Raw genomic sequence first — 144,179 nt, forward strand, 5'->3', positions numbered from 1 at the left:
GCAAAATCTTACTGAAGCGACCATACGAGTAATAAATACTCATACTCCGCCCAAGTAAAACAGAAACAAGCAACACTTGATGGGCCAGCCAGAGGCTTAGGGCCCGCGCAGGAATATCCCTGCAAAAAAAAAAAAAAAAAAAAAAAAAAGATCCCCGGTGAAGGCGGAAACAGATTGGCAGAGTTTCTTTCATCCTGATGGTCCTGTTCACGTAGCAGTAAATAGGCACCGAGTTAGACAGCTGCTACGGGCTGCTTCCTGGGGGTGTGTAACAAAAAGGAGGACCGGGTCGAGGTCCGAGCCGCGGGGACGCTAAGCCCCGAAATCATCTCAAAATAACCTGAAGAAGATATATGATAACAATTAACATACAGTGTGAAAATACATATTACATAAGGGAAGCCATTTATTTACACCGTGAGTGGAAATGAATATGATATTTAACAATGAAAAATTAATATGATATTTAACAATGAAAAATGAATATGATATTTAACATTGTAACAGATATAACGTAACATTTAACAATATAACATTTAACATAACGGAAACGTGATATTTTTCGAGCAGGAGCTATTTTAGCGTTGTTAGGCTATTTAACAGATGTAGGCATGAACTGCTGAGCTTTAATGTGGAATAAATTTTATATGTAAGTCTGTATATTATAAAGTGCCTTGTAAGTAAGCTGTGTCACTGACCAGCGAATGTATGTGAAGGTGAACAGTAACTTCCAGCAGTTTATATCCGTTGAAGTATATGAGGATCGTAGCGTAGAGTAGCGGTGGGGAAACTGATGACTGAGCCACACATGTGACTGTAGACCTGAATGGTCGTAGGTTTACACAAGAGCATTAACAAAGCCAGATCGGAAAGTTAGCTAAACCTGCGTAGAGTTAAGGAGGAGCCGGAGCCGTCTTGCAGGTGTGTGAGGGGAGATGTGGGGGGGGGGGGCACGAAACCATTAGTATTCACCTAGTTGTGCTTGCGGGGGTTGAGCTCTGCTCTTTCGGCCTGCCTTTCAACTGTCAATCAATCATCTGTTACTAACTAGTATTTTTTCACACACACACACCCAGGAAGCAGCCCGTAACACCTGTCTAACTCCCAAGTTCGATCAGAAGCATTAGGGTGAAAGAAACTCTGCCCATTTTTATTTCCGCCGGCGCCGGGAATCGAGCCCCGGGATTACGTATCCAGCGTGCTCTCCACTTAACCACTAGCGCCCCGCTAGTTAGGTGCATTAGCGGTAGTGCATTCGTTTTTCTTTTTTTGCATGGATATTCCAGCGCGGGCCCTATGCCTCTGGCTGGCCCACTAAGTGTTACTCCTTTCTTGTTTCTGTCTTACTTTGGCGGTGTAGGAGTATTAATGACTCATGTTGGCTTCAGTAAGATTATGCCCAATGTGTTTAACAACTTTTTGTGTTCTGTTAAATCACAGTTGAAATCTTATTTGGTTTGTTACTCTGCACTGTGTTGGATAATGTTCCGGTGGTTTGTCGGGCATTTCTCCATGGTGCTGACATTTCGTGTATGCGTTGAAAAAGGTCACTTTCATTAGTATGTACCCTATACCCCCTCCTGTGGACGGTAGTGGGAAAGGTTACATACGCGTATCCTCATGCATGTTTGTGCATGAGGATACACTTAGGATGGTTGGTTGATGAAGATTAAGCCACCCAAGGACGGGTTGATACTTTAAGGTGACGTGTGTATGTGTTTGTGTTCTTAAGTTTCTGTCAAGTTTTAGTCCAAATGTTGTGGTTATGGGTGAAACAAGCATGTATAAGTGGGTGTGGGAGATCGTAAACAGTCTTAGTGCGGTTGTGTTTTCACGTTATAAAACAAAAAAATTAGTATGTGATTGCTGAGTTTGTCGGGATATGCCAGATGTATACCCATTGTGTAATCCGGTCGAATTCGTTGATTTTTTTTACGGGTCAGAACCTGACCTTAAGTAGGTCGTGAGAGGTCAAAGTTCCGCACCTTTTGAGGTCGCGAGTTATCATGTGCCAAAATTTCCGTATCCTTCCAGAAATGAAGCGATAGACATTATACTGCATTTTGAATTAAATAACTGATTTCTTGAACGTTTGTATTAGAACATCTCTAAATTCTCAGGTTTGAGACCCCACTCCGTTGATTAGTGAACTTAACACATTCAAAAGTGAATGTATATAACATTTGTTGGTGTAGTATGGCTCACTGGATATTTCCATTAAGACACATTGGTTAATGCAATTATGAATTAGTTTAGTTCATTTATTATGCACCCCCTACCCATCATGTGGGCAGTAGTGGAAAGGGTTACAGAGGCACATAATGGGCTCAGGGACTGAACCCCACAATTCATTTAGCTAAGCACGTTACAATCTTGATGAGTTAGTTACAAAATTCAATATACATTGTCACAACAATGGGCTCGAGACCAACCACAAGTACAGTTTCTAAATTAAACAACTGACATATGTGGAGAGCTAGTGTCATAATTTATTTGTTTATCCTGCACACCGCCCCCCATCCAGTGGGCAGCTGTGGATAGGTTATAATCACTTACTTACTACCTACAGTTAGCAAACTGAGGATATTTGGCTAAGATTCCTGGTAGAAGATCATTTCGAATGAAATATTTACACATCTCTTCAACATTGGTTATAGAATTGTCTCTAAATTCACGTATCTTTTCGCACTCCATCACATAGTGACGGAGGGTGTGCGAATAATTTTGTTGACACAGTTTACATTTGGTCAGGTCTACATCAGCAGATAATGAGAATTCCCAGAGATACTTGTAACCGAGTCTAAGCCGAGCAGCAGTAACATCTAGAAGTCTGCTGATTTTATTGGATGATCCATAGATCCATAGATGCATGATAGCTCCTCTTGCATGATAGTTTGATGATAGATGGAATTACTGGTGTCGATTTCACTTTGCCTCAGATCTATAAGATTTTGTTGAAGTTCATGGTGCACTATTGCTCTCAGAATGCTTATTTACAATCCAAGGTTATACTCAGTTTCTCCTTTAAAGGCAGATTCTTTGGCTAACTCATCAGCTCTCTCATGCATTCGGAGGCCAACATGAGATGGAGACCACATGAAATGGACTCTGGTACTATCATTAATAATTTTGTTGTATTTGTGTCTAGCTTCAGACACGAGCATGTTACAGTTATGTCTTAAAGAGTTAAGGGCAATTAAGGATGATTAAGAGTCACTTACAAATAATGTATCAAGTTTGGAGACTTGTACACATTTCAGTGCAAGAAGCAAGGCAAATAGTTCGGTCTGAAAGTCTGTTTCTAAATAGTTCAAACCACAGTCATGAAATTACTAAGAGGGGGAAACTACAAATAAATCAGCAATTATCTATTTTCGAAACAAGAGTACATTATATGAGGTGTTTGTAAAGTTTCCCCCATGATGGCCTTTCGTGGCATTTAGCACCAACATTAGCTCTGATTTTTTTTGTTTTTTCTTTCCCCCTGTGTTGCGTCACAACCTGGACCGCCACCACCACCACCACAGTCAGCGTGGTATTGTCATCTCGGTGAAAAACACTTTAATAAATATATATTAGGCTTTCATCCCTCCGTTTGGTTGTGACGTCATTGGGAGGTACGTTCGCAAGTGTTAAAACAATCGTTGATATTTCTGTTCTGTATATGAGTTTGAGTATTAGATTTGACAACTGAGTATATTATGAATTTAATATTAAATAATGCATCCGAAAAGAAGAGACGTATTACAACGGAGACATTAGAAATGTAAGCGGGAAGTGTTTGAGAAGATTACAATCCACACAGTGTCATCAGCTCCGTCTCTCCACCACTTCCGCCTTTCCTCCCTGCCTCTTACTTCCTCTCCACTCATCTCCATGTCATTATCTGCTCATCATTATACACTCACTATTCTCGGTAATCTATCTGTGCTATATGTAAACCACAGCACTTTAATTATTTTTAAGTAGTATTTCCTCTAGTGTTTGTCAAGTATGTTGGTGGGATTGGTACACAATAGTGAAGTCTCAGGACGGACCTGTGTATTGTTCTTATTGTGATGAATTACACACGGAGGTGTACACCCAGGCACTCTTGGCTCACTCTGGGAGGTGTACACCCAGGCACTCTTGGGTCACTCTGGGAGGTGTACACCCAGGCACTCTTGGCTCACTCTGGGAGGTGTACACCCAGGCACTCTTGGCTCACTCTGGGAGGTGTACACCCAGGCACTCTTGGGTCACTCTGGGAGGTGTACACCCAGGCACTCTTGGGTCACTCTGGGAGGTGTACACCCAGGCACTCTTGGCTCACTCTGGGAGGTGTACACCCAGGCACTCTTGGCTCACTCTGGGAGGTGTACACCCAGACACTCTTGGCTCACTCTGGGAGGTGTACACCTAGGCACTCTTGGCTCACTCTGGGAGGTGTACACCCAGACACTCTTGGCTCACTCTGGGAGGTGTACACCCAGGCACTCTTGGCTCACTCTGGGAGGTGTACACCCAGGCACTCTTGGGTCAGTCTGGGAGCTGTTGAAGCACTAAACTGGAAAGTTGAGTGATTCCAGTTTATTTACATTCCAGTTTAGTGATCCAAGAAATCACTCTGGGAGCTCTTAGATCACCAAGCTGTAATATAAATACAATGTACTAGAGTGTTGGGCTGTATGAATAGCATATAAATGTTGTTTTAAACGTGAAGAAAGAGATTTACCAGTTTGCCCGATGTAAACAAATGTACAGCCATTACCAGGGATGGAGTACACACAACCTGCCACAGACGGGAGAGAGTTCTTAATTAAAATGAACTGAATTATTATTTTATCTAACTCTGGGTTAATATTAAGTTTTTTCAGAGCTGGGACAAATTTTTCTAGTTTTTCAAAATATGGTAAAACCCAGAGTTTAGTTTTTTTAGTTTTGGTTTGGGCTTGGGAGCAAGTTTGTAGAACGTCCTTTTTGCTTGCCTAAACGCGACATCCAAGAAAGATTTTGAGTATTTTAACACCTTCCCAAATTCATATATTTTTCGTAATTTCTTCATCAAAAAATTCCGGGCTACAAACTCTGAGAAACATTGCAGAAAATGCTACCCGCTTAACCTGATTATGATGGTTTAGATTAATAATGAACATACGAGCACACACTGCTGGGTTTCCTATACACGTTGAATTTGAAACTCCTATCGAGTCTATGAATCATGATAAGGCAGGACACCATTTTCTTCATTCTCATGAAAAATGAGATTACCGCCAACAAATCGGCGGCACTTATACGTTACTCGCAAGTGTTTTTGTTGATTCCCTTAATTCCACTATGAGAGAAAGGGACATTTGTTATAAATTTATCCTTCTTTCAATCTTTCTTGCCCCTCTTTCGTCCCCATTTCCCTATAAAGTAAGGTTTCATTCCCAATTCTTGGTGGTTAGGTGATCTGCCCCGGGAAGGGTATAAGGTCTGCCTATCACGTTTCCCTCTCTGTTAAAAAATCAGCATGTGATTCGCAGAGGCTCAAAGCAGTCATAGAACAACAAATGGAAACTATCTCAAGACCTACAACCATTCACATCGTCACAGACGGATCAGTTGATCAAGAAAGAGGTTCTGCTGGGGCAGCAGTTTACACTACCAACCATGAAACTTACTGGAGCATGAATAGTGGGTGCTCAACATTGCAAACAGAATTATATGCCCTGAAGGAGGCCATAAATTATACAATTGAGAATAATTTACATGACGTCATCATTCATACCGAGTCGGAATCTTCGCTCCAGGCATTGTTATCCAGCCAGCACAGAGATAATATACAACTTATCAGAGAAATCCTACATACAGGAAAAGAAGCACACAGTCTAGGGCTGTAAATCACCTTAAATTGGATACCAAGTCACAATGGCATAGATGGTAATGAAAGGCAGACTCACTAGCAAAAACTGCCACTGCTCTACCTGTTGTACAGGTTCAAATACCCTCCAAGTTTTTCACAAATTAAGGAGCAAGTCAAGAAGAACATACTCCCAACTATAAAAAGTCGCCACAGAGCCAGAGTAAGGGAAGGAAAATCCACTGCGATGTGGTATGAAAAAGCTACTGGGTACTACTCTTTCAAGCCTGGCAAAAAGATATCCAGAGACATTGCAGTAGCCATACACAGACTCAGACTTGGTTACAATTGCTGCTGAAAGGTAATAAACCCAATAGTAAAAGAGTTTCATATCTGTGGAACAGATGCTGAGGTGCCACTATTGCATTACTTACTGGAATGTGAAGCAACTGAAGCTCTGCGCGTCAAACTCAAAATTAATCCAACGACAGCAGCTACATTAGATGCAAAATCCACAGCGACTACAATGATTAGAAAAGCAGTTGAAGAATGGTATACACTAGTGAACATTTTGCATCTACATCCGCCTCCAAGATAATGTTATTAAAACAAGACTAAAACCAGTGCACCAAAACAGAAGCGAAAAAGAAACAGGGAAAAAGGAGGAAACCCCACCTCCATTTAAAAGTTTGACTCAAATATCACAGTAACAAGGTTATCGCGAATAACGGAACTCAGTTACAGGCTCACTATAGCCCGTGAAACATGAACATTTCGTTCTGAGTAACTAAATCTAAAACAACAACAATAACGTTTCCCTCTTGGTACTGGCAATGGCTCCAAAGAGCCTCCACTCACCAGTGGAGGCTCGTGCCCGTGCCACCTTATTCATTATATATTGAAACCGACTTGTCGGTTTCAGCTCAATAAGCTATACAATGTAGGACTGAGAACAGATTTTTTTTCACCCAAAGGGTTAAACCCGTGGAACTGGCTACCCGCCTTAGCATATTTACTTACTTACCTTATTTACTTAATTATTTGTTTACCTTATTCTAAATAAGATTTTATTTGTTTCTGTACTAACTGGCTTATACTTTCCAAAGTATTTCCTGCCCGAAACGCTGCGCGTACTAGTGGCTTTACAAGACTGTAATTACCATATTATGTATCCTCACATTCCCAATGTACATTCTTGTATATGCATAAATAAATAAATAAATAATAAATAAAAAAATATTACACAGAACGAAGTTATCAGACCTCAAATTATATTACAATGTACCTGTTGATCCTCAAATTTTACTATAATGTACCTACTAATTTTCTTCAAATTTTCTTACAATGTACCTGTTAACATTTTGTAATTGTGCTACAAATTACCTACTTAACATTATCTGTTAGATTAAGGATCTGTCCGAAACGTTAAGCGTGTTAGTGGCTTTACAAGAATGTAAAAACATCAATGCTATGTACTCTCATAAACCCAATGTACCTTTTTGTATATATATAAATAAATAAATACCTCCCCAGGGATCTCTCTCCAGTTTAAAATGCCGGCCGTCATGCGTCCTGGCTCGATGTGACGCGAACCATGATTACAAGTAAATATTACTGTTGTTACTGCAAAATCTGCATAAATTTAATGTAAATAATCTTGATTCTTCCTTTTGTCCCAGAGACCCTGTTTGTTTCACTTAATTCCAGCACGACTGATGAAGGAGTCGTACGATATCCGGTGGGAGTGACGACCTCTCCTTCTCTCACTGGCGCAGGCACCCCGCTTGCTCTGTATTTCCTCCTTACTTAGAATGTATAACATCTGGGATTTGTGCCCAACTGGTCTCCAGCAAGCGTGAGACAGGTATGGCTGCAGAGTGTGAGAAGAATAAACGTGGGATAGAAGATGGGAGTGGTGAAAGTGTTGAAGAGAGAGAGTGTGTGAGGACGGTGTTGACACCTCCCAGGGCTTGTGTGGTCAGCTCCCTCCCCGCCAGAGTAGACACATTACCCGGGCATCACTCAGACTCATAACTCGCCTTATACATATTTGATTTACCCGAGGGCCACTGTTTCTCTAGTGGCCTCGACTATTGGTATTGGTAATGGCTCCAAAGAGCCTTCACTTACGGGCTATTCGTGCCCGTGCCACATTTTTGGATGGCCTGATCTTTATCAGTCATCAATCAATCTTAGCAGCTGGACACCCTCGTAAATGCTGTCCAGCAATATCCTCCGCCGCGATAGCAGCCTGAGAGATTACAGACGCTTGAGGGATAACGCACAGCTTCAATATTCACCAACAAGAATATAACACTCGACGTGTCCAGTTCCTACTGGACGTAACACTTGACGTGTCCAGTTCCTACTGGACGTAACACTCGACGTGTCCAGTTCCTACTGGACGTAACACTCGACGTGTCCAGTTCCTACTGGACGTAACACTCGACGTGTCCAGTTCCTACTGGACGTAACACTCGACGTGTCCAGTTCCTACTGGACGTAACACTCACGTGTCCAGTTCCTACTGGACGTAACACTCACGTGTCCAGTTCCTACTGGACGTAACACTCGATGTGTCCAGTTCCTACTGGACGTAACACTCGACGTGTCCAGTTCCTACTGGACGTAACACTCGACGTGTCCAGTTCCTACTGGACGTAACACTCGACGTGTCCAGTTCCTACTGGACGTAACACTCGACGTGTCCAGTTCCTACTGGACGTAACACTCGACGTGTCCAGTTCCTACTGGACGTAACACTCGACGTGTCCAGTTCCTACTGGACGTAACACTCGACGTGTCCAGTTCCTACTGGACGTAACACTCGACGTGTCCAGTTCCTACTAGACGTAACACTCACGTGTCCAGTTCCTACTGGACGTAACACTCGACGTGTCCAGTTCCTACTGGACGTAACACTCGACGTATCCACCGTTGCCCACTGGACGGGGGGGGGGGGCGGTGTGCAGGATAAACATATCAGTTGTGACACTAGCACTTCACATATGTCAGTTGCTCAAATTAGAGACTGTACTTGTGGTCGATCTCGAGCCCATTGTTGATGTGACGATGTGCATTCAAATAAGTTTATTGAGGTATAAATACACACAAAGGGATGAGGTAGCTTAAGCTATTCTCACCGCGTTCAGTACAAACTGTTCATATATATATATATATATATATATATATATATATATATATATATATATATATATGTCGTACCTAGTAGCCAGAACGCACTTCTCAACCTACTATGCAAGGCCCAATTTGCCTATTAAGCCAAGTTTTCATGAATTAATTGTTTTTCGACTACCTAACCTACCTAACCTAACCTAACCTAACTTTTTCGGGTACCTAACCTAACCTAACCTATAAAGATAGGTTAGGTTAGGTTAGGTAGGGTTGGTTAGGTTCGGTCATATATCTACGTTAATTTTAACTCCAATAAAAAAAAATTGACCTCATACATAATGAAATGGGTAGCTTTATCATTTCATAAGAATAAAATTAGAGAAAATATATTAATTCAGGAAAACTTGGCTTATTAGGCAAATCGGGCCTTGCATAGTAGGCCGAAAAGTGCATATATATATATATATATATATATATATATATATATATATATATATATATATATATATATATATATATATATATATATATATATATATATATATATATATATATATATATTATTAAATATGACCGAAAAAGTAAGATTAATAATTCTAACACGAATTTTCTCAATCTTTCGTACATTTCTTTTCACTGTTGGAGGTAAATCAAAAATCAATTCTCCAAAATTCATTTTTATTTCTAGTCTGACGCGACACGAGCGCGTTTCGTAAAACTTATTACATTTTCAAAGACTTTAGTTCACAAATACACAACTGAATAGAACTTACGCATCTCCGATTTTATATCTACATTTGAGTGAGGTGGAAGGCCACATCACCCCTTCCACCTCACTCAAATGTAGATATAAAATCGGAGATGCGTAAGTTCTATTCAGTTGTGTATTTGTGAACTAAAGTCTTTGAAAATGTAATAAGTTTTACGAAACGCGCTCGTGTCGCGTCAGACTAGAAATAAAAATGAATTTTGGAGAATTGATTTTTGATTTACCTCCAACAGTGAAAAGAAATGTACGAAAGATTGAGAAAATTCGTGTTAGAATTATTAATCTTACTTTTTCGGTCATATTTAATAATATATGTCTACAGGAAAGACTGCTACCAAAATATACTAATATATATATATATATATATATATATATATATATATATATATATATATATATATATATATATATATATATATATATATATATATATATATATATATATATGTATATATATATATATATACACACATTATATATATATATATATATGTATATATATTTATATATATACACACACATAAAAAACAATAAACATTACCGAACATTCTGAGTGATAAACATATACATTTCTTCCTTTATACATGCCGTATGTTACCAGACGTACACACAAATACTTTTATGACTAGGTACACAGACAATTTGCAATAAACATTCAGACAATTTAACAAATCGTTACAATCTTGGTTCAAAATTTTTATGTCTCTCCAGAATATCACCAATCTTTCCATTGCGACACATTCAGGCTATTTGTTCAGGAACAGTCCTTACCTCAGTGTTTCTATATACATTAATCAACGTGCAATCAAGAACATAATGGGTGAGGGTGTGAGACCCTAACATACCACATAGTTTACACTTACACTTTACAACCACTATAAATTACCTCAAGCCTATCATCACTCAGCAAAAATCTGCTATCAGAACACTCTCTCTTCAGACCACACACAGCCTCTCTGTTTAAGTCCTTTAACATGCTAAACATACTCCACACATTCTCATGTGCATCTACTTATACAAAACCTTGTTTCTAAATGCTAATCTTCATCTGAAACTTTTCCTTGATAGGTACTCACCTAGTTGTACTCGCCTAGTTGTGCTTGCGGGAACCCATGAGCACCACGCCGGAAATAAATAATAAAATATAAAACCTTGTTACAATGTACCTTTTCATCTTACGTGATATGTTAGATTAAGGACCTGCCCGTAACGCTGCGCGTGTTAGAGCCTTTGCATGAATGTAAAAATACCAATCTAATGTAATCTCACCAACCCATTGCACCTTCTTGTGAATAAATTATTATTATTATTATTATTATTATTATTATTATTATTATTATTATTATTATAGATGTAGAGCATTGTAGTCAACCATAGAGCGTATAAATGATACATAGAACATTCCAGAAAGTCTCACGTTAATTCCATGATTAACACCAACAAGGACCCGCAAGGGCTTTAATCTCTCCTAGAGTCTCCTGTTGAGAGAAGTAAGGTACCCAGGGTCGTTAATGGAGACTCCAAGGTATCTGTAAGACTCGCAGTTCTCAAGTGTTGCGAACTGCGCAGCACTATATATATAATTGATAATATATAATATAGATATGATAATCCCATTTATATTGGGTGGTGGAATACGACATGGAATGAGAGCACGAGTTTTCTGTACAGAGATAAGGAGGCCACATTCCTCAGCTCTAGCAGCAAAAGCATCGAGCAGAACTGACATTCTAGGCTCGGTGGCAGCCTGTAAACATATATCATCAGCGTAACAAATGACCGTGTCTTCATTATTAGTTGGAAGATGTATAATAAGTTTATGCATCAGAACGTTGAACAGCAAGGGGCTCAGGACCCCTCCTTGTGGAGTTCCCAGTTCAAAGTGTTTACTCTGTGTTTTTAACACCATTAAACAAAACATATGCTGTTCAATTAGACAAATAGCCCTGTATCCATTTCGGTACTTTTCCTTGTATTCCTCAGCAAGCTGTTGCTGATGACACAACCGTCATTTTCTCCAGTCCTGACCCTCTTGCCCTAAGTGTCACAGTGAATATTGAACTAAATAAAGTCCATCTTTGGCTAACTGCTAACAAACTCACCCTCAACATTGACAAAACCTTCTATATTTTGTTTGGTAATAAATCCTCAAATGAAATTAATCTAAGAATAAACAATATCCAAATTAGTAACAAAGTTGATGGTAAATTCCTTGGTGTCCTCATCGATAACAAGCTGAATTTCCAGGGATCACATTCTAAATATAGCAAAAAAAGTTTCTAAAACTGTTGGCATCCTTTCTAAGATCAGATATTATGTACCTCGTCCTGCCCTGCTGGTGACGCTCTATTGCCAAAACACCAAAAACACCAAAAATTCTGCCCGAAACGCTGCGCGTGCTAGTGGCTTTACAAGACTGTAATTACCATATTTGTATCCTCACATTCCTTATGTACATTCTTGTATATGCATAAATAAAAATAAATAAAATAATTGCTCTATCATCTGTCTCTATCTCAATTATGGTATTTGTACTACCCAAAATCTTCTACGTCCGCTAATTACTCAACACAAAGCTGCTATTAGAACAATATCAAACTTGCCCTAGACAGCACTCGGTACCCTTAAATCTTTGAATATGTTAGATATTAAGTCACTGCACATCCTCTCTCGCGTACTCTATATACTTAAAACTCTGAACTGTAATGCCACTCCTGACCTTAAACGCTTCCTAGAAGGTTGTAACGGAGCCTATGGGCACCACACCAGAAACAAATACCTATTTGATATTCCAAGAGCGCGCCTTAACCAAACTAGAAATGCTCTTCAAATCAAGGGACCCAGAATGTGGAATGACTTTCCCAATCATGGCAAAGGCATGATTCCTCTCTCAACTAGTTTAAGAGGAAAACTAAGTTCTACCTAATAAACTCGTTTGTAACCCATGTATAACCCATACCCATACCCATGTATAACCCATGTGTAACCCACACTCCATGCAACATACCTTACCCCCTAAATGTCAACCCATGTCTTGCTATTTCAAACATTACTGTTTATTGACCAAGTTGTATAATTGCTGATTTCTGCCATTCCCCCCCCCCCTTTTCCCTTTTCTACACAATTTATACTTTAATCTCAATTAGTATTAAGCTTTAGTCTAAGTGGGGGTTTTCCCCCCACACCTTGCCCGAAACGCTGTGCATATTAGTGGCTTTAGGTATTGTATGTACTAGCTCTATCTATAATTCCAACATTATGTTTGTAACTCATGTTCTATGTATGCTCAATTACAGAGCTCAAGAAGTACTTTGAGCTCTGTAATTACTTCGCACTTAGGAATATTGGAAGATATTCTTATGCTGTACCCAGATTTTGTTAGTGGAGGGTAATAGACCAACCTTACATTTCACGTTCTCTCCTGATTTTTAGAGTTGATTTGTTTTTGTATTGTGGCTGATATTTTCTCCCCTGATTCCATGTATGACTAACCATCCTGTGAGATGGGAATATTAGATGAACGTATAGCTAGTTTTTTTTATCTACACTGTATAATCTTTCATATAAAATTGGATAGTAGCTTGTTGCTGTGTATACCTAAGCTTGTTAATAAAAAAATCGACTCAAGAGTGGGAAATCCCGGACGGGACAGAAATAGATACGTTTCCTATCACTTAATGCTTCTCTTCACCGAACAGTAAATAGGTACCCAGGAATTGGTCAACTAGTTGTGGGGCTGCATACTGGGGAGGGTCAGTAGTTCGACCTTGGGGGACCTCGATATAAGCCTAACATATATCTATACACAGGCTGCCTGTCCCCCGACAAAACGAATTATTATAATTAGCCAGCAGCTATGTTGATTATGCTATTGAGTTCAATAGGTTCTGATTCTGCTATTGAGTTCAATAGGTTCTTCTCTTCCATTGGTTCATCCCTTGCAAATGATATTCCATCTTCCAGTACTGACATTAAGGACTATCTTACAGGTAACTATCCACAGTCTCTGTACCTAAAGCCTATTAATTCCACTGACGTCAATGAGATAATCCTTTCCCTTAAAACCAAGTCTAGTGCCCTTGAGGAGATACCAACTTTAATATACAAAAAAGCCTCCAGATCTTTAGCCCCTGCTATTGCTTTGCTCTTCAACAAGTCACTTGAACTCCAAACCTTTCCAGATATTCTAAAAAAAGCGAGAGTAACGCCTGTCCACAAATGTGGTGATCCCACAGATGTTAACAACTACAGACCTATATCAATCCTGCCAAACTTGTCAAAAATTTTTGAAAAACTTATATACAAGCAGCTTTACTCATATCTAGCCAAACTCAATATACTTAGCCCTTGCCAATATGGCTTCAGACCCAAAAAAAGCACTAACGATGCACTCATTAGTATGCTTAACTCGATTCATACAGCCCTTGATAAAAAGGAGCTCCCTGTTGGGTTATTTGTGGACCTGCGTAAAGCTTTTGATACTGTCAACCACCATAACCTTCTTCTTAAATTACATCATTATGGAGTCAGAGGGCACTCCCTACAATACCTCGAGTCCTACCTTACTGACAGGCTCCAATATGTTTCTGTGAATAATACAATTTCTCCCACCCTACCCATCAACATTGGTGTTCCTCAGGGCAGCATACTTGGCCCTCTCCTCTTTCTCATCTACATTAATGACCTTCCAAATGCCTCCCAACACCTCAAACCAATTCTATTTGCTGACGACACAACCTTCATTTACTCCAGTCCTGACCCTCTTGCTCTAAATGCCACAGTAAATACTGAGCTAAATAAAGTCCATCATTGGCTAACTGCCAACAAACTCACCCTTAACATTGACAAAACCTTCTATATTCTGTTTGGCAATAAATCCTCTAGTCTTATAAATCTCAAAATAAACAATACCCAAATTTGTAACAAATTAGATGGCAAATTCCTTGGCATTCTCATTGACAACAAGCTGAATTTCCAGGGACACATTCTAAATATATCAAAAAAAGTTTCAAAAACTGTGGGCATTCTTTCTAAGATCAGATATTATGTACCACGCCCTGCTCTGGTGACTCTCTATTACTCCCTTATCTATCCTTATCTCAACTATGGTATTTGTGCTTGGGGTTCTACTACCCAAAATCACTTACGTCCTCTAATTACCCAACACAAAGCCGCTATTAGAACAATATCCAACTCTGGCCCCAGACATCACTCGGTACCCCTACTCAAATCTCTTAATATGTTAGATATTAAGTCACTGCACATTCTCTCATGTGTATTATACATATATAAAACGCTAAACTATAATGCCAATCCTGATCTTAAAAGCTTCATAGAAGGTTGTAACAGAACCCATGAGCACCACACCAGAAATAAATACAGTTTTGATATTCCTAGAGTACGTCTTAATCAAACTAGAAATGCTCTGCAAATCAAGGGGCCCAGAATGTGGAATGACCTTCCCAACCATGTTAAAGACTGTACCTCTCTCAACCAGTTTAAGATAAAAACTAAACACTACCTAATAAATTCCCTGTAATCTACCTCACTCCTCTATTGTCAACCCATGTCTGTTATTTTCTTTTTTTTTTTTTTCTTTTTTGTAATCAACACTGTTTGTCAACCTATTGTATTTGTGCTGCTTTTTCAGTCATGTTCCCCCTTTTTTTTTATCTTTATTTGTATTTGTTCTCAACATCTTTTATTCTTTATGCTCAATTAGTATTAAGTTCTAGATATTAATGTTTTTCTTGCCCGAAACGCATTGCGTAATAGTGGCTTTAGGCATTGTATGTACTAGCTCTATCTATATATCAATCCATTAATGTAACATCACTTGTATGTATATACCTTACCTGAATAAACATCTGAATCTGAATCTGAATCTGAATTATACTCTAACCGAGACCATGGTTCATTAATTGAAGTAATTGTGTATAATAGCATACAAAAGGATATTAGTTATAATATAAGTTAATGAAAAAGATTTTTATATTTATATCACCAGACAATTTGAAGATAAGCTTTCCTGAATATTGTGAGTTGCTACAAGACGGTGATTTGACAGCTGGCAGAATCTACGAGTGAAATTAATCCATTCCATAAAATGATTAAACTTGTGTATCTTTTAAATGTATTCCTTATATATTTATTACTATAGCTTTGAAAACAATATTTTATAAACAAAAAAAATCACGTTTTTGATGAAATTCTTCATAAAAGACTATATAATTATTTTTTTACAGGAAAACGAAGAGCATAACTATGGAGCACAACCGTTCACCAACAAGTGATGAAAACAAACCCGTCCTGAACCCTCTCTTGTGTTAGTTATTTCTCGAGGGGCGGAGCAACACACCTTAGTGCTATGAGGTCAGTTGCAATCATGTTCCTTATATATATTTCTCATAATTTCAAATAAATAACTGTTTCTATAAGATATGTGAGACAGTTAAGACGAAGCACCAATTATCTCCTGGGTGTTGTTCCTGGAGACTATTGCAAAAACATGATAAACTTGCACAATTATAAGTAAGATTTTATTAGTATATTGGAGTTTAAGGTGCGACACTTAAATAACTGTATAGTATAAACGCTTCTGGTACTGAGAAAGTGTTTTTCAGTTTGCAACGTGAAACCACTCCACTCACTATTGTTATCTATCTACATGAACTGCATTGCCTTGCCTGACCTCAAACGCTTCCTATGGGGATGTAACATAATTCATGGTGATCATATGGGAAACAAATATCTATTTGATATTCTTTAGAGTACGATTCAACCAAAGCAGAAATGTCATGCAAATTAAAGGTCCCAAATTGTGGAATGACCTCCCAAATATGATTAAAAGCTATACTTCTCCCAACCAGTTTAGTAAAAGAATTTAAGAAATATATAATTAACATGTAGAAAATCTCACTTGCATTTCCTCATCCAAAATAAGAAATTTTTGTGTTTTGCAGTTATTATTGATTTTAATAGCTAAGCATGTGTGCCTGTGCTTTTCATCTGTAAGTGTCACCTAAATATTGTATATCATTTGCTAAATTACTTGAAGTCAAATATGTTGGCTTAACTCTTGTTTAGTATTAAGTGTTTACCCCCATTAAAAATATAAATAATTTTACATTATTTTAAGTTATGCTCAAAATGCTTTGCATACTAGTGACTATTAAGTATGCACTTTTATGCAACAAATAAGCAACCATTGTATTACGTGCTGTATAGTTTTTAAAATACCATAAAAAATTATTAATATTATTATTATTTTTATTAATTATTACTTGGAGTTATCTGTAGCCTATTTTGACAGTAATTTTATTCTCACAGCCTATCCAGGAGCTACATTTTTCTGGTGATGATTTGATTAGTATAACTGTGTCATTTAACTCCTGTTTTTCATTTAACTTTAAGTGCTGCTCTGATCAAAAGTGTCTCTGCCTGTGAGGGGGAAAAAAACTATAATTTTATTATTATTGTTATTATTATTATTATTATTAAAAATCTTATAAAATGATACACTTGCATGAATAAAGTAAGGAAAATTATTAAAATAATGTATGAGTTCACTTATCTGAATTAAATAGGAAGCCCCCCCCCCCCTGCTGGATAAGCCAGGTGCACAGATAAACAGAATTTTTACTGGGGAAGTCCAAAAGTAAACATTCACAATTTTTTATATCACAAGTAGAATAATTCTAATTTCCACACACATTATAAATAAGAAATATACCAGTACAGTACTGTAATTTTAAACAGAAACTTCAGCTTATCTTGTAGTTCATCTTCTTGATTGATGCTGCAGACAGTACTGTACAGTAATACAGAATATATCTTCAAAAAAATCATTCTTCAAAATTTACATAACTAAACTTAACACAACACTAAAGTTTCTGTACAGTACATGAGCTTGGCAAGGTTAGTTTTGACTACCAACTGCTGAAGCTTCACTAGTTTAAGGCACTTGGATTTCTGGTGAGGCTTCACTGTTTGAAGATCCTTGGATTGCTTGTGAGGCATCACATGTTGATGGTCTTTGGATGCCTTCTGAAGCTTCAGTGAAGGAAGGGCCTTTGGTTATTGTTCTTACAAAATAAGAATCAAGTTTAGCTTGCCCCCTGTGTTCATTGGCCCCTCTTATAATCAGCTCTTTGGTTTGCTTCAGGTACTGATAAATGTTTCTAACTTCTGGATTAGCTCAGTTGGACAAAAAATTAATTAGCATGTCAATAGAAGACATGAGTAAACTTTATTTAGTTGTTTGTGGTGTTCGTTCCTCATTACCATCTTCATCCTCCTCCTCTTCATAGATCTCACTAATACCAGACTGAACAATCTCTTCTTTGCCCATCACACCATATCCTGGGTCATACACATTCTGGCTTTCTAAATTTTCACCAGCATTTCTGAACATTCCATGGATTTCATCTGTAAATCCTTCAAAATTTATTCTTCTTCCTCTTCATTGTTGGCCATAACTGTGAGGATTTTCCTCCAGGAATTCTTCAAAGTCGAAACCTTTACTTCACTTCATACTTTGGCCGAGTTATAAATAGCTTCCTTGATAAAATATTTTTTCAAATTCTCAAGATTTTTTAAGCCCTGGTATCCACAGCAGGCTCCATCTTCCTCAAGAGGCAAAACCACCAAAACTTCATTGAGCATCTTTTTGGTGCACAACCTCTTTTGTGTCACAGATAACTCCCTGATCCATAGGTTGGATGAAAGAGGTGGTATTAGGATGACATGCCACACATGTTATTTTGCTATCGTGTGAGATTAATGTCTTAGGGACCCGGTGACTGTGTACTGAAACTTCCTCAAACACAAATTTTTTTTGTGAATAATATCTTCATGGTAAATGCTCCAACTTTTCCTAATGGACCAACATCATACCATGAGCAGAAAAAAATAGACAAAAAATTAAAAATTCACAATTTCAAATTAGGTTTAAAAATATTAAAATGTCATCAATTTATATTTTATTCATCAAAGTATCAGAATGGCATATAATGTTCATGTTCCTTGCTGTTAAAATCTTGTTTGAGAGTATAGTTTACTGTAAAAAAAATTATTCAACGTGGCCTTCCAAATATGTGCAAAATTTAGATTCAAAAAATTTATAACTCCAAAAGTTATGGGTTTATGACTAAACGACGGTAAGGACACCTTAGAGCTAAGAACTTTGCACAAAATGTAAAAAATGGTGAGAATCAGTCAGAAACTGAATTTTTGAAGCTGTCTCAAAGTTGAAATGCCCGTTTTAGAGATAATTGAAGTTGAAGTTATCGACAATGAATATGGTAGTTCTAATTAATGAATTTTCTTGTATGTTTTAATAAACAATGCTTGGCATTCGTACTCGAATATGTGAAGGTTGTAGGTCAATATGTGTTGTAATAAAGTCAAGAAAAAATATCCCCCCCCCCCAAAAAAAAAAATGGAAATTGGTTAGGGATAACAAACATATATTGCAGTAACTTTATTTCCCTATACAGTATATAAGTAATAAGGTCCTCATCTGGTCCTCATTCATCAATACAACCTAAAGAGACAAAGAGAATAAAGTTTGAAGTCTAAATAAATCTGTCCAAAAAAAATAAGAGTCACAACTTCTGTTACCTGTGACTGATTAATATGTTGATTAACTTCTTTCAAACTTCACATTCTTAGTGCTGGATGTGCATTCTCCAAGATGTAGAAGTCGTAACAAAATTCACATAGAAACAAAGAGAGAGAGAGAAAAAAAAATAGTGGTTGTCAGCATTTCGTACAAAGGGACATAAGAAATATTGTCATTGGACAATGTATTTATATGATTTATAATAAAATACTAGTGCAGCAAAATAGCATACTAACTCATTATTATGTGTGAATCTTGGCCCACAAGGTGGCAACAGCTGCATATCCACTTTGTGGACCTTCCTTACTACTACTGTACTTGTCTTCTCAGTGCATCGGACTGGTGCTTTCAACAACACTGGTTTACAAGGTAAACCAGTGTCTTGAGAAAATAGGCACAGTAGCACTAAAAATACTATGTCCAAGTCACATACCACTAAGGAGAAAGAACAAGATGCAAACTGGATCAAGAACAGCATTCCCTCTATAGGCAATAAAAACAAATCTAAGAAAATCTAAAATGCTACCTACACTCTATCACAGGAACAAAAAAGAAAGTTATGTAAAGAAATACTGTACAGTAGAAAGAATAAAGGTGAAGTTGCAAGAATCATAAAATCCAGGAGAGGAAAAGAGAGCAAGAGACCCTAAGTGAAATAGAGGTGACTCCAATATGCTTTTCCTCTTATACAAAATCTACAACAAAAACTACATCCCACATTGGGCCTTTGTGCAAGCATAATGGAACTTTCACAGATAACAACAAAGAAATGAGTGAATACTGAGGCTACAGTATGATTTTGTTTTCAGTTAATGCTTGAACACTTTGAAGATCATTAATCCAAATGAATTCTTCATGAATGTGACACCAACATCAAACAAATATCAGATGTCACCCTAATCCCACTGGACTTTCAGGTAGCCAAAAATAGCATGCCCATGTACTCTGCACCAAACCAGGACATCTGGTATTCTATATTCATCAGAATTGCTATCACAGGCTATAAGCATCTTTTGGAGACGGAGCCTAGATGCTGATGTTGTCCACAAAATACTTTAAACAGCAGAGAGCACACCGTTTCACAGAGGAGGTAGTAAAGGAGATGCTAAATTGTTAAACCAATAGTTCTAACATCACACATCATAAAAATCTTTGAAAGAGTGCTAAGAAGTAAGATCACAAAACACAGGGAATCACAGTGCCTACATAATCCTGGCCAACATGGGTTCTGGACAGGGTACTCTTGCTTCTCATAATTACTGGACAACTATGACATGGCCTTAGATGTCAAGGAAGACAAACAAAATGCTGATGTAATATACACAGATTTTGCAAAAGCTTTTGACAAATGTGACCATGGAGGTCAGGAAACCTGGTCGACGAGTGGGCCGCAGGGACGCTAAGCCCCGAAAACACCTCATGGTAAAAACACCTCAAGGTATGGTGTTATTGTACACAAAAGGAATTACTAGCAAAGTAGGGAGATGAATCTTTAACTTTCTGGGTGACCCCTGGGTGACTTGCGGGTGTCGCTTGCTTTGTTTACCCACGGATGTGTAATTTTCCTCAAACAGTCATTTGTTTTGTTACACCTATGCTAGTCTTTTGATTCCCCAAGCTTCCCTTTGCTTTGTAGAGTGAACCAAATTCTGATTTTATCTTTTGTTAGATGATGGCAAGGTCTCTGAGGCTTTGTCTTTTTAATTGAGGTTGAGTAGTACCAGAGCTAAGCTTGGGGACCTACTAAAAGCCACCAGGAAAATTTGTTTCATTACATTCAATGCCTGATTTATATGTCTGAACTCAATTCCACCAAACTCACTACTAACATCTCATCACCAACACCACATTACCACCCCGACAACCATGCCACTACCACCCTGACAACCATGCCACTACCACCACATTATGATGTTACCACAATACTACCACCGTGAAATGTCCCCAAAACACTACAGTACTACCAATACTCCACTAAAACATCACCCCACACACTAGTAAAGCATCACCAAATCACCATGACAATCCACACCACCTACACAGAAATTCATGCCACCCCCAAAACAATCCACACCACCACCACCTCCCCGGGCCACGGGAACGCTTGGCCCCGAAATTATCTCATGATAAGATAAGATAACCATTACACTATTGCTAAACTGCTATAGTAGTAGGCATCCATCACTCTCAGGAGACTATGGAGTTGCACTCTGGTTGTCTGTCTGGAGTGGCCTTTCCAGGGCACAAAGCCAGGGTAGGTTGATACAGGGGAGAAGCTGTCACCCATGCAGCAGGTCTCCCCTCTCCACGGTGCCGAAAGTCTCCAATGAAAAGGTGGACGCCAATATGATTGATTCCAGCACCATCACAGGAACCGTCAGAACGAGGTTGAAGGCAGCTGTAAAGTGGTGTGGGTGTTGCACTGCTATACCACACTGGTATAGCATCATAAAAATACCTCTGCAGTGTGACACCCACACCACTTTTACACAACCACCAAAGCTCATCCCCCACAAGCACAAATAGGTGAATACTACAACAGCACCATGTCCTCCCTCTCCTTCTCAACCTTCTTGACGTCTTCCCATCTTACCTTACACAGTCCAGTCTTTGTTTTCTACATCAGCCTACTTTCATTACACTCCTTAGGCTCACTACATCACCATGTTCATGATGAGAGATGTATTGGCCCAGGGATGCCTTTGCAATTAAAACATATCTAGTTGTGGAGTGTTTATTGACTGAGAATATTATTTTTTCAGCAGCACGAACAATAAGTACCAAACATCACCAGCACCTTCCCGAGTGCAGTCACCATCTTCAAGCCAAGGAACAACCACAGTTCCCCTTAGTTATCGCACAGGGTCACCGCTTCCAACACCAGTTGCCCACAGGTCAGTTACTAGTTGTCAAGTAGTATGATTTATGCTGTATAATGTGTTGCTTGATCTTTTATGGAAAGGTTCATCATGTATAATAATAGCCAGGTTGCATAGCTATGTAGGATAATTGAGAGCACATGACAGGAGGAAGTAGAGTAGATAAGGATATTTTCACATGGCTAAACAAAACAGCCCTTAATACTCACTTCTTCCTAATAATTATTATTTTTAATACATATCTACATTCCAGTATTATATAGCTTTTTCAAGTGGGTAATTTCTACGATCTCTCTACTTTTTATTTGATGCTGCCTGTCTTGCTATGTTACATTTATAGTAGGTCAATAGTTTTATGCAAGGATAGTGTTCCTGCTAACATTATGTAGAATAATAATAAGAACCCTTTAGGAAAAATTTAGTACATTATAAGAGATTGAATTTATCATTATAATGATTGTAGTATTTTCCATTTTCATGGCCTGGTAAGGCGTCAATCTAGAGGAAATAGGTCAGCAGTGCCGTACAGGGAATGAATGTTAGATCATTTTTTCTTTAATCTCTTAACGTGCAGCTTATGTTTTAAACATACGTTTTACGCCTGTGTGAAAAAATACAAAAAATATCATTGCCTTATAGAATGATTAATTTGGATGTAAAATGTAGGGAGAAAGTAGGAATAAACTGAATGTCTACATTGTAAACGGTTTTGTGCACTGTGCAATTTGAGCGTGTGGTGGCTCAGCCCCATCTGTTAATGTTGTCCTAGTTGCACATCCTGTATCACTATGTGATGGAATGTGAACACATATAAACAATTTAGATACAGCTCTTAAGCACAATGTTAAAGGAATGTGCAAAATTTCATTCAAAATTATTTACTACAACCAATCTTAGCAAAGTATCTAAAGATTGCCTACTGTAGGTAGTGCATTCATGTACTCTCACGACTCAATGTATCTTCTTGTATATAAATAAATAAATATTATTGTAACCTTTCCACCACCGTTCACTGAGTGGGTGAGTGTTGCATGATAGGGAAATTAAAATTATATGTAACTGGAATACTGCAAATGGAACAAGCCTAGCTTCAAGATCATTGGGATCCAGTACCTGAACCCATTATGTGACACTGAAACAAGTCTGCCACTCACCCACAAGCGGTCCATAATAAACTAATTAAACTAACTAAAACTCTCACTTATTGTGTTAGCCTCTTGGGGTTATGAAGTTAGTGATATGATAAACTGTGAATAGATTGTCGATGTATATGTTAACACTTTGGCGGTCTGGCCTCTCGGCATGTTCCCGACTGTTAACATTTTGGGCTCCCCGGGCCACTCAGTGATGCAAAAAAATGTTTATAAGCATTTTATACTTTCTAAACTATTTGTTGGGGTATGTTTATCATTTTGGTGTCAAAATGTTCCCAAATAAAAGATTATGTTCCTCTCTGCATGTTTATACCTGTAAACATAGCAGGCTCGATGCTCAGCGATGTTTAAAATGTCTACAATCATTTTAGATTTTCTAAGTTATTTGTTGGGACATCTATAAATCAGAAAATGGAGAAATGGCAAAGTTTCAGTCCATCCTGGACCATTATCATGACTTGATAGTGGTCCGGGACAGACCAAAACAATGTTGTTTCTCCATTTTCTGATGTGTTCATTGGTCATCATATCTTCAGCAAATGAATTCTCTGGAGAATAGATGGGAAACAAAAGTACATTTATGATAGATTATGTACAACAGCGATGGATAAATGAATGTTTATGAATAGCAGTTGGTTCACGCATTTTAGCATCATCGAAATGATTAATGTTGGAGTATGGAGGATTTTTTTAGCATCATCAGAATGTGAAAGTGTTAACATACTCTGTAAATTGCTTAGCTAAACAAAAATTAGGTTTCAGTTTCTGGAACTACTTTGTGCTTATATAGCATTTCCCCACACCACTGAAGGGATGGGTATGGGGAGCATAATAAACTAAACTAAAATGTTGTCTAATAAGGAAGTTGACTAGGTGTTTGATTGTTTGTCGTTACTAAGTGACTGTGGCTTGGAACCCCTCTATTGCTGGAGATTGCTGTAGAATTATATGGTGTAGTTTCTTTAGTCAGACATTGCCTCATATGGGAAGAAACTGATGACAGGGGAAGGCTGAACTGTATGAATTTATTAGCCCGAGTTGCTAATTGGTTTAAGGTGCAGGGACTGGTGGGAACCAGGCACCGTGTTTACTGACTTAGATGATGAGCCCATAATATTATGAGCCATGCATTGGTGACTTGTGATAGAAACATTTAATGCAGCATAAAGGGGTTAATAGACATAAATTGTATGACATGGATAAGAAAACCACGTTAGCAAGTATTATATAACGTGGTACTTTAAATGTATGGGGCAAAAATCAAAGTTCAGTAAAGGAATATAAGGAGAAAATGATAAGTAGAAACAAATTTAAAAACATTTAAATTAAATGTTTTAGAGAATTAGGATTTTAGAGTATACCACTAAATGCTGCTACACTTACCATGACTGAAAAAAAAAGTTAAATAAGTAAGCATTCCTTTTCTTCAACATCAGTTGTATTCTAGTTTGATGATGTTCTTTGTAAATTACTGAGAATGCACTATGAGTGACTGCAACATTTTAGGGAAGCGTTGTATATTTTATCCAGGTAATGTAATTGACACTTTTACTGCCCAACAGACACGACTGCATGACGGCCGCAGCAAAAAGATACAAGTACCTCAGACGGCTTCTTAAGTTCCGTCAAATGGATTTTGAATTTGCGGCATGGCAGATGGTGTATCTATTTATATCTCCACAGAAAGTTTATAGAAATTTTCAGTACAGAAAACGTAAGTATACATAAATCAAAATTTTCAATGAATTTTAGATTCAGGACCTTAAACTTTGTAAAGTTTTGTTCATGAACGTATCTTTTGTGTAGTAAATAAATAAAGCAACACTTCTCCAGTAAAATCATTCCACCCATAAATCATTCTGAGCTAAAGTTCTTTAGATGCTCCTGTAGCTATGTCCTATGTTGTCCATCTAGGAGATGTATCACCTACTAGGTTCTCGAGATTTTTAATACATCTTGTATGAGGGGACTTTGCAAGTGGCCGGGCCTGTCATGTATCTATGGAAGGGGAGACAGTAGAGAGAGTAACTCAAGCCACCACCTATTGTACTGGCTCCTTATAATACAAAAGAATGAATCATTACTCAAACATTCTTCCCCCACCCCCCCCCCCCTCCCCTGCAAGTAAAAGTTAGGAATATCTAGACTTCTAATTATTGCTCTACATACTACGATTAGTACAGTATTAGTAAATCAAAGTTTCATACATATCCATACTTCATACTTTGTGTCATACCCATTACCACAAAAAGGTCAGAGGAACCAGCTATTCTCAATTTAAATCTTGACATCAACTCATTCAGTGGCTGATTAAGCTAGGTTTTCTTTCATTTAGGTTTTTCTTAAGACTCATCTGAGCATAAAGAGTGTTCCTGTGCTAAAAAATGCTCTTCATTTTGTTTATGCTGTTCACTATGCTAAAAAACCTCCACCAGGAAAGTACCCACAAAGTCAGCGAAACAAAACAGACCACTGAAACTAGTGTTAGTTTGCTCATCCCACCTTTTTCCTTCGTTTGAGGGGAGGAAGGAGGCAGACCAGGGCAACTGGCTGCTTCACCCTCATTTCTTGCTGATTGTAGTTAGTGCCTGGCTGTCCACTCTGTTGCTCTGGCTCCTGTTTCCTGCCTTCAGCTAAGCAGGAATTTTGCATTTGTGGCTGTTCCAATGTATGTTTGTGCTGCATAAGCCAGGAGTATAGGGTGCTTGGAGCTGCATGTGAATTGGTTTCTTCCCTAAGTGCTCCCTAGCACTCTCAGTTTTTTTCCCAGTAGTATTCAGGATTTGCTCCCTTAGAAGGCTTTCTCGCTTGTGGTGGGCCTCACCCTAGGTAAGTCCAATTGTTTTTGGCTGCTGGTCTTCCCAGGGGTTGGGAACAGATTTTGGCTGCTGGCGCACACAGGATTTCTGTAACCTAACCAAGGCTCACCGAGGTCAGCCTTCTCAGTCTATGGTGTACTGGTATGGCCTACTTGTTCCAGTGTCCCTCCGACTCTCTTCCCTTTTTCTTTTCTTCCACGGAGACTTCCCTTCTTGTTATCATGGGTTTCTGTTATACACTGGGGTTCTGGTGTTTCCAGTGCTAGGACTTTCCTTCCTAGCCAACAGCTGCTCTGCTCCACCTGCAAGCTCACTTCTGTCTGATATTAGAGAGGCACCAGTTTGCTCTCTAATTTGTTGAACAGTTGCCTGGAATTTGTCTTAATGATATTTTCCATGGGCAGGGTTTGGCTCTGGGCATTGTTCTGGTTCCTCCAGTTTCATTCTTTTCACCACCAGTGCGAGTTACGTTTGCCTTTTGCTGGCTTTTGGTTTGCCCGTTTCCTCTTGGGGTTTCTTGGGGCTCTGTGTCTTGGCGCATTCCTCCTCCATTGCTTGTTGTGTGTATGGATGCCTCAACCCTGGGTTGGGTCTTTGTGTCTGCCACTTCCTGGGCTTTCCAGGGTTGTTGAGGAGATCCATCCTTTGAGTGCACATTACAGTTCGGGAGTTTGCAGTGTTGTGATAGGCCCTGTGAAGGGTTCATCTCTCTCTGGGTTCCATTCTCTGGCTCCATTCTGACTTCTTCTTAGTGGGTCACTGTCTAAATTGCTGGTGTTTGCTTTGGTCCTTTCCTCTTTGAAGCTGGACTCTGTGAGTAGGTCATCGGTTGATTCTGTGCACGGTTCGTGTATGGGATGCGTCCAAATTTCTCACAGATGGTCTCTTTCACTTCTATTCCATTTCCACAGAGTGGACCATTGACAGTTGGCTCTGTGAGATGTTCAGTTGCCCCAAGGTGGACTTCTTTGCATTGGCTTGGAACAGACTTTTTCATCCTACATTGCTCCGTTCTCTGTTCGTGAGGCTCTTGAAGTGGATGGACTGGTTGAGGAGTAGGTTGTTCTATCTCTTCCCCTTCCAGCTTGGCACCTCCAGGTTTTACCCAGACTGGAGCCTTATACTGGCAGGGGTGATCATTCTGCCTCCTTGGTGGCCAGCTCAGCTTTGGTTTCAGCTTTGGCTTTTGTTGTGCCTCACTTGTAATTGTAGAATTGGGAAGCTTCATGCTCTCCTCTAGCAGTGGGGGTTTTGTCTGTTTACTCCTGGTGGGCAGTTTTTTCATCTGCAACCTTCTCCCTTTTTTCGGGAGAAGAATGACAAGGTTGGCTTTCGAAGGGGTCCTTTAGTCATTGATTCTTGGTTTGTTTAGTCAGGGGCTGCATCATTTGTTGTGTCCAGTTGCTGTTGTTCGTTGCTACCTGCATGAGACCTGGGCTGCTTCAGGGAATGCATTGCTTGTTGATCCAGTCTCCTTGGTTCCTTGTTCCATGGCACATTTGCTGCAGGTTGTCCACTGTCATAAATTCTAAACAGCCTTCAGTCTACCCTTGGGCCCCCTTGATGTTCAGAAGCGTGCGGTGTGGACTGCTGTATTTTCTAAAATGTCTGGGGTTGTTTTAGAGGTCTAAAAGGGAGCCGGTCGGCCGAGCGGACAGCACGCGGGACTTGTGATCCTGTGGTCCTGGGTTCGATCCCAGGCGCCGGCGAGAAACAATGGACAGAGTTTCTTTCACCCTATGCCCCTGTTACCTAGCAGTAAAATAGGTACTTGGGTGTAAGTCAGCTGTCACGGTCTGCTTCCTGGGGTTGGAGGCCTGGTCGCGGACCGGGCTGCGGGGACACTAAAAAAGCCCCGAAATCATCTCAAGATAACCTCAAGATAACCTAACAAGGTCCTGGTGGCTCATTACCTGGTTAGTGTTCCAGTTCCCTGTCAGCCTGTGTTCCTGGTGTAGTTTTCCATCCTGGTCTCTTCCCTTCAGGTATTTGATCTTTGCTTTCCTTCTTCCTTGGTGAGTTTCCCTAGTTTCTGTGTTAGAAATAGGGAGCCACCGTTCAGCCACTCCAGAAAACCAGCATTAAATGTAATGAAGTGCTTCTTTCTCAGGGTGGCTTTGGTGGCTCCTTGGATCTTACCTCTCTACCAAGTGCATCCATTAGTATTTTCTTAGGCTCTGAATTTATTGTTGTTGAGATGTCTAACTGGCAGCACCCATGGTTGATGTCACTTGCCACTGCCAGGTGGGGTATATCCTAACTATTGGGTGGATAAATTACTAAGTGCTTTGCTGTATTGTTTGTTTGCTTTCTGAGAACCTGCCTGTCTGTTTTGCTTTGCTTACTTTCTGGGTGTTTGTTTCTTGAGTAAAGGTGATCGTGAATTTCATAATCCCTCTCCCTCTGTTGGGGAGGGGGTGCAGATTTTGGCCTATAATTGGTAGGTTATTATCCTTCTAATGTGCATATCATATATGATCTTGGCCTAACTGACTGCAGTGCACATATCATACATACATGATTTAAGAGTACAGTACTGTGTAAGATCTAAAAGTCCCGCAGGTACACAGGGTTCACATCAACTTCCTGAGGCCTCCAGTAAACAGACGCTATTTTGAAAAAAAAATAGTGGACAAGATTCCTGGGTGTGAAGGCCTCAGTATTGAAAGAGCAACCAAGGCTGGTGCATACAACACATGCTAACAGCACTGCTGTTCAGCTTGTGAGCACAGCATCACTTAAAATTGACGAAATATATAAGTACTGTGCTGTTATTTTATGATAATAGTATCATAGAAGATCCTGACTGTAATAAAGACTCTTCACAGTGTTCAGATATCAGTGAACAAAGTGGTGTTTATGATGATCACAGTGTGATGCAGACAGCCACTACACTTGGCCATTGTTTGGTGCATCTATGCATCATGAAATGGCTTTATGCTTCTTTAGAAAATAAACTTGTGTAAAAATTATTCATATTCAGGATTTACTGACCAGGATGCTGATAATAATAGCAACCTTGTGCTTAGAGTTAGCAATATTGTTGTTATATTGGAGGCATTATGTGGCGTCAGGTGGTGTCGTTAGCTGGCTAGTGTGTTGACCCAATGCTGTGTGTAATTACCTAAGTGTAATTACCTAAGTGTAGTTACAGGATGAGAGCTACGCTCGTGGTGTCCCGTCTTCCCAGCACTCTTTGTCATATAACGCTTTGAAACTACTGACGGTCTTGGCCTCCACCACCTTCTCACTTAACTTGTTCCAACCGTCTACCACTCTATTTGCGAAGGTGAATTTTCTTATATTTCTTCGGCATCTGTGTTTAGCTAGTTTAAATCTATGACCTCTTGTTCTTGAAATTCCAGGTCTCAGGAAGTCTTCCCTGTCGATTTTATCAATTCCTGTAACTATTTTGTATGTAGTGATCATATCACCTCTTTTTCTTCTGTCTTCTAGTTTTGGCATATTTAATGCTTCTAACCTCTCCTCGTAGCTCTTGCCCTTCAGTTCTGGGAGCCACTTAGTAGCATGTCTTTGCACCTTTTCCAGTTTGTTGATGTGCTTCTTAAGATATGGGCACCACACAACAGCTGCATATTCTAGCTTTGGCCTAACAAAAGTCATGAACAATTTCTTTAGTATATCGCCATCCATGTATTTAAATGCAATTCTGAAGTTAGAAAGCATAGCATAGGCTCCTTGCACAATATTCTTTATGTGGTCCTCAGGTGATAGTTTTCTATCTAGAACCACTCCTAGATCTCTTTCTTTATCAGAATTCTTTAAAGATTTCTCACATAATATATAGGTTGTGTGGGGTCTATGTTCTCCTATTCCACATTCCATAACATGACATTTATTAACATTAAATTCCATTTGCCAAGTGGTGCTCCATATACTTATTTTGTCCAGGTCTTCTTGAAGGGCATGACAGTCATCTAAATTTCTTATCCTTCCTATTATCTTAGCATCATCAGCAAACATGTTCATATAATTCTGTATACCAACTGGTAGATCATTTATGTACACAATAAACATCACTGGTGCAAGAACTGAACCCTGTGGTACTCCACTTGTGACATTTCTCCATTCTGATACATTGCCTCTGATTACTGCCCTCATTTTTCTATCAGTCAGAAAATTTTTCATCCATGATAGAAGCTTACCTGTCACCCCTCCAATATTTTCCAGTTTCCAGAACAACCTCTTATGTGGAACTCTGTCGAAAGCCTTTTTTAGGTCCAGATAGATGCAGTCAACCCAACCATCTCTTTCCTGTAATATCTCTGTGGCTCGATCATAGAAACTGAGTAAATTCGATACACAGGATCTTCCAGATCGAAAACCATACTGTCTGTCTGATATTATATCATTTCTCTCTAGGTGTTCTACCCATTTAGTTTTGATTAGTTTTTCCAATACTTTCACTATTACACTTGTCAATGATACAGGTCTATAATTGAGGGGGTCTTCCCTGCTGCCACTTTTGTAGATTGGAACTATGTTAGCCTGTTTCCACCCGTCTGCTACGATTCCTGTACACAGGGATGCCTGAAAGATCAGGTGAAGTGGAATGCTGAGCTCAGATGCACATTCTCTCAGAACCCATGGTGAAACGCCATCTGGGCCAGCTGCTTTGTTCTTACCGAGCTCCTTGAGCATTTTTTCCACTTCGTCTCTAGACACCTCTATGTGTTCTATGTTGTTCTCTGGAATTCTTATTGTATCTGGTTCCCTAAAGATTTCATTTTGTACAAACACACTTTGGAACTTTTCGTTTAGTGTTTCACACATTTCCTTTTCATCTTCTGTGAATCTATTTCCCATTTTCAACCTCTGAATATTATCCTTTACCTGCAATTTGTTATTTATGAATTTATAGAATAGACCTGGTTCTGTTTTACATTTGTCCGCAATCCCTTTTTCAAAATTTCTTTCTGCCTCTCTCCTCACTGCCGTGTAGTTGTTTCTCGCATCTTTGTATCGCTGGTATGTTTGGGGGTTCGGCCTCTTCCTGTATTGATTCCATTTTTGTGTCTTTCGGTCTCTAGCCCTCTCGCAATTTCTATTGAACCAATCCTGTTTCCTAGTTCTGCATCTCTGTTTTGGTATAAATTTTTTTGTGCCTTTATCATATATTTCACAAAACTTGCCATACATCTCATTCACTTCCTTGCCTAGCATCAAGTCTGTCCAATTATACTCACTAAAAAAATTTCTAAGGTCACCATAATGTCCTCTCCTGAAGTCTGGTTTTTCAACTGCTTCAACCTCCTTATTTTCTTCCAGCTTATAACGCATTGCATACTTTATTCCCAAAAAGACATGGTCACTTTTACCCAAGGGAGGAAGGTACTGAATGTCAAATATCTCTTCCTCCTTCCTGGTAAATATCAAATCTAGCATGGAGGGAACGTCCCCTTCCCTCATCCTCGTAGCTTGTTTAACATGTTGATACAAGAATGTTTCCAGGATGAGGTCTACAAATTTACAGTTCCAAAAATCTTCTGTTTTAGCTTCATATGCTTCCCAGTCTATGGATTTCAAGTTGAAGTCACCGACTATCAACAGTCGTGTGTGTGTGTGTGTGTGTGGGCGGGCCCATCAGACCAGTTTAGTGGTTTGTTATGATGCACAAAAATGTAGATAGTTATATACAGTATATAAATAGTGTATATGCAGTGTAATAATAACAAAAGCACTGTTTTCTTGTTCTAAGAATAATAATAATCTTGTCACTAACATTTGCCCCATATCTTTGAATATCGCTATATTCCACACATTTTATTATATGCAGGCGATGAGTCACAATAACGTGGCTAAAGTAAGTTGACCAGACCACACTAGAAGGTGAAGGGACGACGACGTTTCAGTCCGTCCTGGACCATTCTCAAATCGATGAGAATCCGTCCTGGACCATTCTCAAATCGATGAGAATCCATCCTGGACCATTCTCAAGTCAAGTCATTTTATTATATATATTTATCAAATAAGAATAGTGTGTAATCAGGATGTTGATAAAAAATATCAACATTGTGCCTAGAATTAGTGATGTGCATAGCATATTGTGATGCATTTTGTGTCACCTGCTGGCACATTCTGCTGGTAGTGTGTGTAGTATTATACTGTCTTTGAATTTCATTATCACATCCACCAGAACTGCTTAGTGGTTCATAATCATGCATGTAAATGAACTGTACACAGTTATATATAAAGTGTGTATACAGTATAACAACAACGAAAATAGAATGTTTTATTATTCCTTAGCAAATAATGTAGTATAGTACGTATCTTAGTAATACAAATACATCTGTACGTACCTATGATTTACACATTCTGTGATACAAATAACACTGTTAACAGTCAATTGTATCATTGTGCTTGGAAAAACCATGGTATAACATTAAAAATAAGGAGAAAATATTATACAGTATATTCAATGCTTGCAGTTACAATTTCAGGCAAAACATGTAGAGCTCTTGACTACAAGTTATGAGATTACCGCACTCATCAGAATGGCTCAGTTGCTCATAATCATGCATAAAAATGTACATAATTATACATAAAGAGTGTATACAGTAAAATAACACCAAAAATAGAATGTTGTATTGTTGTTGTAAGCAAAGAATATAGACGCATCTTAGTGACATGAATATATTTATGCATTCCAATGTTCCATACATTTTATTATATACAGTACTGTACTGTATATTTCTCAAAAGATTCATTATTAAATAATATTACTTCAAAAAACACAGAAAAACTAATTAGAAATATTGAAATAAATATGTAAAAATTATTTTCGTGGCAACTCTGGCCTGATGGTTCACTCGGGAGGACCACCACAGGGGGATGGGGAAGGCGATTACTCAATGAGTGCACATGATTCATGCACTCATGAGACTTTCAGGCTTTACCATGGCCAACGTAAATCACATACAATTTTGTATTATTTTTCCTGTGATCGGGGAATGTATTTTAACAATATTAGAAGAAAAAATATAGGATGTAGTTTAGAATTTTTATATTTTATGCGCATGGTGAAAACAGTGGCACAGCCCATGGGTTAAGGACTCCTAGGATAGATGTGACTTGTATGTGTAGACCCATCTTAGTGTAGCTAACTACAAGGAAAGCACTAAGGGCCCCCCCACATTCCTAGAAAGAGCTGTTTCATCACATTCAGTCCTGATTTTTTGCTGAATCAAAAATTTACTGTGTATGATGTTTTATCGCTAATTCATAACATTTCAGAGACAAAGGCCCAGTTTGCGCGTGATGATCCAGCATTTGTGGTTCTCCTTTGCTTCTGGCTTTGTGGTGAGTATTGCACTATGCTTTCTGTTGAGTGGACTTAGTGACTTTTTTTTTTTTCATTAACTTTTACATAACACAGTGGTGCAGGGGTCCATATATGGGGACTCGATTAGCTCTTCCAATTGCGTTTTCCAGATTGTTCATATAATTGGGGTTACTCCTGTTCCATCTACTTGATGCAATATTGGAAGTTCTGCAAGGAAACAAAGCATAACAAATATGGCCTTTCAGACAAAAAGGGCTGTTCTAGACTAGCATTATACCCTGATTATCTGCTGGCTCTTGTGAACATTTAAACATATCATAATGCACTAATTAACATACCTTTGATAGTTTTGATGAGACTGTAACAAGATGAATTTTCCGTGGGAAGCCCTGTCAGCTCCCTGAAGCTATCAAACTGACATGTGCCATATTAGTTTGGTGCCATCAGTCCCTGGAGTTCTAGTGCCTACCGGGAGCTGCGAGCCAAAACCTGGCCCCCTCAGAGAGGCGCAGGGAGTAGTGGCCATATGAGCATTCTACATTTAGAGTTTGTCATGTCTGCCATCGACTGGGAAGGCACCCAGAAAGATAGGTGAACCAATACAAACCTCTAACTGGTTAAAATTGCAACCTATATCTGAACAGAGCAAAAGAACTCCCCCGAAAGAAAACAACGAAACAACTAGCACGCCCGCTTGTTAGTGTCCCCCCCATCCCCCTATAGGGGAAGGGGGATCCCACTCAGGTGAGCCAGCCACTCCACCCTCAGTTCATTGACTGATGTGCCAATGTCAACAAGTCTCCTCTGGCCTTGCTTTCTTTGACTGTTTTTTGCTATTCATGGCTTTGCCAGCTTTGTGTGGTGTGGTGGCCAGGTGTACTTAGGGGGTACCAGGCTGCATGTGCCTAAGGTTCCCTTCCATGGGTGCCCAGTGTAAATACTTCCCTTATGTTCTAGGGTTATCTTCCCTGGGACGTTCGGGTCTCGCTCCCGTTTGAGGGCTTCGTTGCTTAACCCTGTTCTCGCCCTTAGGGCCCGTCAGGGGTCTTGAGCTTCCCGTCTTGCGTCTTGATAGGGAGTGGGTTTTTGGTGGGTGGGGTACACTACAGCAGCAGACGATTTCTGGTGACAGGTTTGTTTGTGTGTTACTTCAGGAGGAGCTTTTGTCATGTTTTCTTTTGGGCATATGGTTTTCTTGATGGTTGCTCTTTTGTTGATAGTTGCTCTAGCAGTTGTGTAGGAGTGTGTTCTTTGCCATGCTGGTTTACCCACTGGGCAGGGTTTGGCTTCGGAGGCTGTTCTGGTGTCTTCAAGGTAGCAACTTTCGCCTTTCGCGCAACCGCGGGGTTCGCACCCCGGTGTCTTTCCATAGGTTGCTGAGTCACCGGCTTCATCTTCAGGTTTTTTGGGGTTCGGTGCCATGGCACCTTCCCCTTCCTGCGTTCAATGGTTCACGGCCGCCTCGGCTTGGGCTTAGTGACCAGTGCTCACCAGGCTGGTCAGGCTCTATCTTTCTATTCGGCTCAATGCACAGTGCAGGTGTTTGCAGCTGTGTGGCTGGCATTGCGGCAGATTCGGCTTCCTCGGGGCTTTCTGATCGGGCTCCATTCAGGTTGCACCCCTATGGTTGTTCTTTGTCTCGTTCATGGGTCTTTGGGGCTGATCGCTTCGGTTGCTCTTCTGCCGAGTTCTCAGGGTTTAGCGCTCCACACCGTTCCTATTCGGGGAGTGTCCAATGTCCTGGCAGACGGCCTGTCACGATTCATTCCCCTTTTCATGGAATGGATGGTCGACCCCCCCTCCTTCCTTTGGTTTTGTCGGACGTACGGGCATCCAGAGATGGACCTCTTTGCGTTGGCGTGGTCTCGGCGTCTCCCTACGTATGTAGCGCCATTACCCGACTGCAAGGCCTTCGCGGTAGACGCCTTCCAGCAGGACTGGTCGGGGTGGGGGTTCCAGTACCTTTGTTCCCCGGTCCAGCTGTTGCTTTGGATTCTGACACGGCTCAAATCCAATCAGTGGAGAGTGCTTCTCCTGGCACCATGGTGGCCGGCCCAGCCTTGGTTTCAGGCGCTGCTTGTTTGGTGTCCAGACCCGGGTGTCTTTCTGCAGCTCCGCCTCTTTCAGCAGGTCGGGCCTGTGATTTACCTTGCTGGTTCAGCTTCCTCTTCCGCTCTTCGCGTCTGGTTTTCTGACATGGGTATATCACCGCTTGTATGGTGATCAGGTGGCTTCCTTGGTGGTGTCCCACCTGCAGTCTTCCTCTCAGATACAGTATGAAGTTCCCTGGTGGTCTTTCCTCCATTTCCTTTCCCTTTGTAGGTTTTTGCTGGTGTCTGTTCTGGTTGTTTTGTCTTTTCTTTCTTGACTTTTTCTTGACCAGCATCTCATGCCGAATGCTGTCACTTCTTATCGTGTGGCATTGGAGGAGCCGATCCAGCTTGTGTTCGGGGTGGATGTCAATTACGCACCATTCTGCAAGCTCTCGCGTGCATTTTTTCACCTCCGGCCTGCTCATGTGCTCCTGAGCCTTCTTGGTCTTTGGACCAGGTGCTCTCGTTTCTCTCTTCTCCTTGGTTTGTCATGGCCCCCTTCAATCCGGGATTGTTTTCTAAAGCCTTGTTCTTGTTGGCTTTAGCCTCTAGGGGTTGGGTGGGGAAGGGGGGAGCTTCATGCTCTTCTCCGGCACAGGGGTTTCTGCTCTTTTGGTTCTGTGGGTCGTTTTGTTTGTTTGCAGCACTCGAATTCTTTTCTAGCGAAGAATGAGACAGCTGGTTTCTGAGGGGTCCATGGGTTGTTGATGCTTGGTTTGTTAGACTGGGGGTGCATCATGTTTTATGTTCAGTTGCGGCTTTACATCGCTTCCCGTTCTCCACTGGTTCTGCGACCGTGGATGTGCTCTGGGTGGATCCAGTTTCCCTGGTTCCCTATTCCAGGGCTCGTGTCTCTCAGGTTCTCCGCAGGATTATCAAGTCTAGCCAGCCTGTGGGCTACCCTTGTGCCCATGAAGTGAGGAAGTATACTGCTTTTGCTGCTGTCTTTAGTACTATGTCTTGGGTCGACATTTGGGCATGGGGGTTTTGGAAATTGAACAGGGTCCTGGCCTCCAAATGTTTTGCCAACGTTCCGGGCCCTCTGTGGCCTTGTATTGTTTTGGGACATTTGTCGTGACCTTTTGTCTCATCTTTGTTGTGAGACCTGCAGTCTTGCAGGTCCCGGGTAAGTCGCTGTTTTTACTTATCTGTGTATTTAGCTTCAGGAACCCAATGGGGCTCATCACAGAAAACCAACATTGAATGTAATGAAATGCCATTTTCTGGGCGAGCTCCGGAGGCTCCCTGACACCCTCCCTGCTTCCGGTTGGCGGTTTTTCATCATTCTACGAGCTGGGGGTGAAGCGGCTGGCTTGCCTGAGCAGGCTTCCCCTTTCCCCTGTCAAGGGAGGGGGGGCATTAAAGAGCGGGTTAGTTGGATAACGATTTGCTTGTTTCATTGTTTTCTTTTTGGGGGGAGTTCTTTAGCTCTGTTCAGACATAGGTTGCAATTTTAACCAGTTAGAGGTTTGTATTGGTTCACCTACCTTTCTGGGTGCCTTCCCCAGTCGATAGCAGACAGGATGACAAACTCTAAATGTAGAGTGCTCATATAGCCATTGCTCCCTGTGCCTCTCTGAGGGGGCTAGGTGCTGGCTTGTTGCCCCAATAGGCGCTAGAACTCCAGGGACTGATGGCACCAAACTAATATGGCATATGTCAGTTTGATAACTTCAGGGAGTCTCCGGAGCTCGCCCAGAAAATTGCTTTTCATCACATTCAACACTGGTTTTATGACTTATGGGAAGTACAGTATATGATAATATTAAAAATGCAAAGATGATGTTTGGTATTGCATGAATTGTTATGATAGGAAATGCCTGGTGTAGTTGTTGACAAGGGAAAAAGTGGATACATTGAATGCAAATTGAAGGGGAAAAGAGAGACAAGAAAATGGGAGTATGGAGAGACAAGAAAATATATGAAAAAATTAGTAAAGCAGAAAAAGTGTGAATGAATAACTTGGGAATTATATTAATAAGAAAAATAAAAAGATATTTTGGAAAGTAGTTAAAATAGTGTAATAAAGATTGGTTGGAAAATAATTTACACTAGACTGGCCAAAAAAATTTGACCAAAAAAAACTGGCCCAAAAATATAGACTGCCAGCGGTGCTGGCAGACAAGTGAATATTTTACATTTATTAGACTGGCCTTTCTCCAAACAAAAATTTTTGGGCATACCTTGATGGCCTTCTTTACTTACCTCAGTCAGATTGCTCCAGCCTACAAGTAATATCGGTTGCAGGAGTTTTGTTTGGCTTACTAGGGACCAGATTCAGAACCTGAGCCTCTTCACAGAAGTGCAGAGAGCAAATGACATTCCATCATTTCACCAGAAAAGCACCCAGAAAGTCAGCAAAGCTTTACAGACAACTATTGGGGTTCACAAGATGAGATCTATGCTCGTGGTGTCCCGTCCTCCCAGTGCTCTTTGTCATATAAATCTTTGAATCTACTGAAGGTTTTTGCCTCCACCACCTTCTCTCCTAACTTGCTTTAACTGTCTACCACTCTGTTTGCGAAAGTGAATTTTCTTATATTTCTTTGGCAGCTTTGTTTAGTTAGTTTAGTCTATGACCACTTGTTCTTGAAGTTCCAGGTCTCAAGAATCCTTCCCTATCAATGTTGTTGATTCCTGTTATTGTTGTGTACGTAATGATCATATCGCCTCTTTTTCTTCCATCTTCTAGTTTTGGCATATTTATTGCCTCTAACCTCTCCTCGTAGCTCTTGTCCTTCAGTTCTGGGAGCCATTTAGTTGCATGTCTTTGCACCTTTTCCAGTTTGTTGATGAGCTTCTTAAGATATGGGCACCATACAACCACTGTATATTCCAGCTTTGGTCTCACTAAGGTCGTGAACAGTTTCTTTATTACTGTATTTCATTATTACTGTATTTACCATCCATTAAAAGTAATTCTGAAATTGGAAAGCTCCTTGCACAATGTTCTTCATGTGGTTCTCAGGTGTTAGTTTTCTGTCTAGAACCACCTCTAGATCTTTCTTTATCAGATTTTTTCTGGGGGAAAACCCGTCGGCTCCCCGGAGCTATCCAAGCTGATATGGCATTACTGTACTAGCTTTCTAGCTGCGCTCGGACTCGATTTTACTTGATTGACTGTTACTCTTTGTGTTCTGTTCGACAGGAAATTGAGTATCCAGGTCCTACTTTACCAGTTATACCCATTGACCTCATTTTGTGTGCAATCACTCCATGGTCACATTTGTCAAATGCCTTTGCAAAATCTGTGTATACGACATCTGCATTATGTTTTCTTCTAATGCCTTAGTGATTTTGTTGTAGTGGTCAAGTAGCTGTGAGAGGCATGATCTTCCTGCTCTAAATCCACGTTGGCCTGGATTGTGGAAGTCATTGGTTTCCATGAATCTAAGGGTGCAGGCAGCAGCTGCATTGTATGCTAGGATCAAGTTGCTGCACCATGATAAGTTCGTTGCTTCCCCGGATGCCCTGAGACTGCCCCATTTTGGTTATAGGGACCCAGATTTGGGGGTGGGAGTCTCTTCGACTTTGGTTCTGTCCGCTCCTTCTTGTCCTTCCCCTTCAGTTGTTCATCCGGTTCCTCCCCCCTTGCTTCCGGCTCCGAAACATCTAAGGGTTTCAGAGTCAGGGCAGGGTTTAGTTGGTGTTGAGACTCGGGCAGTCTTGGGAGAGTCCCCTTCTGGGGTGACGGCGGAGGTATTCAAGCCTTGTCCTCTGGCCGGAGCTTCTGGGTCTGACCAGTGGGCCCCCTTCGTTCCTGCTTTTTGGCTGCTTCTGCTTTTTCTTTAGAGGTGGGGGGTTTGGAGGATGGCTCGGCCCCAGGTCCTCTGGGTGAGGTTCCCGGGGCAAGGGATGGGTTGACTTGGGGGCCTTGGGCCCCGTTGGACCCCGCCTGGGTTTTTGTTCCCTTGGAGCAGGGCTTGGTGTTACAAGGAGAGGGGTTCTCTTTTGCTCCCTCCTCGTATGCTTGGATTTGGCATCTACCCCTTCGCAAGTTCAGCTCCGTGATCCTGTGGGTTCCTTGGTCCCATCCTTTCGGAGGTTTTCGGCCTCCCGCATCCCGTCACATGTGGTGCGGGAAGCCCTTGCGGCTCACCTTCTGTAATTACCTAAGTGTAATTACCTAAGTGTAGTTACAGGATGAGAGCTACGCTCGTGGTGTCCCGTCTTCCCAGCACTCTTTGTCATATAACGCTTTGAAACTACTGACGGTCTTGGCCTCCACCACCTTCTCACTTAACTTGTTCCAACCGTCTACCACTCTATTTGCGAAGGTGAATTTTCTTATATTTCTTCGGCATCTGTGTTTAGCTAGTTTAAATCTATGACCTCTTGTTCTTGAAATTCCAGGTCTCAGGAAGTCTTCCCTGTCGATTTTATCAATTCCTGTAACTATTTTGTATGTAGTGATCATATCACCTCTTTTTCTTCTGTCTTCTAGTTTTGGCATATTTAATGCTTCTAACCTCTCCTCGTAGCTCTTGCCCTTCAGTTCTGGGAGCCACTTAGTAGCATGTCTTTGCACCTTTTCCAGTTTGTTGATGTGCTTCTTAAGATATGGGCACCACACAACAGCTGCATATTCTAGCTTTGGCCTAACAAAAGTCATGAACAATTTCTTTAGTATATCGCCATCCATGTATTTAAATGCAATTCTGAAGTTAGAAAGCATAGCATAGGCTCCTTGCACAATATTCTTTATGTGGTCCTCAGGTGATAGTTTTCTATCTAGAACCACTCCTAGATCTCTTTCTTTATCAGAATTCTTTAAAGATTTCTCACATAATATATAGGTTGTGTGGGGTCTATGTTCTCCTGTTCCACATTCCATAACATGACATTTATTAACATTAAATTCCATTTGCCAAGTGGTGCTCCATATACTTATTTTGTCCAGGTCTTCTTGAAGGGCATGACAGTCATCTAAATTTCTTATCCTTCCTATTATCTTAGCATCATCAGCAAACATGTTCATATAATTCTGTATACCAACTGGTAGATCATTTATGTACACAATAAACATCACTGGTGCAAGAACTGAGCCCTGTGGTACTCCACTTGTGACATTTCTCCATTCTGATACATTGCCTCTGATTACTGCCCTCATTTTTCTATCAGTCAGAAAATTTTTCATCCATGATAGAAGCTTACCTGTCAGCCCTCCAATATTTTCCAGTTTCCAGAACAACCTCTTATGTGGAACTCTGTCGAAAGCCTTTTTTAGGTCCAGATAGATGCAGTCAACCCAACCATCTCTTTCCTGTAATATCTCTGTGGCTCGATCATAGAAACTGAGTAAATTCGATACACAGGATCTTCCATTACCCGGTTACCCGGATTATGCTTTCGTGATGGATCTGCGTTTCTTCATGTCTGTACTGGGTTCGTTATGAAGTTCTAGAGTTGTCCTGGTTAGCGAACTGCCCGCTCTTCTCTTTGGAGGTGTGGTATACATTCTGTCAGTCCCATGTGCTTGAGTGGAAGGAAGCTCAAACAGCTTTGTAGGTTTGCTTGCTGACTGACAGGGTTTTACTGGCTTAGCTAGCCCCAGTGCCTGGGCTTCCCATAAGGCTTACTCATCCTGTGAGCCCTGTCTTAACTCACCCTACCAGCTTAGTTGTAATGTTGGTTCACACATTTTATTATATAAATATATCACACTACACACTATTGAATAATATTACTTTAAAAAACTGAGAAAAAATCAGAGACATTGAAATAAGTAAATAGATCATAATATATTTGTGACAACTCCCGCCAGACAGCTCGGGCGGAGCAGACCGCCTCTGACGCTTTCAATGTCAACGCCTCTATTTTGCCAGACTTCCCTGCCCTATTGCTGCCAAAATATTTCACCTATGATTTTTTTATTATTTTTCCTGTGATCAGGGAACACAAATGAACACTTTTATAAGACGAAAAAAAATTATTTTTTTATTTCTTGCTCCCGAGTGTGTTGCAGGCTATAATCACAAGAGCAGCCCAGGGGTTAACATGAATAACATTGATACATGAATGTCTCCAGGATGAGGTTTATGAATCTAAAGGTCCAAAAGTCCGCCGTTTTAGCTTCATAGGTCTTCCAGTCTATGGATTTCAAGTTAGGTCACGACTGCTGGTAGTGTGTGACTTCATCTTTATGCGCTATTGCTACCTTATGATTGTTATGAGGCCCTCTCATTTATTATCCAGCTCCTCCTTTGTCCATGTGTTGCATGATGGTAGACTGTATTTACTTATGATTATCAATTTATCATCTTGATTACAAATCTCCAGTGCTATTATTTCAACTTCTCGTGGATTGGCAAATCATAATTTTGTTTACCTTTAGGTGTTCTTTTACCAGCACGGCAACACCTACACCTTTCCTAATTTTTCTGCCCTGTCTCCAAGTTGAGTAGCCCCTTGGGAATATAACCTCGTTTGAAATATCACCTTTTGAGTTTCATCTCCGTGAGTGTAACACTGGCATCTGCAGCTGTATTACATCACTTAGTTTCAGTATTTTTTTTATCTCACTCCCTGTGTTAGTGTATACAATTTGATGGTACACTATAATGATACCCTCAACAGAGCAAGTAGGTATAACCCATGAATATTTTACCAGAATTCAAGGAAATTATCCAAAGTTCAGGTTAATTAAAATACTGTAATTTGCATTGTTGCCATATTTAACATAACTTATTGTGCAAATTCATTTAATACATATTTGATGTTAAATAAATGCTCAAATTGGACATCAAATAAAACATATTTGATGTTAAATAAATGCTCAAATTGGACATCAAATAAAATATGTATTCACATAAATTCAAGGACATTAGTAGAGTATAATAATTTTAATACAATGCTTCACTGACATACTACAATAACCATGTCATCATAATTATTGAGGCAACTTATTTTGGAGTAAATTATTCTATACACGTAATATAATATCAATACTGTTTCTAGAGTATTTGATTCATTGTCTAGAGCAGACACGGGAAACCTCTACTTATGCAAAGAACCTACAGCTGTAATAACTATTGCTAAACTTGCTGTGGGTTGGATATAAGCATTGAGCGATGTTAACAATATAAAGAGCAGACTCTAGTAGCTTATCATTCCAGGTACTGTTACTGTACATGTAAAACTTATTTTAAAATAAATACTCAATTCTGGATGCTAAAGATGTACAAAATATAAAATTTTGAAGATATTGTATAAGCCAGATCAAAATGCATTACTAGTTGGAAGTTCCCAGTGCCTGATCTAAAGTTTATACTGGGCATAGTTATTAACAGTAATTCTGTTAAAGAGAGCAGGTAAATGACTAGCTAAAGCTTTTGTAATTACATATTTCAGATGAGAAAATATCAAATGAGACTTGAATATACCAGTAATAGTTTTCAATTGGTTTTACACATTAGCAAATTATAAGAATTGCTATACATACTGTACTGTTTAACCCTCAAAATGTAGTTATCATGTGTTGATTGTGTAGTGTAATGTGGTTATCCCCTTTACACAAAATGTAAATTTCTTTATGTTTGAATTATGATGTTGCCCCTAAATAGCTGTGATATCTCCCAACAGTAAAATAATTTGGAGTCAGATGTCCGGCACCTCCTGGTGTCACATCATCATGTGATAATCGTAGCACTTAATTCATCTAACATAAAGATCGTCACTGTACATATACAATCACCGTGGCGCAGTGGTAAAGCACTCGCCGGTGTTTTGTGAGCACTTTTGTCTGGGTTTGTATCCTGGCAGGGAGGATTGACTGGGTACCAATCTTTAACTGTAGCCTCTGTTCACCCAGCAACGAATGGGCGAATGGGTACTTGGTTGTTATATGATTTGGCAGGCCGAATTCCGGGGAAAAAAAGGATTAACCACCATTAACTCGTTTGTGTGTGTGTGTGTGTGTGTGTGTGTAATTACCTAAGTGTAATTACCTAAGTGTAGTTACAGGATGAGAGCTACGCTCGTGGTGTCCCGTCTTCCCAGCACTCTTTGTCATATAACGCTTTGAAACTACTGACGGTCTTGGCCTCCACCACCTTCTCACTTAACTTGTTCCAACCGTCTGCCACTCTATTTGCGAAGGTGAATTTTCTTATATTTCTTCGGCATCTGTGTTTAGCTAGTTTAAATCTATGACCTCTTGTTCTTGAAATTCCAGGTCTCAGGAAGTCTTCCCTGTCGATTTTATCAATTCCTGTTACTATTTTGTATGTAGTGATCATATCACCTCTTTTTCTTCTGTCTTCTAGTTTTGGCATATTTAATGCTTCTAACCTCTCCTCATAGCTCTTGCCCTTCAGTTCTGGGAGCCACTTAGTAGCATGTCTTTGCACCTTTTCCAGTTTGTTGATGTGCTTCTTAAGATATGGGCACCACACAACAGCTGCATATTCTAGCTTTGGCCTAACAAAAGTCATGAACAATTTCTTTAGTATATCGCCATCCATGTATTTAAATGCAATTCTGAAGTTAGAAAGCATAGCATAGGCTCCTTGCACAATATTCTTTATGTGGTCCTCAGGTGATAGTTTTCTATCTAGAACCACTCCTAGATCTCTTTCTTTATCAGAATTCTTTAAAGATTTCTCACATAATATATAGGTTGTGTGGGGTCTATGTTCTCCTATTCCACATTCCATAACATGACATTTATTAACATTAAATTCCATTTGCCAAGTGGTGCTCCATATACTTATTTTGTCCAGGTCTTTTTGAAGGGCATGACAGTCATCTAAATTTCTTATCCTTCCTATTATCTTAGCATCATCAGCAAACATGTTCATATAATTCTGTATACCAACTGGTAGATCATTTATGTACACAATAAACATCACTGGTGCAAGAACTGAACCCTGTGGTACTCCACTTGTGACATTTCTCCATTCTGATACATTGCCTCTGATTACTGCCCTCATTTTTCTATCAGTCAGAAAATTTTTCATCCATGATAGAAGCTTACCTGTCACCCCTCCAATATTTTCCAGTTTCCAGAACAACCTCTTATGTGGAACTCTGTCGAAAGCCTTTTTTAGGTCCAGATAGATGCAGTCAACCCAACCATCTCTTTCCTGTAATATCTCTGTGGCTCGATCATAGAAACTGAGTAAATTCGATACACAGGATCTTCCAGATCGAAAACCATACTGTCTGTCTGATATTATATCATTTCTCTCTAGGTGTTCTACCCATTTAGTTTTGATTAGTTTTTCCAATACTTTCACTATTACACTTGTCAATGATACAGGTCTATAATTGAGGGGGTCTTCCCTGCTGCCACTTTTGTAGATTGGAACTATGTTAGCCTGTTTCCACCCGTCTGCTACGATTCCTGTACACAGGGATGCCTGAAAGATCAGGTGAAGTGGAATGCTGAGCTCAGATGCACATTCTCTCAGAACCCATGGTGAAACGCCATCTGGGCCAGCTGCTTTGTTCTTACCGAGCTCCTTGAGCATTTTTTCCACTTCGTCTCTAGACACCTCTATGTGTTCTATGTTGTTCTCTGGAATTCTTATTGTATCTGGTTCCCTAAAGATTTCATTTTGTACAAACACACTTTGGAACTTTTCGTTTAGTGTTTCACACATTTCCTTTTCATCTTCCGTGAATCTATTTCCCATTTTCAACCTCTGAATATTATCCTTTACCTGCAATTTGTTGTTTATGAATTTATAGAATAGACCTGGTTCTGTTTTACATTTGTCCGCAATCCCTTTTTCAAAATTTCTTTCTGCCTCTCTCCTCACTGCCGTGTAGTTGTTTCTCGCATCTTTGTATCGCTGGTATGTTTGGGGGTTCGGCCTCTTCCTGTATTGATTCCATTTTTGTGTCTTTCGGTCTCTAGCCCTCTCGCAATTTCTATTGAACCAATCCTGTTTCCTAGTTCTGCATCTCTGTTTTGGTATAAATTTTTTTGTGCCTTTATCATATATTTCACAAAACTTGACATACATCTCATTCACTTCCTTGCCTAGCATCAAGTCTGTCCAATTATACTCACTAAAAAAATTTCTAAGGTCACCATAATGTCCTCTCCTGAAGTCTGGTTTTTCAACTGCTTCAACCTCCTTATTTTCTTCCAGCTTATAACGCATTGCATACTTTATTCCCAAAAAGACATGGTCACTTTTACCCAAGGGAGGAAGGTACTGAATGTCAAATATCTCTTCCTCCTTCCTGGTAAATATCAAATCTAGCATGGAGGGAACGTCCCCTTCCCTCATCCTCGTAGCTTGTTTAACATGTTGATACAAGAATGTTTCCAGGATGAGGTCTACAAATTTACAGGTCCAAAAATCTTCTGTTTTAGCTTCATATGCTTCCCAGTCTATGGATTTCAAGTTGAAGTCACCGACTATCAACAGTCGTGATCTATCGTTATCCGCTCTCGCTATAATCTCTCTCATTATTGTTATAAGACCTTCACGTTTACTATCTAGCTCCTCCTTTGACCATGTGCTGCTTGGCGGTGGACTATATGCATTTATCATCATTAGTTTATCATCCTCATAGCAGATCTCTAGTGCTATTATGTCAACTTCTTGTGGATTGGCAGTCATTATTTCCTTCACCTTTAGGTGTTCTTTTACCAGCACAGCAACGCCACCGCCTTTCCTAATTTTTCTGTCCCGTCTCCAAATTGAGTAGCCCCTCGGGAATATGACCTCATTTAAAATTACATCTTCAAGTTTTGTCTCCGTGAGTGCAACAATGTCTGGTGTCTGCAGCTGTATTACATCACTTAACTCCAGTATCTTCGATCTCACTCCATCTATGTTGGTGTATGCAATCTTCAGGAACTTGTTCCCCCTCTCCTTATTCTTCACTCCCCCTCTCTCTATTGATTTTGTTGGTTTGCCTTTATGTACCACTTTACTGGTTTGCCTACCCCTATCACTTTGTAGAAAAAAGAATTTATTTCTTCTTCATTCCTGCTCTCATTTAAATGTTTTGCCTCGGCGAGGTTCAGTTTCAGCTTCTCTCTATCTTCTTTTGAAAGATCTCGTCTTAATGACCACCCTTTCCCATCCTCATCCCTTTGCAATTTTCTAGCATTCCTTTGTGTGTGTGTGTGTGTGTGTGTGTGTGTGTGTGTGTGTGTGTGTGTGTATGTATGCATGTATGCATGTATGTATGTATGTATGTATGTATATGTATGTATGTATGTATGTATGTATGTATGTATGTATGTATGTATGTATATATATATGTATATATATATATATATATATATATATATATATATATATATATATATATATATATATATATATATATATATAAGATATTCTAATTAATATTATTATATTAACAAATTTGGAAAGAAATATTTGAAAATGACGAAAACACTGATCCAAGTATGCGGAAAAACCACATGTGAAAAATGGAGAATGCTAAACGCATTTTCGGCTCAACTCGCCTTTATCAGAGCAAATTAGAATCTAGGAGATTCTACAGTATTTTGGAGAAAATATTCTTGTCAAAATATTATATTTTGAAATATGAGATTCTATTGTGGAGAAAATAGATTCGATATTGCTCTGATGAAGGCGAGTTCAAGAAAAAACGCGTTTAGCATTTTCCTTTTTTCACGTGTGTTTTTAGGCATACTTGGATCAGTGATTTTGTGATCGTTGTTGCATGCATACATGCATGCATGCATGCATGCATACATATATATATATATATATATATATATATATATATATATATATATATATATATATATATATATATATATATATATATATATATATATATATATATATATATATATATATATATATACATACATACATACATACATACATACATACATACATACATACATACACACATACTGTACATACATACTGTATAGATATATAAAAAGAATATACAATGGAAACTCGACTTACGAATGCCCCTACTTACGAATTTTTTGAGTTATGACCCCAATTTCATTGAAAAATTTGATTCGACTTACGACCTTTGCCTTGATATGCGACTTTGTTGATACAAGTATGGGTTGACTGAGCATGTGGCTCCTGGTGGCACAGGCTACCAGGAACCATGCTGGATGCTACCACGCTTCAGTTTACCACTGTCACACACCTAGTAACGATCGCACTTGAATATTGTATTTAGGAGGACAACTGGATGGATGGATGGTGAGGGGGACTGGATGGATGGTGAGGGGGACTGGATGGATGGATAGGGGGGGAACTGGATGGATGGATGGTGAGGGGACTGGATGGTGGGGGAATTGGATGAATGGCAGGTGAGTGGAACAGAGAGGCTGGTGGGGAGGGGAGGGGGGGGATGGGAAAGAACATCTGTCAGAAACACCAGCCCTAGAATCATGTAAGGAAAGAACATGTGCAGAGTGAGTGGGTTTACAGGTGATAGAGTAGATGGATGAGTAGCAGGGTGGGCGGAACAGAACGAGTGGGTGGCAGATGGTAAACTGAGGTGGTGGGTGGCAGGGCGGGCACATAGCGGGTGGGTAGCAGGGTGGTCAGGAGACAGTGGGTGGGGCAGATGAGTAGCAGGATGGGTAGCAGTGGGCGGTGACGCAAATGGACCAGCTTCCGGCTAGGACTAATGCAGGGGCTGGTCACCCCTGGTCCCTCCCTGCTACCTCCATCTCCCCCCCCCCCCATCCCGCACCCTCCCTGCTACCTCCATCTCCTCATCCCCCACCCCACCTGTGCCCCCCTCCAATCCATATGGACTGTATTAATATGGTGGGCATCCTTGCTACCAGCTGATAGGTCGGGAGGCAGACTCCCCGAGTGCCTGACATTAAACTTATTGTTGCGACTGGTTTTGACTGTGAAAGCCTGATTGGCTGTGAATGGCTGATTGATTGTGAAAGGCTGATTGACTGTGAATGCCTGATTGACTGTAAATGCGTGACTGACCATAAATGTTTAACCGGTTGCTACCACAACAGTGAATGCTTGACTGCCTTTGGTTATGACTGCCTGTGACTGGTCTTGACTGAATGCTTGACTGACATGTTGTGATTAACTGACTAGTTCTGACTGGCTGCCACATAACAGAGACAGTGAAATGTGTGAAAGGAAAATCTGGAACCAGTGATCCAGATATGAAATCGTTTAAGACGAGCAGGAGACGGTCTCACCTCCTCCCCTTCCCCATACACCAACATCGCTCCTCCCTCCCTCCTCACCATCTCCCATATGCCAACAAGAGTCCTCAGTAAAGGTAAAGTACAGTTAGATGTTTACTTATTTTATTTATAGTTTATAATTATACCTGATTGTTTTGTGTTTGAAAAATATGAGTAGTATTCAGTATAAAATGTATTTTTAAGTTAATATTTTTGGGTGTGTGGAACGGATTAATTCAATTTACATTATTTCTTATGGGAAAATTTGTTTCAAGTTACAATCCATCTCTGGGAACAGATTAAATTCGTAAGTGGAGGTACCACTGTGATAGCTGGAACCACACTATTTGGCTTAGTATGCAAAGTCCGATTTGCATAACAGGTCGAATAATTTTTTTTATTTTCAAATATGCCTTTCCAGATAGATTATTTTTGTTAGAAAGGAACCAATTACATTAGAAACATGATTTACTGACTTAGTTATGTTAGGATCTTCTTGAGGTTATCTTGAGATGATTTGAAGGCTTAGGGTCCCCGCAACCAGGCCTCCTTTTTGTTACACACCCCCATGAAGCAACCTGTAGCAGCTGTCTAACTCCCAGGTACCTATTTACAGTACTGCTAGGTGAACAGAGGCATCAGGGAGGTCCACTCAGGTCAGGATAGGTTAGGTTTGATCAAATTTCTGTTAGTTTTGAAGGAATTTTTTTTTAATTATATGTAATGTAATGGAAAGCTTTATTATTCCATAAGAAAAAAATATTTGAAAAATATATTTCAGGAAAATTCAGCTTCTTGGGTAACTTGGCCTGTTAGGTACAACATAGTTAGGTACAACATATATGTATGTATGTATATGTTGTACCACCTCTGGCTAGAAGAAAGGTACCCTTAGCCTTGGAGGAAATCACACACAATGCATTAGAGGGAATGTTTAGGTCCCCTCCAATACAGTTTCTGTGTGCTTTTCTCAAACCACCCCCTTCCTTTTGTGTTTTGTTGTACTTCATTAGACATTTAAAGGTTACAAGATGTACATTACATCTTGCATTACATACAATTAGTCTTAAAGGTTATGGATCTCTTGGAGCTCCTCCGTCTCCGGACAGGAACCGAGGACGCAGCAGGCATTTTCCCTCTGGATCGCCACACTGAGGCACTGAAACAAGAAACTGGCAGCCCTTGGGTCATTGGTGATGTCAATGAGCCTGGAACCCAATTCCTTGAGAAATCCCAAGGCACTCCTACCCAGGGGCATCTCAGATGCTATGGGAACAAAGCTGTATTGACCTTCCAGTCACCTGTACTTGATTGATTTTGCTGTTTCCCTGTGGTTGGCCGCCCCACCTGCTTGATCACCAAAGTGCTTATGTAGGTATCAACCAGGGGTGGATATACATGTGTAATCCCACACCAGCTGTCTGCCCCTCTTCCAGGGGTATATTGTGATGCCATCTGGGCAAAGTGCAGAGGGTCATCTGGGTTTTGGTCCCCTAGGATGCGAGGTTCTCTCTCTGCTGGGCACTGAGCTGAGGCAAGGCTCCTCTTGATGATGTCATTGACCTTGTTGTGTCTTGCATGCCAGTCCTTGGATTTTCTGCAGTGCAACTCGTGCAGTCCATATTGGTCTGCTTCCACCCTGTTGCAAGTACTGTACACTTGTATTCAGTGTGAATTGGAGCACCAAGGCGGAGGGCTGTATATATATAATAGCGTCATACCTGACAGCCATAACTGCACTATGTAGGCAAGGCCCGATTTGCCTAACAGGCAGTGATTTTTTGTTATTTTCAAATATTTCTTTCCAAATTTATTAATATAATAATAATAATTAGAATAAACCATGTGAATTGCTGACTTAATTAGGTTAGGTTTGATCAAATTTCTATGTTAGTGTTAACTAAAAATTATAAAAATTATAATCATATAGAATGTTAAAGCTTTCCATTATATTATAAGAAAACAAGGGGGGGGGGGGGGATGAAATATATATATATAATATTGGTCCTGGCTCCCATTACAATGTGATACTGATTAATACTGGGAGTGTTCACTATTGGCCAGGAAAAAAAATATGGGTAGGCATAAAAATGTCCTTTTTTCGTAATATGAAATGCACATTTAGTATTAGATAAGGAAGAGATAATTTTTTTTTTGGTTAAGGTGGCAATTTTGATGATAGCCACACTTTGAGGGTTCAGTATAGTGTACAGTATTAATTATCTTTACTTGGTAACCTAGGAAAAATATAAGAGATTATAGAATCAAAAGCATTAGTAATATAAACCAGAAAATGATCACAGGCACCATGGTTCAAATTATGAAGTGCTTGGGTTATAGACAACATCTCAGAAGGAGAGAGACCATGTGAAGTGAAGAGCTTACGATAAGTGCATGGGCTGTCCCATCTTGGACGGAAGGCATTCCAACCATCCAAGTGACTCAATCTCATTTTTAACCCATTGTTGCCTACAAGACCAGAAATATAAACATCTTCCAACTCTATTAGGGGTATGAATTTTGCTGCTTCTATTAGATGACGGATGATGTTTGAAGTCATTATGTAAGAAGTGCCAGACAAGAAAGGTGGCAAAAATTCATTGGGATAAATCTTGGGATCCAAGTACCACTTTGAGTATGGGTCTCTGTCTGCTTTCACCCTGTTATATAAGTATCCTCCAAATAAATAAGACTCATATTCATGAGTTTGAGAGTTGATAAAATAACTAATGTATTGGTATGGTGTAAAGGCATCACACAAGTTCTTTGGGAAAGTTTTCAAGAAGGTCGGGGCTGGAGTAACTTTTTCCTGTGCATCAGAACTGGATGAGTTGTCTTTCTTTTTTTCACTATACATATATTTCCGTGCCTCGTTAACACACACTGTTAAGCTGTATAGTCTTTGCACATTAAGAAAAATATCATCATCAATTTTGAGAATGAAACTGGCATTCATGCAGAAGCTTTGCGTCCAACTAAGAAGACTAAGTGTTTTAAGAGTGAGGTTTGAATAAGAATCATAGAAGCTCAAGTCCTGAGCAATGTCTCCATGCTTCTCTGCTTCTGCTCTCACTTGGTCCTGGTAAATAAGAATCATTGTTAATAAGAGTTCTACTTAAACAAATGTTATTTCTAAAGCAAACATAAAAAACATGCATTAAGGATTTCTATATACTGTACAAGGCTTTGAAAATTTTGCTTTTAAAGGAATTAGAAATACTGTACGCCCATGTTTAAGAAAGTCATGAATGGATGAAAATTATATTATCAATGGATTATCCATCAGTAATATAAGAAAATATTAATATAGTTTTCTGTGGGGAGCCCCTACAGCTCCCTGGAGCTATTGGGCTAATATGTGATACATTAGACCAGGGCTTTAGTTAATGGAGTTCTGCCTACTGGGGACCACGAGCCAGAACCTGGTTGGTTCTGACTTGTGGTCCCCGGTAGGCAGAACGCCACTGACTAAAGCCCTAGTCTAATGTATCGCATATTAGCCTGATAGCTCCAGATAGCCTTTGGGGCTCATCCAGAAAATTGCGTTTCATTACATTTAACGCTGGTTTTTTAATTATCTAGTACTGGTACTGATTGAAGTTGTGAAGAGATTTACAGACAAGTCTAGGTAAAGTTTGCATGTGATACTGGTAACTGAGCTAAACACAAGAGCCAGTTAGAATTTTAATACATGTAGCCATTCTATTATTCCATTTTCAATGGCCTTGGTCTAAGACCAGTTTACCAAGAATCTACAACCAGAGGTTCTAACCCTCATCAAGGCTCCTGTGGATTTGTTCATTGATGTATCATGTTAATGTAATTTCTCTGTGTGTACCAGTTTATACATTATTGTCTTTGCCTGCATGTAATGCTGTATTTGGATTCTTTGTTGTGGCTGCCATTTAATCCTTGGAGGTGGTTCTTAGTCTAGGCATCCTTTATTACCTATAAAATTTGATCAGAGTACTGTATCTTCATAAGTTTTTATAATACAATATGAAATGTAACAAATAAATGACCTGCCAGACAAAAACAATCTAATATAGACTTGTCATGTTTGTAAGCAGACGTGCAAATTGTATGAAAGTAGTAAAGACTCGAAATTCAGGTAAAGCAAGCAAGGAAGGCGAGTGACAATTGCATAAAAAGCCATGGCAAACTGAAAGATATTTATGATTAAATACAATCTTTTTAAAAATGTTAGTAATATATAGTAATGTATACACTACCTACGAGAATCTAGGTCGGCACCAAAATGTGGGTATTGCACTGTGCCATGCTGTAAGTTCTGCAACCACCCTGTACTAGCCCTGAAGTTCTTAATGCCTATGGTTAATGCTATTTTGTCATCTATAGTGTGTGTGTAACTGTGCATCACCAACAGACTAACCCATCATCATCCAGTTCCTAGAGTTTGGAAGGTTTCAGTTTGCTGTTACTTACAATTCCACCACTGCTTTCCATTTTATTTCACAAACTATATGATTTGCTAAATTTTTGTTTAGAAACAACAGTAGTACCAATACCATATTCTGACAGTTGCATGCCTCACCAGCCACGATTATATTTCTCTCTAATAACTTGGCCTTCTTAGTCATGGTAAGGAAGTTCCTCTTATCATTGTCTGAAGTGCACATACCATTTGCTGGCTTCAAGCTACGAATAGTGACTGTACATTGAAAGAAAAGCCAGTGAAAATGCTTGAGGGATGAGAGGTCAGACCACACTCCCACACAAGGAAAACACACGGCCAGTATTCATGGCCTTAATAGGTCTGGATGACTTGGAAAAATGTCAGGCTCTCTTGTAGAATTTATAGTAGAACTTTTGTAAAACAATTCTAAAATACAAATGAATAATATTTATAAGTAACAATGCAAAATAAAGCAAGATGAGCAAGAAAAAAACAAGAACTCACTTGAACAAACTATATGGGATATAGCTGATTCATTGTATTTGAATCCATCCCCCCCAACTAAAAAAAAAAAAAACATATATATATTATTGTTTTAAGATGGCCTAGAACCACCATAATGCATATACTGTACAAGTTTGTTACTTAAATTAATCAGTATGGTAGTGTAGGGGTACCTTCGACAAGGCCACTAGGGTTAGTGGCCCTCGGGCAAAAAAAAAAAAAAAACCTCTTATGTACCCTCAGAATAACCCTGATGCACATTGGGTAAGTACAAATCCAATATAAGATATATTTTTCACATTGAATCATGAAAATAATTTCATTGGTTATGCATTCTTCATTTTGACCGTTGCATATAATAGAGCAATCACTGACAAACCATTTCCATAAGTAAAACTTATGACAATTACTGGTAGTGCACATGTAGTAAACTTTAGTTTGATTTATAGAAATAGAGCTGGAAAATGGTGCTACAGCTAAAAGGTTACCCTCAAAGTATGGAAAAATAAATATTTATAAGAAAATATAAATTATATAAGAAAAACAAGTAAATCTTTATTTAAAATGGGAAGAAAAAAATTGTATATCTACTCGAATTTTGGCCTGGGCAGAAGTGAACATTCATCAGCATTACCATAAAACCTGAGTAATTTTCTTTTGAAATGAAGGTTCTATTAGACATATGCTTCCAAAACTGGACCAGTTTATCTGCATTAAACACTTGCACAGGCAGGTAACCCTTAGCTTCAACATATGCTTTCAGGTCTTTGATGAACAGTGCTACTGCTGATTTATAAGTCCTAGCAACCTCACCAGTTGCTCAACATTATTTTTTATCAAGCCGTTGCATTAATTTCCTCTGCATTCAATTTAATTAAGCAGATGCTAGATTCATTCATATTATAGCAGCAACCCAGTGTTGTGGCATACTCCCAAGCTTCATCAGGATTTCATATATCTCCCCTATTGTTTTCATATGCTATCTTTTCTTTGAGTGGGTTTCACTAAAATTAATAGAAGATACAGAATGTTTGGTTAGACCCACAAGTGAAGCCTGGTCCTAGGGAATAGAACAACTCCCAGAACCCCATCCTGGTACTACCATGGTGCAAAAATAACACTTTGCACCATGGCTCTACATCACTTTGGAATAACAATATCCCAAAGCGAGTAAGTGAAAAGTTATTTTTAAGCATATGCAACACAATAAATAATATAGGCAGAGGGGTAGGCGAGGTAGGTATATAAATCCTGAGGAGTGCCAGCAACCACCCAAGACATCATGCATCTCCACACAAAACAATAACAAAACATGCCCACGTCAACACTCACTGTGCTGATAGTTGTTTGTGATTTAAATCAGTTAGAATTTTGTGAGTAACGAATATGGGCGCATATAACTGGATTAACAGTTTTGAAGATGCATTGTGCAAGGGATCATGGGATATTCAAAGGAAAAGAATCTTTATACAAACTAAAAAAAAAAAATACCAAAATAAATAGAAACAAAGATCAGGAGCTGAAGTCTGATACCAAATTATTTTGTGACCTCCCACGACTTGTCAGGAGACACCATTGAAGTATTGGAATATATTGGCAACATTGGTACAGTATCGAAATGGTGACATGTGTGTTAAAGTGTTAAACTGTGTACAGTACTTTAAATGTAAGTTATGTATTTTATGAGATCAATCAAACATTTCAGACTGGAAACATTAACATTATTAAAAGTTATTACTGAGAACACTAACAATTACAATATTTTATGTACAATACTACACTGTTCAAAAGGCAGTAGTTCTATATCTCAATTTCAAATTATATTATATACAGTATCTCTAAACACAAGTGTGGAACATGCCTCTAACAGGGATCTGATTAATATGTGCACTAATGGCATAATGAGTGACTGGTTTGATATTGATGTAGGTGTACATCAGTTGCGTGATTTGTGTATACTGTAGTCTATACGGAATTAAAATTCACGAGGATCAGTGTACACATGATCTTACAAAGGGGATTGGGTGCTTCTCTGGATAACTGCCGAGTGTTGTAGTGCTTGTTTTTGTGTTGTTATACATGATATGGTGTAATGAATGGATGAAATTTTTAATGTTCTGTACTGTATTATTTAATATATATAATCTTTTTCACAATATTATTCATCTTTTTTCTTTGGGCTGATACCTCCTGTCCCCATGACAGTAGGAAATTGGGTAATGATTACCTATGTTCGGTACAATAATAATAAATTTATCATGTTGTAACAATGTAGTTGGGATTAATATTCCTGGATATGCAAAGTATTGTTTTGAAACACTAGTTCCTAGGTAATAAGTGAGAGCAGTTGTGTGTGTGTGTGTGTGTGGGGTAAATGAGTTGTCAAAGGAAAGCAGTGTTAAGGAAATACTGAAACTATAAACTGAATGATGTGAAAATGTTTCGTAGGGAATAAGATTGAAAGATAACATTAACCTATAAATTAGCATGGCAAGGGTAGCTAAATAATTAAGACCTCTAGTAATCTGCTCACTGTTGCACAGACATTAAGTTGAGAATACGCACAAGTATGATATGAAGGTGTTTTATGTGCTTCAGCCATCCTGTTTTGTTAAAAGTACAGAAAAATAGAATAGATATAATGAACAAAATCCAAGTTGCAGTAAAATGACAAACCTGCAGTAAACTGTCTGCTGTTTCTCCAATATAGAAAATTAATTGCCATGAAGAAGGCAAGTGGGCACCCCAGCTTCTACGCACTGCTTGTCTTGCTTTTAGATTAGCTACAGAAGATGGTACAATAAGCAGCACGTCGACCTCGTTTCTTTTACACTTCTCTCTTACTTTAACTGGGTCCAGTGACATGTGATGCAAGCTAGAGAAAAGAAAGGAGTCAGGGGGAAATTTATGGTAGTATAATTTTTTTTTTAGCATTTTGTTATAATGTGGTCTTTAACATTCTTTGTGAATATACATAATTAACTACACAGTGTACAGTATGTTTTGGAACCAGTATGCAAGACATTTTAAGTACTTTACCAGTATCCTACTACTTGGACTTGCTGAATTGTTTAATATTTGTTTAAATGTAAAATAAAAACTTTGATATTGTGCCAAAGTGTGTGAAAAATAAGTTGAACAGAGACGGAGTTGTCCTGACTTACATGCTTCCATTAGTAACCTAGACAGACTGATCTACTGCTTATGTATCCTATTCTTTACAAAAATCTAAAGATTCCTTCAATTCAAGCTTGCAAATTTTAGTGGTTTATGCCATAATTAGTATATTATTTTACCTGTTTAAGAAAGTTGATGCATTTCTCAGGTGTATTGTTGTGGGAGGTCTTGGATCATATGTAGGCCATAGTTCTTTTAACAGTATCATTACCACAGCTACTGCCAAAATCCCCAGGGCTATTCCCCGAATCAGTCGACACCAACGCCGCATGACCATGCTCCTAACTTTATACCATCTTGGTTTGACACTGATTAAATAAGAGACCAAAAGTCCAGTTAACATATCTAACTACAGTACTGTATTCAGAAATGGCAATGAAGATTAATACAAATACTGCACTATGATGCATTCATGTAGACTGTCATATTATATTAGGATCCTACCTTGGTTTATGGAGGGTACAGAGAAATAATACCACAAGGTTTACTTTTGTTTAGACTTACCTGGGGGCCACTAGAGTGCACAGTATTTCATACCATACCAATAAACTTTACAGGACTTATGTGCAAAGACTAGGATTTTATATTATAGTACTTTATATGGAAATTTAGTTGTTAAATTGTGTTTGGCTAGTCTATATACTCCCTTTAGATGAAGACATAGCAAATTATTCAAATAAAATAAATTGGATAAGGTAACCAGTTCCTGGCCTCCTATGATACATTAGGAAAAAAAAAAAGTATGTTGCCAGTGATAGTTGCCATGAACACTTGAAAGCTGGTGATCGACCACAGCATCTCTAAATCAAATGAAAACAGATTGGCACATCATGCTGCTACCTTGCACATTTTAGCCTGGGCAGAGCGTTTGGGGCGATTTCGTTAAGTTTCGGACAAGGAACTCTGTAATCATACTATAGAATTGATGCTGTGAAGTAAAATCTGAGGAGGATCAGATCTTAAGCATCAGCGATTCACACAAAGCAGTTCAGTAAATATGGTGGAAGAAAGCTGTCCAAAAAAACATCAAAGCAGAAGCACCACCATTGCTGCTTTCTTTTGGGCAAGGATATTCCTGCATGGGCCCTAAGCCTCTCACTGAACCACACCGAAGTAATGTTGACATTAAGTGCCACTGTGTACATTTATATCACATTTTAATGCTTAGCCCAACGAAACAAACCACGGAACATTTTGTTGGTTGATTATCGGCTGTTTGGATTATTAGTCTGTTCGTACCAGTTGGTTTGTGTAGAGCAACCTTTAAAGTACATGGTCGTGGTATTGTTTGCAATAATTTATTGTTCTGGTGAACTTTTGTAGAGGCTTAAGAATAACCAAAGAGTTATGCAAGATGCTGAAGTACAGTACAGTACCTGTACTGTACTACCTTATATAAGAGATTTATTACTTGGTTTTAGAAATACAAACCTACCTTTTGTCTTTGGTCCAGTGATATATTTTGACGTTATGCTCCCACTGCAAAGCAGTGCAAGACACAATTCTTTGGTCTTGATCTCTCCATTTGTCTAGTCCTGTTTGTGTAATCAAAGTTAGTATTGTATGTATGTTGAGAAGTCATCTACACTTGCAGTTGTATGTACAGTAATCACCTCTCCTGGACAAAAAAACACATTAATTGATTAATCTGTTAAAGCTTCAATTAAACCAAATAATTGCCCCTTAATATACAGTACTATTAATATTTTACACATGCAAAATTCAATATCATAATTGAAACATATTTGACACTATAGAGGTCAACACTATGGTATGAACTACAGTACTTTTAAACAGCCTCAACTACAGACCTATTCCATTCACCTGGGCTGAATGTGTGGATTCACCTGACAGAAGTGTGGATGACAATTTACAGACCTATGCTATGCTAATACCAGATGAACACAATAATGCTCTAGGATGTCTTAATTCAATTAATATCCCTTATTAAATTCAACATTACCCATGTTTTAAGGAGCTTCACCAGATAATGTGTGGAATGTTCATTATATAACTGACGATCTTGAGTGGCAACTGAAGTTTAATAAAATGTTTTAAACCTCTTGTTAATATTCATCTATACAATAATCCAGCATTTGTGTGTGTAGGTGACTGGCCATTTGTGTAAGAGTGTATATAAGTTAAATGATTGAATGTGTAGATGTACAGTACTGTATTTGTTCTTAAATGTGTTGAAGCACTGGTGTTAGCAATATAGATGAGCATCAGGAATATAACAAGGGGCAAGTGAGGGAGGGAATTATCAGGGGAAAGTGCAAACCATTACAACTATATAGCAGAGGGGGGGGAACCCAGTGAGAAGCTTTACCAGTAATTAATGTGTTGGCATCTGCTAACCTCTAAGCTATGATACTTGGTTTGAGATTAGATTATGCTTAGGTTAAAGCACTTGCATTGGAGAGAGAGAGACAGACAGACAGGTATGCATTCATCATCATCTTGAGATGATTTCGGGGCATAGCGTCCCCGCGGTCTGGTCCTCAACCAGGCCTCCTTTTTGTTACACACCCCCAGGAAGCAGCCTGCAGCAACTATCTAACTACCAGGTTCCTATTTACTGCTAGGTAACAGGGGCATCAGGGTGAAAGAAACTTTTTGCTCATTTGTCTCCGCCTCCACCGGGGATCGAACCCAGAACCTCAGGACAAAGCGCTGTCCACTCAGCTGTCAGGCGCCCACATGGAGAGTGGGCTGGCATGAATACATGAGACAAGTGGGCTGGTCTTGAGACTTAGGTCTCTAGTTCTAGTATCATGTGATGACAATGAATTATGAACATAATGACTACCACAGCACATCTTCCAACCTGAATACTATGGGCAAGGTAAACACTGGGACAGAATTATTCACTCTACTGCGGACTCCTCTACCAGCAGCAAGATCAATGTAACTTATTTGCAATGTGCTTCATATTCCATAACTGTTAATACCTGTGGCTCACAGTTATACACTGATGGGTGTGTTCTGTATCTCTTTTGTACACTCTGAGTAAACTTTATTCTTGGACTATGTTCAGGACTGAAGTACAGTACAGTACTTACTAACAGGTTGGTTAGTAAGCTACATTTATTTATTTATATACAAGAAGGTACATTGGGTTTATGAGAGTACATAGCATTGATGTTTTTACATTCTTGTAAAGCCACTAGCATGCAAAGCGTTTTGGGCAGAAACAGATATTGTGGGGGTGTTCAGTTAGTATATGGATGGGTGGGTGGCTGTAGGAACCGTATGTGAAAAAACATATGGTTAATATATGTTAATATATAAAGATACACAGGTTATTAGGCTTAAGGCAATCCAGTGATCATTAAAGTGGGCCAAGGTCACCCTCCACCCATCAGTCTGTCTCTGACCATGTCCAAATTCAGTACTGTACTAGTATTCTCATGTTCAGTATCATTATTATGGAAACCAGTGAGCATTAAGATATATTTTGTATGTGCAATATAGCATGAAATTTCTTTTTAGATTTGCATTTTCTCAGGTGGTATGAGTTAATTTCCCCGTCTAAATACCAAGATACATAATAATTTTTATTCTCAAGAAGGTACAATGGGATTGAGAGATTACATAAGATTGGTATTTTTACATTCCGGCACAGCTACTAATACGCATAGCATTTCGGGCAGGAAAAATAATGTTTTTTGCGTTGATCTCCAGACACATCATATTACATCTATATGTAGATGTAGTTCCTAGGTGTCTACTGGTCTGTCAATCTAAACTAAGAAGATCCTAAGTCTGCCTGAAAGGAATAAAAACCAAATCTTAATTTTAAAAACCTTTTAAAAATCTTTATCTTAAATTATTATTTTCATTATATGCATGCTCTTGGTTGTTGAAAATATTGGTTGCAAATATTTTCCCTGTGTGTGTGTTTGTCGATATCTACCATATTAATGTCATTATGGTATATATGCAGATGCTCTGGTGATTTCTATCTCACTTTACCAAATGATGCAAGAAATGGAGGGATTTATAATGACTGATGTCCAAGAACCAGCAACTTTACCAATTGATTAGTGGTGGTGGTTTTGGCAAATGAGATGTTGGCGGAAATGGAGTGTGGGTATGCTTAATTGTTGTAGGGTTGGTAGTTGTGGCAGTGGTATTATTGTTTGTGGGGTATGTTCACAGTAATTACACCGGTCTTTGTAATGTTGGTGTGATTGTACTAATTGTAGTTATTGGTGGTGGTGTTTGCAATGGTTAAAGTGTGTAGTGGTGGGAGGGAATAGAATGGTTATGGACACATTTCTGCTGAGTGTACAGTGTACATGAGGCTAGAAGGTTGAAAATAAACATTGTTAATTATTCAAACATAAGTACAGTATTTCAAACAGGCAAATTAGCTGTGAATGATGTGTGTGTATTACTCTATTAACCAGGTTAAGCACCATTGTGTCTGGACAATAACTGCATATTCTCATTCTCTCTCTCTCGCATTCTCTCTCTCTCTCTCTCGCATTCTCTCTCTCTCTCTCTCGCATTCTCTCTCTCTCTCTCTCTCGCATTCTCTCTCTCTCTCTCTCTCTCTCTCTCTCGCATTCTCTCTCTCGCATTCTCTCGCATTCTCTCTCTCTCTCTCTCGCATTCTCTCTCTCTCTCTCGCATTCTCTCTCTCTCTCTCGCATTCTCTCTCTCTCTCTCGCATTCTCTCTCTCTCTCTCTCTCTCTCTCTCTCGCATTCTCTCTCTCTCTCTCTCTCTCTCTCACATTCTCTCTCTCTCTCTCTCTCTCTCGCATTCTCTCTCTCTCTCTCTCTCGCATTCTCTCTCTCTCTCTCTCTCGCATTCTCTCTCTCTCTCTCTCTCTCTCTCGCATTCTCTCTCTCTCTCTCTCGCATTCTCTCTCTCTCTCTCTCTCTCGCATTCTCTCTCTCTCTCTCTCTCTCGTATTCTCTCTCTCTCTCTCGCATTCTCTCTCTCTCTCGCATTCTCTCTCTCTCTCTCTCTCGCATTCTCTCTCTCTCATTCTCTCTCTCTCTCTCTCTCATTCTCTCTCTCTCTCTCTCTCTCTCTCTCTCTCTCTCTCTCTCTCTCTCTCTCTCTCTCTCTCTCTCTCTCTCTCTCTCTCGCATTCTCTCTCTCTCGCATTCTCTCTCTCTCGCATTCTCTCTCTCTCGCATTCTCTCTCTCTCGCATTCTCTCTCTCTCGCATTCTCTCTCTCTCGCATTCTCTCTCTCTCGCATTCTCTCCCTCTCTTTTTTTTTGACAGCCTTACCCTTTGTTAGTGAGACAGCAATAAGCCTAACAGGCTTTGTGTCCCCCTAACAATGGCAAACCATTACTATGGCTTTCAACCTCTGCAATTATGAAGAACTTGTAGTTTTAAAGCTATTAGGTTATAATTACAGATTAATAGAGTAGTGGTATGGTATACCATTGTTGGGGACAGAAAGCCTGTTAGTCACACTGAGGTTCTTCTACTAACCAAGGGCAAGAGTGACAGATGCATACATCATTCACTATCCCACCATTGACAAACTACAAGTGACATACTGCACACACTTAACAAATTTGAGTAAAATCACTATTTTTTGTAATTCAAGGTATAGAAAAAATATATATGCAAATTAGGTTGAGCAAAATTTGCTACTTTAACCTTTGCAAATTATTGACAATACCACATTGCATCAGGACAATAAACTTTTGATAATGCTTCACTTATTAACTGCTTAGATACATTTCAAGGTATTATCCTACCAGACATTGTGGTAGTCTGTTATCATGGTGCAATAACAGTTGCAACCTTCCTTTTGCAAACATTAATGTCTTGAAAGTTTCAAGATTGCAATTATTTTAGAAAAAAGTTAATATTGACAAAGCCATATTTGTGTAGCTATGCCTTCTGGGAGATACCTAATCTTAATTCATGTTGTTTGGGGACGGTCAGCCTGCGTATACAAGCTTTAGGCTTATATTGAGGTCCCCTGCATGGTGGAACTAATGTGTGATAGTTTGCATAGCAACCAAGCTAACATGGCAACCAAGCTAGCATGGCAAGCATACACTGACAAGACAATTGCTTGCACCACGGCACATCCCAGTTCTGTATATTTGATTTATTTGTTTAGTTATTTATATATACAGAGAGTTCTTACAGTCTTGTACAGTCACTAGCACGCATAGCATTTCGGGCAGGCCCTTAATCCTATGTTCCCCGTAATATACGACCCGCCAAATCGTTTAACAACCAGGTACCCATTTTACTGCTGGGTAAACTGGCAACAGTTAAGGATTTGCGCCTAGTAAATCCTCCCCGGCCAGGATACGAACCCTGGACAAAGCAGTCGCGAAACGCCACGGGGACACACACTGCACCACGGGGACTGTAAATAGAGCTGTCTTACCAAATTACATTAATCAAGTCTTAAACTATTTCAGTAGCACTAGACTGAGAAGCAAGCCCAAGCGAGAGCACAGTCCGCTGCTGTTGTCAGTCACAGGTATGATGTAAATGCCACATTAACAATAATCAAAACTAAATTCCTCAGTATTGATAATGGCTTGGCGCTCTCCCCTGACGATTCCCTCCCCGGTATGGATGGCAGCACAGCGCCACAACTGTGAACGTGGCTGTTTGGCAGATAATTTAGTTGCCATATTTCCAAGAAAGAAGGCACGACTCACGATGAATACTAGAGTGTATGACTAGTATGGGTGGTTGTTGTGGCGAAGGGAAGGTGTGTTAGTAACTAGGAGTATACCTGGAGCAGGAGGAGTGGAGATGTGGCCGCTCCAGCGCTCCTCCCACCACTGGTGGCCACCTGCTGGCCTCTGCCAACCCCCTTCCCCGCCACGTTTATTTATTCATATAGTCATCTAGTTGTGCTTGCGGGGCTTGAACTCTGGCTCTTTGGTCCCGACTCTCAACTGGTGTACAGCTTCCTGAGCCTACTGGGCTCTATCATATCTACATTTGAAACTGTGTATGGAGTCAGCCTCCACCACATCATTGCCTAATGCATTCCATTCGTTAACTACTCTGACACTGAAAGAGTTCTTTCTAACGTCACTGTGGTTTATTTGGATACTCAGTTTCCACCTGTGTCCCCTTGTTCGTGTACCACCCGTGTTAAACAGTTTATCCTTATCCCACCCTGTCAATTCCTCTGAGAATTTTGTGGGGTAACGATCATGTCTCCCCTCACTCTTCTGTCTTCAAGTGCTGTGAGGTGCATTTCACGCTGCCTTTCCTCGCAACTCATGCCTCTTAGTTCTGAGACTAGCCTAGTGGCATACCTCTGAACTTTGTCCAGCTTCGTCTTGTGCTTGACAAGATATGGGGTTCAATCTGGGGCCGCATACTCCAGGATTGGTCTTATATATGTGGTATACAAGGTTCTGAATGACTCCTTTCACAGGTTCCTGAATGCAGTTCTGATGTTAGCCAGCCTTGCATGCGCTGCAGATGTTATTTTTATATGGGCTTCAGGAGATAGGTCTGGTGTGATAGGAACTCCTAGAACTTTCTCTGTCTGTTTCATGACGGACATCATCTCCCATACGGTATCCTGTGTCTGGCCTCCTGTTTCCGATCTCCTGTTTCCACCACTCTGCGGGACTCCACTGGTGACGCCGCGCCACTCTGAGACCTCATCCCCTCACAATGACTCGCTGTCTTCTGTTGCTGAAGTACTACCTTATCCAATGGAGCACCTTCCCTTTCGCTCCTGCCTGCATCTCCAGCTTTTGCACTATCCTCTTGTGTGGTACTGTGTCAAAGGCTTTCTGGCAATCCAAAAATATGCAGTCTGCCCACCCCTCTCTTTCTTGCTTGATTTGTGTTGCCTGGTCGTAGAATTCAATTAATCCTGTGAGGCAGGACTTGAAATTCCTGAACCCATGCTGTTGCTGTGTTACAAAGTTCTTTTGCTCCAGATGTTCCACTATTTTTTTTTTTCTCAAAATCTTCTCCATCAACTTGAATGGGATGCAAGTTAGGGACACTGGCCTGTAGGTCAGTGCCTCTTGTCTCTCCCCCTTCTTATATATTGGGACTACATTAACCTTCTTTCAAATTTTTGACAGTTCGCCTGTTTCCAATGATTTGTTATTCATTATGGAGAGTAGCAGGCACAGTGCTTCTGTTCCTTCCTTTAGTATCCATGGTGAGATACCATCCAGGTCTATAGCTTTTGTCGCATCCAACTCTAGCAAAAGCTTCCTTACATCCCCACTGGTAATCCCAAACTCTTCTAGTGGTGCCTGGTTAACTATTTCCCTCTCTTATCTCTGGAACTTCTTGCTCTAATGTGAAGACCTCCTGGAATGTCTTATTCAGTTCCTCTCACATTTCCTTGTCGTTTGTGGTGAATCTGTCTACCCTATCCTCAGTTTCATTACCTGTTCCATCACTGTTGTTTTTCTCCTTGTGTGGCTATGCAGCAATTTAGGTTGAGTTTTTGCCTTGTTTGCTATGTCATTTTCGTATTGCCCTTCTGCCTCTCTTCTCACCCTGACATATTCATTCCTAGCACTCTGGTATCTTTCTCTGCTCTCAAGTGTTCTGTTATTTCTATAGTTTCTCATCTGCATTTCTTTTTTTCTTTTTTTTCTTTTTGACATATATACAAGAGTTCTTACATTCTTGTACAGCCACTAGCACCCATAGCGTTTTGTGCAAGTCCTTAATCCTAATTTTCACACACACATCCCCAGGAAGCAGCTGTCTAACTTCCAGGTACCTATTTACTGCTAGGTAACAGGGGCATCAGGGTGAAAGAATCTCTGCCCATTTGTTTCCGCATTCCGCCAGGATCAAACCCGGACCCTTCGACTACGAACCCCAAGTGCTGTCCACTCAGCTTTCCATTATCTCCCGCACCACATTTGTCATAATCTTACAACAGTATTGCTTCTAACATTACGTTACATTGTTATGAGACAAACAAGTATATACAATGCAGGTATATACTGCAAGTAACGTGCAGGCAGTGCAAGTTTACAGTCTGTAATCTTGCACTGCCTGCGAGTCTCACCCTCCTTATCTCATGACTGTGAACAAGTAACGTTAGCTTCAGTACTGTAATTGTTATTAATCTTGTAATGTGAGCACAAATTTCAGCAATATAACACCTATTATTAAGACGATTCGACGAAGCTCGTTTTCTGTTTATTAAAACCTTATTGTTTATTATGTAAGGTTGTAATAGCTTAGGTTAGGCTACACTGGGTTAGGTTAGATGGGATCCCAGTGCTTGCTGCCTGAGGGACTCTTGGGGTTCCCCAAATCGTCAGTCATCCCATTTGTGGGGGTTGCATCCTGGGTGGGAACAGTGAGGGGGTTAGTAATGTGACCTTGGAGGAGGGGCTCGATATAAACCTGACGTGTACTCACCTAGTTGTGATTGCGGGGGTTGAGCTTTGACTCTTTGGTCCCGCCTCTCAACAGTAAATCTACTGCTGTACAGACTCCTGAATTTCTCGAGCTTTATTATATCTACATTTCAAACTGTGTATGGAGTCTGCCGCCACCACATCACTTCCTAGTGCATTCCATTTACTAACTACTCTGACACTGAAAAATGTATTTCTAATGTCTCGGTGGGCTTATATGGGTACTCAGCTTCCACCTGTGTTTCCTTGTGCGTGTACCACCCGTGTTAAATAATCCATCCTTGTCTACTCTGTCAATTCCCCTGAGAATTTTGTACGTGGTGATTATGTCTCCCTGAGCTCTTCTGTCTTCTAGCGACGTGAGGCACAGTTCATGCAGCCTTTCCTCGTAACTCATGCCTCTTAGTACTGGGACTAGCCTAGTGACATAACCCTGAACTTTTTTCCAGCTTTGTCTTGTGCTTGACAAGGTACGGGCTCCATGCTGGGGCCGTATACTCCAGGATTGGCCTTACATGTGTGATATACAAGGTTCTGAAAGATTCTTTACACAAGTTTCTGAAGGCAGTTCTGATGTTAGAGAGCCTTGCATACGCCGCTGATGTTATTCTTTTGATGTGAGCTTCAGGAGACAGGTTTGGCGTGATATCAACTCTTAGATCTTTCTTTTTGTCCGTTTCATGAAGGACTTCATCTCCCATTCGGTATCCATTGTCTGGTTTCCTATTTCCACCGCCTCGTTTCATTACTTTACATTTACTTGAGTTGAACTTTAGTACCCATTTGTTGGACCATTCCTTCAGTTTGTCTAGGTCATTTTGTAGCCTCATGGTATCTTCCTCTGTCTTAATCCTCCTCATAATTTTTTACACCATCAGCAAACATTGAGAAGCATAATACATGCCTCACCTTTAAATTCTGCATTCTTCTTGTGTCCTGTATTGTATGTATGTACTTTTCCCCTAAGTAAAAAATAATGATTATACTTTTATTATTGTTAGTGGGTCCCGGTAGTCAACCCGTCCTCGACTCAAGTCCATTACATCCAGCGGTCGACCCCACAGACGCATTCATAAATTTTAATATGCTGTTCATGCAAAACGGGAATTTTCTCAAGTATAAATTAATATTATAATATATTAGCATATTGTGCATATATAGGCATAGGTTAGGTGTTTAGGTTCTGTTGGCGATTATTTGTATTTGTAGTACGTGGGTGAAGCATTTATAGCGTTGTGATTCGAACAAAATTCGTCAGTGAAGCACTTGTTCCGGATATGTTTGAACGTCAGCAGTTATGAGTCGTGTGTAAACCGCTTTTCATTCATAAACAGGGAGTTTGGCGGGTGCATGGAATCACTTTTGGATCTTTGTTTGGAGGACGGGCTGTGGTAGTGCAGCCTGGTTCGTTCTCGACATTCAGTCGAGAATTCCGGGTTCGAATTCCAGGCAGGAGAGAAATCAGCCGACCTCATATACAAAGACCAAAAGTCATGCACCCGCCAAACCCCCTGTTTTATACATATAACGCGGTTTACACACAATTTACAACTGATGACGTCCGAACACTTTTGGAACAAGTGCTTTGCTGACGACTTTTGTTCCAATTACAACGCTGTAAATGCTTCACCCACGTACACAAATAATCGCCAACAGAACCTAAACATCTAACTTAACCAGTGCCTAAATCAGCACATATGCTAATATATAACAATATTAATTTATATTTGAGAAAAATTTTGTTTAGAATGAACAGAATGTTAAAATGGATGAATGTGTCTTTGGGGTCGACCGCTGGATAGAATGGACTTAGTTCGAGGACGGGTTCGGGACGCTGACGACTTTTGTTCGAACCACAACGCTGTAAATGTATTACAAATACAAATAATCGCCAACACGTACTACAACATACAAATAAGCGCCAACAGAACCTAACCAATGACAAAATTCCAATTATTAAAATTTATGAATGCGTCTGTAACGTTCGATTATGTTACGTTATTGGGTAGATTAGATAGTGTTTAGTAGGTTTTGATATTTATTTTGTAGTCTTAGTTACAGCAGTCGGTTGTTGGCAGTGTCGTAGACGTTGAGACGAAACTTGGATCAGAGCAGAGAGCTAAGTGAGGCCGAAGTCGCGGAGCTCTATGTGGGAGAGCGTGGCAACCCGAGCTTGCTCAACCCCCGCAAGCACAACTTGTTGAATACAGATTATATTGAAGTCTGACTTTTGGAGTGACCATTGTATATTTTTCCAAAAGTGCAGTAGTTGTCATTAAGTGGATGGACAGCGATATCAGATATTTACAGTTTTAGTATTTGTAGAGTTGCAGCCCCGCTCCTGTGCCTGGTAAGTCCGCTACGGGCTCACTATAGCCCGTACTGCTTGGAACTTTTTGTTCCCAGTAGCTGAATCTATAACAACAACAGTATTTGTGTTGGCCTACATATGAAGGAGCGCTTTCTCCCTAACCGTTCTGATGACACTTGCGTTGTGATCTTAGGATTGGTATTTGGTAAGCCATCTCGCCTGTAATCAGGAGTGCAACCTGTTTCAAGGGATATCGTCTATGCTGGCAGAGCAGGTAAGTTGAAGTAAAGTTTATATTTCTGCACTTTGCTTTGAGAATGGGACAATATCTAGTCTACATTGCCTTGGACCTCATAATGTTAAAATTCCGACTAGAAGTGAAGTTGAGCACAAAACCTGCAGCGTGGGAATTGCGATCTTATGCAGCTTGCTATGGTATGATACCCGAATTGACCGGAGGGCCACAAATACTATCCTCCTCCACGAGCGCAGGAAGCTGGCGGCTTGTCAAAGGGCCCCCTATTTACCCTGATGATATTTTCTTATCTGTATTTTAAAACTCAGCTGAATTTTGGCGTTTACAGCTTCAGCGGGAAGGCGGTCCCACGGGTTTACAACCCTATGGGTGAAAAAGCATCTCCTGTTTCCTGTCCTGCATGGGGCTTGGTGAGCTTGAACCTGTTGCGCCTTGTTCGTTTTACAACTGATCTTTTGAAGAAAGTGTTGGGATCTACATCGTCAAAATTGTTTAGTATTTTGAAGGTTTTTATGAGATCCGCCCTGTCATGCCTGGTCTGCAGTGGTGTTAGCCCTGTGGCCCTCAACCGTTCCTGATGCAAGAGATGACTAAGCTCTGGTATGATTTTTGTTGCCCGGTGTTGCACCTTCTCCAGGGCAGATATGTCTTTCTGAAGATGTCTCCATGCCTAGATGCAATAATCCAGGTGGGTGCGCACCAGAGACTTATACAATTGAACGACTACTTTCTTTTCCTTGAAGATAAAGGTAGCTTGATTATCCCCAGAGTTTGGTTCGCTTTTTTTTTTACTGCCGCTCCCACTTGTGCAACTTTTAGTGAATGATGGATTCTGATTCCAAGGTCCTTTTCTTCATCTATCTGCTGTAAGGTAATGCTGTCAATTTGGTAGTTGTGACTTGGATTGTTATGCCCCACATGCAAGGTCATGCATTTATCGACATTAAAGAGCATTTGCCAGTCATCTGACCATTTATAGAGTTCATGTAGATCTCTTTGTAAGGTCTGAATATCACTTACTTCCCACTTTACCATAGATCTTAGTGTCATCTGCAGATTTTATGGTGATTTATAATACTGTATTCTCATCTTTGTCATTGTTGTATACTACAAACAGGGTTGACCCCAAAATTTACCCTGTGGGACCACAGTCAAATTCATTCCCGTTTAGCACGACCCTTTGTTTTCTGTTTTATCCATTCTAGTATTCTCCCATTTATTCCATGTGCCTGTAATGTCCTTGTGGTCTCCCATTGTCAAACGTTTTAACAAAGTCCATGTAAGCTACATCTACCGGAAGTCATTTTGTCTGAATAGCTGGTTACCGTTTCCGGAAATGTGAGCAGGTTAGTGAGGCAGGATCTATTTTTAGCAAACCCATGTTGCGTTGATTTTACAAGATTGTTCTCTGTGAGATGTATTGTTCCCTCTATTATGATTCTCTCAATGAGCTTCCAAATGTGCGATGTCAAGCTGATCGGGCGGTAGTTTTCTGCCGAGCTTTTTCTGCCTTTTTTTATTTTAATTGAGCGTAACATTTGCATATTTCCAACCCAGGGGGATTATCCTTTGGTTCAGGGATTTTCTGAAAAGTTGTTTTAGTGGTATTCATGATGCATTTGCCACTTCCTTTACGACTTTGGATTGAACTCCATCCACACCTGGGGCTTTTGAGTCTTTTAGTTTGTCAATGCTCTTCCTGATTGTGTCACATGTAGTGGGTATATCCCTTAATTCATTCTCTTCACCTCCTTCAAACATTTGTGTGAGTGATGGGATGTCGTTCAATCTTTCTAGTGTGAACACTGATGTAAAGTATTCATTCAGAGTGTTTGCTGCCCTTTTATCATCCAAAATAACTTGGGTAGTCTCACTTTTTAGGGGTCCTTCAGAGTCCTTTGTTTTGGTTTTACTACGTATATATGCATAGAATAATTTTGGATCTTCCTTGGATGATCTTTGGATACACAGAAGATTTTTTCAGGAATGTATTTGAATGAATGAATGTATGAATGGTGATGCAGCACTGGGAGCCACCCTGTTCTCATTGTATAAACATCTCCGCGTGTTGGTAGTTTTGGTGGCTTCACATGGTTCCAATTTTAGTTTCTTTCAGGTCAAAATGTTGTGCTTTCACTACACCAACCATACAGCTGAGTGGTAGTGAAATGGATTTGTTAAGGAGAATAGTGACACTTAAGGACTGCAGTGATGATGAAACATGTCTGATGAGCCAGAAAGAGCACACTAAATTATTACTCTGCACAGTATTTTTGTTTCATGTTAACTCTCTGCATATACATTATAGTAATCTTACTGTATGTCTTATGTTAATTGCTTAAATGACTTAAAATGTGATTTTTGTAAATGTATTTGTACAGCCTTATATTTTTATTTCAGTAACTTCAGTTGGATTTGCACTGGTGCTGAAATTAAGCTTCAGTAGTTTCCTGAGGTTCCTGGTGTACACGGTGTGTGTGGATACTCTGGCTGCTGGGGTCATAGTTGCTACCATCCTCTGGTGAGTTAATCTTCCTCCCGACCTTCATTCATTCCCTTCCTTTTATGGTAATTACTCTCGCTGTTCTATCTGTCACCTGTGTGCAGTTTTGTGTATCATAATTTTATGTCGCGAAACACTATGGGTGCTAGTGGTTTTACACGAATGTAAAATCAACTTCATTTCTATGTTCTCTCTTAACCCCCAATGTACCTTCTTGTATATGAATAAATGTGCTATCTTGCTGCTCTCATACTGTATATATGAGAGCCTTAAGGGCCTGCAGGCCACAGTTATGCCAGCATTACTGTGTGACACTGGTCCTGCTGTTGATGCAGTTTCCCTCGTGTATAATACTTATAAGTCACTGGAGACAGTGTCATCCAGTGAAAATAGACCGTTGCTCAATTGTCTGTTGGCAAGCACTAGCCCTTCCAGAATTCCCAGTGATGTCATATTTGTGAATGAAAATGAGAATTCTGGATTAATCTTAACCACCAAGCTGCAAAACCTTTCCCAACACAGGGTACACTGGTTTATTCCAACCCGTTCTCGCAAATTTAATAAGTCAATATTGACTTATTAAATATGTGCATAGGTGACATACTTAACATAATAGTTTCCCCTGAAAAGCTTCATAGAAAACACCGACCTTACCTAACCTACTTAGTATGTTAAGATAAGCATCTTATTGCTTCGTAATTACAATTATTACCTAACCTATACCTATAATAGGTTAAGTAACAATTGTAATTACGAAGCTATAAGATGCTTATTTTAACATACTAAGTAGGTTAGGTAAGGTCGGTGTTTTCTATGAAGCTTTTCAAGGGGAAACTACTATGTTTAGTATGTCACCTATGCACGCAACTAATAAGTCAATATTGACTTATTAAATTTGCGAGAACGGGTTGTTTATTCCCTCCATACATACAGTCTGAAATCCCCACAGAGTCAGGCTGTTCAAGTTCAAGTTCAAGTACAGTATGTTTATTCTTTCTTGTCTCAATAAACATACATGAACTTTAACAACTTGAACAGCCTGACTCTGTGGGGATTTGGTAAGCAGGAGATAGGTTGTTAAAAGTTTATTGACTGTCATATCAATGTATATCTAGCACTGCTAAACTAACCTCAATTGATGTATCCACACATTTATTATAGGCATTTATAATAAGCTCTAAAAACTGTTTACTTTTTTATTTTGATTATGTTTATTATAAAACACCTTGTTAACTATACCATACTTCCTAGAGGGCTGTAACAGAACCCTTGGCCATCATATGAGAAACAAATATCATTTTGATATTCAAGAGCATGACTTAACCAAAACAAAAATGCTCTGCAAATCAAGGATCTCAAACTACTGAATGACCTCAGTAATGAGATTAAAAATTGTACTTTTCCCTACACAGTTTAAAAGACATACTAAGAACTACTTTACTCTTCTTAGTGTGTCTTCTTTAAGAGACACTATGAAGAGTGTCCTAGTGTCATCAAAGACACTAAACACTTCTTGTGTCTTGTGCAGCCAGTCTCAAATCCAAGCGAAGGAGAATTCAGCAAATTCAATTTTAATAACTAAAAGGATTAACTGGGAACAAATAAACCAAGACCTCACAGAAATATGCTGGCAAAGACAGCTAGATAATGCAAACTTAAACCAGTGCCTTGAGAAAATAGGCACAGTAGCACAAGTATATATACAAGAGTTCATTCATTCTTGTACAGCCACTAGCACACATAGCGTTTCAGGCAAGTTCTTAATCTTAATATTCCCTTGAATACGACTCCACTAAATCGTTTAACATGAAACGCCAAACTAGAAGACCAGAGTCTTTAACATGCATTCCATGCAAGATATTAGAAAAAGTCATCAGAAAAAGTATTGTAGAATATTTGGAAAAACAAATTTGATAAAAAAGGCCCATCGTGGCTTCAGAGAGGCAAAATCATGCTTAGCAGACTTGATTGAATTTTATGACAGGGTCACCAAAATAAAACACAAGAAAGAAGGATGGGTAGACTGCATCTCTCTAGACTGCCAAAAAGCTTTGATACAGGTTCCTCACAAATGACTAATAAACAATATGGAGAAACAAGGGGAAATAACAGGAAATGCACTGGGCTTCATATGGGAGTACTTGACAAACAGGAAACCACAGATTTCAGAGATATATACTCGGAGAGTATATATCTCTGACATATACTCGGAGAGTATATATCTCTGACATATACTCGGAGAGTATATATCAGGCTGAAGTGGAGTGGAAAGTGGTGTTCCATAGCAATGGTCCTAGAATAGAGCCCTGTTTTTAATTTGTGTAAATAACCTCGCAGAGGGAGTGAGCTCATATATGTCACAAAAAGGTGGCTTGCTTGGTTTGGGATTTCACTTTCTATTATTTGGATCCTTGCTGATTGTTTTGGCTTGCCCAATGTTCTGATGGCCTTTTCTTGGTTAAAGAAATCTAGTATACCCTTCTCCTTGTGCCTCTTTAGAGGGAGGGGAGGGTCAGGTTTTGTCCTCTGTTTCCAAAGAGGCTTACAATAACTTGTAAGAGCCTGGGGTGGATTGAACTATATTCAGTTAAAATAAACCCACAAAGGACCCTCCTAAAAGGGTCCACCTTTATAGTCAACATTGGTTTTATGCAGTCCTGTGTTACGTTAGTTCTCTATTGGACATCTTGTGATAGGCATTTACATAAGCTATGCATAATATATATTAACATGGTATTCTTGCATTACAGGAGTATAACAAACCACTACATGATAAAGCCAACTTGTCGTGATCAAGATGTGGAGTGGGGTTATGCATTTGATGTCCACCTCAATGCATATTTTCCCCCGCTTATCATTCTTCACTTTTTTCAGCTTTTCTTTTATCATGGTAAGCTTTAGCTGTGGATAATATGTATTAGTAAGATTATTAATGACTTTTCTTTGGGGGGGAGCCCCTCTGGCTATCTGGAGCTATCGGACTGATATGCGATATATTAGTGTGGGGCATCAGTCAATTGGAGTTCAGCCTACTGGGGACCATAAGTTAGAACCTGGCCCCCTCAGAGAGGTAAAGGGAGCAATGGCCTGTGGAAACCCCCCTTATACTTGGGGGCATTCCATATCTGCCATCGACCGGGGTTATCACCCAGAAGGGTAGGCATAACAAAACAGACCCTCACATGGTAAGAAAATTGCAACCAAAGATCAAACAAAGGGACAAAACTCTCCCAACCTAAAGAACAAGTAAACATCACACACTGCTGCTGGTGCAGGAGGTCCAGGGCTCCCCCCCCCCTCCCTATCCCAGGGAGGGGAGGGCTGCGTGGACAAGCAGTGTGGCGGCGGTGTGTGACGTTTGCTTGTTTGCTTGTTCTTTAGGTTGGGAGAGTTCTGCCTCTCTGTTCGGTCTTCAGTTGCAATTTTCTTACCATGTGGGGGTCTGTTTTGTTATGTCTACCTTTCTGGGTGCTAACCCCAGTCGATGGCAGACATGGAATGCCCCCCAAGTAATATGGGGGTTTCCATAGGCTATTGCTCCCTTTGTATCTTTGATGGGGGGGGGGGGGCAGGTTCTGAGTCATGGTCCCCGGTAGGCTAAACTTCAATTGATTGATGCCCCAGACTAATATATCGCATATCAGTCTGATGGCTCCAGGGAGTCGGAGGGGCTCCCCATAGAAAATGGCGTTTCATTACATTCAACCCTGGTTTGTTATTTGCAAAAATATTGAAAATTATTGCATATGTGATCTTGTGATCCTGTGGTCCTGGGTTCGATCCCAGGCGCCGGCGAGAAACAAAGGGCAGAGTTTCTTTCACCCTATGCCCCTGTTACCTAGCAGTAAAATAGGTACCTGGGTGTTAGCCAGCTGTCACGGGCTGCTTCCTGGGGGTGGAGGCCTTGTCGAGGACCGGGGCGCGGGGACACTAAAAAAGCCCCGAAATCATCTCAAGATAACCTCAAGATGTAATACAGTACAACAAAATCTTGAAAACGTGGGATTTAGTTATGAAGGTGTAACCACATAGTACAAGAAAAACTAATTCTGAGTGTTTTGACGTATTACTGTAATACATCAAAGAATAGTATAAATACAGGTCACAAATGCCCTTAGAATTATTAGTCACTTTTCATGTACAGTAGTTATTTATGCTTTGTTACACATATTTTATGTTTTCTTTGAAGAATTAAGTGTTTAGAAAGTGTAACATAGGTATAGCTACACTGTACTGTATAGTAATGGGAAAAGATGGATTTGAGAAGAATGAGTATACTGTAGTAGCAGTAGTTGGCATCCATCAGTCTTGGGAGACTATGGGGTTGCGTTCTGGTTGTCAGTCTGGAGTAGCCTCTCCAGGGCACAAAGCCAGGGTAGATTTATACGGGTAAAAGCTGTCACCCATGCAGTAGGTACCCCCTCTCCATGGCGCCAAAAGTCTCCAATGGAAAGGCAAATACCAATACGATTAGTTCTAATTCATACTGTACTGACATAGTATAGTATGTGGGCCCAGTAAAGATAATACAGTGCAGCATGTGGTCAAGGTAAAGTGTGCACAGTATGGTATGTGGGGCCAAGTAAGGAAAGAAGAAAGGAGAACCAACACTACTGTGGATTAACCCTTCAGCTGCACATCATATATGATGGGTACCTAAATATGTTCAGACTGCACATCACATCATATGATGTAGTAGGAAACTACCTAAAATGTTAAAGTCTTACACAGGACTAGGTGAGTACATGGGGCTCACAGTTGCTTCCTCAAGCCTCCAGTAACACACCCCCCATTTTGGAAAAATCCCGAGTCAACTTTCCTTCTAGGGCCTTAGTAAAAAAAATGAAGACCATATCTGGCAACATCACCATCCAGTGGGTGAACATGCAGGGCGGCCATACTAAGAACCACTGAACTTTTATCAATAGCAAATGAGTGATTACCATTATATATTTGAGGCAAAATGTGTGCTATGTCCACTAATAAGATTTAGGCTTATATAATGTGTACAGTATATATATACAGGTATATACTGTACACATATTTCTGTACATACTTATATTTTAAGTTATACCTAATGGACCCCATCTTTAACACATCAGAACAATTTTTTAGAAACAAAAATCTATATAAATAAAGTGAAAAACAATTAAAATAAATTGACAAAGTTATTCCCATGTGGCACCTCACCTCATTTATACTTAAAAAAAAAAAAAAAAAAATCTCCAGCCCACTGTGGCTAAACCATAAGAGATATAGAAGTTTTCATTTGGATTTTTTCTTCCCGGATGCTAATTAACGATGTAAAAAAAAAATTGAGGGTAATTTATTTTATGCGCACCTGAATGTTGCATGCTAAAATCGCTGGATCAGCCGAAGCGTTGATAGGGCAGTCAGAAAATTGTACAAGGACAAAAAAAATCATTGTTTGCAGTACAGTAAATAATTTGTAGTTTTTCATATGTAAATTTGAGGTATTCTGTCATAAATCTTAGCAATATGATTACCTTAGACATTTCCTACACAAAAATTATAGTGACCCTTTAATGTATTTAAAAGAGATTGCACATGGTTTTTTGTTTGTCAAAATATGTTTACTTGTTTTTTTTCTCTGTAATATGAGTGTGGTGATGCGGCACATCCTCCAGATGCCTTGAATCACATGGCTCGAGGTATCTAGTTCACACACATGCCTGAAAAACAATATTAATATTTTTGTATCTGTTTCATTGCAGTTTTCATCAGCCAGGAGTGGTTTGTCTCGATACTCTTCGGCAATTTGTTGTGGCTCTTTGCCATTGGCTACTACATTTACATCACATTCTTAGGTTACAGTGGTGAGTTACTTCTTAATCTTTAGTGTATGTTATTACTTATTTGTTAACATGTGTTTGTACTTATGGGAAAAGAATTGTGCCTAAGGTATCTCATATTCTTTATGCAGTGTATTTGATATAAAATTACTTTTAGCTCAGGGATTTTGGCTCATGCTACCCTTGAGTTTATTCCAGCTATCTACAATTTGTTAGCATAAAAATATTATTTCTTCTATAGTATTTCTTAACGAGCTCATTCTGCCACTTCCTCTTGTGTTCCTTGGACAAGATCATGGCTGGTATACACTATCTACACTGAAGATTTCTTAAATAAGCCAGTAGTGACTGTTAAAGAGGGTCTGTTCATAAACTCATCACCATATGAAACACCTTCTCCAACATCACAGGGGGACCTTGGAGGTAATATTTGTTTAAATACCAACTACCTCATGGTGCACCTTTGTTGCTTCTCACTAGGTGGTAGCACCTTTCATACCTTCAACTCCACATATTTGACCTGTCTCTTGTACAGTACAATCTTGATAATCTGAATCATATTGTTTATATGAAAATTTAGATTACTAAATTTTCTGAGCAGAGGGCTCTTAGTTGCTCATTTCACAAACACCTGTGCTACCCCCTCAGAGGTAGTGTAATATCTATCTGGAGTTAGTGTGGCCTCTGAACTCCAAATAAAATTTTGAGTTCCAAGAGATTTGGATGCCTAGCAGTGTCTCTAGGCTAGAGACCAGGCATTGGTAGTGCTGGGCAAGTTTAGCTTTCTAGTAAATTTCTCAAAATCCCAGCTTCAGCTTTTACAGAGCCTTATGTGGTTGCACTTATTGTGGGACACCAAGGCAGTCCTGCAATAATGCTCTTTCCTGGAGGTTTTCTTTGGTCATCTAGAATTCTGCCTTAACTTTGGTGTTTCAGACATCTGTCACATTTGAAGCTCAGAGAGCCTTGTTGACAGGCTCGACTTTGCCTGTGTAGTTTATACCCTGGCCTACATCTAGTTGTGGAAACTCAACTGGTCTCTTCCCTTTGATCTTGAAAAGCCTGCTTATTGAGATGTTTCTGATGGCAGGTTTTCAGGTTAGTCTGATGGAGGCATTCTCCCCCAATCTTTTGAGCTCTTCACTGACACATCCCACCATGTTTGGAGTTTTGCCTCCAATGTTCACCATGTAGGTCAAGCTCAGTGGCCTCTGACTTTGGCTCTGTTTCATATTTGCAGGAATTGGTAGTACAGTAATTTTTCTCTGGAGATGTCAGCTCTCCCAATAGGTTATGTTTTTCATTCTAGCAACAGTTAGTGATGCATTTTCTCAATAAGGCAGGCTTCAGTCACGCTCCTCCTCTATGGCTCCTCCCGAGTTACCTTTGTCTTTTGATTGGGTGTTGGTCTTTCTTTCTTTTGTCCTTTTGGTTCTCTGTCGCCCTTTGGTTCATGATACCTTTTTCAAGGCTCTGTTTTCAGTGGTCCTCACTTTCGGTTGTTGGGTTGGGGATCAAGGCTCTGTTTTCAGTGGTCCTCACTTTCGGTTGTTGGGTTGGGGATCTTCGTGCACTCTAGAAGCAGGGATTCTGTTCCTTTGGCCATGGCAGGCAGTTCTTCATTTGCAGCGTTCTCCTTTACTGCTAAAGAACAAGATGGCTGGCTTCCAGAGAGGTCCTTTGGTGTGTGTTCATTCGTGAAGGCATTCTTTGCTGTGCCTGATTGTGGCTGTTTGTTGCTACCTGTGTGCCACTTGGACTACTTTTGGGGGGCTATGTTTGTTGCTCCTATTTCCTAGATCCCCTGTTCCAAGGCTTGTTTATCTGAGGTTGTCTGCAATGTCTTTAATCTAGGTAGCCTGTGATCTACCCTTGGGCCCATGATGTTCAAAAGTTTTGGGCTCTAACTGCAGTGCTTTCTAATGTCTTTGGCTGATATCAAGACTGGGGTTTTTCGGGTGTGTTACCTAATCAGTGTTCCTGGTCCTAGTTGGTCTTATGTTGCTCTTTGCCAGGTCTCACATCCTCGGATCTTTTCTTTGTGAGTCCAAGTCTTCTCTCTCCAACTGGTATGTACTGGTGCCCTTTCCTTATTCTCTGTGATTAGTTAGTAACAGGGAGCCACTGTTCAGCTCCTCAATGGCTTCTTGGTCCCTTCCCTTCCCCCTCCTTTTCCAGGTGTGGCATGGGAGCCGGCAGCTCCCAGGGTGCTGTCACTTGGCAGTGACTAGTTGTAACTAGAGGGTGGGTCCAAACTAACTATTGGGTGGATTATTTGCAGAGTCATTTGCTGCTTTATTTCTCTTTTCTATGAACCTTGCAGTTGTCTGTTTTGATTTGCTTACTTTCTGAATGTCTCCTTTGGTGAGTGTGATCTCAAAGAATCCCATGCCCCCTGTGCCTTTGTGAAGGGGCTAGATTCTTGCTCTGGTCTCTGGTAGGCTGTTTAGGATTCCTGGGGCTGATGTGACTCGTGTGTGCAGCTATCTCTTTGGGAATAATTATAGGAAGCCATTGAGGCCTAACCAGAAAGAGGCTTTGGTGTATATTCAGCACTGGGTTTATTCCCCTCCAGCCTGCTCATTCTCCTGAGTCATCTTGGCCTTTGGACAAGGTTTTGTATTTTCTCTCCTTTTCTTTGTTGTCTGTTGCCTCTTCAATCTGGGAGCGTCCCTTCAAAGCTTTGTTTTTGTTGGCCCTTGCTTCCAGATGTCAGGTTTGAGAGATTCACACTTTCCTCCGGAAGGGGAGTTTTGCTCTTTTGGTCTTGGAGTTACATGTATTTTCTTCTCTTAAAGGCCTCTCCTTCCTTTCTGGCTAAGAATGAGACTGTTATCTGTTAGTTTTTGAAGGGGTTTTTGGTGCCTGATGGTTGGTTCAGCCTGGGTGCATAATTTATTTTGGTTGTGACCATTTGCTATAACCTCCGCTCTGCTAATGGTGCACAGGAATATACTCATATACTCTGTGGGTTCCTCATCCATGGTTCCTTATGCTAGGGCCCATTTTTCTCAGGTTGACTGCAGTGTCATCAAGTTTAGCCAGTCTGTGATCAACTCTCTGGCACATTATGTTCATAAGTTTACACCTCTATCCACATTTTTTTCGGTTTTGGGGTATTGGCGGTTCAACAGTGCCGAGACCTCATTACTTAGTGAATGTTTTTGGACTACACTGAGCTTGTGTGGTTTTGGGGGTTATTAACTCGTCACTAATTCCCCCCTTTCATGGGCAAGTACCCTTTTTCCTTTTCTCCGTAGTGACTTAGCACAAAGGAGTCACCAATAGGAGCCCTCTTAGAATACCAGCTTTGAATGTAGTAAAATGCTTCTTTCTAATAGACCCTTGGGACCCTCCATTCTCCATTCAGGGGACTTCAGTGTTCTGTCTTCCTGGCTAAACTAATTACAGTACTGTAATTTGTTTTGCCAGGGACTTAAAGCTTATATCGAGCCCCCTCCCCCAAGGTTGAGCTGCTGACCTTCCCCAGGATGCAATCCTATACAGTAATAGTTGACTAACTCCCAAGTTCCTATTACTTGCTAGGTCAACAAGAGGCATTAGATGAAAGGAAACACGCCCAACCATTTCTGTCCAACCTCGGATATGAACCCAGGATTCCTGATTGTGAATCGTGAATGAAGAGATTGAGAGATTTATGGCTGGGGGATGAATGCAGGTGTGCATCATGGTTTGATTTTCTTTGCTTTCATTTATCATTATGTTTTTATGTTTTAGTTTGTTATCACTCTCGCTTGTCAAAGCTCGTGTTCCTGGAAACGACTTCTAAAACTCCTTATTGACCTGTTATCATAATTACTAACTACAGGATTCATTAATTAAAAACCACTGTTTATAAAAGGATGAAACACCAGTTTACTCTGTGGAATGCACAAATAAACAAAGTACAGTACAATCAAGATTAACAATTAAATGATTATGGGCTTATGACCACTGACACACAAATATATATACAACTTAGTAATAAATCATATGAATACCAGACTCATTGCAAAATACACAACCTCAAGCAAGTAACAAACACTACTTCACTTCAGCTGGGACATCCAGTCTATTCCACCAACCACCTGCGACTACTCAACATTCGCTCCGACTGACAGAGTGAGCTCTCAGACACACTGTAGCCAAGAACCTCTAAATAATAATCCAAAAGCCACACTTCCTCACTGTGATAACACTGCCATACATGTATTAACATAAGTATGACACACATTAGACATACCTGAAAACATTATACTCATATATGTAATTATACTTCCTACTCTGAAAATAATAGACATTCAGTGACACGCACAGCTGGTACCACTGACGCTCACACGAACCCATCTTGTCAAATACCCGTCCAACACCAGTGACCACTCGTCACCACTCCATTAACCAACTCTTGTACAGTATAATATAGCAATGTATTATAATATCATAACTGCAATACAATCATATAAAATAAATAACATAACATAGCACTATGAAATGAAGCCAAAAATATGGACAACTGTAATACATACCTAATTTGAGGTCCAATGAAAAGTATAATATTTATAAATTGCATAGTTAGGAACCAGGTAAATACGTGGGTCATAACATAGTTCACCCACTTTTCTGGTGTCCTTCGCTTGGTTAAGTTGATCCCCTGGTCCTTGTGCCTCTTCTGAGAGGGCCAGGTTTTTGCCTTTGGATCTGGTACTGTAGGCTTAAAATTATTTGCAAAGGCCTGATGTGGATTAAATTGGATGGCATTTCATTACATTCATTGATGACTTGTTTTACTTGTTCAGTGATATTCTTAAATCTGCCCGAAACGCTGCACGTACTAGTGGCTTTACAAGACTGTAATTACCATATTATGTATCCTCACATTCCCAATGTACCTTCTTGTATATGCATAAATAAATAAATAAATAAATAAATAAATTTGTCAATTTAATATGCTATGTAATTTACTGACTTAACTCTTTTTCAGCATTACCCATTTTGCATCGGCCAAAAGTGTTCCTGTACGCTCTTCCTGTGCTGATGGTGTTGCTGCTGGTGAGCTTGGTGGTGCGAGTCAACCTTTGTAATGTGCTCATGAACTTCTATCACTACCGTGTGCTCTGAGTCACCAACTTGTCTCCATCTTAGAAGAATTTTTTTTCTTTGTACACAGTTCTATATTATGTTATATTCAACATACTAGTTATAATTATGGCTGAATACTATTGTCTTTGCTTACTTAATTTTCCTGATAGCAAACCATATAGTTAGCTCCTTGTGGAAGTTCACTTTGCAATGAAACACTGAACATTGTGCCAGTTTTATCATCTCTTGTGTGGAAGCTTGATATATTTTGTATAGAGAATGAACTTGAATTGTATTTATTATTAGAATGTACAGTGATAAAGTAATTATATTTAGAAGATCCTGAATAATTGATAAGATTTGTTTTCTTTATTTACATAAAGAATGTGTTGCATTCTTACAAGGTGTAAGAATACATTATGGGTAATGTTTTAAGCTAGATGTAGTAATAAATATAAAAGTTACGTTACAGTATGACTATTGATCAAATAATTTCAAGTGCTTACTTATGAAAATTAAAGTTTTCAAAACAATTCTATATTTAATCATTATTCTGTTTTCTTAGCAACTTAGGCATTTTGGCAGTCTCCATCGTCCCTCTGTTTTAATGTCTTTCTTATGTACGTTTGCTGAAGAAATGCTCACCATTTCCACACATTCTTGAATTTCTGTAAAAAGTAGCATTTGCTTTGATTTTATGATAGCAAACTGCCAAATAGTAAACTTGAAAAGTAATAAAAACTGCCTTTAGTAAACTTGAAAAGACTTGCATAGTTTTTTAAGATGTAAAGATGGTGTTAAAGACTGAGAAGCAGCACTTCAGTATTTGTTGAACATTGTGTCAAAAATTTTTTTTCATTTGGTTAAAGATTTTTCAAACTAGAAATTAGCTCATTAAAATCAACATGCTGTATTACGAGGTACTGTATTTATTTAAATCTCATGTTTATTAAACAGCACTTTATGGTACTGTACCTTTATATATAAGATCAATGCACTCATCACATACTTTTGTGTAAATATTGGCACCACAATATATAATGAAAGGAGGTTTCTTGGTTTATAAATCATTGATAAACAGCATCATCCAAATCCTTGTGATTTAAAATATTTCTATTTCGTCCCTTCATTTTCCATGAGTGCTCTCCATTTTATTCTCCAAATTTAAGATTTATTTTTGTTTGTGTGTGTGTGTGTCAGATACAGCACTAGTAAAAATGCCATATTCATTTACAATCCTCTTGCTTCCCAATCCTCGATCACATTTCTCTAACAACTCGGCCATCTTATTCATGGTAAGGAAGTTCCGCTGACCCTTGTCTGATGTCTGTAATGTACAGACATCAGACATGGTATACATCAGACAAGGTATGCCATAAGACATGGTTTCAATTCACCAATAATGATATACAGTATCAGAAGAAAAGCCACCAAAAATGCTTGACTAATAAGAGTTCAGATTACACTCAAACAATGAAAACATTTGATCAGAATGTGTACCCTCTAAGTAGGTCTAGATGCCTCAGGAAAATGGTACATAAAAAAAAAAAAGAATATCTAAAATTCATAGTACAATACTAATCATGCTTAGCAAAACATCTATAAAAGATAATATCATTTTGAATAATACTGTACAGGGTATTAAAAAAATTGTAAAAATACTAAAAAAAATATAACCAATAGAAACTATTTTCCGTGAAGAACTGACAATTCGGGTTTCACTGCATTATCCTTCAGAATTCCGGATATTTTATATTTGAATTTAGAAGAGGGAACCAGTGAGTGAATTTGATCCTTTGGCTTTGTTTGATGAAAGTTCTGGATTTTTGAGGATGCACTGTAGTGTATGTTAGATTAGGTTGGCTGTTAACATGGTTGTCTTGACAGACTGACTCTATACCAGCTTATGTGAATTATTGACAAAAAACTTACTTTATTGTTCAAGTAAAAATTTTTATATGAACATAAACATGTTCTGCCAATAAAGGAATTCAACAAAGCACTGTCTTACTTTTTAAAAAATTTCATTATCTCAAAAACTATGTCTTTTAAATTATTCATTGTTCATTGCCAGTTGCAAGGCTTATGATTATCATAATTATTTCTCAGATGACTAATATTTATAATTTGAATTTTTCATAATTTTTTCTTTTGTACTGTGAAATATTTTAGCCCTTTAGAGTCTAGAAAGTAAAATATTACTTTAACAAATTCGTACAAATGATTCTAAAAAGCACTTGTGTACCAAAGTTTTCCTTATGCCTCCTTTAGTGTACTGCCTTATTCAGTTTGTCAATTATGATATCTTGGATTCTTTAGGAATAAAGAATTTATGAAACATGGATTATCAGTATTGATTTATTTAACCAATTTTAGTTTGTACCTGCTTGTTAATTCATCCCATGATTTAATCATACATTTTTCATTAAATAAGGGCCATAAACCATATACAGTAGATCAATTAAATACTGTACTTGTAAAGCTAAACATTTATATATGGCAATGGAATTATTGAAATATTTGAACACTCATATCAGTATTTTGGAGTTATTGCCTAACTTAAAGTTATTGATCACTAGGGTATTCATACAACATTATAGCATTCTTATCAAAGAATGAGAAACCAGCGCTGAAGTTAATGAAATGAATCTGGTAGGGCCTCGGTGGCTCCCTCCTGCTGAGTCACATCAGCCATAGAAGTCTTGTGTGTCCTTCCAAGGAAAAGAGCCAGAACTTACCCACCCCTCATATAGGCACAAGAAGCAGGAGATTGTTATGATCACTCTTACTGAAAAAACATCCATAAAGTAAGCAAAGCAAAACAAGGTATAATAATAATAATAGTGCAAGGTTCATTGAAAATGAAGCAGAAACAGCCAAATGACCTTGCAAATGATTCACTTAAAAACTAGCTTGAACTCCATTAGTTATGAATGGCCACCAACAAGTGCATCGGTGCCATCTGGCCCCAGTCTGGCGCTGATAGACCCTGAACTAACACACCTGGTAAAGAATTGGGGAGCCATCAAGGCCCAACCCGAAAGAGGCATTCAATGTTGGTTTTCTGGAGGATCCCTTGGTGGCTTCCTGAAGCTAAATCACAACAGAAAATACAGAAACGTGGGACTTACCAGAGAGAGAAAAGTGGCAATGGTACTCGGAAAGTTGAGATACAGTACTGAGTCTGGAAACCCAACCTAGGGCAACATAAGCCAAGTGTGTCGGTATATTGACCAAATAATGAGCTGCTAGGTCTATGATAGACTGCCAAAATCCCTGAGAATACAGTAGCCAAAGCTGCAAACTTACAAACATTGTGGGCCTGAGGGTAGATTGTTGGCTGGTCAGACTGAATGACACTGTGGTCATCTTTGGATAAACGAGCTTCGGAGCATGGAACCAGATCAACAAACAGTAGACCCACTGAAATAGAGCAGAAGGTTAACACATAGTGACGAACCACTGATACCAGTTACAACAAATGATGTTCCCCTAGTCAAGCAGATTAAGTAAAACAACCAAAGCACCTCACCAGACGTCAACCATCTCATTCTCCTCCAAGAAAGGAGGAGAAAGCTGTAAACAAATAAACTGCCAATCAATGCCAGAGGAACAGAACTCACATTTGCAGAAGACAGCATGACGCTCCCATACCTAAAAAACACCTCACTCGATTTGAGTGAGGTGTTTTACGAAGAATCGTAAAACACCTTTATGATTCTTCGCGGCAGGAGATCGTATTCCAGGGTCCTGCCCGAAATGCTACGCGTACTAGTGGCTGTACAAGAATGTAACAACTCTTGTATATATCTAAAAAAAAACAAAAAAAAAAAAAACAAAGGCAAGACTCAACAATGCCATAAAAATGTATCTTGGACCGAAGAGGCAACAGTGAATTGAGGGAAGAAGAAAAAATGCCAACGCCCTGTTGAGACAATACAGCTCAGGAGGAGCTCGAGCCAGCTGGTGTTGAAAGAATGCATGCGACAACTCTTGAAATGGTGCCAAAGAGATATCAACGCCAACTAGAGCAACTCCGACAAAGTCGAGCAATAAGTGACAGTATTAGGCAGAAGATGCAAATCAACACAAAGACAAGACGAAAAAGACAAAACCACTGGAACACAGAAGAAACATGAGAAAAATGCAAAAATATTTCCTAGAAACTTCATTGTGTTACCATGATGAATGATGCAGGCAGGACACCAATAAATCAGCTTTTTTTTTAATACAGTATACAAGAGTTCTTACATTTTTATACAGCCACTAGCACACATCATTTTACAACCAGGTACCCATTTTTCTGTTGGGTAAACAGAGGCTAAAGGTAAGGATTGCGCCCAGTAAATCCTCCCCGGCCAGGATACAAACCCTGACCAAAGCGTAATACCTCATGAGTGTGAGGTGTTACACCCAGTGACATGAGTGTGAAGAGTTACACCCAGTGACATGAGGTGTTACACCCAGTGACATGAGTGAGGTGTTACACCTAGTGACATGAGTGTGAGGTGTTACACCCAGTGACATGAGTGTGAGGTGTTACATCCAGTGACATGAGTGTGAGGTGTTACATCCAGTGACATGAGTGTGAGGTGTTACACCCAGTGACATGAGTGTGAGGTGTTACACCCAGTGACATGAGTGTGAGGTGTTACACCCAGTGACACGAATGTGAGGTGTTACACCGTGACAGGAGTGTGAAGTGTTACACCCAGTGACATGAGTGTCAAGAGTTACACCCAGTGACATGAGTGTGAGGTGTTACACCCAGTGACATGAGTGTGAGGTGTTACATCCAGTGACATGAGTGTGAGGTGTTACACCCGCCAAACACACACCGAAACTACGACGTTGGTACAACGTTCGAACAAGTTTTAACACCTCCTAACCAGTTATAACAACCAATATAGCAAGTTGTAACAACGTTCTAATACGTCATAAACACGTTAAGGCAAGATATAACAACTTTATTACAAGTTGTAACAAGCGGAAAATAGAGACAGTTACGGTGTGTGTTTCCAGGGCACCCAGTGACATGAGTGTGAGGTGTTACACCCAGTGACACGAGTGAGGTGTTACACCCAGTGACATGAGTGTGAGGTGTTACACCCAGTGACACGAATGTGAGGTGTTACACCGTGACAGGAGTGTGAAGTGTTACACCCAGTGACATGAGTGTCAAGAGTTACACCCAGTGACATGAGTGTGAGGTGTTACACCCAGTGACATGAGTGTGAGGTGTTACATCCAGTGACATGAGTGTGAGGTGTTACACCCAGTGACATGAGTGTGAGGTGTTATACCCAGTGACATGAGTGTGAGGTGTTACACCCAGTGACATGAGTGTGAGGTGTTACATCCAGTGACATGAGTGTGAAGAGTTATACCCAGTGACATGAGTGCGAGGTGTTACACCCAGTGACACGAATGTGAGGTGTTACATCCAGTGACATGAGTGTGAGGTGTTACATCTGACATGAGTGTGAGGTGTTACACCCAGTGACATGAGTGTGAGGTGTTACACCCAGGGACACAAATGTGAGGTGTTACACCCAGTGACACGAATGTGAGGTGTTACACCTAGTGACATGAGTGTGAGGTGTTACACCCAGTGACATGAGTGTGAGGTGTTACACCTAGTGACATGAGTGTGAAGAGTTATACCCAGTGACATGAGTGTGAGGTGTTACACCCAGTGACACGAATGTGAGGTGTTACATCCAGTGACATGTGTGTGAGGTGTTACATCTGACATGAGTGTGAGGTGTTACATCTGACATGAGTGTGAGGTGTTACACCCAGTGACATGAGTGTGAGGTGTTACACCCAGTGACACGAATGTGAGGTGTTACACCGTGACAGGAGTGTGAGGTGTTACACCCAGTGACATGAGTGTGAGGTGTTACACCCAGTGACACGAGTGAGGTGTTACACCCAGTGACATGAGTGTGAGGTGTTACACCCAGTGACATGAGTGTGAGGTGTTACACGCAGTGACATGAGTGTGAGGTGTTACACCCAGTGACATGAGTGTGAGGTGTTACACCCAGTGACACGAGTGAGGTGTTACACCCAGTGACATGAGTGTGAGGTGTTACACCCAGTGACACGAGAGTGAGGTGTTACACCCAGTGACATGAGTGTGAGGGTAGCAACGCGTATTGATCATACATGAGGTCACGCCGCCGTATTGATTTTTACTTCCTTCCTGCAATAGGTGTAGTAAATATAAGAAACACAATTGAAGAGAGAAACAATGATAAATTAATCAAGATTTAAGAAGATGCAGTATATCATAATAAATTATAACTATAAAGGGGCAGATTAATGAGGAAGTAAACATATAATTAGATGTAAACTTTATATTAAGGGTGGCTGAGGGGACATGTGTTGTTGTTGCGGCGGTGTTGAGAGGCGGCGTCTGGTCCACGCCTGACTCCTCACATCTGTCTCGCTGTGTACACCTGTCTTCTCGTCACACGCCACACACACCTGTCTGGCTCCGTACCGTACACCTGAGAAGCAGTTCTCTACCTGTTGATCAGTGTTGGAAGGTGTGGGAGGCAGCATGGCGGAGGAGGAGAGCGCAGAGGGGGTCAACGTGCTGGTCAAGTTCATAACCAAGCAGGAGCAGTAAGTTTTATTTATTTATATACAAGAAGGCACATTGGGGGTTACGAGAGTACATAGTAATGATGATTTTACATTCTTGTAAAGCCACTAGCACGCATAGCGTTTCGGGCAAGTTGGACTGTAGCTCTACACTACTCATTATGGATGTCATTAGAATTACTGGTCATCACTTCATGTTGGTATATCTAAACTTCGGTAATACATGGCTACATGCATTACATAAATTACATTACACAAATTACATGGCTACAACTGATTTCTCTTCCTAACTTTTGTGACATGTGAATACAGTATTTGGTGGGCCCATATTTCAATGCCTCTAGTATATGTTAAGTTGCTATAAAATTAAAGAAAGAACTTGTGGCAGACAGATTCATGGAAACCAAATGATCACAGTTCCTTTAATAATAATAGTTCCCATTGTCTGGGACATCACTAGGGGTCCCAGAAGCAAACCCGGGATCACAGATGTCAGGCAAGTTTGAAGCCAAATGTAGTTTGTTCCCAATGTCGGAAGGCAGGATGCCTGTTTGTCTTATCGAGGTCTTTCTATGCCAACCTCCAGGATGCAACCCAGAACAATTCTCTAATTCCTGGGTACCTATTAACTGATAGGTAAACAGATGCATCAGGTGTAAGGAAATGTGTTTTCCTGTGTGGGACTTGAGTCCAAGACCATTGGGTTGTGAGTTTGCTGCTGATCACTATGTTACAGGACACCTTAAAAAGGCTATAAACATAAAGATTGAGAAAGTTTAATTTACATTCTCTAGAAAGGTGAAGAGTTAGGTGTCATTATTCACATGTACAAGTGGATAAAATAGTATGACAAAGGAGATGTTTATGAGGTGTTAAAAATATTATCACAAAATGGAACACGAAACAATGAACACAAATTGGGTAAAGTTGGATTTAAGATAGATCTTGGCAGTGGCATGTCGTAAAAAAATGCTGAGGTAAGCAAAAGACTCTTCAGATCTTTGAAGATGCAAAGTATGAATATTAATCAAATTTTTATTAATTCATTTAACATAAAATAAGAAATACTTATATAAAATATCTTATTGTACCATTTTAAAGAGTTTAGGGAATTCTTTTTGGCTTATGAACAAAGTAATATATTTAGGGGAATTCTTTTAGGCTTATGAACAAATACTTTTTTTTTTTTTTTTTTTTTTTTTTTTGAGATATATACAAGAGTTGTTACATTCTTGTACAGCCACTAGTACGCGTAGCGTTTCGGGCAAGTCCTTAATCCTATGGTCCCTGGAATACGATCCCCTGCCGCGAAGAATCGTTTGAATCGTTTTAGGGGAATTCTTTTAGACTTATGAACAAAATAATAAATATGTGCAACATCACATCACCTCTGAAAGTTGACTGAATTTCTGAAGCTGACAAGTGCTGTGATACTTTTGTTTCCAAAATAATATCTAATAAATTAGAATACATGTTTCAGTAGAAAAGGTTTGGCACATGTTTCTGTATGTACTCGAGTGCCTTTAAAAGGAACCAATTACAGTACAGACAAGCCTTGATATGTACAGGGAATATCTATGATCCTGCAAACACTACACAAATAACTTTTCAAGGTACTGTATACAGCATAAGAAAAAAATTTAACACGTGTAGTCTAATGCCAGGGGTTACTTAGCATTACAGGCAGTCCTCATTTGCATTGAAATTGTGTTCCTGCAAACACTACAAATAGAAGACCTTTCAAATTGAGCTTAAAGATGTACAGTATAGTTCAAATATTACATAGGTTCCAAAATAATTTTACTCGATGAAAATTGTTATGTTCATAGTAGAGTGGTAAACTTGTATTATGTGACTATTTCTCATAACATTTACTTGGGAAGTAATAGATTATTCCATGAATTTTATGTGGTTGGAATTTTAATGCATTGTACTGTTCTGCAAGATAAGTGTGTATACTATTCTAATAATGCATTGTTAAAAATTTATGCTCCCTTTATAATACAGTACAGTACTAACATGTATCAATTTTGATTTATCTTGCAGCATTAGTTCTTAACTATTCCTGCACAAGTTTTTTGTTTTTAGTTTTTTGCATTTTAATTTGAAATCTCTTAAAAGTGATATGTTCTGTGTGACAGTTCAATTTCCATATTATTGTAATAAAGTGACAACTTTCATTCAGGTATGCTGTCCCTGGAGCATCGGTCTCGGTGATGGCCAATATTACTGTTGCCGGATTGAATAAAGTTATCAAAGCTTTTATCAAGCGTTGTAAGTATCAGTGACTCGCATCCACATCATGCTTCACTGTAGTAGAGATAAATTGTTGTTATTGACATGCCTTTATGCAGATGATGGGGTGTTCTCTGCTGACAGTGAGCAGTAACTGCAAAAATTTGTGCATGAGTTTGATATGTGTAAAAAAAGAAAATTTAATTGAATGGAATGCTGTTGTGAATTTTGTAGTGCCTACTGTGTGAGAATTGAGTAGCCCTTTTCTGTTTGGGTGCAGAAGCATTTGATGAGCTGCCTTCTGCCATTGTTGTTTCAGAGTTTTTCTCTTCCTAACTGGCTCCTTCTCTGTACCTCCCTATCCTTGGGAGTCTGCCTTTCTGCCCCAGGCAGTGGGTGTGGACATCTGCTCTGCTCCGGAGACTTTGTCAGTTTCTGGGGCCGGGGGGGGGGGGGGGGGGGGGAATAGAGGGAATCCAATAAGGGCAATTGGGTTCCTTTTGACCCTTCTTAGTCTTGTGTCCCCTCTGATGAAGGGCTTATGCTTCAGAGGGATAGGTCTTTCTTGCCTCATTCCTTGTATGACATTGATTTTCAAGTGTACCCCCCCTTCCCCCGAAGTTCATTTCTGTATACCATGCAGTCCATCGGATTTGTCTTTCCTTCTTTGCAGGTTCCCCATTTAGTGGTTTTAGGTTGATAAATTTCTTCAAGTATCTCCTGCAAAATCTGGATTTTGCCTCTGATGGATCCTGCATCTTTTGAGTTTGGGTCTTCATTGCTACATTATGAGGTCCCAGATTCTTCCTGACTGGCTACAACACTATATTCCTTGGGTCTTGGCAGGGTTTCTGCCGTACCTGCATGCTGTAGTGGCGGGATGGTTCAAACATCTTTTTTTAGAGAGAGAGAGATACAAGTTGTTACATTCTTGTACAGGCACTAGTACGCGTAGCGTTTCGGGCAAGTCCCTGGAATACGACCTCCACCGCGAAGAATCGTTTTTACAACCAAGTACCCATTTTACTGTTGAGTTAAACAGAGGCTACAGTTAAGGATTTACGCCCAGTAAATCCTCCCCGGCCAGGATACGAACCCATGACAAAGCACTCGTGGAATGCCAGGCGAATGTCTTACCATTACACCACAGAGACTGGTAAATGTGTTCTTGGAAGATCCTCCTTTCTTGCTGCTCAATGACTGCCTGCTTGATCCTGCTCTTTCCAGGGATGTGGATATGTGACAACTGCAAGCACGGCTTTCTTTGCTTTCTGGAGCCCTTATGTAGGATGAATTCCGGGCTCATTTGCATTTGAAACTACACAATGGCAACCATTGTGTAGTTTCTGGCCCTTGAGGAACTTTTCTTTGATTGGCTCTGTGAGTAGTACATGGATTTCCTTAGTTGAATGTTGGATGAGGAGGCCTTGTTGCATGCAGCTTCGGCAGTCTTACCAAAGTTGTATGCACCCATCCTTCTGGAGGAGGTGACGGTGTTCTACTCGATCTTTCTTGAGTGTCAGTAGGCTGTGCTGGCCTAGTCTTTAGATTCATCCTGGTCCTTAATCCTTTTGTCCACCTTTTTGTTTCTCCTCTCTCCTGAGGACGTTGTTTGTCAGTATGGTGGCTGTTTCCTGTCATCTGGTTTCTCAGTTGTTGTAGACTCGGGGTTCTGTCCTTCATTCTCGGATGTGGCTTAGCTGGGGTGGGGCTTCGCCTAGTGTTGGTTGAGGTAGGTCCATGGTAGAGCCAGGTTCCAAGGCCTCTTCCACATCTCTCCGTTGTTTTCTTCCATTCATCAGCACTGTTTTCACGTGTCGTGGGAAAATGCTGTCACTTGTGGTTCATGCCAGCCCTTTTGTGGTTTGCCCTTTTGAATGGAAGGTAGCTGGGGGCACCTGGGTCAGTTTGTTGATTCCTGGTCCCATTATTTGTAGGCTTACAGAGGATGAACAGGTTCATTCCGTGTCTGACTTTCTGCACGACCACCCTGGCACAGTTGTGCCATGTGTTTTAGGCCAGGTCTACGATGATTTCTCTAGACCTCAAGTGTGCTTGTTGGCACATCCCTATACATCAGAGGTTCAGAGATTGGTTAGGTTTTGTCTTGGGGCAGCAACCTAACCGCTTTCATTTTGCTCTTCGACTTGAATCTGGCATACCTTGTTTTCACAAGGTTATTGTGGCCTCGCTACATCATCTAGGAGGTTTGAGCCTTGACCAACCATGATGACTGGCTGGTTTGGGTCCCCAGCCAGTCCACATGTCAGCTAGCCAGAGTTCTGGTTATTTTCCCAGCTTGCAGGTTCAGGTTCCTGGTGAAATGGCAGATGTCCAAGTTGACTCCATCCCAGGTTCACTAGACTTGGTTGGGCCTTGTTTGGAATTTTCGATCAACTTTGCTTCCCAGCTCCTAGCAGCCATGCTCAATCTGCAGCTGCACCACTGTCTAATGTTGGATTGGCCCTGGGTTACCCAGCGGTTGTTCTTGCTGTGCAAGTGCCTAAACTATGCCTGTGTGATCTTCCCACTGGGCAGTGTGTGGCTCCAGGCATTGTTTTGGTTTTTTTCAGTTCTGCCTGTTTCCCACTGCCACAACTGTCAGGTTCAAACACTTTTTGCCCTTTGCCAGGCATTGCTTCGCTGGCTTCCCCTTCAAGGTTCAGTTCCATGGTGTCATCCCCCGCCATCGTTCAACATGTTTACGGACACGTCGGCTCTGGGCTGGGGTTTTGTGACCTGCACTAACCAGGCTGTCAAATGTAATTGGTCAGGTTCGTTCGGTCGGGCACACAGTACAGTACATGAGTTTGAGATTGTGTGGCATGCCCTAAGGAGGATGCGAATTTCTCTAGGCTCCATGCTCTGGCTTCATTTGGACTGCTCCCCAGTGGTTCATTGATTGAACAGGCGAGTTAACTTTGGTCCTCGAACTTCGGGGGTTCGGGGCTCATGGGTCTTCTTCTTCTTCTTTCCCTGCACTCCGTCGAGTCATCTTGGAGTGGGTGTACTGGGTGTGGTCGAAACGACCTCGTCCCTCAGGTGGGTTTCCTACCTGTTTCCAGTGCCGAAACCAGACTGCGGATCTGGGGTTCATTCTGGACTTGTCAGACTGTATGGATTTGCAGTTCATTCTGGACTTGTCCCGTCTGACCCTGTGGATTTCTTGCCTCTCCTTTTGGATGGCCACTTTGTCTGGCTTCTTTTGGAGCCAGGTGCCTGGATAGTGTCCCTGGATCTCCTGGATGCCTATTGACACATTCCTATTCATCCAGGGTTCAGAGACTGGTTAGGTTTCATGGTGGGGTATCAGGCTTACTGCTTTCATTGTCTTCCTTTTGACTTGAATTTGGCACTTCGCATATTCATGCATCTTACCTGGGTCATGGTGACCTGACTGCATCTGCTAGGGGTTTGCGTTCTGGCCTACCTCGACAACTGGTTAGTGTTGGTCCCCAGCCGGTCTGCTTGTCTGCTCGCAAGGGGTGTGGTTCTTTCCCAGCTTGCCTAGTTAGTTCCTGGTGAACTGGAGAAGTCCCATCTGGTTCCGTTCCAGGTTCAGACCTGGCTGGGTCTTGTGTGGGACTCTCAGACCACTTCCTTCCACTTCCTTAGCTGTTTTTTTTTTTGGGGGGGGTGGGGGTTCTCTGTGGTTGATCGAGCAGTTGTGTGGGAGTCTGAACTTCGCCGTGCTGGTTTACCTACTGTGTCGGGTCTGGCTTTGGCGTCTGTTCTGGGTTCTTCGGGGTCCTCCCTTCCACCTCTTTCACGATTGCTGGGTTTGGCCTCCGGGGGCCTTGCATCGGTTGCTGCGTTGATGGCTTCCTCTTCATTTTTTTCAGGGTTCAGTGCCTTGCGCCTACCCAAACCCTTGCTCAATGTGTTCATGGATGCCTCATCTCTTGTATGGGGCTTTATGACCAGTCCTTACTAGGTCGGCCAGGGACGGTGGGGTCTGACCCTCAGTCGGGCTCACAGCACGGTGCGAGAGTTTGCAGAGGTTTGGTCGTCGCTTTGGAGGGTTCAGGTCGCTAAGGGGTTATCTTGAAGTTTTCTTGATGATTTCGGGGCTTAGTGTCCCCGCAGCCCAGTCCTCGACCAGGCCTCCTTTTTGTTACACACCCCCTAGGAAGCAACCCTATGAATCCAAAGCGCTGTCCACCCAGCTATCAGAGGTCAATGATGTGGCTCCATTTGGACTGTTCTCTGGTGGTTCATTGCTTGAACCGTGGGGGTTCTCTTCGGTCCTTACCCCTTTGGGGGATGGTCGCTTCGAGTGACTCGTCGGCTGGATTCTCTAGGTTTGGCTCTCCAGGCAGTTCATGTACGGGGGGAGTGTTCAACGTCCTGGCAGATGGCCTGTCCCGGTTCATTCCCTTGTCCATGGAATGACCGGTCGACACCGACTCCTTCAGTTGGTTCTGCTGAACGTACTGGCGCTTGGAGGTGGACCTCTTCATGTCGGCATGGTCTCGGCGTCTTCCGATATATGTGGTGCTGTTCCCCGACTGCGAGGCCATCGCAGTAGATGCCTTTTGGCAGGACTGGTCGAGGTGGGGTTACCTGTACCTCTTCCGCCCGGTCCAGCTATTGCTTCGGGTCCTGGCTTGTATGGAGACTTGCCAGGGGAGAGTAGTCCTGTTGGGCCCTTGGTAGCCAGCCCAGCCTTGGTTTCAGGTGCTGCTTGCTCAGTGTCTGAACCAGCAATTTTTTCCGCGGCTTCGTCTCTTTCAGCAGATCGGTCTGGTCAGGTACCTGGCTGGTTCAGTCTTCTCTTCCACTCTTTGTGTCTCATGTTTTTGACGTGGGTCTTTCACCATTTGTATGGTGATCAGGTGGCTTCATTGATGGTGTCCCACCTGCAAGCTTCGTCTCGGCAACAGTATGAAGTTTCCTGGCGTTCTTTCTGCCATTTACTCTCTCTTTGTAGGTTGTATTTTGTTTCAGATCCAGTTGTCTTTTTCTTTCTTGGCTCTTTCAGGACTGTCATTTGATGTCAAGTACTGTCACTTCGTATTGTGCGGTGCTGGCGGAGCCGCTCCTGCTTGCGTTCGGGGTGGATGTCACTTCGGCCCCATTTTACTCGTGCTTTTTCACCTCTGGCCTGCTCATGAGCCACCTGAGCCTTCCTGGTCTTTGGACAGGGTGCTCTCTTTTGTCTTCTCCTCAGTTGATGGTGGCCCCTTCTGTTCAAGATTGTTTTTCAAGGCTGTCTATCTGTTGGCATTGGCCTCTGGGGGTCGGATCGGTGAGCTTCATGCTCTCCTCTGGCACAGGGGTTTCTGCTCTTTTGATCCTGGTGGTAGGTTTGTTCGGTTGCAGCCTTCTCCTCCTCTTCTGACGAAGAACGAGACGGCCGCTTTTCGGAGGGGTCCTTGGGTCATTGATGCTTGGTTGGTCAGGCCAGGGGCGCATCATGTGTTGTGTCCGGTTGCGGTTCTTCACCGTTACTTGCATGCCTCGGCTTCTGTGGCCGGGGATGCGCTTTGGGTTGATCCGGTTTCCCTCTTTCCCCGTTCCAGGGCTCAGGTCTCCCAGGTAGTCCGCAGGGTCATTAAGTCTAGCCAACCTGTGGTCTATCCTCGTGCCCACAGCATTCGTAAGTTTGCTGCTTTGACTGCTGTCTTCGTCAATATGTCTTGGACTGACATTCGGATGTGGGGATTTTGGAGGCCGAATAGGGTCCTGGCCATGTGTTATCTTGTCAACGTTCCTGGTCCTAGTCGCCCATGAGTGACTTTGGGTCGGCGGTTGCAGCCAGTTGTCTCGACTTCAAGTTGAGGAGCAAGTGGTGTCTGCATCCAGGGTTAAGTCCCTAATTCCTTCTGTTGGGTGATGTAACTCCAGGGAGCGGTAGGAGCTCCCCACAGAAAACCAGCATTGAATGTAATGAAACTGCATTTTCTGGGTGAGCCCTGGAGGCTCCCTGGCAACCTTCCCTCCCATTCATCAGTTCCATTTCTTTTTTGATGCTCAGCCTCCGAACTAGATGGCTTGGGTAGAAACTTTCACTTTCTTACAAGTGAGGTTTGTCTTGTTATGCCTACCTTTCTGGTTGGCAACCCAGGTCGACAGCAGATATGGAATGCCTCCAACCACAGTGGGTTTCTATAGGACATTGCTCCCTTTGCCTCTCTGAGGGGGCCAGGTTCTGGCTCGTGGTCCCCGATGGGCTGAAATCCAATTGACTGATGCCCTAGACTAATATAACATATATCAGCCTGATAGCTTCAGGAAGCCCCCAGGGCTCAAGCAGAAAATACCATTTCATTACATTCAACGTTGGTTTTTTTATGTTTCACTTTGTAAGTATTAAATATTGTTTCGGATCTTACACAATATGCATTTAGTTAGTTTTGCTACATTAAATGATGCTTCTATTTTATCCTGCTTACAAAGACTGTTTAAGTTAGCTCCATTATATAACTAGCAACTGTTGTTAATCACAGGTTCAAGTGACCAGAAAGATCTTCCCCAGTTTGAGTTCATTGTGAATGGACAGCTTTTAGTTGGGGTCCTCAAGGAAAGGTTGGAAGAGTGTGGAGTGAGCCTTGAGTCTGTGGTTGAAATTGAATACCTAGAGAAACAGCCTCCACCTACTCCAAAGGATTCTTTGCATCATGATGATTGGGTGGCAGCTCTACAGTGCAGCAACCAGTGGTAAATATAAAGAATCATTCATACTTGTATGTACGTATGTATGTATAAATAAAATATATATACATACATATCTGTACTGTATATATGTTGTTGAATATGACCGAAAGGGTAAGATTAATGATTCTAACACGAATCTTCTCAATATTTCTTATGTTTTTCTTTACTACTAAGGGAAATTGAAAAATTAACTCTCCAAAAGTTCATTTTCACACTTTGTGTTATGGTCTGATGCCTAGGAATGCATTTTTGCAAGCTCACTCCTTACATTCTCAAAGACTAATTTACCATGCTTTTGCAAAGGCTAATATTATCTTTGGGTGAGGTGGTACAAAACAAGTGGATGAATGGCATAACATAAGGGATATTAATTGGGTATTAAATACATCAACATAAGCAGCTTGTGTTGTTGACAGGGACTGCTCGCCTCAAGTCTTAGGAGCCTCGAACACCCAGCCTTTGGCATGGTTGAGGTATAGCCAAGTTGACAGCATTTGTCAACTATGCTACTGGGCTAGCCTTACAAGGAAAAGATCCCAAGGCAGCTAACTACTACCCAGTTGAACTTGGCATCACTGTGGCTGCTACGTGAGCACAGGAGAATTAGGTAATCTACGCCCTGAGCGTCTGTCTCCCATGATGGAGGTTGGGTGTTCGAGGTTTCTAGTGTCCAAGGTGAATGAAATGTTACATCCATGGTAGTGTTGTAAACAGTTTATATGACTCAGTTTATACAAATTGTGACAACATCGTGAGATTTCTTCTCCACCATAGCCAAAGTAAACTACATCAAATTCATTTATTTTCCTGTAATCGGGTAACACATTGCAACAGTATTAAAATTATAATTTTTCAGAATACAGTATATATTTTCCTGTTCACCAACTGGTTGTCATGTAAAATAAAGTGCTCAATGCAGGGGTTAAGAGAGAATTCTATAAACATTAAGGCCTTAGAATTTTCAACACAGCCATCTAAATATAAGTGGCATTACTGAGCCTCTTAGAGAGTGGATTATTGAATATGAGAAAATGAATGGATTAGTATGTGGTGTGATACAACTGATGTATCCTTCTTCGCAAAAGTTGTGAATATGACTGGACAGTAGAAGGAAGCAGCATAATCTTGCAGATGTCTTGATGAATAAAACTTTTTCATTTTCCAGGCTTTTTAATTATTTGTGTTTATTGGTAAGCATTTAATCTTGATGGCTGGAAGTATTACAGGTTGTTGACAGGTTGCTATGACAACACACTGCACCTGTGGGATGTTGCTGGCCTAGCTGCAGGTCAGGGGGATCGTGCCCACACACTCACGATACCTGCACACAGGGCACCTGTCAAGGCCGTTACCTGGGTCCACACAGACTCCCCTACCAAAACATTTATTAGGTATATATTTCTTATTTACTGTACTTAATTTGCTATATTATAATACATTCACATAATAAGGAAAAGGATGTAATGGCAGTAATGGTGAAATAGGTATTTCCAGTTGGAATATATTAGGGTTTTTACAACTTTTTAAGCAATTTCCATTTGCCATATAGTTAGGACTAAATTTTACTGTGAAGCTCTGAGCAACTGTAGGTCGAGGTAGATAAATATCCCAGCTATTTGTTGTATCCCAGTTATGAACAGGGAAAGGTGCTCAGTCAAGAACATACCTCAATTCACCAACTCAGGGGGAAATCTTGGAGGATTGAAAATTGTCAAGGGATTTGGCTTACTGTGATCAGCCTGTTTTATACACAGTATTAAACAATAATATTAGCAAATTTGCATATGACTATAATAGGATGGAAATTAATTCTAAAGAATATTTAAAATCGCTGCAAGAAGATTTGGGCTATTAAAAAGGACACAAAGTTCAGCCAATATTGATTAATGTTGACAACTGTGCTTAAAGCTTAAAACTGTGTGGTTTTAAGCTTAAGAAATGGTAATGATACCATCTATCAACCGGACAATGTTGAAGCTGCTAAATCTCATTAAAAAAATGATGAGAGGCATAAATTGTAGGGTATCTTTAGTCAAAAAATCAATGTACTGTATAAATGTTCAAAATAAAGTTTCATAACAAGATACATAGAGTAACATGACAGCTAATGATATTAGTTATCTTCATCTTGCCTTTGTTTGGCCCCGTTTTAGCATGCAGTACAGTTTTGAGCATTACCCGCAAGGAAGTACTCACCTAGTTGTGCTTGCGGGGGTTGAGCTTTGTCTCTGGTCCTGCCTCAGTGTAGTGTACACTACACATGAGTGTAGTGAAGGAGTGTACAAGTATACAGCGAAGGATGACACAATTAATCCCTGACATTAGCAACCTCAAATAAGAGGAGAATTAAACAAAAAATTTATTTTAATTTTCCATGAAGATAAATCACAAGGGGGAGGGGGGGAGATCATAATGGAAAGTATGCACAAAATTTAAGGTGTACAATTAGTTGAATATTAATAACGTACTAAATATATTAAGACATCTGAATCCATTTTTCACTTTCTAATTCGTGAAACTTAAATTTAAGAATACCTGAGTAAGTGTTAATTAGGAATTAGGTTTGTTGATACTGTATATGATTTATGTTGTTAGGTAACATTTTTTAATTACAGTATTTCATGCCTATTTAAACAAGTGTATCAGTGGTTCCAGTTAGATATATTGTAAAAAAAGGTCTTCTTTACATGGGCCAATAAACCTTCTGCAGTTTCATATTTCTTATGTTTTTATGCAACAGTTGTCTCCCTGTTGTCCAGCACTAAGATTAATATGTTGTTATCCTTTGTTAGCTCCATAAGAAAGCAGTCATTGGCCAGTTCCATAAATTCTTTGACCTTGCCTTTCTATGTTATATTGTTCCACATTTTATTGATAGAATGTCACCTAAAATGCACATGTTATTACAGCTAGATTACCTAGATATTTCTGCCTTTCATTCTCTTGAGGTTTGGTGGCATATACATAATAACTCCAGATATTATGCTATCATTATCTGCATTTAGTATATTTCATATTGTTTCTGTATAAGGCTCTGTTTGATATTATATTTAAAATTTTCTTTCAACAAACATTGCTACACCTCTCTTCATCTGATGTGCATATTGGTATGAAGCAATTTATGGGTACAGTATCCCTTAATTTGGTATTCTGCTAATTGTCAGTTTTCTACATTCATCCATGTTTCTATGATGGTATTTATATATATATTCTTTCATCTTACTCGTGTATTTTATTTCTAATGCTCTTACTATTTGTGTAATATTCCTTTAAGTGGCATCTTTATGCTTGTGTCCCTCTTTCCTTTCACTGTCATCTTTAAGAAAATGTCTTTAACAATTTTCTGAAGTTTTCTTATTCATGCCATAAAATTTGTCATCTGCTCTCCCAGCCCATTATCCTCTTGTATTTAAAACTGGTACAAATAGCTCTTTCAGCTGCTCTTGTTTAAGCTTCCACCCCCTCCTTAGATGTAGCCCATTCCTTGCATATGTATAATTTTTATCAAAGAATCTGTCACAGTTATCTTACAGTAAAAGATTTTTCCTGGCCCTAATGTGTGCCTTAATTTTGTCATATAATTAGCAAGCAATGCTTCACTCCTATATTTTCCACCATAATTGGACCCATGCATGGAGGCAGAAAAGGTTGGGTTCTATTACCTCTCAAAGTGTCATACTGCATAGTGCATGCACCACAGAGGATGTTATTACTTTCAATTCATGTTGGGTGGCCCATGTTGAAATATTCACCAAATATTTTGGGTTCATCGAGTATTCACCCATCCACTTCTGCAACACCATGTGCAAGTTTTTTCAAAGCCAATGACCTTGCCTTGAAGGTGCCATGGGACTTGCCCTACCACACCATCTTGATATGTTGTTCATCCTGTTGACTTCATCACCCATCCCAACTTCAGTGAACCACAGCCTTATTTTCCCTATGCCTAAGCTGAGTGTCATCTACAATTATGATTTTTTTACCTTTTTAGTGTTTTAACACTTCTGCGCTCTGGGCGAGCGAGCACCTCACTACCCCAGGTGGGTTTCGGCGTTTCACGGGAGCGCGCGATAATTCTGAAAAGTGTATACTCTTTTTAACTTTGTTACCTTAATTCTCGTCCTAAGATATTAAATTTGGTATCAATGTGTTCGCAATATGCTTCAAACCATATTGGGGGTTTCTATAGGCCATTGCTCCTCGTGCCTCTCTGAGGGAGCCAGGTTCTGGCTCGTGGTCCATGGTAAGCCTAAAGAACTCCATACACATGACTGATGCCAAAGTCTGACATTAGCAATATCAGCCTGGATAGCTCTGGGGAGCCTCCGGGTCTCGCCCAGAAAGTGGCGTTTCATTACATTCAATGCTGGTTTTTTCATTGCAACACAAGTTCCCACCGCAGCTCACCTTTAAATTGCAACTTGTCAACAACAGTCAATGCTTGACACTGAAAAAAGGGGAGGAGGGAAGGGGGAAAATGGGTCAATTTCCCCGTCTCTTTTAAGAAAACAAATGAAACTACAGTACAAAAAAAGGAGATGTAGATATTGTGTATTACTAAGAGTACTGTATTTCAAAAGATTCTTTTAATTGTGAGATTTGCCTGATGTGCCAGGGTTGTCCTTCATCAGTTGTGAAGAAAATACACTTATCCAAGATTATTAGAATTGTTGTTATCCTACAGTACATCAATAGACCAGACGGCAGTAATATGGGTGTGGCAGAGCGAAACTAACACTGTAGAGTGTGTGAGTGAGTGCCGTGGACACACTCAGAGTGTTGAGTGCGTTGCAGTCGACCACAGCAAAAAGTTTTTTGCGACTGGCTCTTGGGACAACATGTTGAAGATTTGGTCTACAGGTAAGTTTGCATCCAAGGCTAAAGTTTAGTTACTCAGCCACCAGTATTTATCATTATGGTAAAATTAAAATGTAGTTTTTGTGTTTTATTACTGCAGTCATGCATTCTTGTTTAACACTTGCTTTCTGAGGGGAAGGTGTCCAGTTTTTGCAGCCTAATTGATCCAACCATTTATGGAAATGTTGTTTGCTTAAGAAGCTGTTTGTAGGCTTAGAACATTGATTTTGCTATAAATAAATTGGAAATTTGAAAATTTACCTTAAAAAAATAAATAAATATATTACAATATAGATATATGCATACATAAAGTTTATAGTATATAAACTGGCACCAAGTTTACAAATGTTTATTACCATTTCAGTATCACATACATTTACAGTATTTATGATTATAAATATTTTTTGTGCTGGCCTTTCTTTGTAGCTCTCCAAAGCTTTCTCACAAACCTTCAAACACACAACATAATTATCAAGAGTTGCACATCAAAAGTCAGCTAGTCTTGAAAGACAAATCCAAAGAAAATTTATTATGCAATGAAATTCATGTACAATGTTCCAATTCATTACCAAAATTATACATACTGTAACTTTTGTGAAGTATATAATGGAGACAAAATCTTATTTCATACAGCAACAACCTACTAATGTGCTGTTATGATGATTTCTGGGGGCAGCACCCTGGTGTCTTCTTGAAAATATCTTACTGAGATTGCTTCATGCTAAAGGTCACATCAGTTACAGGAGTTCTGTTTGGTATTCAGACACCACTGCCCAGGGGCCAGAACCAGACACTCCCATGGTTCACCACAGCATATTGATCATCATTTTGGTGCAGAGAGTGAGTGACAATTTGCCACCCCACTGGTAAAGCATCCAAAATGTCAGTAAGGCTTTACGCCAACTTGAGTCACAAAAAAATGAAGCCTCAAAACTGCCAAACAACTCTACAAATGATGCACATGGAACAACAAATTCATTCAAACTAGCTTGAAACTCATTCATACCGATCGCCACCAACAGGCGGGCCAGCCCTTACCCCTCAGCCGGCTGGCTCCCTTGGTCAGTTCTATTGCTGATATTCTGGTGGCGACTGCTATGTGTAGTGCTCTAGTCCGCCAGTAAGTCTCTATGCTTCAGGATAAGTGCCAGCCATCCTTGAGCTTCAGTCGTCCTGCAAGGGCCATTTGCTTGGTGTGTGTGTGTGTGTGTGTGTGCATTAGCTTCACATGCATGTTTTCTTTCCAGCTTCTTGTGCGAGTTTGCCTTTTATTGTGCTTCATGCTGCATACACTCAGGGTTTCCTTCCCTGGGTACCTGCTAGCACTGCTTTTGCCCGTGGTTGTGTTGGGGCACTCCATGGTTTGTGTGCTTATTTATATGACACACCATGGTTACCACTCGTAGCCTGGTTGTTTTGCCTGCATTTTGTGTCTTTTTATGGCAAGCAGCCCAAGTGCCTGGATGTCCTGCTTGGTTCCAGCCTTCAGGCCCTAGTAATCCTCTTGCAGGGCACTTGACATGGTCTCTTATGAAGTGAACTATAAAACCTGCGCTCACTGAGTATGAACTTGAAGGGTGCTCATCATCTTTGCTACCTGATAATGATCATTCCTTCTGTCTGCCTTGCTACCTGCTGAGTCAGGGACACCTACAGCCGAGTCCTGTGAAGTTTGTTCTCACCGAGTCTCTGCACTTACTCACTTGCCTTTGGATTTGGAAGCTTTTCAGACAGCTGCTGCTCTATGAGCTAAGCATTCACAGCTTATTGATCATCTGGATGCCCCAGAGTTGGCCTCTATAGTGTTTATGGACCCAGAATTGGAGATGTTGGCAATTTCCACCTGGACTTAATCCACATCTCCTCTTCCTTTCACTGCAAGTGGGATTCTCCCGGCTTCTGGTCTACTTCCCCACCCTTAAGCTCGCTTGGCACATTTACATTGCTGGAAAAGAACCCTAGGAGAGTCTGTGGATGCCCTTCAACCCTACTTAGATCATGGTTCCCTCCCTTTACTCTGGTATGTCATGCAGAACCTGGACCCCTCTTGTATGATGCCCAACCTCTTCTCGGTTCAGATCCATCTCTGCTTATTGGCTGCAATGTGAGGTCTCGGGTTCATTTTGACTGGCTACCAATCCTCACTTTTCCTTGGGGGCTTGGCAGGGGTTCTGTTGGACCTGCATGCTTGATTGACAGGAGGCAGGTTCCATCTTCCCAGTGTTCCTGGGTGGAACTTCATGTGCTTCGCTCGTGAACTGCCTGTTTGCACCAATGCTTCCAAAGGATGTGGCAAGTGCCAGCTCCATTTGTAGCTGCCTGCACTCTCTGGGACCCCTTTTGCAGAGGCCCACAGGGCTCGTTTGCACATGAGCAACTCTGTGATGACATGGCATCTGCTTCGGTAGGCAGTGGCAGTATTTTATTCAGCCCACCTCGCATGTGGACAGGCTGTGTTGGCTCATTTCCTACATTCAGCTTGATCTCCTAACCTTTTGTACATTCCCTCCCTCCCTTTTTTTTCCTCCTCTTTCCTGAGGATGTTGTTGCACAGGCTTTGTCTCTGGTGACTTTTTCTTGCAGTCCTGTCAATCATTTATGGTTCTCTCAGGGGTTCTGCCCCCTCTCAGAGACTTTCAGGTAAGGTAGGGATTTCTTGTTGTTATTCAGGGTAGGTCCTCATCAAGTAAGTCTGATTCTCGGGCCGTTGCTCTTTCTTGTGAGAATTCTTCCTCAGCTCTATGTCACAACTGCACATTGAGGAAGGAGGGTTTTCTTGGAGTTCTTGCTGGTTCTTTTGTAGTTTGCCCCTTTGATGCCAGAGTGGCTTGTTTTACTAGCTCCTAGTCCCACGATTCATTGTCTTTTTGAGACAGAATGAGATGCCTTCCCCAACACTGCATCAAGGTAATGTGGTATGGTTAGACATGGCACGATCAAGGTAGCCATGTTCCTTTGGTGGGTGTTCAGGTTGTTCCCAGTTTGGGAGCGGGACTTGGTGGACCCATGCTCTTTCAAGGTTGAACTGACCTGCATGAACACTTTGGCCCAAGTTTGGCTGCCATTATGGGCTGGAGCTTGGATGGTCTCCCTGAACCTCAAGGAGACTTATTGGCACATCCCTACACGTTCTGGGTTCAGGGACTGGCTAAAAAGCGGGAACAAGCGCCCTCTTCCCTTGATATGTACGTATCGGGGAGGGGAGGGTGGCTGGCTGACGTACCCTGCGGGCCCTGAAAAATCCCTGTGGGCTTGGTTGGTAACATGGTTCCATCCGCGTCCACTCTCACCTTGTGCGATGTTGATGGTTGTTCGTCACCCCTGCCTCAGGGAGATGATCACTCCTGCCTCCACAATGCTGCCTGTTGGGTCGGTGACACCTACAACCCAGAGTCTTCAGGAATTTGTTCCCCGCTTGTGCTTCTGTTAACTGATTCCTCTTCTGCGAATGAAAGGATTCAGGTGGCAGCAGTGTTGCAAGCTTGCTTCTCTGTCTTGCAACATGCCTGGTTGGAGGCCCCAGAGCTACCCCGTTTGGGTTTTAGGGACCAGGAGTGTTGGTCTCTTCAACATTGGTTCTGCCCACACCCCTCACTTCCTTCCCAGGTGGGCATGATTTGCCTTGCTCCTCCCTCCCTGCTTCCGGCTTCTAAATGTCTGAGGGTTTCGGAGTCGGGGCAGGGTTTAGATTGTGATGAGGGTCGGGTGGCTTCGGAAGCTGCCCCCTAACAAGACAAGCATGGCGGTAGTTGAGACCTTCACGCCAAGACTTCCGGTTCATCCCAGATGCCTTCCTTCTCGGAAGCCTTTCCCTTGGACTCTGCCTTTTCTTCTGGGGCGGTGGGCATGGAAGAGGGCTCTGCCCCGGAGGTTTCCTCCTTCTAGGATTTTCCTTGGGGAGGTTCGGGAGGCCCTTGGTGCAAACCACCAGCAAGGCCTGGTTTATGCCTTGGTGATGGATCCGGCTTCTTTTGAGTTTGGTTCTAAGCCGCATTGGATGCATTATGAGGTTCCGGAGTCTTCCTGGCTGGCACACTGCCCTTTTTTCTTCCTTGTGGCTTGGCACGGCTTTTGTCGTACTTGACAAAAATCGGTGCCTTCCTCTTCCTTCCACTAATATTGCATATATCAGTTTGGATAGCCTCCAGGGCTAGGCCCAGAAAATTGCATTTCATTATATTCAATGCTTTTTTTTTGGGGGGGGGGCGGAGGGGAATTAACTTCGCCCTGAAACTTTTTTTTTTATCCAAAGGATTGGTATCTTGTATAAGTGACTATAATTTTGGTATGAACTTACAATTGTGTAATATATCTGAAAAAATCTTTTGGAGCCAAGTGATGGAACCGGATTCTCATTGTGTTGCTTTTGAGCTCATCACGGTCTAGAGGGTAATGAGTGTATCCAAGATGACCCAAGATGCAAGTTCAATTCTATCATATTGCTTTAAATGATTTTCACACTCAAGATCCTGTTTATACTTATGTACCAATACCAGTGTACTATTACTGCCCCTAGACCTTAATGTACTGTTGCTGCACCTAGACCTTAATATACTGTTGCTGCACCTAGACCTTAATGTACTGTTGCTGCCCCTAGGCCTTAATGTACTGTTGCTGCACCTAGACCTTAATGTACTGTTGCTGCACCTAGACCTTAATGTACTGTTGCTGCACCTAGACCTTAATGTACTGTTGCTGCACCTAGACCTTAATGTACTGTTGCTGCACCTAGGCCTTAATGTACTGTTGCTGCACCTAGACCTTAATGTACTGTTGCTGCACCTAGACCTTAATGTACTGTTGCTGCACCTAGACCTTAATGTACTGTTGCTGCACCTAGGCCTTAATGTACTGTTGCTGCACCTAGACCTTAATGTACTGTTGCTGCCCCTAGGCCTTAATGTACTGTTGCTGCACCTAGACCTTAATGTACTGTCGCTGCACCTAGGCCTTAATGTACTGTTGCTGCACCTAGACCTTAATGTACTGTTGCTGCACCTAGACCTTAATGTACTGTTGCTGCACCTAGGCCTTAATGTACTGTTGCTGCACCTAGGCCTTAATGTACTGTTGCTGCACCTAGGCCTTAATGTACTGTTGCTGCCCCTAGACCTTAATGTACTGTTGCTGCACCTAGACCTTAATGTACTGTTGCTGCCCCTAGGCCTTAATGTACTGTTGCTGCCCCTAGGCCTTAATGTACTGTTGCTGCACCTAGACCTTAATGTACTGTTGCTGCACCTAGATTTCTTATTATGTAGTATTGTCATATTCTAATCCAGCACATTTCATGAAAGTGTAATCACTGCCATTTAAATTATATGTTAAACTTTGTATTATTAAGTCTCTCTTAATGTTGCTGTTGTGAGCAGAAGATAATTTTATATTATTGACAGGTGACAAAGGTGTTGAGGAGGAGGATGCCGAAGAGGAACAGGACTCAAAGAAAAGACGAGCAGCTAAGAAGCCTCAGAAGAAAGTGAGTCTGTATTCTTTCACTGCATTTTGAGGCAAATGTCATTCACTGCATTGTGCAACTTTTGCCAGATGCATAGAAAATTAAGCCCTGAAATAATGTAAAGAAATTGCTCTTTTCTGAGATATGAACAGTAGCACCCTTTTGCCTTATACTCTGATACCACAAAGACATACCTTACACTACCAGAGCTCAGCACTTCTGTGGGCTTACTGAACACCATTAACACTTTTGTGCTCTGGGCGAGCGAGAGCCAGAGCACCCCAAGGTGGGCCAGGCATTCTATGGGAGCATGCAGTTTTCAATTTTGTCATATCAATTCTCATCCTAGGTTTTTAATTTTGGTATCAATGTGTTTGCAATAAAATTCCTTACATGAGTGTGTGCATATAATGTCCAGAACCGCAGCCAAACTGAAAGCAGGCCGAACTTTTTCATTTTTGATGCAATAAAAGCGTCATTCCCGCACATTCGTCTAATAAATTTTTGACGCCATGCTGCGTTGTCCCCGGGAGAAAGTTTTAACAGAATCTGGCAGGCTCATCAAGATAATGTGATCCTGGGGATCAGAGATCAGCCCAATTACAAAAATTGTGGTAATAAATTTTGGTGGAAAATAGAAGGCAGAAAATGAAGCAAACATGTTTGCCACTAGTTGGCACCTCAGGTCACCTGGGATTCCAGTTGGCACAAAATCTGAGGCACCAAGATAGGGTGAAGGCAGACAGTACAGAACCCACAATGAGGTCAGGAAGAAAGTCACTGAACCCTAGGGTGAGCTTGTTGTCATCTGGTAGCAGTAAGTAGGCTTAACCAGGCAGACCAGCTGGTGTTAATGAGAGCTCTTGTTTTTTGTTCACCTGTGATATAAAGCAAGGGTTAGGAAATGGTTTTGTTATTTATATAAAGATCGACTTGTTGGTTATAATTCCAAGAAGGATTGATTAATTTCTCTAGGAACTCACTTGGCTTAATGTGGCCCTGCAGTACTGAGCTATATGTCACCATGTTTGGCTGCACAACCCCTGGAGGGGTTCCTTGATGCTAGCTACCCATATAGCTCCAGCCAATTCAATCTATACCAAGCCTTTGCTAGTCATTGTAAGCCTACTGGAGACCAGTGGCCAAAATTGGCTTCTTCTGTAGAGACAAAAGTAGAAGCAAAAGATGTGGAGAATACTAGAGCATGCTAACCAAGAAAGTCGCCAGAAAGGTGAGCAAGACATTACAATCAGCAAGGTAAACTGATCATAGAAAGCAAGACACTGAATCACACGTACCACTCATTCATGAAGTGGTTCTCTTGTTAGTTATACCAGTGCACCACCAGGTGAGCACAGATCTAATGCCTTGATCACCTTGCTTTGAAAAAAAGTAATTTTTGCCTGACAAAGATGCATCAACATGTTGCAATTATGCTCCATCTCTTTTCCCTGGATCAGGTGTTGCTCCGGGTTCATTCCAAACTTTAGATTTTCCCAGCAAATTTCTCATGTTAGGTTTTTGTTTTCTGCCTTGTTTTCCACAGCTCTGCTTCTTTCTATGGTTTGGCCTGGAGATGTTCCTCGATGATTCGAGACCCTCTGCCGATCTACACATTAGGCAATCCGAGTATTATGTACCACTCATTGTACAGTCCACAGGTGGCCATTCTCTTGGTGTCCCACCTTCAGCCTTTGTCACTGGAAGTTAGGTAAGGTAATTGTGAGGAGAAAGAGCTAAGCCGTTACGACTATATAGCACTTGGAAAGGATACAAGGATAAGACGGAGGGAAAGGCATATGGTTGGGGATTGGATGTCGACCTACAAGATAAGAGACTGTCACTCTACCATCCAGTCCAAGTGGTTGGGAACGGTTACTGGAACACTCTGGGTTGTTTGATTTTCCTTACATTCTTTTCTCTTTCTTCATTGTTTGTCCCCGGTGTCTGTGCCTGTTGTCCTTTTGTTTTTGTCTTGGTTGTTTGTGGATCGGTTTCTCATGCTGAATTTTGTCACCTTGTTCTCCCTTGGCAGAGCCATTGTTATTAGAATTTAGTGTCGCTATTTCATCAATGCCCCTTTGCAAGATTGCAAGATGTCCCTGGCATTTTTTCCCTTTGGCCCGATTATGCTTCGAAGTCCTTTTTGTCCGTCTCTCCTTGGTTTTCTGTTACGCCTTAGGACCAAAATTGCTCTTTCAGTGTTCTCTTTTGCTCTTTTTGTTGCAGCCTTCTTATGTTTTGGCTGAGGATGAGATGGTTGGTTCCCAGAGGGATCCTTTGATAATTGATGCTGGGTTGGTTTGGCCTGGAGTGAACCGATTCCTGTGTCTGTGGGTGTTCGCCATTTCCCGTGCTTCTAGTGATGTGCAGGATGAATCCACTCTGTGGATCAGGTGTTCCTGGTCCCTTCTTCCAGGGCCCATTTGTCTTAGTTTGTCCACAGTGTCATCAAATTTAGCCAACCTGCTGTTTGGCCCCATGTTGTTTATATTTTTGTGGCTTTGACCGTGGAATTTTCAAATATGTCCTTGGCGAATATTCATGCTCATGAGTTTTGGCGGTCCAGCAGAACGCTAGTGGCTCGGTGCCTAGTGAATGTGCTTGGTTCACACTGGAGTTGTGTGACTTTGGAGTGGCTAGCTCATCACTAATTCCCCCTTATATAGGTTTCTTAATGCAGCTCTCCTCTACCACTGGTGAGTAACACTTTTGTTTTGTTCTCTGTGCTGACGTAGCAACAAGGAGCCACCATAGGAGCTCTTTCAGAAAACCAGCGTTGAATGTAATGAAACGCCTCTTTCTGGTAGGTTCTTGGTGGCTCCTTGGACCCTCAAATGGCTGCTCCCCTCTCATTTCAAGGGCTTCGATTATCTGTCTAGGCTAGAGGATCAAAGAACTACATGCACACCTGATAGTATGATGATACAAATAATGAGTGAACTGCTTCATGACCAGGTGGTTCATTCAATTCGGTGCTTCGTATCCTGTTTTATATATTTACCTTGCTGGTTGTCTGTATTGCTTCACTCACTTTTCTGGTGGCTTTTTGTTGGTTAGTGCTCTAGTATCCTCGTATCCCTTTAGAGAGGGGCCAAGTTTTGGCCTCAGGTCCGTGGTAGGCTTACAGTGACTCGCATGAGCCTGCTACGGATTGAATTTGGCAGATACATTCAGGAGCTAGCAATAAGGAGCCCACCAAGACCCACCAGAAAGAGTAGCTTTATTACATTTATTGCTGGTTTTTGGATACTTGGTATCTAAAACAAATTTGTTTATTTTCTCATGGAATTTGGTACCAATATACGTGCAGCATGAATTTTATTGTGTTACTAAAATAAATCATTGACACTTGCCGGGTTGATACCTGGTTGATGGGGTTCTGGGAGTTCTTCTACTCCCCAAGCCTAGCCCGAGGCCAGGCTTGACTTGTGAGAGTTTGGTCCACTAGGCTGTTGCTTGGAGCGGCCCGCAGTAATTACTTACAATAAAACACTAGCAAGCAGTAATAATTAAAGATAAACTACAAGGGCATCATCCCCTAGTTACTTTATATAATTGACACTCCATGACAGTATCTTGAAATTGAGGTGTGGAATGTGTGGATTGATATGTAGAATATTTATATTCCCTAATTTTGTCTTGCACAATATCATACAATATGTAAGTACAATATATGTTGAGTTCAATTACCACTCTATTTGTATTACTGTATCCCATGTGTGAATTCCAGTAATTACAGTTGTGATATGCTGTATTAATTTGCTGATTCATTATTTATTAGACTCCAGTTAATACTTTTTATTTACAGACTCCAATTATTACACTTGCTGGTCACTCCGAAAGTGTTGGAGGAGTTGTGTGGACAGGCAACAGAGAGGTGGCCACTGCCTCCTGGGATCATTCTCTCCGTATTTGGGATACCGAGATTGGAGGAGTAAAATCACAAATCAATGGAAATAATGCATTCTTTGCTGTTTCGTGGTCACCTCTTAACCACCTCCTTTTGACGGGATGTGCAGACAGGTTCATAAGGATGTATGATCCACGTATCACAGGTACTGTACGACTAACCTTAGCTTTGAAGTACTTTTTTTTAGAATGGCTGCAGACTCCTATACCATGACATGTTAGATTGAACTTATAGATAACCAAGAATAGCACGGCATATTTTTATGTACATCTTATAAATCTCTGGCTTTTAACTTTTTTCATCATATTATTATTGATGATTATTATTGTGGGGGTATGTGTGTGTGTGTGCTTTTAAACTCAATTACATGAACATCAAAAATATTTTATATAAATTTTGCAATTGCACTTAACACTTTCGCGCGGTGGGCGCACGACCTCCCCACTACCCCCGGTGGGTTTGGGCATTCCACGGGAGCGTGCGGTAATTCTGAAGTGTATACTCTTTTTCAACTTTGTCACCTCAATTCTCGTCCTACGATATTCAATTTGGTATCAATGTGTTCACAATAGAATTCTCTAGAGGAGTAAATGCATATAAACTCCAAAGGCCCGGCTTACCACCCACAGCAAACAGAGAAAGTGCGAGCGAGTGACCCGGGAGCGAACAACAGCGATAAAATGTGCACACTCTTTTCACTTTGGTCACCTCAATTTTCGTCCTAGGTCTTTTATTTTGGTATCAATGGGATCACAATAGGATTCTCTAGAGGAATATATGCATATAAAATAAAAAACCTGGTCATGCTCCACCGGCCAACAAGTTGAAGATGGGCCAAGTGTTACCCACAAGGGCGTTTTTATAGGTGGAGTGGATGGTGGGCAAGCATTGCTGCTTATCAGCCCAGAAATGTTTGGCCCAGAAAAAGCAGCACTTTCGCGCGCATTTTAAAACCAGTCCCCAAAAAATTAGATAAAACTGGATTTTTGGCAAATATTTTAATGGAGGACTCGATGCTGAGTCCTTACCGGACATCACTGTTTAACGGAGGACTCGATGCTTAGTTCTTACCGAGCGAAAGTGTTAATTAACTGCCTTTTATATTTATTAATTGCTGAACTCTAGCAGTTTAAATATGCAATCTGTCTTCCTTAAGGTCATGGTTAAGGAGTTGCTTTAGGGTTAGAAAGTTTTCTTTACATTCACAGCCGACATAATTGCCCGTCATGATAGAATACTAGTTGCCTGCAGTTATGTTGTAAGAAATATTCTGGGGACAGTCAACATGGATGGTGTCAGCTGTGTTTACATACCCTCACCACTTGATGGCTCCCTACAAAAATCTATATACTGTATTATTTCTTAGTTCATTTCTTTTAGTCTCACTTTCATATACTTTTTAAAGTAAATTCTTATTTCTAATTTACTATCAATAAGCTACTTTATATTGTGCTAATTAGACTTCAGTATTGTTCCTTATAATGCTTAATCTTGTATATTACTGTACTTGCATAAAAAAATGTTAGATACAGTTCATGGTAATGGTTCTTAAGACAAGCGCCATTAGCTGTTAAGAGATAAATTTACATTTATCCTCAATATATATTATTTGTAACCATTTTTGTGCATTTCATCATTTTCTATTCAATCATGTTTTGCTAAAGTTTTCAAGTTATGAACGAATCAATTTTATTCTTTACCAGATGGCTCTGTCGTGCAACAAAAGTTTTCATCACACACTAAATGGGTTCCAAGTGTGAAGTGGAGCACCACAAAAGAGCATCTTTTTGTGTCCGGAGGCTATGACAACCTAGTCAAGCTCTGGGATAGCAGAAGGTAAAGTACATCTTAGAATATTGTACTGTACACATTATATTGAGGGTTATCTTGAGGTTATCTTGAGATGATTTCGGGGCTTTAGTGTCCCCGCGGCCCGGTCCTCGACCAGGCCTCCACCCCCAGGAAGCAGCCCGTGACAGCTGACTAACTCCCAGGTACCTATTTACTGCTAGGTAACAGGGGCATTCAGGGTGAAAGAAACTTTGCCCATTTGTTTCTGCCTCGTGCGGGAATCGAACCCGCGCCACAGAATTACGAGTCCTGCGCGCTATCCACCAGGCTACGAGGCCCCCACCGGGAATGGGGTTCGGGAATGTCATAGATTTATTTATATTAGTTACAGTGAAATGCCTTGCAACCAGTCCAAGCTTATAAGTAACCTTTCTCTGTCATTCATCATCAATAATATTACCTTTGAGGATTGGTCTTTTGGTACATCCTCTCAATATTTTAGAGCATAGAAAATTGGAAATTGTTGGTGCTAGATGGATTCCAGATTTGTTAACTAACTAGATTTCTAATGCATCTAATCTAATACATTCATATCAGCCTGGATGGCTCCGGGGAGCCTCCGGGTCTCGCCCAGAAAATAGTTTCATTACATTCAACACTGATTTTTTGGTTATTAGCAAAATCATTTATTAGCTTGTTAATTGGTAACAAGCTTGCTTAGCTTAAATCTTTGTTCATCAGATATGCAGCCTTTTCCTCTGCACACTGCTGACTGATAAACGACACCCTCTGTGTACCCATTGCCTATTCTGAAGTATGCTTATTGGCAAATATTAATTAATTTAGATCCTCACTCTGCACTAGGTTTCGGTGTACATTTCCATAGTAAAATAATTTCAACTTGTAAACCATTAACATGATAAATAATATTCTTTTTTTGTGTGTTTCAGTCCCAAGGCTCCCCTTTATGATCTCTCCGGTCATGAAGATAAAGTTTTGGCGGTAGATTGGTCACATCCTGATTTCATCGTCAGTGGTTCTTCAGACTGCACAGTAAAAGTTTTCTCCAATGGAAAACCATAAAATGCTATGATTAACTAATTATACACCTTGGTATCTTTTTAACATTAAAGTAATGCTATTACTTTTGTGTTTTTAAAATTGTTCCTTTGTTGCATGTTGTTGGTAACCAAAATATTTACTTTTATTCCACCAAGCAAATTTCCATACATATAATATTGTAGTCCAGGGTGAGCTGTAAAAAGAATGATGAGACTTTATATGAGGAAGAAGAATCATGTGCAACAATGGGGAATTGGTGAAACTTGTAAATAAAGTGTATAGTTGTGGAATACTCGTTTAATGTCAAATGTCTCAAGTCATGCTCTCCTTCTCGGTGCAAGTTGAGACACTGAGCCACTTACAATAATGTTATGATGCTTGGTGTGCTTTGACCACCCATTTACTTATGAATGGATTAAGGTTTGCATACAAGCTTCCAATTATTTACAATTTCGTACACATACTTGGTGTTTTGTAGGCACACAGGTAGCTCTATGATAGCCTCTTCCACTGAAGAGTAAGAATTTATTTAAAACTTTTAAATTTTCTGCATTCACTTTTACATTTTGAATGAATTATTCAATTTTACTGATCTTATTTTCTATTTATTAAGTTTGCAGAATCTGGCAGTGATATTAATGAAATAACCATGTCATGTGTTGACAGTTGGAAAAGTCTGGTATAACATGTGAGATGATACACATATGCACACATGATATTTAGTGTATCCACATCCAATAGTTATGAATTCTATATTGTGTGTAAATTTCAAATTAAAATTTAGAATTCACTCTTTAATAAAAATTAAGAGATACACAGGTTTGAATAAACTGAACAATATTTGAATTTTAGCATGCATCAGCATTTCTATGCAAAAATTGTGTGGAGACAAATATATGAACAACTAGGTGAGCTGAATTAGTTTTAATTTGCTTCTGAGACCAAACACAGTTCAGACTTCATCCATACATAATCCCTCATAACTTTGCAACGATATGTGATGACGCTGATCAAGCACATGTTTCACTGGATGGCGCCCACTGGAATACCAGCTCAACTAGCTATAGGTTCTTAAATTATGTAAAGGTGTATATATATATATTGCCTTTGTTTGCTCAAGTCAGTTTGAAGTAAATATTTATGGTTTGTGTATTCAATGAGATAAATTCCTTGTGAAAGCTTGACCATAACACTTGTGTCATATTGTGTATTATCAGCTTGTGTTAAAAAATGACTTTTAGAATTAATGCAGGTAAATTAACACAAAAATACTTTGTATTCATTATAAACTGTAAATAACTGAAGAGTTTGTTAAGTAAATCTCCTGTACACACATTAATTGGATGGTGTATTACGTGTAATTGTGCCGAGACAAATAAACCTATAGTTTTATAGCTGGGAACACTGTTTTCATTGATTACAGACTACCAAGAAGCTTCTTAAGATATCTACATATTAGAAGATTTGGTGCAATGTTGATCACTTACATAAAATCCAGACATAATTCTTGAGTCATGTGAAGAAGGCAGTTCACTAGTTTTGACTTGATGTATACCTTTGTAAAATTCCCTGTGTGGATTACAGGGTAGCTCTACATGGTTTACTTAGTTGTTTAAATGATTTAAACCAATAGAATACATATGAGCTAAGTAATTTATTTTTACTTTGCTCAATTTTATAGCATGTCGATTTCTGGTGTGCTCGTAGAGGAAAAAGGGTCATGGAGATCTTGGGTAAAGAAAGCTAGAATAGCCACAGTCCATAAAAGTGGAAGTCACATTAACAACTAACACCAGTATTAGACCTAACTACTGTACATTATCTATTATATTTGAGAAATTAATATACAAGCAGCTCTACTCCTACTAAGCTAAACATGATATACTAATATCTTGTCAGTATGACTTTTAACCCTTAAAAAAATACCAATGATGCTATAATAAATATGCTTAACACTCTTAGTCCTTAAAAATATATACCTAATGGGGTTATTTCTTGACCTTCGAAAGGTCTTTGACAGTGTTAACCATAATAACCTAATTAAATTACATCATTATGGGGTCAAAGATCACTCCCTATAATGCAATCCAATCCTACCTCAATGACCCAATAATATGTTTCAGTGAATGATGTTAATTCTTCCACACTCCCTATTCATACTGGTATTCCACAGGGGAAACATTCTTAGCCCCATTTCTCTCTGATGCACATCATGACTTACCATGAGCACAGTACCACATAACACCTTAGCCAATAATATTTTTGTCAAATACTAGCCCAGTTATTCTTGCTGAATAAAAAATATGTGTATATGTGGTTGATTACTAATAAACTCATCTTAATTAACAATGGCAAGATTTACTACATATTTGGAAATAATATTACAGCCAAATATATATACTGTATAAGAATAAATAATATCCAAATTAACTGCAGAGCAGTTATTTATATGACAATTTAAATTTTAATTACCATGTGTAAATATAACAAAGTACTGTATATAAAAGCTGCAGGCATGCTTTTCAAACCCTGTTCCTGTGTACCTCGCTCCTCATTCTTTAACGAGCTTCACAAAATTGTTACACTACTTGCTTACCTCGTGGTGACTTTCGGGCTCAATGTCTCCTCGACCAGGCCTGGTTGCTGGACTAGTTAACCAGGCTGTTAGACGCGGCTGCTCGCAGCATGACGGATGAAACACAGCCTGGTTGATCAGGTATCCTTTGAAGGTGTTTATCAAGTTCTCTCTTGAACACTGTGAGGGGTCGGCCAGTTATGCCCCTTCCGTGTAGTGGAAGCGTATTGAACAGTCTCGGGCCTCTGATGTTGATACAGTTCTCTCTCAGAATACCTATTGTACCTCTGCAATATTCTGCGCATCCTATTGTCCAGAGCACCTATTGCACCTCTGCACACCCTGGCATGCCTTCTGGTCTCGTGTAGTGTTATTTCTGTGTGAAGGTTTGAGACCAATCCTTCTAATATTTTCCACATGTAAATTATTAGGTGTCTCCTGCCTGTGCTCAAAAGAATACAGATTAGACATTTTAGTCGGTCCCAATAGTTTAAATGTTTTTCTCCAGCTTTGAAAGGGGCTGTCATTGTGCACCAGTATTCTACTCTAGAGAGCACTAACGTCTTGAAAAGTATTGATGGTACAGCATCTCTAGTTTGAAAGGTTCTTGTTATCAAACCATTTTTCTTGCCATTGTGATGGCTACTTATTGTGTTCTTTAAAGGTAAGGTCTTCCGACATGAGTACACCCAAATCCTTTACATTGCTTTTTCGTTCCATGGTATGATTTGACTGCGTTTTGTACATGGTTTCTGTTTTTATATTTTCATTTTTTCTGTAACATAGGAGCTGGAACTCATCTTCATTAAACACCATATTAGAAAAGGTACCTGAGTAAGCACAGTACCCTGGGCGACTGAGCTCTTCACGGTTGATGGTCCGGATTTTATTTTGCTGACTATTACACATTGGGTTCTGTTAGTCAGGAAATTGTAGATCCATCTGCCTATTTTCCCGGTAAGTCCTTTGGAACGCATTTTGTGTGCAATAACACCATGGTCACGTTTGTTAAAGGTTTTTGTGAAATCTGTGTAAATTACATCAGCATTTTGCTTGTCTTTCATGGCATCTAAGGTCATGTCATAGTGGTCCAGCAACTGTGATAGGCAAGAGCTCCCTGTTCTGAACCCGTATTGTCCAGGGTTATGGAGATGCTGTGATTCCATGTATTTTGTGATCTTAGCACACTGCTTAACTAACTAAACTCTGGAGTTCAACTCCTGACCCTGTTGTGTGCCTCTGTCACTCTTTCCACCACTGCCCACTGGATGAGTATAGGGTGCATAATAAATTATTAAAATTAATGAAATATTCTTCCCTGATTGCACTACTGTATATATTACTTGCTCATTCATATTTCAGTTAAGGTTCTATGGGTACCTATCTCTTCAGCTTAACTCCGTCCTTCCCCCTTTACCTGCAACTGTTTTTTTGTCCTGTCCTCACTTTCCTGCCTCTGCAACTTTTCCCTCCTCTTACCTCAAATCTCCATCTCCCCCTATCTCTGCATCTTTTCCTTCTCCCTATCGACAAATCTCTCCCTCACTACTATCTCCACCACTCTCATTTCTTTTTGACAACAAAATCTAGAAGATATGATGTCAATGTTGACCAAACCACACACTAGAAAGTGAAGGGACGACGACGTTTCGGTCCATCCTGGACCATTCTCAAGTCAATTGTGAATTGATCCTAACTTTCTAATGCATGGTTTGGTCAACATATTTCAGTCATGTTATTGTAACTCCTCATCTGCATGATGTCAATGTTGAATACTGATTTCTAAGTTAGCCTTTGTCAGTCTTCCTCTCCTTTATCCCAAGTAATGTTAAATACTCAAGATAAAGGAGAGGAAGACTGACGAAGGCTAACTTAGAAATGTACCTGTGTAAGAGTGGTAGTGGAAAAGGTTACAAAGGCACAAAATGGGATCAGCAACTCGACCCCAAGGTTCATAGAGCTATGCAAGTTACAACCTTGATGAGCTAGTTACATAGTTCTTCATGTGCTTCACATGAAGCTTCACATGTACTTCACAGTTATCAAACCAGGAATTGACTTGCCCAAGAGCACCGCACGTAACACAAAATAATACTAATTTGGCATCTGCGCATGTTTTATAATGATATCCACAAATCAATGTACTTAGTTTAATCCTATTCTCTAATTTGCAAGTTAAAAATCTAAGAAGTTAGAGATATTAAACAGTCTTGATGTTGGACAATGGTACTGTATTTTGAGTTTGAAATAAATCATCCTAAGTAAAATATTCCAGTAATAAGTAATATACTGTACATGCTAACCATATACTAATATAATTTGCTATACAGCACTTCTTTTTAGGTTATATTTTCATAAGCTTGTTCATATTTTTGTCAGAGATAAGTTTGGGCCTGAGGCGAGCACTGAGCCACAAGCATAAACCTTATAATAATACCTGGTGATTCTTACCTAGTTACAGTATAATCATTTTATTCATAAATATACATATTACGCTGGTTTATTTATAGGTGCAGAGGTTTCATATTGAAGCCACTAAGATGCAGTGTTTCAGGCATAACAACATTAATTAGTTAATTTTTTAAGTTTAATGGGGTGACACATTTAATTCTAAACAATAGGCAAGTTAACATACTGTATATGAATTCGTCAAGAAATTTAACCTATGATATAAACGTTTTAAATGATAATGATGAGAGGGATATACTACTTTATTAAAGAAGCTGAAGTTTTAGCAAATTATAGATATACTGTACAATTGTATATTCGAACGAACAGTAGAGAATGAATCGACTTACTGTACTTAGGATGTGAAGTTTGTTACAAGTTAATTACGTAATTCTTAGTTTTTCTTTTTGTCTGAGAGAAGCACAGTTTTTAACTTCATTTGGAAGGTCATTTACATATTAGGCCACCTTGCATAATGTATATGTAGTTGAAAAGTCACTAGCACACAGAGCATTTCAGGTATAGCTTAAAATAATTCAGTTACATTGCTCACAGGAGTAAACACTAAACAGTAAGCGATCTCGAGAATTAAGCTAGCATAAATGAACTGTTTAGGAAATTATCAAATTATATACAATATACTGTATATGTGATACTTAATAAGGAAAGGCATAGACTACTTTCTTATAGAATCTATAGTTTTCGTAACAGTACAGATACATAGTTTTAGTAACAATACAGATACATAGTTTTTAACATTTACAATAGCAGTAAAAACAAAATTAGCATATCTTGGATGAGGAAATTAAGTGAAACGTTACAAGATGTTAATTAGATATTTCTTTGTCTCTTTAAAAGTGGATGAGACTTTGGGACCTCTTAATTTGCATTGCATTTTTGCTTTGGTTGAGTTGCATTCGAGGAACATGAAGAAGGTATTTGTTTATCATGTGGTGGTATGGGTCTTGTTACAGCCCTTATTGGAAGCATTTCAGGTCAGGATTAGTATTGCAGTCCGGAGTTGTATAGGTAAAATAATAATTTAATACTTAATTTTGTCGGGGGGGGGGGGCAGGCAGCCTGTCCTAACATGTATATATACATGTTAGGTCCCCTAAGATTGAACTACTGACCCTCCACAGGATGCATCACCATAAAAAAAAACTTACTATCTCCTGGGTACCTAGTTACTTCTAAATGAACAGCAGCATCAGGTGATACAAAACATGCCCAACCATATCTGTCCCGACCCGGATTTAAACCAAAGATTCCCAATTGTGAGTCAAGAACGAACCCTACTGCACTACCAGAGCAGTATACTTCACTATAGTGTGTGTGAAGTGACATATTAAAGGATTTCAGTAAGGGTGCTGAATAGTAATTAATAACTTACCTGTTCACGTCACAACTACAAAATGACTCATAAAATAACTATGAATGTATTTGCATTGAATTAAAATATATACAAATATAATTTCTGGTAAATGAATACAGTACTGTATTGGCTTTTTATGTGGTAGAGATTAAAAGTTATGAGTGGCCTTGTAGGCGGTGTGTAGTGAGGATTATGAAAGATATCTTTTTCTTAATTAAAGTGAGTGATATGAAGCTAGATGGTGTACCTTGGACAGTGGGGAGGAGCCCGGACAGGTGAGGGAACCTTCACCTACTCAGCCTCACGTAGTTCAGAGGCGGGACCAAAGAGCCAAAGTTCAACCCCCGCAAGCACAAATAGGTGAGTACACTCCCAGGGTGTGTACTCACATAGATGTATTTACCCTTTCGTGCTTCCCACAAGGAAAGTATCAAGGCGCTATAATGCCCCACAGTCCTTTATGTATATATCATATTTACTGTTAATATTGAATGAGTTGACTTTGATCGCTTGTCTCAGCTATCAGCCAGGTGGGTCTCGAAGGTGGTGTTGTAACGTTATTTCTAATTCACTGGATTAATTTTAATTAAAATATACTCACATATGAACCGCAATATCTGTAATCATTTAGCGATAAGCAAGTTCCAGATAGGAACATTTTTGGTGGTTTAAATTAAGGGGGTAGGAGTCTTGCACAGTACTGACGTAGTCAGTGTTAAAGTGCTCATGATATAAATACGTTGCAGACTTGCATGGAATGCGAGCTTACTGCAATGTGTGTGGACTATCTTCATTAGCCAAGCTTTGGTCACTTCTTTATGGCTAGTATTTTGGTTTAGACATTTTGTATTATTTTCTCACAAAAATTACGTGAATAGGTTATATATATATATATATATATATATATATATATATATATATATATATATATATATATATATATATATATATATATATATATATATATTTGTGATTCGAATACTTCTGGGGTGTGGAAGTTAAAGGAGTTTGGAGTTTTCAGTTATTATATATACATATGTATGTATATATATATATATATATATATATATATATATATATATATATATATATATATATATATATATATGTACTCACCTAGTACATATATATATATATATATATATATATATATATATATATATATATATATATATATATATATATATATATATATATATATATATATATATATATATATATATATACACCTAGTATGTGTGTGTGTGTGTGTGCATGTATGTAGTACCTAATAGGCCAAGTTGCCTAACAAGCAAGCCGAGTTTTCCTAATATTACATTTTTTTTTAAATCTTATGGGATGTTAAAGCTTTCCATTATAAATGATTTGAATCTTTTGTATTTGAGTTAAAACTAATATAGAAATTTGATCAAATCTAACATAATCCTTACATAGTGAAGCCAGTAATTCATCTTCTTTATATAATATAATAACATTAATTGCAATAAACCAATTTGGAAAGAAATATTTGAAAATAGCTAAAATCGCTGCTTGTTACACACAGAAATCCCAATAACGTGATGCATCAAATGAACAAGTAAACAAATTGTTTATAAGTTCATTTGATGCATCATGTTATTGTGATTTCTGTGTGTAATGAAGTAAGGGCGAAGAGGGAGAACGGCCTATTGACATAGCTCAAGTGCATGTGGGAGTTGTGTAAAACCCTGGTTTGTGTCTCGGAGAGGCTGCAGGATCCAATAAGTTCAGTAGAACTACGGTTTCAACTCTTTTGACCATGTCGTAGCTCAGTCGATTAAGGCAGCGTCTGGGATGCTCTTGGACGCAGGTTCGAATCCTCGTCACGGCCCTTGTGGATTTGTTCACTGCTTGTTAGGCAAATCGGACCTTGCACACTAGGCCAAGTAGTGCGTTCTGGCTATTAGGTACAACATACATTCATAGTAGTAGTAGGTATCCATCAGTCTCAGGAGACTATGGAGTTGCGCTCTGGTTGTCGGTCTGGAGCGGCCTCTCCAGGGCGCAAAGCCAGGGTAGGTTGATACGGGGGAGAAACTGTCACCCATGCAGCAGGTCCCACGTCTACATGCACACATACATATATAATATATACCTTGTATACCACGTATGTCAGAATAATCTTGGAGTATGCAGCTCCAGCCTGGAGTCCGTACCTAGTTAAACACAAGACAAAGTTAGAGAAGATTCGGAGGCACGCAACCAGACTAGTCCCAGAACTGAGAGGTATGAGTTACGTGGAAAGGCTATGGGAGGTAACCCTCACGTTCCTGGAAGACAGAAGGTCAAGGGAAGACCTACAAAATTCTCAGGGGGAATTGACAGAGTGGACAAAGACAAAAACGGTCCGTCCTGGACCATTCTCAAGTCGATAGTGTGAAACGTCGTCGTCCCTTCACTTTCTAGTGTGTGGTTTGGTCAACATAGGTTTCACAAGTTATACCCATCGCTAGTGGGTGAGGAGCTTGCTATGAGAGGTCGGAGAGCGTGGGTCTCGTGCGTCAGGTAGAAGGAGCTCAAAAATAGATTTAGGCGGTCCTATAGGTCGAGGAATGCCTGTGTTGAAGAAGGTGCGAGTCAGATGTGGGGCAGGTGAATATGTCAAGCAGGAGCTGTTCTGCGTTATGCCCTTCGGTGGGTAGTTTGGTTAAGACCGAGTAAGGGTTTGATACATCTGCTTAGAAGTATTCTGCGGTAACATTTTGACATATACTTTACCTCAAGCTAAAAAGTGTCTTACTACAAAATGGAAGTGGCTAGCGAAATTGACATACTGTCCCGTTTTCTGTTTTGGATCCTCTGATAGGTTAGGAGAAAGTAGTACGTACTCTCTCTGACGCACTAAAACCTTTAGTACGACAGTATCTTGACGTTGGAAAACCTTAGGAGGACGGGCTGCATGACGAGGCCACTTTTGGGGTTAGCCTCTTCCTTTTGGTGGTAAGCCGTTGGGAAGTTGAGGGTGTTGAGAGTCACGGGCTCTTGCCTCCTCTGCAATGTGTAGTGCCTGTCGATATACAAGGCTGTGATTTTATGAGCCTTTGTACAGAAGTAATAATGGCTGGGTTTTGAGCAATGTACTCCCTTTTTTCACATTCTTTATGAGGACCGCTCCATCTCGCACAAAAGAGAAGTTCTTCAGACGTTAGGCAAATCATTTCGGTGTCAAGAACCATATTTCTTAATCCTGGAAGCATCTAGGAGGGTAGCGCTACATCTCTCCATTGTGGTGATGCTAGCATAAATTTCCTCTGTTGAGACCTCAGGATTGATACGACCAATTTTTCCAAAGCTGTTGAATGTAACTCCTGCCGGGAATATTGCTTTCCGGCAGTGGACTGGTCACTCTCCCAGACGGGTCATTTCTTGCAGCTCACCTTTTTTTTGTGGGGACACTTATTTAATAAATGAAATTTGTAAACATCAAGATAATAAGCAAGACGTAATTGAACATGAAATAACTAAAGTAATAACTTGTAGGGTAAAATTAAATTTCGTAAAGTACAAATAAATCTGCCCGCACCTCTATGAGTATTAGTGGCTTTGAAAGAATGAAAGAACACCAATGTTATGTACTCTCACAACCCAATGTACCTTCTTGTATATAAATAAATAAATGAATCAATTAAACAAAATACACGGTATGAATTCAACTGTAATAATGAACACGGAATAAAGAGGCTATGAAATAGTGTCTAAATTAATTTGAAGGTGTACACAAATAAAAGTATAAATGTACACAATATACACATTTGTGTATAACTACAAGTTCATAGAATTAATAGAACCGTAATAAGAAACAGGAGGGAACAAGGGGGAGGGGGCGCACGCAGGGAAGGTAAACAAACCAAAGAGGAGAGCAGAGAGGGGTGCCAAGGGGCTCCACCAAGGCAGCATGAGAAGAGGGTATATACACTCAGCAAAATGGTACCTGAGGCGGTGGCGAAGCCAGAGGGAAGGCTGAACAGTTGCAGCCTTGTCAGTGGGGGAGAGGATTCCTGCTGCAGCAGGCGCCGTGTTGCCGCCGACGTAGGCGTCCTCGACCGTCCGGGACGGGCGAGGTGCTCCAGAGAGGTAAGAGAAATAGGGCGCAGAGATCAAAACCAGTGTCCTGAGACAACAACGGGGCGCAGCGTGAAAGCATATTGCGCGTGCACGGGAGTGGGTCTAATTGGAGGAAAGAGGGAAGTATGACTAGAGGCCGGCCTTCAACAGGCGTCTGGGAGAGCGGTGAAGCCATCTCTCACGCTTGGGAACGGAGCAGGAACTTTCCACTGTTCATCTCAGAAACTGATGAGTCCTCGACTCGCTTTTATTTTCCCTAATTTGTTGTTTGGAAATGCTTGGGGTGCATAATAAATTAACTAAACTAACGAGAGGTGGATATAGATCAGAATCTTCACTCCCCATTGAAAATCTTTGGGCTTGAGGCTTAGACTTTTCAATGAAGGTGGTGTTGCTGTGTTTCGCTGGTGCTGTTGATCGTTCTGGTGTTGTCTATAACAACCAGAACTCACAGTTTACTACTCGCTAGCGTTACCTAGCCATCAACAGCCATCAACAAAGTGGCTGGTGACGGACCGTAGCCCAAGTATGACCCCCCAGGAGCGTGCAGTGTAGTATAACGGTTGGGTGTCTGTAGACTAGTGACTGGTGTCAACTCGCCTCGAGTCGTAACCAACAAAACATCTTTTAGGCAAGTTTTACTCCAATCCCATAACATCTTATTAGTTTTTCATTAAAGTTTCAACGAGCAATCTTGTGTATGGTGTCACAGGGAGCTTGAGCTTTCCTGAGCGTGTCACTGCAAAATGGAGAGCTTTGCCGTTTTAGTTTAGTTAATTTATTATGCACCCCATACCCATCTTGTGGGCGATAGTGGAAAGGGTTACAGAGGTATACAATGGGCTCAGGAACTGAACCCCATAATTCATTTAGCGAAGCAAGTTACAATCTTGGTGAACTAGTTAAAAAATTCAGTATAAGTCGTCACATCAACAATGGGTTCGAGATCGACCACATCTACAGTTTCTAAATTAAGTAACTGACATATGTGGAGAGCTAGTGTCACAATTTATATGTTTGTCCTGCACACCGCCCCCCATCCAGTGGGGGGCGGTGTGCAGGTTACAGGTAACCTATCAGCGGTGGATAGGTTACAATCACTTAATTACTACCTACAGTTTGCAAACGGGATATTTGGCTAAGATTTCTGGTAGCAGATCATTTTGAATGAAATATTTACACATTGCTGGAACATTGGTTATAGAATTGTCTTTGAATTCACGTATCTTTTCGCACTCCATCACATAGTGACGGAGGGTGTGCGAATAATTTTGTTGACACAGTTTACATTTGGTCAGGTCTACATCAGCAGATAATGAAAATTCCCAAAGGTACTTGTAACCGAGTCTAAACCGAGCAGTAGTAACATCTAGAAGTCTGCTGATTTTATTGGATGAACCATAGATGTGTGGCTCCTCTTGCATAATAGTTTGATGATAGATGGAATTACTGGTGTCGGTTTCACTTTGCCTCAGATCTACAAGATCTTGTTGAAGTTCTTGGTGTACTACTGCTCTCAGACTGCTTATTGACAATCCAAGGTGTTACTCAACTTCTCCTTTAAGGCAGATTCTTTGGCTAACTCATCAGCTCTATCATGCATTCGGAGGCTAACATGAGATAGAGTCCACATGAAATGGACTCTTACTATCATTAATAATTTTGTTGTATAGCCTAGCTTCGGACACGAGCATGTTATAGTTTATGTCTTAGAGAGTTAACAGCAATTAAGGATGATAATGAGTCACAATTAATGTATCAAGTTTGGAGACTTGTACAAATTTCAGTGTAAGAAGCAAGGCAAACAGTTCGGTCTGAGGGGTAGAGACCCAGTTGTTTATACAGACTCCTCACTCAAAATATAAGCCATCGCCCATTGTCAGGACAACTGCTCTTCCAGCTGCACCCTCGGGGCGGTGTCGCCCGTCCTAATTTCTAAAAGAAAGATGGTGGTTCGTCGGTGTCTGTGCCTGTGTACATTATCACAAAATTTCACTAATTCTCTATCATTTCTTAATTTTATTGTCTCTTCCGTTGGTCTAGATACTACTAGTATTCTAGGTCATCACTCAGAGAAAGTACCTCCTACATTCTACACTAATGGCTGCAAAGTGTTGTTGTTGTGGAGCTGCACCGCAACACTCCCACAAGTAGTCACACGCCAGTTGTCTGCTCCATGGGTGTAGTGTAATGCTATCTGGTCGACAAATGGAGAAAGTATTTACCTGGATTTACTTGAGGGGCCAATAACACTAGTGGCCTCGACAAAGATAGGAAGCCGGCGGCTTGTCAAATGTCCCATCATGTCCCATCATTTGCCTTGGTTATCTTTTCCAGTTTATCTTTCTTTCTAATGTCCCAGAAGTCTACGAATAAAGCCTTACATGAACTCCACAAATGGTTAGAAGACTGGCAAATGCTTTTTAGTATCAACAGGCTGCTTGCTCTTAATGATTTCATTGACTTCGCCATACCTTTGGGCCATCCTTTTAATTTTCAGCGAAGCAGGCCATGCAACCCATATTCATATGCTTCAGTCTCACTGTGCAGCAACCAGGAGGCCTGGTCGACGACCGGGCCGCGGGGACGCTAAGCCCCGGAAGCACCTCAAGGTAACCTCAAGATAAATACTCACATATATCAACCTGTCCTCTTACAAAGAACGTCGCATTTTGATCGTATGTGTTATGTAAGGCCAAAAATTGTCGTACTAGAAAATGGAAGTGACTCGCGAGTGACGTACTGTCCCGTTTTCTGTTTTGGGTCCTCTGGTAGGTTGGGAGAGGACATGTACTAATTTGACCGCTTGCTTGACGTTGGGAAACACTTCGGTTTGTCAGAAGAGACAGAAATGTTATTTTCATACCAGGGTAAGCTATACAAGGGTTGTTATACCACACACAGAGATCACACTAACGTGATGCATCAAATGAACAAATCCACAAGATTTGTGGATTTGTGTCCTGTATCCTGTGTCTGGGATGCTCCCGGACGCAGGTTCGAATCCTCGTCACGGCCCTTGTGGATTTGTTCAAGGGTTGTTATAGTTAATGATAAGACGAATCCGGGTGTTTTCATTGCATGGTTAACAATTCTTGTCAATATAATAATAATAATATTAATAATAATAATAATATTTTATTCACAAGAAGGTTCAATGGGTTGGTGAGATTTCATTCGAGTGATATTTGTACATTCTTGCAAAGCCTCTAACACGCGCAGCGTTACGGGCAGGTCCTTAATAATTATTAATCTAACATATCAGGTACGATGAAAAGGTACATTGTAGCAAGGTTTTGTATCAACAATATAAATTAACGGAGGTGATTACACTGGTCAAGATTAAGTACTTAATTAGTCTTAAGTACTAATATTGGGTGAAGTGAGGAGTACAAGATACAGTGTGAGTTTGAAGCACAAGGTAGGAAACTATGAGGATGAAATTAGGTACTTTTTTGGTTTTACTTTTGAATATGGCAAAGGTTGGCCAGTTTTTTAATTCATCAGGGAGTGAGTTCCAAAGATTGGGCCCTTTTTATTTGCGTGGAGTGTTTGCACAGGTTTAGTTTGACTCTGGTGATATCAAAGATATATTTATTTCTGGTGTGGTGATAATGGGTTCTATTACACCTATGAAGGAAAAGTTTCAGATCAAGATTATCATTTAGGAACAATGTTTTGTACATGTAGATAGCACATGCGAATGTGTAGAGTGAGAGTATGTTTAGCATGTTAAGGGACTTAAACAGAGGGGCTGTGTTATCCGAAGAGAGTGAGAAGAGAGAGTTTGTTACAGTTTTAATAGCAGATTTTTGCTGAGTGATGATAGGCTTGAGGTAATTTACAGTGGTTGAACCCCGTGCACAGATACCGTATGTAAGATATAGTATCGATGCTCCTTTACCGTGATCGGAGGGTAAGCTATATTGACAAGTTGACGTTGTGGCAATGGGGTCGCCACTGGGGGTCTTGTTCCCCCATGCATTTATGTCGCATGTTGAGAGGTCATACTACGGGCTCACCATAGCCCGTGCTGCTTGGGGCTTTTTGTTCCAATTAGCGAATCTTAAACAACAACAACGTTGAGAGGTCTACCCCTTCAGATGGATGGGGATGAGTTCCAGTATATACTGTAGATATGTCGAGGACATATTCGTGTGTGTTGATGATGAAAAAACCATTAGAGAGACTTAGTAACAGGTGTCAAGAAGTCTCGGGCTTACGGTTCACTGTAGAGAAAAGTGCAGGAGGCAGAATACTGTTCCTTGATGTTCTAGTGACTGGTACCTCGTGAAGCCTCACCGACGTGTAGCCTAACCCGACTGATGCGGGTATTCGTATGAGCTGTAAGAGTGAATGCACTGACAGATATGAAAAATATATAGTATATATTAGCTATATCTAAAAATCCTACACTCAGCTTGTAACTCAATATGCAATATGTATGTATGTATGTATTTTTACCTCAGTAAAAAAAACATTTATTTTTTTATTTAAATAGGCGACATTAGGGCATATGTAGGGCGTGCCGTTCGTACCTGGTCCTCTTGAGAGCTGTCGCTGTTGTTGGAGTGTTCTTATAAGTGCTTCTGTTGTTACTGTTTATGGTGATGGTCCTGGAGGGCAGCTAGACTGTTCGCTCAGTGCTATTAATGTCAGGTTGCAATAGAGGGTGACAGGGTTAACAACTCCCATCTTGTTTTGGTCAAGGGTCTATAGTAACCTCTGCTGAGTAGGTCCTACTCCAGCTGGGGCCACAGATTCCTGCCACAGCTGGGGGTACAGATCCCTGCCACAGCTCGGGGCACAGATCCCTGCCACAGCTGGAGGCACAGATCCCTGCCACAGCTGGGGGTACACATCCCTGCCACAGCTGGGGTCAGAGCTGTGGCTTTTGGCAGCCAGCCTCTAGAATCTTGACCGAGGAGCAGCCTTCGTCTTGCTAGCTTTCCTCAGCACCCAATATTCTATTATCTCCCGAGGAAAGTACTAACGGTACTTGTACGCAAAAGAAGCTTGAAATTGGCCAGAAATGCGGAGACTGTGCCTCGCTGCCACGCCTCGACTCCTGCCGCCACATTCTTGACTACTCAGTTCTTCGATCCAGACGTCAAGTGTTTGATTGTTGCGTCATTAATGTGGCTTTCTTCTCCTGTAGAAACTTATATGACGACATCTGCTTGTGTCAATACTTCCTTGGGATAGGTCTGATGTCTGTCTGTCTGTCTGTCTGTCTGTCTGTCTCTGTCTCTCTCTCTGTCTCTCTCTCTCTCTCTCTCTCTCTCTCTCTCTCTCTCTCTCTCTCTCTCTCTCTCTCTCTCTCTCTCTCTCTCTCTCTCTCTCTCTCTCTCTGTCTCTCTCTGTCTCTCTCTCTCTCTCTCTCTCTCTCTCTCTCTCTCTCTCTCTCTCTCTCTCTCTCTCTCTCTCTCTCTCTCTCTCTCTCTCTGTCTCTCTGTCTCTCTGTCTCTCTCTCTCTCTCTCTCTCTCTCTCTCTCTCTCTCTCTCTCTCTCTCTCTCTCTCTCTCTCTCTCTCTCTCTCTCTCTCTCTCTCTCTCTCTCTCAGATGAATCAAAGGTGCAGGGAACCACAGGCATGTAAAGAATTGTGCCAAAAGTGTTATTATTATATAAGTGAAGGTTTCCCGCATTACACTTGGTTTCAAGGATAACGACTTGTTATCAGTTATCAGTTCAGTTCTTCAGAGAAGTTATCAAACAACTTCAAGAAGGACTTCACAAAACAGCAACAGACAAGGGGTATCAAGTCAATCGGCAAAGGAGGACTAATATTTTACAAACCAAGTAGGTAAATATCTAATAATAATAACAATAATACTAATAATTTTATTAATATAAAGTACATTTGAAATATGATACAGAGGAGTATTCTTAGGAGCACCTAGGTGCTCCAAGTACCAGTGAATATACTAAGCCTACCAACATAGGATTATGCCTGAACTGTAGGAGTGAGTGTCCCCAATGATACAAAGCCAGTGTTTTCAACGCTTATATTCGTCGAGCTCTTATACCCACTGTTGACCAGACCACACACTAGAAGGTGAAGGGACGACGACGTTTCGGTCCGTCCTGGACCATTCTCAAGTCGATGAATTGACTTGAGAATCTTACCCACTGCTCTGAATGGTGCAACGTGTGTAGGGAGTGTGAACGGATAACTCAGGTGTTGGTGAACAATGGATACAGCAACACAGTAATAAACACAACTATAAGACAACACCTGGACCGGTGGTACAACCATGAACCAAGAACTCACAACACCTCCAATACAATTATATTACAAATCAACCATGTACAGTGAACATAATGCACTTTGTAAGCTCTTATTGTATTGTTATATTATTATATTGCTGTGTTTTGCTATAATAACTTTCTATTTTACAGCAGATTTAGTTTTCATCTGTTCCTGAAATTGCTTATCTTATTGTATCGTGACATTATCTTATCTATATGCTTACTGATATTGATCCAGATCGAAATCTTCTGTCCCATATCCACACAAATCAATGGTGTAACAATGGTGTTGTTAATAATGAACTAAAAAAAGTCCACTTATGGATGTCAACCAACAAACTAACACTTAACATAGAAAAGACCTACTACATCCTATTCGGAAGCAAATCTACAAATGCAATTCAGCTTCAGATTGACAATGGACCATCATTAGCAATAAAAATGATGGAAAGTTTCTTGGCATATTCCTAGACAAGAGACTCAACTTCAGTACCCACATACAACACATAACTAAGAAAGTCTCTAAAACAGTTGGTATACTCTCCAAAATCAGATATTATGTTCCTAACTCTGCTCTCATCTCTCTATATTATGCACTAATCTATCCCTATCTCAACTATGGTATCTGTGCATGGGGTTCAACCACTGCAAACCACCTCAAGTCCATCATCACCCAGCAAAAATCTGCTATCAGAATAATATCAAATTCTGCTTTCAGACAACACACAGCCCCCTTGTTTAACTCCCTAAACATGCTAAACATAATCTCACTCCACAAATTCTCTTGTGTCAACTACATTTACAAAACCCTGTTCTTAAATGCAAATCCTTGTCTGAAACTCTTCTTGGACAGATGTAATAGGACCCATTATCACCACACCAGAAATAAATATCTCTTTGATATCCCCAGAGTTAAACTTAATCTGTGTAAACACTCTATGCAAATAAAGGGACCCAGTTTATGGAACTCACTCCCTACTGAATTGAAAAGCTGTCCAACTTTTATATCATTCAAAATCAATACTAAAAAGTACCTAATTTCATCTTCATAGTTTTTCACTTTTTGCCTTAAAATTTCACTGTATCAATTGCTACCCAATCTCCCAACCTTTATGTTCCCAATTTGAACATCGTTACCATTGTGATCATTGCTGTTTTCTTATATGTGCTGCCAATCTGTTGTATGGTGTTTATAAATCTTGTTTATCTGTATCTTTTGCTACCCAGTCTCCCAATCTTTATGTACCCAATCTGAACATCTTTACCATTGTGATCATTGCTGTCTTATATGTGCTGTCAATCTGCTGTATGGTGTCTATTAACCTTGCTTAAATTACTAATCAAGCTGTCAATGTAATCAATCAGATCTTTAGTATAACAATATGCTTTAATATACCTACTTATCTCTCTCATCTCATTTTTCTCTTGTAATGTATCTTTATCATTTATCAATTCTGATTGAAATTACCTACTTAAAATTATCTGCTAGATTAAGGACCTGCCCGAAACGCTGTGCGTACTAGTGGCTTTACAAGACTGTAAATACTGTACTATCCAATGTATTCTCACAAACCCAATGTACTTTCTTGTATATATATATATAAATAAATAAATAAATAAATAAATAAATAAATAAAAAAGAAAAAAAAATAATGAGAGAAATAATCCGTAAAGGAGTAAAAAGTATAACCCATATTCAAAACACAAAGATCATCATATACTATAAAACAAAGAAGACTACCGACCTCCTCATTAAAAACAGCCCGAAGCCCGACGGAGAACCCTTTACAACAGTCAAGCGTTGTATACATGTACACCTGCCCCCCCCCCCCCCCCCCCCACGAAGGGTGACCACGGTATTCATATACATGTACACCTGCCCCTACGAAGGGTGACCACGGTATTCATATACAATACACCTGCCCCTACGAAGGGTGACCGTGGTATACATATTCACCTGCCCCACGAAGGGTGACCACGGTATTCATATACATGTACACCTGCCCATACGAAGGGTGACCACGGTATTCATATACAATACACCTGCCCCTACGAAGGGTGACCGTGGTATACATATTCACCTGCCCCACGAAGGGTGACCACGGTATTCATATACATGTACACCTGCCCATACACAGGTATGACGTCGACCAAGATGGCGAGGCGTGTGACCTGTCATCATCAATCAGGTGTCCCTAACCATCACACGAGACAAGCCCATGACATCACACTGACAAGAGAAATGAATAAAAACACTTGTATATTAGACAAAACCCAAGACGTAAGAAGATTACAAATTCTTGAAGCGCTTCACATAAGTCGAACGACCTGTCATAAATACTCAAATGACGGAACTATTCACTCTACCCACCATGAGAGGGAGAGCACTCTACACACCATGAGAGTGAGAACACTCTACCCACCATGAGAGTGAGAACACTCTACCCACCATGAGAGTGAGAACACTCTACCCACCATGAGAGTGAGAACACTCTACCCACCATGAGAGTGAGAACACTCTACCCACCATGAGAGTGAGAGCACTCTACCCACCATGAGAGTGAGAACACTCTACCCACCATGAGAGGGAGAGCACTCTACACACCATGAGAGTGAGAACACTCTACCCACCATGAGAGTCAAATCAAATCAAATCAAATGTTTATTTAGGTAAGGTACATACATACAAGAGATTTTACAAAGAGTGATGGATTTATAGATAGGGCTAGTACATACAATGCCTAAAGCCACTATTACGCAAAGCGTTTCGGGCATGAAAAACTTAAATGACTAGAGTGAGAACACTCTACCCACCATGAGAGTGAGAACACTCTACCCACCATGAGAGTGAGAGCAGTCTACCCACCATGAGAGTGAGAACAGTTCTGGAGCTTTGACTTTTGACGACGACTTGACTGACGACTTTTGTTCGAACCACAACGCTGTAAATGCTTCACCCACGTACTACAAATACAAATAATCCGCCAACGGAAACGCCTTACCTAACCTATGCGTATATATGCACAGTATGTTATGATGTAACAATATTAACTTATTTTTCAGAAAATGTCTGTTTTGAATGAACTGTCCATGTTAAAATTGCTGAATGCTTCTTTGGGGTCGACCGCTGGATGGAATGGACTTGGTCTGAAGACGGGTTGATATAATACAATGTACAGTTAATTTTTATTCTTTTAGTCAACCTTGAGCAAGGAAATATCCTCTTCCAATTAAACCACGAAGCAAGAGCACTAGTCACTGGGGTAGAAGCCCTAAACAAGAAAATAATAAACTCGAAGTATGCAATCATATTGAATGAAACATGTTTAAATGAAAACCTGCTGGCAGTAGTTGGGATCCGTTTTTGATTGATCAATTAAAAACTATTTGAGTAAGATCATCAATACAGTTATCTCATTAGTATCGTTACTTCCTGGAATTTATATGTATTGGTCAATGGCCCTTCTGCAGTTTTTCTCGTGTTGTAATATTGATGAACCAGAGACACTGGTGTTCCTCTCACCTGTGTCCTTCCTGCCTCTCTCACCACCACTGACCTGTAATATTCATCCTTCTGGTGGGGAGAGAGAGAGAGAGAGAGGTGGAGGAGAGAGAGTGAGGTGGAGGAGCGAGAGAGAGTGGAGGGGGAAGAAGTGGAGGAGCGAGAGAGAGAGAATTTAAGCTGGTTGATGGAGAGCGCAAGTGAATTGATCACAGGTTGTTGGAAGGTTGTGTGCAGCTGTTGTCTGGCGCGCACCATCTCCCTGGCCGGCGACGGTCACCAGCTGGGTTGACACACACCTCCAGCCTCACTTGACACAACACCAACAAGGAAAACTGGTAGTTATAAACACATATATTAATTAAACATACATACATACATACATACATACATACATACATACATACATACATACATACATACATACATGCATGCATACATACATACATACATACATACATACATACATACATACATACATGCATACATACATAGGAGCGGAAGAACTTTGTATCAAAACAGCATGGGTTCAGGGATGGCAAATCATGCCTCACAGGATTAATTGAATTCTATGACCAGGCAAGAAAGAGAGGGGTGGGCAGACTGTATATTTTTGGATTGCCAGAAAGCCTTTGACACAGTACCATATAAGAGACTGGTGCACAAACTGGAGATGCAGACAGGAGTAAAAAGGGAAGGTACTCCACTGGATAAGGGAGTACCTAAGCAACAGAAGACAGCGAGTCACTGTGAGGAGTGAGGTCTTGAAGTGGCGAGGCGTCACCAGTGGAGTCCCGCAGGGATCGGTTCTTGGACCTATACTGTTCCTGATATATGTAAATGATCTCCCAGAGGGAATAGACTCGTTCCTCTCAGTGTTTGCTGATGATGCAAAAATTATGAGGAGGATTAAAACGGAGGAAGATAGTATGAGGCGACAAGATGACCTAATTAAACTGAATGAATGGTCCAACAAATGGCTACTAAAGTTCAACCCAAGTAAATGTAAGGTAATGAAACTAGGGGGAGGAAATAGGAGGTCAGACACTGGATACAGAATGGGACAGATAATTTATATCAAAGTTGTGAGAAACGTTTATGTGACCAAAAGACAGTCATCTAGGCAACGCTGTGTCCCGGACTTAATAATTACAGAATTATATGTAATTTTTATTGTATTTTCTTAAATAAAGATAAAAAAAATTACAGAATGGGAGATGAAGTCCTTTACGAAACGGACAGAGAGAAAGATCTAGGAGTTGATATCATGCCAAACCTGTCTCCTGAAGCCCACATAAAAAAATAACATCAGCGGCGTATGCGAGGCTGGTTAACATCAGAACTGCCTTCAGGAACCTTTGTAAGGAATCTTTCAGAACCTTGTATACCATATATGTAAGACCAATCCTGGAGTATGCGACCCCAGCATGGAGCCCGTACCTTGATAAGCACAAGACAAACTGGAAAAAGTTCAGAAGTATGCCACTAAGCTAGTCCCAGAACTAAGGGGCATGAGTTACGAGGAAAGGCCGAGGGAACTGCACCTCACGTAGCTGGAAGACAGAAGAGCTCGGGGGAGACATGATCACCACATACAAGATTCTCAGGGGAATTGACAGGGTAGACAAGGATGGATTATTTAACACGGGTGATACACGCACAAGGGGACACAGGTGGAAGCTGAGTACCCAAAGGAGTCACAGAGTCATTAGAAACCTTTTCAGTGTCAGAGTAGTAGACAAATGGAATGCATTAAGCAATGATGTGGTGGAGGCTGACTCCATACACAGTTTAAAATATAGATATGATAGAGCCCAGTAGGCTCAGGAACCTGTACACCAGTTGATTGACAGTTGGGAGGCGGGACCAAAGAGCCAAAGCTCAACCGCCGGAAGGACAACTAGATGAGTACATACATACATACATAGGGGTTTAGAGGGCCGAGTGGACAGCGCTTGGGAGTCGTAGTCTTAAGGGTCTGTGATCGATTCCCGGCCGAGGCAGAAACAAATGGGCTGAGTTTCTTTCACCCTGATGTCCATGTTCACCTAGCAGTAAATAGGTACCTGGGAGTTAGACAACTGATACGGGCTGCTTCCTGTGGATGTGTGTGTGTGTGTGTTAGAGAGAAATATATGTAGTGGAAATAACAGAGGAAAAATAGATTGGTTAGAAAGGCGGGATCGAAGAGCTAATAGCTTGATTCTGCAGAAACAAATAGTAAATACGCAGGCGATGAGTCACAATAACGTGGCTGAAGTATGTTGACCAGACCACACACTAGAAATTGAAGGGACGACGACGTTTCGGTCCGTCCTGGACCATTCTCAAGTCGATTGTGAATGGTCCAGGACGGACCGAAACGTCGTCGTCCCTTCAATTTCTAGTGTGTGGTCTGGTCATCAAAATAGTAAATACATACATACATGGTCTGAGAACAAGTGGGGTCAGAAAGGTGTACAGAGAAAAGCACTTCGGAGGGTGGGGGGGGGGATGATGTCACACCGAACGTAAACTTTATCTTCTGAAGTACACATCAACCAGACATCATCAGCTGCATATGCAGGTCTGGCAACCATCAGGATTACATTTAGGAATCTGAACAAAGGACTGAGTACTACATATGTCAACCTAATTCTTTAATATGTGATGTTAGCATGGGGCCAGATTTACGACAGCACTTTCGCAAGCACTTACGAACGTGTACATCTTTCCTCAGTCTTTGACGGCTTTGGTTACATTTATTAAACAGTTTACAAGCATGAAAAATTCCCATTCAACTAGTGTTATTGTTATAAACAGCCTCCTGGTGCTTCGGAGCTCATTAACTGTTTAATAATTGGAAACAAAGCCGCCAAAGATTGAGAAAAGATGTACAGGTTCGTAAGTGTTTGCGTAACTGCTTCGTGAATCTGGCCCATGGAGTCCACATAATTAAACATCTCATCAAGCACAAACTGAATCACAATTTGTACAAATAGGCTGATGTAATTAAACTTCATGTCACAAGACGCGAGAAGAAAAATGGGAACATGATCTTGTCATACAAAATACTTGAAAGCCTTGACAATGTAGATAAGGACACATTGCTTGACATGGATGAGCCACAACGAAGGAAGTAGCAATGAAAGCCAACCATCTGAGAACAAAGTTAATAATCAAGGGGCACTTCAATCCATAGAATAATAGAGTGGAGATCAATGAAACCTTTGAGGAAGCGTGGTGACATGGAGGGAAAATCTAGTAGAGATTCCAATGATGAACTTTCTAACTCAAAGAATGAGGCAAACATGAAATATAACATAATATGTGTACATGCTGCTATGGCGGTATGTCCACTCACAAGATGAGTGGCGCTGCCCAATAAACTCGCCCCTCGGGGCAAAATTAAAAATTAAAATGAGGAAAGAGTGATCAATATATGCTAACTTTTAAATATGTGATCTCAATGAAAGTCGGGGAAAGGTAAGAGGGTAAGGAGGCGGGCTAGATTCACGAAAGCACTTACGCAAGTACTTACGAACGTGTACATCTTTCCTCAATCTTTGACGACTTTGGTTACATTTATTAAACAGTTTTCAAGCATGAAAACTTGCCAATCAACTGTTGTCATTGTTATAAACAGCCTCCTGGTGCTTCGGAGCTCATTAACTGTTTAATAATTGGAAACAAAGCCGCCAAAGATTGAGAAAAGATGTACAGGTTCGTAAGTGTCTGCGTAAGTGCTTTCGTGAATTTGGCGCCTAGAGGATACTGAAGAAGGGAATACCAGAAAATGTGATAATTCCTAGAGCGAATGCAAAATGAAAGTAAACTTATGGATAAATTTACATGGTAAATCGTGGAGTACTTTACAAGAAAATGCAACGAAGCCTAACCCAACTTGTCAGTCCTTTATAAGCCTCACAGGACCTGACATTAATGGCGTCACACACGTACAAAAGGTACACAACCGGGGTCACGCATCAATATTTCTTGATCTTTTACCTAGGAATAATTTTTTGATTACATGTTATAGTATAGACCGCTACTGTGGTGACCGTGTCGATTGTTCTCGTAGCGATGGTATTGACCGTAGTGAATGTTTTGTGCTGAGCCGCTATATTGGCCGTGTTGAAGGTGATGGTGTATGTGGTGTCTGTCTTCCCCGGTGATGACCAGGCCTTCTGTCGTTCCTTTGTCGCACGCTTCATCACCTTTGTTGCTGCTCTTCATCACCTTTGTTGCTGCTCTTCATCACCTTTGTTGCTGCTCTTCTAAAGTCATTAATGAACTATGTGAGGTACTTGAGGTTGAGGAGGGAATCAGTTATGTAACGACTTAAGAAACTCGCGGATTACAACAAATCTAACTTTCCTGATAAAGAACCCATCAGTCACTACTGCCTCACCCGTTGTCTTAATACGGGTTGCGAACAGGTTAGAGAGGTTAGTTGTGCTGGTTGTCTCGTCTGAATTAAACTGTATTAAGTTTAAAACCTGTTCTCACCAATAATATATCGTATGTTGACGTCATAATACCCAACGTCAAAATATGATGTGCTATAAATCACAGCGGCTTGCTAAGTTGAGGAGCCGTTGGGTCCTCTCTCCACGGGTCCTCGGTTAGGGTTAGGTCCGGCCAATTTAGTACACCTTTTTTGTGACGTTGTGACAACTGCATGTGAAGGACGGGCAGGATGATCAACACATCACTGTCATGATGACAGTGATGACACCTCACTACCATCATGACAGTGATGACACCTCACTGTCATGATGACAGTGATGACACCTCACTAACATCATGACACAGTGATGACACCTCACTACCATGATGACACAGTGATGACACCTCACTACCATCATGACAGTGATGACACCTCACTAACATCATGACACAGTGATGACACCTCACTGTCATGATGACAGTGATGACACCTCACTAACATCATGACACAGTGATGACACTAACATGACCTGTCACCTACATTTTACCTCATCTGGTGCTCTTGCAAGATGATGCAACACGTGAAAATTAAAAGCAACGTCATGCTTTGAATTAAATATTCCGAGCAGAGGTTTAGCTAAGACATGACTTAAATACTTAATTCTTTCTGGTTTGAATTAACATGAGTAGATATATCGTGTCCTGATTCTCACGAAAGGAAGTATCCTGAGCATAATCTTAACATATTAATGAGAGGAACTATATATGAGGTTCCATGCAGGGGTGTGGTTACATGAGGAGACTGGCACTGCCAAACCTGTTCTCCCCTCTTAACTGACCACGGAGCGGAGTCTGGTATTTCCTGGTTGTGTGACACTGTGCCTACACAAATGGCGGTTAAAGCATTCAAGTTTAGCGTGATGGACGAGTGGGACAACAACATCGTCCCTACAGTTTCTGCCCGAAACGCTGCGCGTACTAGTGGCTTTACAAGAGTGCAATTACTGTACTATGCTATGTATTCTCACAAACCCAATGTACCTTCTTGTATATAAATAAATAAATAAAATAAAAGTCACCTCCTCACACGCCCACTAACTCCTAAGTAACCACATGACTGCATGCGCATATAATTGCATATCGACCTTCCTGTTATTAAGGATACAAGAGCTTGTTCAACCACGTCAAGAAGAGTTATCCTCCATGACAAGTGGTGTTGATATGGTGTAAAGTATAGTGGTAAGACTTATTCTGTGGTGCTACCGGGTCGCTGAACCTCCGCGGACATGCAAGTTTCCTCCAACATTTGGGGTGCACATTTTGAATAAGTCGTAATGGACACATTGTTATAAAGTTTCCGGTCCTCAAATGGTAAGTGATGGCTTGCTGTATCAGTGGTCTTGTGTCCTGCCGTATGGCAGGTCGGTATTTAGTTCACATGTGAGATAACCATCACTTTGGTTTCTTGTGAGGCAACATTCCTAGTCCACCTAAACGGAAATGAATCTGACGGGAGAAATGTGGCGAGTGAGGTACCACAAGCGTCCATTTTGGGGCCAATCCTTTTTGTCATAAACATTAATGACACAGATGAAAGTATTACAAACCACATCATCAAATTTACAGATGACAATAAGATGTATGGTAAAGTAGGAAGTGAAAATGATATTGAGGCCGTACAAAGAGAGCTACATGAACTCCACAAGTGGTCGGAAGACTGACAAATGCTTATTAATTCTGAAAAATGCAAGACCTTGCATGTGGGACATAACAATGGACATCACAACTATCAAATCAACAACATTACCTTGCAGCACATTAATGAAGAAATGAATCATGGATTCAGAATCCATAAACCACTGGAAGTTTCACAAGTGGGAATTGTAGTAAAAATAAGCTAACCAAATCCTTGGAATTGTCAAACGAAATTTTGACTTAAAGAAAAAGAAGGTAGTTATTCAACTGTATAAATCTCTGGTGCTCGGATGACACTTGGATTACTGTATCCTAGTATGGAGACCTCATCTGGGGAGGATATAGCAGCTTTGGAGAAAGTTCAACACCAGGCAACAAAAATCATTCCTGAACTAAATCGACTCTCACACCAGGAAAAGTTGGGAGCCACAGGGCTAACAACACTGCAGAGCGAGCATAACGGGGTTGGTCTCATCGAAGCTTTTAACATTTAATACTGAACAAATTGGAAGAAGATCCAGACCAGTTCTTCAAAACGTCAGCTGTAACACAAAGATGGAGTAACTGTTTCCAATCCGACAATCCACAATGTAAGAAAGAAAACGGGAGATGCTCTTTCACTGTTGAATTTCAAAATCCATCTCGATAAAATCATCAGGACAAATGGAGGGACCTTTGGCAAGCCGCCGGCTTCCTGTCCTCGTCCAGGTCACTTGAAAAATAGTGGCCCTCGGGTACATTTCCTGTACAATCTGTATCAACACTACATATATATCATTCAATGTTCACAATAACAGTAAAACACAAATTGACTCATTAATTTAAGGATGAGGAAATATTAGTGTTTTTTTTACAAAATTTTAATTAAGTATTTCTTGGATTCTCTCTTAAGCTAATTGAGAAAAACAGATTTTAATCTCATTTGGAAGGTCATCCATAATTTTGTTACCCGTAATTTGCACATTTCTGCTTTGTTTCAGTCTCACTCTAGGAATGTCATATTGATAGTTGTGTCTGGTGAGGTGGCCACGGGTGCGGCCATGGGTGTGGCCATGGGTGTGACCATGGGTGTGGCCATGGGTGTGGCCATGGGTGCGACCATGGGTGCGGCCATGGGTGCGGCCATGGGTGTGACCATGGGTGCGGCCATGGGTGCTGTTACAGCTCTCTGGGAAGTGCTTGGGGGTCTGGTATTGCACTTGAGAGCTTTAAAGTTACAGAGTACACGTGAGAGCGTGTAAACACTGGTATAGATACCTGGTGAATACAAGAGGCAGTGTGCCCACCTAGAATTATTCACTGCAGATGACACACACTGTGAGTGTGTGCGTGTCATCTGCCCCTGTCAGATGACAGATGCGGGACAGTTTGGGGACAATTTAAGGAAGAACACAAATTGTCATACGGGCAGCAGATGTAGAACAGTGCGGGCTTCCTCGTGTCACTGTTCTCACTCCTGACTTTAACTCACACTTCACTCCAGAAAAATAATATAGCACATAAGTTTCTTGTTCGCGTGAGGGACTTGGTACAATGGACCTTTCCTCTCATGTGTATTTTATATAAATAAAACGCTAAACTGTAATGTCAATCCTGACTTTAAAAGCTTCCTAAAAGGTTGCAACAGATCCCATGAGCACCACACCAGAAACCAATACCTATTTGATATTCCAAGAGTACGACTTAATCAAACTAGAAATGCTTTACAAATCAAGGGACCCAGAATGTGGAATGACCTTCCCAACCATGTTAAAGACTGTACCTCTCTCAACCAGTTTAAGATAAAAACTAAGCACTACCTAATTAACTCCATGTAACCTACCTCACCCCTGAAATGTCAACCCATGTCTTCTATTTTAAACAATGCTGTCTGTTGACCAAATTGTATTTTTTCTGTTTTTCTGCCATATTCCCCCCCCCCTTTTTTATTTTTTTTATTTTTTATTTTCTCAACACAATTTATACTTTAATTTTAATTAGTATTAAGTTTTAGTCTTAAGTGTTTTTCCTGCCCGAAACGCTTTGCGTAATAGTGGCTTTAGGCATTGTATGTATGTACTTTACCTGAATAAATATTTGATTTGATTTGATTTGATTTGGAAGATCCTGTGTACCGAATATACTCAGTTTCTATGATCGAGCCACAGAGATTTTACATGAAGGAGATAGTTGGGTTGATTGCATATATCTTAAAAAGGCTTTCGGCAGAGTTCCACATAAGAGGTTGTTCTAGAAACTGGAACATTAATTATTTATTTATTTATTTATTTATTTATTTATTTATTTATTTATTTATTTATATTTATACAAGAAATAGCATTGGGTTTATGAGAGTACATTACATGATGTACGCACAGCGTTTCGGGTAATATACTTGGAGGAGTGACAGGTAGGCTTCTAACATGGATGACATTTTCTGACAGAAAAATGAGGGCAGTGATCAGAGACAATGTATCGCACTGGAGAAATGTCACAAGTGGAGTACCACAGGGTTCAGTTCTTGCACCGGCAATGTTCATTGTCTACATAAATGATCTACCAGTTGGAATACAGACTTATATGAATATGTTTGCTGATGATGCTAAGATAATAGGGAAGATAAGAAACTTAGATGATTGTCATGCCCTTCAAGAAGACCTGGACAAAATAAGTATATGGAACACCATTTGGTAAATGGAATTTAATGTGAATAAATGTCATGTTATGGAATGTGGAATAGGAGAACATAGACCATCACAAAATCTTTAAATTATTTGACCACATAAAGAACGTTGTACGAGGAGCCTATGCTACACTTTCTAATTTCAGAATTGCTTTTAAATACATGGATGGCAAAATACTAAAGAAATTGTTCACAACTTTTGCTAGGCCAAAGCTGGAATATGTAGCGGTTATATGGTGCCCATATCTTAAGAAGCACATCAACAAACTGGAAAAGGTGCAAAGACATGCAACTAATGGCTTCCAGAACTGAAAGACAAGAGCTACAAGGAGAGGTTAGAGGCAAAACTAGAAGATAGAAGAAAGAGAGACGATATGATCACTACATACAAAATAGTAACGGAAATCCATAAAATTCATAGG

At 40.3% G+C, this 144,179-nt stretch overlaps 3 protein-coding genes across 14 annotated transcripts; 2 read left to right on the forward strand and 1 right to left on the reverse strand.

Annotated features, from left to right (window-relative positions):
* Positions 1 to 15,947: 15,947 nt before the first annotated feature.
* Positions 15,948 to 84,495, forward strand: Unc50 (Unc50 RNA binding protein). Of its 6 annotated transcripts, none has more exons than XM_045757985.2 (8): positions 15,948 to 16,100; positions 22,113 to 22,244; positions 24,946 to 25,097; positions 33,457 to 33,522; positions 71,159 to 71,279; positions 74,012 to 74,151; positions 76,997 to 77,098; positions 82,056 to 84,495. In XM_045757985.2, the coding sequence occupies exons 1-8, from the start codon at positions 16,096 to 16,098 to the stop codon at positions 82,190 to 82,192; spliced, it is 855 nt and encodes a 284-aa protein (XP_045613941.1). In that variant the 5' UTR covers positions 15,948 to 16,095; the 3' UTR covers positions 82,193 to 84,495. The 6 variants fall into 6 exon arrangements, with proteins under 6 accessions (XP_045613941.1, XP_045613942.1, XP_069162767.1 ...); XM_045757986.2 differs by having other exon boundaries at positions 15,957 to 16,100; positions 22,116 to 22,244; XM_069306666.1 differs by lacking the exon at positions 15,948 to 16,100 and adding an exon at positions 21,500 to 21,604 and having other exon boundaries at positions 22,116 to 22,244.
* On the reverse strand, positions 48,834 to 63,645 carry LOC123767898 (beta-1,3-galactosyltransferase 5). 7 transcript variants are annotated; one of them, XM_045757978.2, is made up of 5 exons: positions 63,560 to 63,645; positions 58,261 to 58,443; positions 56,945 to 57,133; positions 56,325 to 56,523; positions 48,834 to 51,806 (listed from the first exon to the last, which is right to left on the reverse strand). In XM_045757978.2, the coding sequence occupies exons 3-5, from the start codon at positions 57,100 to 57,102 to the stop codon at positions 50,943 to 50,945; spliced, it is 1,221 nt and encodes a 406-aa protein (XP_045613934.2). In that variant the 5' UTR covers positions 57,103 to 57,133; positions 58,261 to 58,443; positions 63,560 to 63,645; the 3' UTR covers positions 48,834 to 50,942. The 7 variants fall into 7 exon arrangements, with proteins under 7 accessions (XP_045613934.2, XP_045613935.2, XP_045613936.2 ...); XM_045757979.2 differs by having other exon boundaries at positions 58,261 to 58,360; positions 63,560 to 63,633; XM_045757980.2 differs by having other exon boundaries at positions 63,483 to 63,611.
* Positions 84,496 to 88,526: 4,031 nt separating the features above from the next.
* LOC123767897 (ribosome biogenesis protein WDR12 homolog) lies at positions 88,527 to 116,140 on the forward strand. Its single transcript, XM_045757977.2, has 9 exons — positions 88,527 to 88,786; positions 90,951 to 91,039; positions 97,450 to 97,660; positions 98,884 to 99,048; positions 102,342 to 102,517; positions 107,911 to 107,993; positions 111,784 to 112,030; positions 113,589 to 113,721; positions 114,627 to 116,140. The coding sequence occupies exons 1-9, from the start codon at positions 88,722 to 88,724 to the stop codon at positions 114,757 to 114,759; spliced, it is 1,302 nt and encodes a 433-aa protein (XP_045613933.1). The 5' UTR covers positions 88,527 to 88,721; the 3' UTR covers positions 114,760 to 116,140.
* The last annotated feature ends 28,039 nt before the right edge of the window (positions 116,141 to 144,179 follow it).

Source organism: Procambarus clarkii, chromosome 58 (genome assembly GCF_040958095.1).
Source record: "Procambarus clarkii isolate CNS0578487 chromosome 58, FALCON_Pclarkii_2.0, whole genome shotgun sequence".
NCBI classification, from domain to species: Eukaryota; Metazoa; Arthropoda; class Malacostraca; order Decapoda; family Cambaridae; genus Procambarus; species Procambarus clarkii.

Excerpts from the sequence above, each read along its gene's own strand:
- LOC123767897 (XM_045757977.2), top strand. The coding sequence starts at position 88,722 with ATGGCGGAGGAGGAGAGCGCAGAGGGGGTCAACGTGCTGGTCAAGTTC. Across the intron at positions 102,518-107,910 it reads GTTGAAGATTTGGTCTACAG|GTGACAAAGGTGTTGAGGAG; the intron begins GTAAGTTTGCAT and ends TATTATTGACAG. Across the intron at positions 113,722-114,626 it reads AAGCTCTGGGATAGCAGAAG|TCCCAAGGCTCCCCTTTATG; the intron begins GTAAAGTACATC and ends TGTGTGTTTCAG.
- Unc50 (XM_045757985.2), top strand. Across the intron at positions 22,245-24,945 it reads CCAACACCAGTTGCCCACAG|ACACGACTGCATGACGGCCG; the intron begins GTCAGTTACTAG and ends ACTGCCCAACAG. Across the intron at positions 77,099-82,055 it reads CACATTCTTAGGTTACAGTG|CATTACCCATTTTGCATCGG; the intron begins GTGAGTTACTTC and ends ACTCTTTTTCAG.
- LOC123767898 (XM_045757978.2), bottom strand. The coding sequence starts at position 57,102 with ATGGTCATGCGGCGTTGGTGTCGACTGATTCGGGGAATAGCCCTGGGG. Across the intron at positions 56,524-56,944 it reads GCATCAACTTTCTTAAACAG|CTTGCATCACATGTCACTGG; the intron begins GTAAAATAATAT and ends TCTTTTCTCTAG. Across the intron at positions 51,807-56,324 it reads CAGCAGACAGTTTACTGCAG|GACCAAGTGAGAGCAGAAGC; the intron begins GTTTGTCATTTT and ends CTTATTTACCAG.